At 41.2% G+C, this 144,179-nt stretch overlaps 1 protein-coding gene across 1 annotated transcript; it reads right to left on the bottom strand.

The window, feature by feature from the left end:
• Positions 1 to 31,390: 31,390 nt before the first annotated feature.
• Positions 31,391 to 77,185, bottom strand: LOC128644158 (aquaporin-8-like). Its single transcript, XM_053696868.1, has 5 exons — positions 76,917 to 77,185; positions 71,617 to 71,743; positions 67,621 to 67,832; positions 36,397 to 36,531; positions 31,391 to 31,433 (listed from the first exon to the last, which is right to left on the bottom strand). Exons 1-5 carry the CDS (start codon positions 77,183 to 77,185, stop codon positions 31,391 to 31,393), a joined length of 786 nt encoding a protein of 261 aa, XP_053552843.1.
• Positions 77,186 to 144,179: the final 66,994 nt, after the last annotated feature.

Genomic DNA, 144,179 nt, shown 5'->3' with positions numbered 1-144,179 from the left:
GGCAGACACACTACCACCACACAGGACGTTTGATTGTCCTATTGATCTCATACCAAACAGTACCATACCTATAGGACATATATATCCTCTTTCAGAGCCAGAATTAGCTCATTTAAAAAATTATTTGGATGATAACTTAAAAAAAGGCTTCATTAGACCCTCCACATCCTCAGTTGGAGCTTCTATGTTTTTTGTTAAGAATAAGGATGGTAGTCTCCGTCCAATCATTGACTATAGGCAACTTAACAAATGTACAAAGAAAAACAGATACCCCCTGCCTCTCATTCCTGAACTAATTGAACGGTTACGTGGTGCTGTAATTTATACAAAATTGGATCTTAGAGGTGCCTACAATTTGATTAGGATGAGAGCAGGGGATGAGTGGTTAACAGCCTTCCGTACACGTTACGGCCTTTATGAATACACTGTAATGCCGTTTGGTTTATGCAACGCACCGGCGACGTTTCAGTGTTTCATAAATGATGTGTTTCATGATCTCTTAGATGTATGTATTGTCATCTATCTGGACGACATTCTTATATTCTCCGAATCATACGAAAAACATGTGTCACATGTAAAGCAGGTTTTACTACGATTAAGAGCTCATCGTCTTTTTGCTAAGCTGGAAAAGTGTATATTCAATACAGATACAATTTCCTTTTTAGGATACAACATATCCCCTCTAGGTATCTCCATGGAATCTAACAAGGTGGATGCTATAACCAATTGGCCTGCTCCCCGTAATAAGAAAGAAATCCAGAGATTCTTAGGGTTCGCGAACTTTTATCGCAAATTCATTAAAGGGTTTTCACATATTGTTCAACCCTTGACTTACTTAACACGTAAACATATAAAATTTGTTTGGAATCAGTCAGCAGAAGATTCTTTCATTAGTCTGAAACAGAAATTTATTACAGCTCCGATTCTACAGTTCCCAGATCCCAGTTGTCAATACACCCTGGAGGTTGATGCTTCCGAGTATGCCCTTGGGGCAATCCTTTCTCAAAGAAAGTCTCCAACAGAACCTCTTCACCCAATATCTTACTACTCCAGAGTAATGACCTCTGCAGAAATGAATTATGGTATTGGTGATAAGGAGCTTCTTGCTATCAAATCCGCCCTGGAGTTCTGGAGACATCTTCTGGAAGGAACACAACACCCTATTCTGATATATACTGACCATCGGAATCTTGAATTTCTGAAATCTAACAAAACCCTGACTTCACGTCAAGTCAGGTGGAGTCTTTTCTTTTCACGATTTGATTATATCATAACTTATAGGCCCGGCTCCAAAAATCTCAAGGCAGACTCTCTTTCTCGGAAGGATCCAAAACCTTCACATATAGAAACACCTGAATCTATCATACCTCCAGACAGAATAATCTGTTTAACTACCAGCTTTAAAAGCACCCTAAAACAGCATCTCTCTCAGGACTCATCTTTGCAGCAACTTGGATTAAACAAACATCAGGACGGTTTGTACTACCATGACAATCTACTTTATATACCTGAAGCTCTTAGGGATGAGATTGTTGGTTATGCTCATGACTCACTATTAGCAGGTCATCCTGGAGTTCATAAAACATTGCATTTATTAAAGAGAGATTATTGGTGGCCCAAAATGAATGACACAGTCACTCGATATGTACAAAGTTGTCCCACATGTACCACTAAAAAACACCCACATAACCGCCCTTATGGTTACCTTCTTTCGCTTCCAATCCCAGACAGACCTTGGACAGACATCGCCATGGATTACATAGTGGACTTACCATCTTCATCAAATTTCAACACCATATTAGTGGTGGTTGATTTGTTTTCTAAAATGGCTCATTTCATCCCCCACAGGGGTCTTCCAACAGCTTCAGAAACTGCCTCTCTATTCTTAAACAACATAGTGAAACTTCATGGATTGCCTAAATCTGTCACTACGGATAGGGGGTCACAATTCACATCCAGGTTCTGGACCCAGCTATGTCGTACCCTCAACATCTGTAGAAGACTTAGCTCAGCCTATCATCCCCAGACAAATGGGCAAACGGAAAGAACTAATCAGTCACTTGAGCAATATCTCCGCTGCTATTGTACTTTAGAACAAGATAATTGGCATTCACTGTTGGCCACTGCCGAATTTGCTCATAACAACTCACTACACTCCTCAATGAAAACCACACCATTTTTTATCAACTATGGGTTTCATCCATCGTATCATCCTACCTGTACGTCTGATTCTACACTTCCAATGGTAAATGATACAGTCAATTCCATTGCTAATGGTTTTGCTTCTTTAAAAACAGTATTAGAAGTGGCACAAACTACCCAGAAGCATCATTATGATTTACGCAGATCTAAACCTCCGGATTATGCTGTTGGCGACAAGGTCTGGCTTAGTACAAAAAACCTACGTTTAAAGATTCCTAGTAAAAAATTAGGTGCATTGTATTTAGGTCCGTATGAGATTATTAAAGTAATCAATCCTAATGCCGTGACTCTACAATTACCATCTACTCTGAAGATACATCCAACGTTCCATGTGTCCTTGTTAAAACCCTACTCCTTGGTCAGGGGTAACTTACAGAGTTCTTCTGTTGTTCCTCAAGTCAGTGATGATGTTGAATATGAAATCGAATCTATCTTGGACTCCAGATACCTTCATGATCAACTACAGTATTTGGTAAGATGGAAGGGTTATGCTCCTGAGGAGGATTCGTGGGAGCCATCCTCAAACTTCTCTGCCCCCCAACTCCTCTCTTTGTACCACCGGAGAAATCCTGAACGTCCTGGTCCTTGATCCGCGGAGCGGCTCCTTGAGGGGGGAGTTCTGTCAGGATTTTACCATTCTGTACCTTTAACTACTAATTATCATACTGCTATTTAAGGCTCCACCTACTGTTGAACGTTGCTTGGTAATTTGTTCAGTCACCCACTGTTCCTGAACACTTCGCACCCAGCTATTCCCTCCTGTCTAAGTTGGGATTTCCTGCTACTGATGCTAGTTCCTGTTACTCAAGTCTTGTGGTTTTGCAGCTCCACAACTTTGTTCCTGTCTCTCTCGCTGCTTGCTTCCTGCTTACTCGCATGCTGGTCCGTTGGCGTGTGACGTCACTAGGTGAAACCGCAGCCGCCACACACTCTCACTGAATCTCGGCACACGCTGTGTGCATTTCTTCTCCGGTAACTCCGCTTCTGCTCCACTCTGAGGATACTATTTGGGAAGTCGGTTTGTATGTATTATCATCAGGATTACCGGTCTGTATTACCAATTTACAAATAAGGATATCTTGCCTTTCATGTCATTTGCTACTGCTTGCCTCAAATAATCAAGTAATCAAGTTTACCTGTCATACTAAGCTATTAACCAGTTATCTCATGCACTTGCTGTTACATGAACTATTCCGCTTGTGAATCACTATATTGACTTGCACAGTGACTTTTGCCATATCTATCATTTGCCTTAATAGCACTACTCCATTTGCATTAACCTCTGATGAACTTTATGTGCTTAAACTGACTTTAACCCAACAACTACTCTCAAACTGCATATCTCTTATCTGGTTGTAAATAACCAACGAAGCTACCCTGCACAACTCTATCTAAAGTGTGTGTGTGTGCCTGTGCAAGTTATGTAAATATTTTATATGTGTGTGATGCGAGTCTACAACTAATTTGGATGTGAATAAGCTTCTCCCTAAACTTTGGATTCTGAGTTATCCTACTATATTACTGTTTAGCTCATATCCAACTCCTTTTGGTATACCATCTTCACTCTGTATCCTACAGTAGTGACCCTCAGATCTATGAGCATAACAGGGTTCACACAAGTTAGATCTTAGTGAACCCGAGGTAAGGTGTGAGACTGAGTGGTCCTGCATGAACAAGGGTACTAGTTCATACTTAAACATTACACAAGCATAACATAGGCTTACTCGCACAGATACAAGATTTAAATAAACAGCTTGCGCAAAGCCAGAGAGAATTAAGCGATTTAAAAAGGTCATATCGCCATAATGAAAACCCTTATATTAACAGTGAGAATAATGCAGATAATGCTAACTCCTTTAGCGAACGCGTCAGGGACGAGGTACAGAAATATATGGAACAGTATAGACAAATGACCCCTAATGGGTCAGAAATAGATTTCCCAAATAGGCAGTCACCTCATGATGTAAATCCAGAGGACTGCTGTAACGCAGCTGGTGTGGGGGAGGGAAACTCTAACAGAGAATCCCAAAATAAGTCTAATAAAGTATATGATTCCCATAAAATAATCACCTTCATACAACGCGCAGTACCTATATTCTCCAATAAGGGAACAACATCTGTAATTGATCATTTAGAGGCTTTTGAAAATGCGTTAGCTACAATGAATGTTACAAGTGAGAAATTGAAAATTGAATTTCTGCCTTGGGTATTTGACAGTAAACATCACAAATTCTTTGCTTCACTAAAGGATATGAATATTAATTCCTGCAGTGGGATAAAACGACAATGCAGAAAAGAATTCGGGCAATATCGCACTAAAACTGCCGTGAAAATAGCGGTATATGGTTTAAAGTGTCATGCGAATCAGAGTCCAATCGAATTCCTTTCTGAATTGAAAAATGCGTACAGTATGGCTGAAGATAATACCAGATTTGATGGCTCAGAATTTGTAAATTTATTTTTTGAAGCATTGCCTACACCCATCAAAATTAACTTAGCTAGAGATTTTGATGAGGACTGCTCATTGGAATGGCTGATCAAAGAGAGTACAAAATTATACTATATTCAGCAGTCCAGTGAGCAGGGCGTTAAAAAGGAATCAAAACCCAAAATTGTGGCAGAAACTAGGGTGTCACCTAACCCCCTCAATTTGGAGTCTAAACAGAAAACCTATGCGGAGGTGGCCAGTCAAAACAGGCCATCTCCACAGAGGTTTAACTCTGCCCCCTCCCCTACACGGGTTGAGGCGCAGGGAGACTATAACCAAAGTGGGGGACATAATCAGGTGAATAATTACTCACAAAGAGAATACTCGTCAAATAATTGGTATCCGCACAAGGGTAGATACAATAGACAGCGAAGATATTCTCAGGGTAACCAGACACCCCAGGTATATAATGCTCCCCAAAGTAATAATACTGAACAAGCTGAACCCCAGGGGCAACCATGCCAAAATAGAAATAGCGGCCCTGATTCTGAGGGAACCCAATGGTCCAGGAATCATTATCATGGGGCACCAAGAGATAGGCCCAGGGGTAGAGGTAACTTGTACAATCAGGTAGATATGCTTTTTACCCAGTTGAATCGGTTGAGCAAACATTTCGCTAATATGAGTCAACCTTCTACGGCTCAGCAACCGAACAATACTTTTTTAGGGGTACAGCCAGTGGTCAGCAGTGGACCACAGGCACAGTCATAAATACTGCAGCATCACCTGAGAGGGAGGGGAGAAATATACAAAATGTAATAATAAATATCAATGATACTAATCATGTTCTCTCCCCACAGACCGGAAATGGACAATTTAGCTGTGATGACAGGCAACCTCTTCTGGGAAAAATTAACAGACCTCTTCCTTTGCAGCACTCTCTTAACCTTATTTCCACAGATGCAGTACACAAGAATCCAGCCGACCCTGTCATAGAGGAGACCGGTAGGTATGAAGTTTCTTCTGCATCGGAAAACACGGCGAATTCAGGTAACACGTGGCGAAGCCCACAGATGTATGATAACGCCAACTTTATGTGTGAAATGGTAGAAACTGCAGGAAGGTATTATGTATTAGTTGAGCTGCAAGATTCAGTCTCCAACCCTATCATGGGATTAATTGACACCGGATCTCAGGCAACTATCTTATCCCACAGATACTACACACAGCTAAATGAGCTAACACCCCACAAACCTAAAATAAAAGAATTTGATGGTTCCCTAATAGGTGTTGGGGGTGATTCCCTAAAAGTTTACAGTACTGCCTGGTTAAAATTTAAATTGGTGAACAGGGTCATAAGACACCCTGTCATTGTAGTGGATCTGCCAACTGATCGTTTAATTATTGGTAGTGATCTCCTGTAGCGATAAAGCACCATAATTGATTGCATAAATAATGTAATTTGGTCACAAGTTAAAAGGCCTATCAATTATGAAAAATCTGGTATATCTCGAACCCGACATAGCTGTCACGTGGTGGAAGAGAAACCAGATGCTGTGGAGATTCATTTCAGGAATAACTCTGTACCTGAAATCACTATTCTACAAATAGATGATCAGACTCCTTTTAGTGGCTCTGATGGTAATACTTTTAAAATTTCGCCTGGAAAGATAGCGAATATTTCCCTAGATGGCGATGTATTAACCATATCACTCCACAAGGGGGATCCTAAAATCCCTAAAGGGGGAGACCATGCTCAATACCTCACAGGGATTGAGAGAGTTAAAGAGGATCTATTTATCCCTATACAAATGCATGACCTTGGTACAACAAAATATGCCAAGTTGAGTTTAAAACAGGAAGCTAGCTATATAAGCGAAGGTTTATTAGCGCAAATAGCTGAACCTAAAGTCAGAGGCGTAACTAGAAACCACAGGGCCCAGGTGCAAGAATCCAAGCAGGGCCCCCCGCCCCCCCCCCCCCCCCCAAAAAAAAAATGTAAATTTAACAAAACAAAATTCAACATTTAACACAGAAAAAAAATCATTTTTGTGTTTGCTGTATACACATACATATATAGCTGAATGTGCTGTATACACACACATATATACTGTATCTGAATGTGCTGTACACACACACACACACACACATATATATATATATATATATATATATATATATATACTGTGTATATATATATATATATATATATATATATATATATATATATATATATATATTTTACAGTTAAAAGTTAAGAAAAATAGAAGAGAGAAAAAGTATGAAATATCAGAAAGAATAAAGCTAATCTTGCCCGGCACTTAGACTATCCTGTTTAGTTAACTATTGCATTACCTTGGGATAAGGGGTTGATCAAGGGTAAACAGCGATACAATTTATAATTATTTTTCTTAACTTTTAACAGTAGTTTAATAAATTAACAATCTCTGTGCACCTTATTCCTGCAAATAATGCTAAGAAAAGCAGTAACAAGAGGACCAGTGTAATTGTAATATCTTTGGTGCTGCTAGTTTTATATAACTTGAATATATATATATATATATATATATATATATATATATATATATATATATATATATATATATACACACACACCCACAACACATGATAAAGCAAAAGTTAAACAAACTTCAGATGTTTGAAAATGAAAGTATGTGGTAATTTTAGCCACAAGATAATATAAGGTAACAGTCAGAAAATGTGGAAACTTTATGTTGCACCTCCAAATTGTATTGTCTATATACACCACTGCATCCACAGATCTTTTGAAGAAATCTGACACTTTTCAATAGATTGAAAAAAAAAAAATTCACATGTAAACAGCTAAAAATTTAAATTAAATATCCCCTTTTAGATGTGCAAAAAAATACGATATCAATGTCCCTTTACAATATTAAAAAAGTTCAGTACTAAGTGACCTGTACAGAATTTACAGAAATTATTCAAAATGAAGGGTAAAAGCTGTCGCAGGTCTACATAGTCACACACACATATATGCACCACACACATATATGCACACGCTCTCACACACACATACATATGCGCACACTCACACACACATTTGCACATACACACAGATGACAGATGACAGTCACTGTGAATCCAGCTCAGAAAAAGAAGTGTATTATCGTTCCGGATTAGACTTTAGCAAAATAAATTAATACATGTAAAGAGTTATAGAGAAGCAGATTAAGGCTTAGCATGGAATTATTTAGAGTGTGACCAATGAAATAACTACTATTATTTAGTCTTGAAAAATACTGGATGGATGGTGGGGTGCATTTGTTCAGCCATCTCCTACTCTAGACTAGAAGAGATTGAAAGTCAACCAACCACAACATTGACAAGGAAGCATGTGGGAATGTTGAGGGAAGCCAATAAACTATAAACTTCTAGGTCACACACCCTGAAGGTTGCTGCAATGGAATTATGCTCACTGAATGTGCTCCTGCTTGATATAAGCAAGTCTTTAGATAAGTATGCTTCTGGTCAGTTTGCCAGGTGTTAAGTCATTATTTTAGACTGTATGGTGACCTAGCACCTGGAATTTGTTGAGGCTTGTCTTACGCAATGTAATACTTTGATGTTTGTAGTATAAACTAAGCTAACACTATCATATGAATTACTATTCCAAATACTGTTAGACAGATTGTGGCCATTGCAGTGAAAGCTAGAATACACTTGACACAACATCTATACTTCCTCATAACAAACACAATCTAAATAAAGTCTAAATACAACCATACTTCTCAGATAACTACTTCAGGGCTTGACAAATACAAGGTGCCATAGATAAGCCTTGGCAACCATTAAACTGCACTTAAGCTCTCTGAATGGGGGTCACAGTGAGATCTTGGCCTCAGAAGCTGATTCCCCTTTTTCTATGGACTGCAAAGACACAAGTGATTTCTGCCTTGTTTCTTTGAAAATGCAGAGGACAGGCTCAATGTACCCTACCCTCTTGTACCCTACAGCACTGTATTAGGAAGAGGCATTGGACAATAGCAGACACACATAGGGGGGCAATCAGGTCTATCATGTACTTGCACACATTAACACACCCATACAGGCACTTGTGGATATGAACACACCCATAACCACCTCAAATATTTTCACACCATAAACTTGGTCATAGAGATAACAGTAAACTGCCAACTGATATTGGCTTTAGACTGATATTCAATGTGTCAGCAACATGAATGTAAATAGTTAATAAAGAAACACAGCTGTCTGCAAATGCCATGTGTATATTTTATACTGTCTATATTCCAGTGATACATTTAGTCTCACTCTGGTCTGGAGCATAAGTGCAGTTTGGTGGACCTTTACATACTACTGCTGTATAATGTAGTGTTTAAATGGTATTTGATCTATGACTCTCACCAGAAGTCTACTGTTTTTTCTAAGTCTAATCCGGCCCCACTGTTGCAGCCAGGTAACCCATGATAAGTATCAGACTTCAGACATTAAACACCGGAGACTTGTGCTGTTAATTTCTGCACTCTGCAGCTAAATCTAATCTGGCCATCAGCTGTGGAAGGGATGGTTCAAGTCCAATCAGATCACCCCCCCCCCCCCCCCCCCGCGCTCACACGCTGGCTTACCGACTGTTGTGCGTGCCTTCGGTGCCGAGTTGCTGATGATGATGAGTCTGTGCTGCTCCTCTCTGCTGCGGCAAACTCCTAGATGTCCCAGACAGACTCCTACTGACTTGACTGCACGTGCAGTCGCGAGCCGATACACGTGCAGACAGTCAGTCAGGAGAAGGAGGCAGCTGACTCTAGACTTTACTTCCGCGACCCGCTCTGGGCAGTGGGGCCCCCTGCTCTAGCCGAAGTATCTGCAGTGCACTACAGTGCGCAGCGGCGTGCCAAAATGGGAAGTGAGTCTGGGAGACAGCAAACAAAAAATAAATGAAAAATTAAATTAAAACAAAAAAAAAGAACCTTTCTGTAGTTGGGCCCCCCCTGTGAGAGGGACCTCCTGGGCCCAGTCGCGGCCGCGACTGTCGCATCACCGGTAGTTCCGCCCCTGCCTAAAGTGATTAAATATCTTTCTCTCCAAGACCACTGTGTCCACAACCTGGATAACAGGTCTGAAAGCTATAACATCACAGCTAAGTGCTTATTATCTATCTCTATAGGAAATAAGTCAGTGAAGCACCTGTTTTTAGTTTTAAATACTCCCCATAATCAAATATACATTGGAAATGATATCTTACATAGATATGCCATACAAATAGATTTGATTAACTCTTGCCTCTGGAGCAGGTTAAAGGGGGACCCTGAAGTATTTCTGGATGAAAATGCAGCCCTGAAGTCAAACCAGCAATTGCCATATGCTGTGAATATGCAGGTGTCTAGCGATGTTATAATTCCTGCTGGGGCTGATAAATTTCTTTTACCCTTACAGGTAAAGAGAGGTCAGAAATTATAGTCTTCTGAAACGCTAATTTGCCTCTCCCATAGAATACAAAATCTGGGTGTCACAGTGACTTACACTCCTATGGTGAATATTGGAACTGTTCCAATACATATTATTGTGCATAACATGACCCCACAGGATATAACATTATCCAAGGAACTACCATAGGATATGCACTGGAATCAGGTTATTACACTTTTGGATTCCAGAATAATGTAATTGGGCTAATACCTGAAGGATACTTAACTGAAGAACAATTAATAGAACAATCCTTTGCATCTATTCCAGAGGGTCTATATAATATTCAGTCTATTTATCCCTTCAGCTCAGAGGAAGGCATCTGTAAAATTGAAGAAGCCTCTCTAGTATTTGATCAGCCGATCAAACCACAAGATTACCCTAATACCCAGAGTCATGGGGGCAATGTAAATGATAATCAAGGCGATCTCACCTCTAGGTTGAAAGAAGCCTATGAGATAGGACAGCCTGAAATCTTTCCAGGATTTCAACAAATAGTCGAAGAGCAAATATCCTTAGCTAATGGCTGTTCCAGCGATGATGAACGCCAACAGCTGCGAGAACTCCTGATTGCAAGGATATTTTTGCTAAGGATTCTTATGACTGTGGTACTATAGACTTGCACATTGCAAGAATACAAACAGATCCCGATGCACCACCTGTATTTGTCAAACAATACAGACTTCCCTTAGCCTCGTATGATTCTCTTGCAGAGATCATAAGGAATTTGGAAGAAAGAGGTATTATCAGACAGGTGCACAGCTCATATAATAATCCTATTCTAGGTGTTCGCAAGCCCAATGGACAATGGCGTTTGTGTGCTGATTTAAGACAGCTAAACAAATGAGTGTACATGTCTGGCTGGCCTGTGCCATATATTGACCAATGCCTAGCACAAATACAGGGATCCAAAATATTCACTGCCATTGATTGTGCACAGGGATATTGGACCATCAAGGTACATGAGGAGGACCAGTATAAGCTGGCATTCTCCTTCCAAAAGGTTCAATATGCATTCCAGAGACTTCCATTTGGATACATAAATTCTGGACATGAATTTGCTGTATTCATGCATAAGGCTATGCTGTTTTATACCAAAAGCATGATAATTTGAACAAAGCCATTGCTTATGCGAGTAAAATCTATCCCCAGTAGAAATAAAATTTAGCGATTGCGAAAAAGCCCTCTTATCTACTGTATGGGCTCTACAAAATTTCCGCAGCTATATACAGGGCGAGAAAATTATTGTAGAAATGGCCCACCAGCCTTTGCTATATTTGCAAAGTGAAAGAATAAGAGATGGGAATTTGTCAAATAGCCGCATAACAGCAGAATAAAAAGAATCCAGTCGCACAAGGGCTTGCTGAGCTCCACAACTGTACTGCTAGAGATCCTGGGGAAGAATTATCAGAAGATGATTTTCTGGAGGAACAATTGCTTTCCCCATATAAAATGTACAATGAGGACCATTGTCAAATATTACCTTGGGTATATGTTGATGGTTGTTCTTACCATGCCACTATAGATAATGAGCGCAGATTAGTCGCTGGCATTGGTATAACTTGGGCAAATGGATTCTCAAATATATCTATAGGTTTCAACATTGGACCAAAATCCAGTCAAGTTGCAGAACTCACTGCTGTTCTCAAAACCATTGAAATGGCTATTGAACATAATATTCATGAATTTGTGATCATAACTGACTCAAATTATGTGCGTGACAGTTTTGTTGAATACCTGCCAACTTGGAAAAGAAATGGCATGCAGAAAAGCAATAACAAACCAGTCAAGCATGGCAAGTTGTTCTGCGAGATTGATAATCTGGTGATATCCAATGATTTAACCATACACTGGAAAAAGACCAAGGGTCATTCCAGGGTTCTAGGCCCAGATAAGGAAGGCAATGATCTTGCGGATTTATTAGCCAAACAAGGAGCCATAACTGGAGAGCTCCTTAATATTGACCATTTAATGGGTGCAATTCAGGTAGAAGCCATTACCAGAAACCAGGCCAAACAACAGAGTGAGCCTAACCTGGTACAATGGAGTCAGGATTCTCCTAGTGAGGACCTGATCACTAGTCAAAAAGAAGACCCCATTGTAGGCATCTTCTATAAACACATAGAAGATCCTGAAAGCAACCCCATCTCAAAAGATGATTGTATTGGCAAAGAAGATCTTAGAATCTTAATAAAATCTAGATCACAATTCAAGTTACAGGATGGTTTGTTAATTAGAACCTCCAAAACTGGCATCCAGCAATGGTTAGTACCCACCAAGTTCAGAGGTCTAATGCTTCAACATGCCCATAATGCTCCCACATCTGGTTATCGTGGTGCCAAACTCACGTATGAAATATTGCGTGATTACGCTTTTTGGCCACACATGTTGAAAGATGTTCAAATCTACTGTCAAGGTTGTTTAATCTGTCCACAGTTCCAACCCACTGCGCCAACGCATAGAGCGCCATTGCAGAAAAGGGGGATGGTAATGCCATGGTCAGATATACAAATTGATTTTATTGGTCCGGTAACAAGATCATCAAGAGGTAACAAATACATGTAAACTGTGACATGCCTGTTCACTAAATGGGTAGAGTGCATCAGTGCACCTAACAATAGTGCTGAAACATGTGCAGCATTGCTCATCAACCACGTATTTTCCAAAGAATCGAGTCAGATCGGGGGACCCACTTCACTAGCGAAGTGATGACCAAAATGTGGAAAATACTAGGGGTTAAAAAAAAGCTCCATATTGCTTATAGAGCTGCCTCAAGTGGTGGTGTAGAGCATTACAACCAGTCCATTGTTAAAATCCTCAAAAAGTTTGTGAGTGAAATGGGTAAAGACTGGGATGTAAAACTACCCCTAGTCCTAATGGCATTAAGAGCAACTCCAAGTAGTGCTACCAAGATGTCACCTTTTGAACTGATGACTGGTAGAAGAATGGTTCTACCTCAGCATCTGCTGTACCGTACATCAGGCCAAAACTTGATAAACGCTACCAATACACATCAATATGTGGAGAACCTAAGCAAGCACCTGCAATATGCATTTGCATTTGCTCAAAGGAATTTAGAAAGATCCGCAACTGCCACTAAAACCTATTATGATCTCAAAACGTCCAAAAAGGAATATGAAATAAATGATAAAGTTTATCTTTATAACTTTGGAAGAGATCAGGTTAGGGAGAAGAAATTTCTTCCCTCATGGAAAGGTCCTTTTGTCATTACTGACAAAATATCTCGAGTAGCCTATAAAATAAGGATCCCCAAAAATGAAAGTTTCATAGATAAATGGGTCCATATCAATCATTTGCGGGCATGTCATCCCAGATCCCAAATACAAGTCATAGAGGGAGAATGAAGTGTCATATCCCCAAATACACTAAAGACATACAGGGAGTGCAGAATTATTAGGCAAATGAGTATTTTGACCACATCATCCTCTTTATGCATGTTGTCTTACTCCAAGCTGTATAGGCTCGAAAGCCTACTACCAATTAAGCATATTAGGTGATGTGCATCTCTGTAATGAGAAGGGGTGTGGTCTAATGACATCAACACCCTATATCAGGTGTGCATAATTATTAGGCAACTTCCTTTCCTTTGGCAAAATGGGTCAAAAGAAGGACTTGACAGGCTCAGAAAAGTCAAAAATAGTGAGATATCTTGCAGAGGGATGCAGCACTCTCAAAATTGCAAAGCTTCTGAAGCGTGATCATCGAACAATCAAGCGTTTCATTCAAAATAGTCAACAGGGTCGCAAGAAGTGTGTGGAAAAACCAAGGCGCAAAATAACTGCCCATGAACTGAGAAAAGTCAAGCGTGCAGCTGCCAAGATGCCACTTGCCACCAGTTTGGCCATATTTCAGAGCTGCAACATCACTGGAGTGCCCAAAAGCACAAGGTGTGCAATACTCAGAGACATGGCCAAGGTAAGAAAGGCTGAAAGACGACCACCACTGAACAAGACACACAAGCTGAAACGTCAAGACTGGGCCAAGAAATATCTCAAGACTGATTTTTCTAAGGTTTTATGGACTGATGAAATGAGAGTGAGTCTTGATGGGCCAGATGGATGGGCCCGTGGCTGGATTGGTAAAGGGCAGAGAGCTCCAGTCCGACTCAGATGCCAGCAAGGTGGAGGTGGAGTACTGGTTTGGGCTGGTATCATCAAAGATGAGCTTGTGGGGCCTTTTCGGGTTGAGGATGGAGTCAAGCTCACTTCCCAGTCCTACTGCCAGTTTCTGGAAGACACCTTCTTCAAGCAGTGGTACAGGAAGAAGTCTGCATCCTTCAAGAAAAACATGATTTTCATGCAGGACAATGCTCCATCACACGCGTCCAAGTACTCCACAGCGTGGCTGGCAAGAAAGGGTATAAAAGAAGAAAATCTAATGACATGGCCTCCTTGTTCACCTGATCTGAACCCCATTGAGAACCTGTGGTCCATCATCAAATGTGAGATTTACAAGGAGGGAAAACAGTACACCTCTCTGAACAGTGTCTGGGAGGCTGTGGTTGCTGCTGCACGCAATGTTGATGGTGAACAGATCAAAACACTGACAGAATCCATGGATGGCAGGCTTTTGAGTGTCCTTGCAAAGAAAGGTGGCTATATTGGTCACTGATTTGTTTTTGTTTTGTTTTTGAATGTCAGAAATGTATATTTGTGAATGTTGAGATGTTATATTGGTTTCACTGGTAAAAATAAATAATTGAAATGGGTATATATTTGTTTTTTGTTAAGTTGCCTAATAATTATGCACAGTAATAGTCACCTGCACACACAGATATCCCCCTAAAATAGCTATAACTAAAAACAAACTAAAAACTACTTCCAAAACTATTCAGCTTTGATATTAATGAGTTTTTTGGGTTCATTGAGAACATGGTTGTTGTTCAATAATAAAATTAATCCTCAAAAATACAACTTGCCTAATAATTCTGCACTCCCTGTACTGTAGTTTGAAGATGACTGGCTCAAAAATAACGGACTATCTACTTAGAAGACTGTCTATGATGTGTACGGTCAACATCCTCACCAAATACCATTGACTTTAACCCAATTTAAATACATGTTTCCTACATCTATTTAAAATTGGAAGGGGGATTTATGTCAAGGTATATGTAAGGTTAGTAAATATATATTTTAATCATATGTTTTAAGATTAATAAATGTATATACATATTTTGATCATGTGCTTGACTGGTCAGTGGAGGATGATTCAATTCATTCTTAACTTGGGACTCCTTTCCCATCCTCCCACATTCAGTGTGCAAAAAGTGAAGAGGGCATCCAAGTGAGAACAATAGAGCATTTGGTTTAATTAAAATTTAACAAGAATTTCAGGAAACCATATGTGTGATTGTCTGGGAATGTGAGATAAAAATATATTACCCCTCACAACATGCCATAGAGTCTGACTCAGGTGACATATCTTGTGAGAAAGTAACTCTGTGCATTTCAAATGCAAATAAACCATGCTATGTGGGTGGGGCAGTGAAGACCTTAGGAAACAAAGACAAATGCTATGGTGTGAACTTAAAATTACTGAAAGCAGTGTGGGTTGAAGAATTAACATTTACAACCCCTGTATAACACAGATAAAAATAAATACATTTTTGCAAAGGGAACAATACTAGTTTCATATGTGTTTGGAATAATTCAAATAACCCATATATGTATATATATGGGACTGAGACATTTTATATTAAATGAATGATTGCTATGTTGAGTATTAACTACATCAAATACATATGAATGCTTGGATCATTTCTAATAATTATTTCTATTTTTATTGCAGACAACCATTGGTCATGGGCATCAATCTATGCACTTAGAAAGAGGTGCACTGAATACCTCAGCCTCTGTGTTTTTAAGAATATGAATGGATATTTGTGGACCTAAAAATAAATAATTAATGACACTTATTTTATTTCAGGTGAACCATGGGCAAAGTTCCTGCGTGCAAGAATTGTGGGAGACATAGAGCATACTATATTATATGAAAACATATTAGATGTATAAATGCCATTAATTTCAGAAACAGGATACATTATTTTCATATAATATACTGTGTTTCATATCAAAATGATCAGAAAATTCATAAGATATTACTTATCCAAAACAAATATAGTGAGTAGTTGTTTTATTTCAGGTGAACCATGGGCAAAGTTCCTGCGTGCAAGAATTGTGGGAGACATAGAGCATACTATATTATATGAAAACATATTAGATGTATAAATGCCATTAATTTCAGAAACAGGATACATTATTTTAATATAATATACTGTGCTTCATATCAAAATGATCAGAAAATTCATGATATTACTTATCCAAAACAAATATAGTGAGTAGTTGTTGCAGTAAATTATGATAAAATTAATAACCATTTCATAGAAATACTGAATTAAGTTGTTAAAATGTTTAGAAATGGTATTGCATGTATTGCTGTGTTGTGCTGTATGCTGCCACCTAGTGTTATGATGTGAAATTGCAGCCATGAGATGATTGGTTGTTGCAAGGAGGCATATCCTAGGCAACATACATTCCCAAATCCATGTTCAGCTGCAAAGGGCCAATCCGAAACAAGACTTCCGTGGGGCGTTTCCAATACTCACCAATGATGGATAATGATCAAAAAAGGGGAGGGGTAAAATCAGATGATTTAACCCCAAGCATAGAGACTGAGAGGTGGCTGCTGGCTAATCCTGTAGGAATAACTACTGTGGTTATTATTAAAGCACACGGCTACTCTTAGACTCCAAATGTGAATATCCCCAATTTTGAAACTCTGAGGTGAAATTGAATCTGTTGAGAAACATTGGAAACTGGATATCGATTGGTTTATTTTGTAAAGTATTAAAATTACATGTGATGTTTTAGAATAAGTTATATGCATAGTCACTACAGTTAAATTACAATTGGAAGATTGGAGAGAGCAAATTGTGCTTTTAAATTGTATTACATAACCTTGAATAGCTCTTAGCTTGCCTATTTGTATGCAAACATTTAAAGTAAACATTTACTATTGCTGTATGTAGCAGAGTTAAGGAAATAGTTTACATTTCAAGTTAGCATTTCATAGCCTATGTATTGTTTAACTAATCCCAATCTTTCTTAAATTGTTTATCTATGCAAATATATAATAATAATTCAGAAGTGCATATTGTATTATTGTTTAAATTTGTATCTGGTAGACTAAGTAATTTATCTGTGAAAGTTCTGATGTTTTAAATCAATATTGTATTAGGATAAATTGCAGTTAAATAGCATAATATATATATTATCCTATTGTTTATAAGCACTGATAGGATTGTATTGCTTGGAAGTTAAAAGTAAAAGGTTTTAGTCCCATTGTGTTAAAGGGACAGTCAACACCAGAATTTTTGTTGTTTTAAAAGATAGATAATCCCTTTATTACCCATTCCCCAGTTTTGCATAAACAACACAGTTATATTAATATACTTTTAACCTCTGTGATTACCTTGTATCTAAGCATCTTCTGACAGCCCCCTGATCACATGACATTTCATTTATTATCTATTGACTTTCATTTTAGCCAATTAGTGCAGTGTCTGCCACAATCCACGGGCGTGCTCACAATGTTATCTATAGGGTTTACCTGAACTAGCTCTCCCCTGCTGTGAAAAGCAAATACAAAAGCATGTGATTAGAGGCGGCCTTCAAGGGCTTAGAAATTATCATATGAGCCTTCCTAGGTTTAGCTTTCAACTAAGAATACAAAAAGAACAAAGCAAAATTGTTGATAAAAGTAATTAGGAAAGTTGTTTAAAATTACATGCCCTATTTGAAACATGAAAGTTTTTTTTGGACTTGACTGTCCCTTTAACTGAATGAAAGGCTATTTGTAAATAAGGCTGATTTTTTAAGGTAAATTTTTCTGGGCTTTGTAAGAAGGATAGCATATCTTAATAGTTGGTTTTAACGTATATAATATTGTGTCATATTCTGGTATTGCAAATATATTTCAAAATGTTCATGGATATTAACTAAATAAAAGAATTCAGGTATTTATATTAACTGTATGGTTTCTAGTAGATGCATGTCGTTTAAGGGTTTCTATTTTTAAGGATAATTATTATTTGTATTGTGTTATAACCCTGCCATAAGCTGATATATTATTTGGAGAGCACTAATAAGATTTTCATAAATATACTGACAATACACATATTGTACAAAAGAATATAACTCTCACATTTAATTTCAAGAAATTATACGCAACACACAAGTCGCTGTGTCAATATTTAACATTCAATAAGTATAGAACTCTTTTTAGAATACGGATGTTTAATTATACAAAGTATCTATTCTAACTTGTAACAAATTTCTAAGTGGCAATTTATTCTACCTCCTCTAAATATTTGTATAAGTAGAATTTATATGAGAAACTTTGTATCGGTGAATAACACTTATGTCTCTTTATTTTGGAAAAAAAAGGCAATCAACATCACTATATCAGTAACTGTTTTTCATTGCACATTCTATAACATGTGATCCTCACTGATATATCAGACCTGAATGGGAACTTAAAATAGAGAACTACCTGAAAGGGAACTACAAAACATCACTATATCAGAAACTGAATCTCATTGGATAACCTATAACATGTGATCTTCACTGACATACCGGACCTGAAAGAGAACTTCCTGAAAGGGAACTACAAAACCGGCGAAAATGATGATATCTACAGAAATTTTATATTGTAAAACAAACTTATAGTTTCTAATACAATTAATATTGTTTTTTATGTTCTTTTAGATGTTTATTTTAAACTTACAATTGAAATTTTGAATCGGGTGTAAACCTGCTCTCCTCCAATGGGGAAGCAGGTAGAGTTACTGATATGTATTTAAAGGCCGCCTGTGCAGCGGAAAGGTATGCTTTGGTTTGTATAGCACTTTTATTGCTCTTGAGAAAGACGGCTGGGACCATTGAAACGCGTTGGGTCTAATAAAGACACACTTTTTTACTGAATCTGTGATATTGTCTTTTCATATTGGGAAGGAGCCGGTAACCTGCAATATACACTGTGAGTAGATATTCACCTTTGTATGGTGTATTGCCTGATATTTCAGCACCAATATTTTACACCTAGAGTTATACAACCGAGGAAGGAAAGGAAGACACCAACGACTGATACAAGTTTGCACTTAGCTGAACCAGCGCCTCCAGCTAGCACACCTGATATATACACATATAAATACATATATCTATATTCATACGTATATACACATATAAATACATATATCTATAGTCATACATATATACACATATAAATACATATATCTATATTCAAACATATATACACATATAAATACATATATACACATATTCATACATATATACACATATAAATACATATATACACATATAAATACATATATTACACATATAAATACATAAATATACTTATAAATACAAATATACACATATAAATACATATATCTATAGTCATACATATATATATACACATATAAATACATATATCTATAGTCATACATATATACACATATAAATACATATATCTATATTCATACATATATACAAATATAAAAACATATATACACATATTCATACATATATTACACATATAAATACATATATACACATATAAATACATATATACACATATAAATACATATATCTATAGTCATACATATATACACATATAAATACATATATACACATATAAATACATATATTACACAAATAAATACATATATCTATAGTCATACATATATACACATATAAATACATATATCTATAATCATACATATATACACATATAAATACATATATACACATATAATTACATATATCTATAGTCATACATATATACACATATAAATACATATATTACACATATAAATACATATATTACACATATAAATACATATATACACATATAAATACATATATACACATATAAATACATATATCTATAGTCATACATATATACACATATAAATACATATATCTATAGTCATATATACACATATAAATATATAAATATGTATGTATAAATTTAAGAGATAGAAATATTAATAAATGTGTCCCAATGGATACCTATGTAAAAGCACTATCAGGCCGGTTGTTTGTTTTTAACAACCTGACATGTCATGACTTTGACCCCTTATAACTTTTTGATGAAATAAAATGTATTTGAAATGTTTAGCAAACAACTTAATATGAGTGTTACTGTACTGTCCAATGTATTTTTTATTTTTTGTGTGCAACACCAGCTTTGTAAAGTTAACCAAACAGAGTTTTCATTGTTAACTAAAGTGCAAACCGCGATTACAACTGCGCGATCGCATGTACTCACAACATGTAATATGAGTAAACTTACAGGTGCACCCATAAAGTTGCAATTTTGCCCAAACAGTAGTGCACAGAAGTGTGCGCTTGACATGTAAACTAGCCCTTAGAATGTGATATCAGAAGCAACTGATCTGTACCACGCTAACACAGTGTAGTGCAGAAGCAACTGATCTGTACCACGCTAACACAGTGTAATGCAGAAGCAACTGATCTGTACCATGCTAACACAGTGTAGTGCAGAAGCAACTGATATGTACCACGCTAACACAGTGTAGTGCAGAAGCAACTGATCTGTAACACGCTAACACACTGTAGTGCAGAAGCAACTGATATGTACCACGCTAACACAGTGTAGTGCAGAAGCAACTGATCTGTAACACGCTAACACACTGTAGTGCAGAAGCAACTGATCTGTAACACGCTAACACACTGTAGTGCAGAAGCAACTGATCTGTAACACACTAACACAGTGTAGTGCAGAAGCAACTGATCTCTACCACGCTAACACAGTGTAGTGCAGAAGCAACTGATCTGTAACACGCTAACACACTGTAGTGCAGAAGCAACTGATCTGTAACACGCTAACACACTGTAGTGCAGAAGCAACTGATCTGTAACACACTAACAAAGTGTAGTGCAGAAGCAACTGATATCTACCACGCTAACACAGTGTAGTGCAGAAGCAACTGATCTGTACCACGCTAACACAGTGTAGTGCAGAAGCAACTGATCTGTACCACGCTAACACGGTGTAGTGAAGAAGCAACTGATCTGTACCACGCTGATACAGTGTAGTGCAGAAGCAACTGATCTGTAACAGGCTGACACAGTGTAGTGCAGAAGCAACTGATATGTACCACGCTGACACACTGTAGTGCAGAAGCAACTGATCTGTACCATGCTGACACAGTGTAGTGCAGAAGCAACTGATCTGTAACACGCTAACACAGTGTAGTGCAGAAGCAACTGATCTGTAACACGCTAACACAGTGTAGTGCAGAAGCAACTGATCTGTACCACGCTAACACAGTGTAGTGCAGAAGCAACTGATCTGTACCACGCTAACACAGTGTAGTTCAGAAGCAACTGATCTGTAACACGCTAACACAGTGTAGTGCAGAAGCAACTGATCTGTACCACGCTAACACAGTGTAGTGCAGAAGCAACTGATCTGTACCACGCTAACACAGTGTAGTGCAGAAGCAACTGATCTGTACCACGCTAACACACTGTAGTGCAGAAGCAACTGATCTGTACCACGCTAACGCGGTGTAGTGCAGAAGCAACTGATCTGTACCACGCTAACGTGGTGTAGTGCAGAAGAAACTGATCTGTACCACGCTAACGCTGTGTAGTGCAGAAGCAACTGATCTGTACCACGCTAACACAGTGTAGTGCAGAAGCAACTGATCTGTAACACGCTAACACAGTGTAGTGCAGAAGCAACTGATCTGTACCACGCTAACACAGTGTAGTGCAGAAGCAACTGATCTGTACCACGCTAACACACTGTAGTGCAGAAGCAACTGATCTGTACCACGCTAACACACTGTAGTGCAGAAGCAACTGATCTGTACCACGCTAACACCGTTTAGTGCAGAAGCAACTGATCTGTACCACGCTAACACAGTGTAGAGCAGAAGCAACTGATCTGTACCACGCTAACACAGTGTAGTGCAGAAGCAACTGATCTGTACCACGCTAACACACTGTAGTGCAGAAGCAACTGATCTGTACCACGCTAACACCGTTTAGTGCAGAAGCAACTGATCTGTACCACGCTAACACAGTGTAGTGCAGAAGCAACTGATCTGTACCACGCTAACACAGTGTAGTGCAGAAGCAACTGATCTGTACCACGCTAACACACTGTAGTGCAGAAGCAACTGATCTGTACCACGCTAACACCGTTTAGTGCAGAAGCAACTGATCTGTACCACGCTAACACAGTGTAGTGCAGAAGCAACTGATCAGTACCACGCTAACACAGTGTAGTGCAGAAGCAACTGATGTGTAACACGCTAACACAGTGTAGTGCAGAAGCAACTGATCTGTACCACGCTAACACAGTGTAGTGCAGAAGCAACTGATGTGTAACACGCTAACACAGTGTAGTGCAGAAGCAACTGATGTGTAACACGCTAACACAGTGTAGTGCAGAAGCAACTGATCTGTACCACGCTAACACAGTGTAGTGCAGAAGCAACTGATGTGTAACACGCTAACACAGTGTAGTGCAGAAGCAACTGATCTGTACCACGCTAACACAGTGTAGTGAAGAAGCAACTGATCTGTACCACACTAACACAGTGTAGTGAAGAAGCAACTGATCTGTACCACGCTAACACAGTGTAGTGAAGAAGCAACTGATCTGTAACACGCTAACACAGTGTAGTGCAGAAGCAACTGATCTGTACCACGCTAACACAGTGTAGTGCAGAAGCAACTGATCTGTACCACGCTAACACAGTGTAGTGCAGAAGCAACTGATCTGTACCACGCTAACACACTGTAGTGCAGAAGCAACTGATCTGTAACACGCTAACACAGTGTAGTGCAGAAGCAACTGATCTGTACCACGCTAACACAGTGTAGTGCAGAAGCAACTGATCTGTAACACGCTAACACAGTGTAGTGCAGAAGCAACTGATCTGTAACACGCTAACACAGTGTAGTGCAGAAGCAACTGATCTGTACCACGCTAACACAGTGTAGTGCAGAAGCAACTGATCTGTACCACGCTAACACAGTGTAGTGCAGAAGCAACTGATCTGTACCACGCTAACACAGTGTAGTGCTTTTAATGTTTCACAGCAGAGCAGACAGACATTTTATGCTGTCTTATGAAAAGTTATTCTTCAAAATTTTGTTTCCCCTTTTTAAAAAAGCAAACAAAAAAAAACAGTTTTTAGTAAAAGTTAAGCTTTATAAATTTGTGTGCATTTGCGCAGGACATTTCAGGAATTGTGCTGATTTGCATTTCTTTTTGTATGCCAATTGCTTTTTAGCGCAGCAATATTAGTCTTAAAGGGATATAACACCCACATATTATTTTGTGATTCAGACAGAACATACAATTTGTTTTTACATTTCCAATTTACTTCTATTATCAATTTGATTTGTTCTATTGTATTCTTTATTGAAGAGATACCTAGGATAATATTGTAGGAAAAAACACTGCCATATAGTTCTCTAGACAGATGCACGCTCCTGTGCCTATGTCCCTGCTTGTCAACAAAAGATACCAAGAGAACAAAAAAATAGAAGTAAATTAGAAAGTTGTTTAAAATTGCTGCTCTATCTGAATCATGAAAGAAAAGTTTTGAGTTGTGAGGTACTAAAATGTTCATCTCTCTATGGATCTGATGATTAAAAACTTGTTGGCATGGTGGCGTTTTTTAGCATTATAATGCAATCCATAACCCTGCATAGCAAGACAAAGAGCTAGCAAGCTATATAGTACTGAGGTGACGTCTCAGATTATCTCGCCAGAGTGTAGAGCTTTAGACCATCGGGTCCTAAGTATTGGTTTATAAATATTCAGTGAGAGATAAGATTTGTGTGTATAGAGAGATACGATAATTATGTCTGATCTCCATACAAGCTCAGCACATTAGATTGGGTTGTGGTTTCAAATTGCAGAACCTTTTATTTCATATACAACAATAACCCTAAAGGAGCAATTTCCCATACCATTTAAACTCTGCAGATAGTATAACAAGTGACTGGAAACACGTGCTGATTATTGAGTCCCTTGGCTGGAAAGAAAACTCTCTGGTAAACGTTTTGTCCCATAGCACAGCCAGTCCACACTTCACCCCTTCAAACCTGAGTAACAAAAACTGCCTTTCTGACAGGGGTTGGGGAAATGAGGGATACAGGAGGTTGATAGGAGTCTGTCAGACTGTCACCATTTTCTGGGTGTTCTGTGGTTGTGTTAGGGCAGTTTGTGGGTGTTCTGTGGGTGTGTTAGGGCAGTTTGTGGGTGTTCCTTGGGTGTGTCAGGGCAGTTTGTGGGTGTTCTGTGGGTGTGTCAGGGCAGTTTGTGGGTGTTCTGTGGGTGTGTCAGGGAAGTTTGTGGGTGTTCCATGGGTGTGGCAGGGCAGTTTGTGGGTGTTTCTGGGTGTGTTAGGGCAGTTTGAGGGTGTTTCTGGGTGTTCTGTGGGTGAGTCAGGGCAGTTTGTGGGTGTTTCTGGGTGTTCTGTGGGTGAGTCAGGGCAGTTTGTGGGTGTTTCTGGGTGTGTTAGGGCAGTTTGTGGGTGTTTCTGGGTGTTCTGTGGGTGAGTCAGGGCAGTTTGTGGCTGTTTCTGGGTGTTCTGTGGGTGTGTCAGGGCAGTTTGTGGGTGTTTCTGGGTGTTCCGTGGGTGTGTTAGGGCAGTTTGTGGGTGTTTCTGGGTGTAATGTGGGTGTGTCAGGGCAGTTTGTGGGTGTTTATGGGTGTTCTGTGGGTGTGTCAGGGCAGTTTGTGGGTGTTCTCTGGGTGTGTCAGGGCAGTTTGTGGGTGTTACAGTGTTCCTTGGGTGTGTCATGGCAGTTTCTGGGTGTTTGGTGGGTGTGTTAGGGCAGTTTGTGGAGTTTGTGGGTGTTCTGTGGGTGTGTCAGGGCAGTTTGTGGGTGTTCTGTGGGTGTGTCAGGGCAGTTTGTGGGTGTTTCTTGGGTGTGTCAGGGCAGTTTGTGGGTGTTACAGTGTTCCTTGGGTGTGTCATGGCAGTTTCTGGGTGTTTGGTGGGTGTGTTAGGGCAGTTTGTGGAGTTTCTGGGTGTTCTGTGGGTGTGTCAGGGCAGTTTGTGGGTGTTCTGTGGGTCGTCAGGGCAGTTTGTGGGTGTTTCTTGGGTGTGTCTGGGCAGTTTGTGGGTGTTACAGAGTGTTCCTTGGGTGTGTCATGGCAGTTTCTGGGTGTTTGGTGGGTGTGTTAGGGCAGTTTCTGGGTGTTTGGTGGGTGTGTTAGGGCAGTTTGTGGGAGTTTCTGGGTGTTCTGTGGGTGTGTCAGGGCAGTTTGTGGGTGTTTGGTGGGTGTGTCAGGGCAGTTTGTGGGTGTTTCTGGGTGTTCTGTGGGTGTGTCAGGGCAGTTTGTGGGTGTTTGGTGGGTGTGTCAGGGCAGTTTGTGGGTGTTTCTGGGTGTTCTGTGGGTGTGTCAGGGCAGTTTGTGGGTGTTTCTGGGTGTTCTGTGGGTGTGTCAGGGCAGTTTGTGGGTGTTTCTGGGTGTAATGTGGGTGTGTTAGGGCAGTTTGTGGGTGTTTCTGGGTGTTCCGTGGGTGTGGCAGGGCAGTTTGTGGGTGTTTCTGGGTGTTCTGTGGGGGAGTCAGGGCAGTTTGTGGGTGTTTCTGGGTGTTCTGTGGGTGAGTCAGGGCAGTTTGTGGGTGTTTCTGGGTGTTCTGTGGGTGTGTCAGGGCAGTTTGTGGGTGTTACAGAGTGTTCCTTGGGTGTGTCATGGCAGTTTCTGGGTGTTTGGTGGGTGTGTTAGGGCAGTTTCTGGGTGTTTGGTGGGTGTGTTAGGGCAGTTTGTGGGAGTTTCGGGGTGTTCTGTGGGTGTGTCAGGGCAGTTTGTGGGTGTTTGGTGGGTGTGTCAGGGCAGTTTGTGGGTGTTTCTGGGTGTTCTGTGGGTGTGTCAGGGCAATTTGTGGGTGTAATGTTGGTGTGTTAGGGCAGTTTGTGGTTGTTTCTGGGTGTTCCGTGGGTGTGTTAGGGCAGTTTGTGGGTGTTTCTGGGTGTTCCGTGGGTGTGTTAGGGCAGTTTGTGGGTGTTTCTGGGTGTTCCGTGGGTGTGTTAGGGCAGTTTGTGTGTGTTTCTGGGTGTAATGTGGGTGTGTCAGGGCAGTTTGTGGGTGTTTCTGGGTGTAATGTGGGTGTGTCAGGGCAGTTTGTGGGTGTTCTGTGGGTGTGTCAGGGCAGTTTGTGGGTGTTTCTTGGGTGTGTCAGGGCAGTTTGTGGGTGTTACAGAGTGTTTCTTGGGTGTGTTAGGGCAGTTTGTGGGTGTTTGGTGGGTGTGTTGGGGCAGTTTGTGGGTGTTTCTGGGTGTTCTGTGGGTGTGTCAGGGCAGTTTGTGGGTGTTTCTGGGTGTAATGTGGGTGTGTCAGGGCAGTTTGTGGGTGTTTCTGGGTGTTCTGTGGGTGTGTCAGGGCAGTTTGTGGGTGTTTCTGGGTGTAATGTGGGTGTATCAGGGCAGTTTGTGGATGTTTCTTGGGTGTGTCAGGGCAGTTTGTGGGTGTTACAGAGTGTTTCTTGGGTGTGTTAGGGCAGTTTGTGGGTGTTTGGTGGGTGTGTTGGGGCAGTTTGTGGGTGTTTCTGGGTGTTCTGTGGGTGTGTCAGGGCAGTTTGTGGGTGTTTCTGGGTGTAATGTGGGTGTGTCAGGGCAGTTTGTGGGTGTTTCTGGGTGTTCTGTGGGTGTGTCAGGGCAGTTTGTGGGTGTTTCTGGGTGTAACGTGGGTGTGTTAGGGCAGTTTGTGGGTGTTTCGTTGGTGTGTTGGGGCAGTTTGTGGGTGTTCCTTGGGTGTGTCAGGGCAGTTTCTGGGTGTTCTGTGGGTGTGTTAGGGCAGTTTGTGGGTGTTTCTGGGTGTAACATGGGTGTATTAGGGCAGTTTGTGGGTGTTTCTGGGTGTAACGTGGGTGTGTTAGGGCAGTTTGTGGGTGTTTCTGGGTGTTCCTTGGGTGTGTTAGGGCAGTTTGTGGGTGTTTCTGGGTGTAACGTGGGTGTGTTAGAGCAGTTTGTGGGTGTTTCTGGGTGTACCGTGGGTGTGTTAGGGCAGTTTGTGGGTGTTTCTGGGTGTTCCTTGGGTGTGTTAGGGCAGTTTGTGGGTGTTTCTGGGTGTAATGTGGGTGTGTTAGGGCAGTTTGTGGGTGTTTCTGGGTGTAATGTGGGTGTGTTAGGGCAGTTTGTGGGTGTTTCTGGCTGTTCCGTGGGTGTGTCAGGGCAGTTTGTGGGTGTTTCTGGGTGTAACGTGGGTGTGTCAGGGCAGTTTGTGGGTGTTTCTGGGTGTTCCTTGGGTGTGTTAGGGCAGTTTGTGGGTGTTTCTGGGTGTTCCTTGGGTGTGTTAGGGCAGTTTGTGGGTGTTTCTGGGTGTAACGTGGGTGTGTTAGGGCAGTTTGTGGGTGTTTCTGGGTGTTCCTTGGGTGTGTTAGGGCAGTTTGTGGGTGTTTCTGGGTGTAATGTGGGTGTGTTAGGGCAGTTTGTGGGTGTTTCTGGGTGTTCCGTGGGTGTGTCAGGGCAGTTTGTGGTTGTTTCTGGGTGTAACGTGGGTGTGTCAGGGCAGTTTGTGGGTGTTTCTGGGTGTAACATGGGTGTATTGGGGCAGTTTGTGTGTGTTTCTCCGTGTAACGTGGGTGTGTCAGGGCAGTTTGTGGGTGTTTCTGGGTGTTCCGTGGGTGTGTTAGGGCAGTTTGTGGGTGTTTCTGGGTGTTCTGTGGGTGTTTCAGGGCAGTTTGTGGGAGTTTCTGGGTGTAATGTTGGTGTGTTAGGGCAGTTTGTGGGTGTTTCTGGGTGTTCCGTGGGTGTGGCAGGGCAGTTTGTGGGTGTTTCTGGGTGTTCTGTGGGGGAGTCAGGGCAGTTTGTGGGTGTTTCTGGGTGTTCTGTGGGTGAGTCAGGGCAGTTTGTGGGTGTTTCTGGGTGTTCTGTGGGTGTGTCAGGGCAGTTTGTGGGTGTTTCTGGGTGTTCTGTAGGTGAGTCAGGGCAGTTTGTGGGTGTTTCTGGGTGTTCCGTGGGTGTGTTAGGGCAGTTTGTGGGTGTTTCTGGGTGTTCCGTGGGTGTGTTAGGGCAGTTTGTGGGTGTTTCTGGGTGTTCCGTGGGTGTGTTAGGGCAGTTTGTGGGTGTTTCTGGGTGTTCCGTGGGTGTGTTAGAGCAGTTTGTGTGTGTTTATGGGTGTAATGTGGGTGTGTCAGGGCAGTTTGTGGGTGTTTCTGGGTGTAATGTGGGTGTGTCAGGGCAGTTTGTGGGTGTTCTGTGGGTGTGTCAGGGCAGTTTGTGGGTGTTTCTTGGGTGTGTCAGGGCAGTTTGTGGGTGTTACAGAGTGTTTCTTGGGTGTGTTAGGGCAGTTTGTGGGTGTTTCTGGGTGTTCTGTGGGTGTGTCAGGGCAGTTTGTGGGTGTTTCTGGGTGTAATGTGGGTGTGTCAGGGCAGTTTGTGGGTGTTTCTGGGTGTTCTGTGTGTGTGTCAGGGCAGTTTGTGGGTGTTTCTGGGTGTAATGTGGGTGTGTTAGGGCAGTTTGTGGGTGTTTCTTGGGTGTGTCAGGGCAGTTTGTGGGTGTTTGGTTGGTGTGTTGGGGCAGTTTGTGGGTGTTTCTGGGTGTTCCTTGGGTGTGTCAGGGCAGTTTGTAGGTGTTTGGTGGGTGTGTCAGGGCAGTTTCTGGGTGTTCTGTGGGTGTGTTAGGGCAGTTTGTGGGTGTTTCTGGGTGTAACATGGGTGTATTAGGGCAGTTTGTGGGTGTTTCTGGGTGTAACGTGGGTGTGTTAGGGCAGTTTGTGGGTGTTTCTGGGTGTTCCTTGGGTGTGTTAGGGCAGTTTGTGGGTGTTTCTGGGTGTAACGTGGGTGTGTTAGGGCAGTTTGTGGGTGTTTCTGGGTGTTCTGTGGGTGAGTCAGGGCAGTTTGTGGGTGTTTCTGGGTGTTCTGTGGGTGTGTCAGGGCAGTTTGTGGGTGTTTCTGGGTGTTCTGTAGGTGAGTCAGGGCAGTTTGTGGGTGTTTCTGGGTGTTCCGTGGGTGTGTTAGGGCAGTTTGTGGGTGTTTCTGGGTGTTCCGTGGGTGTGTTAGGGCAGTTTGTGGGTGTTTCTGGGTGTTCCGTGGGTGTGTTAGGGCAGTTTGTGGGTGTTTCTGGGTGTTCCGTGGGTGTGTTAGAGCAGTTTGTGTGTGTTTATGGGTGTAATGTGGGTGTGTCAGGGCAGTTTGTGGGTGTTTCTGGGTGTAATGTGGGTGTGTCAGGGCAGTTTGTGGGTGTTCTGTGGGTGTGTCAGGGCAGTTTGTGGGTGTTTCTTGGGTGTGTCAGGGCAGTTTGTGGGTGTTACAGAGTGTTTCTTGGGTGTGTTAGGGCAGTTTGTGGGTGTTTCTGGGTGTTCTGTGGGTGTGTCAGGGCAGTTTGTGGGTGTTTCTGGGTGTAATGTGGGTGTGTCAGGGCAGTTTGTGGGTGTTTCTGGGTGTTCTGTGTGTGTGTCAGGGCAGTTTGTGGGTGTTTCTGGGTGTAATGTGGGTGTGTTAGGGCAGTTTGTGGGTGTTTCTTGGGTGTGTCAGGGCAGTTTGTGGGTGTTTGGTTGGTGTGTTGGGGCAGTTTGTGGGTGTTTCTGGGTGTTCCTTGGGTGTGTCAGGGCAGTTTGTAGGTGTTTGGTGGGTGTGTCAGGGCAGTTTCTGGGTGTTCTGTGGGTGTGTTAGGGCAGTTTGTGGGTGTTTCTGGGTGTAACATGGGTGTATTAGGGCAGTTTGTGGGTGTTTCTGGGTGTAACGTGGGTGTGTTAGGGCAGTTTGTGGGTGTTTCTGGGTGTTCCTTGGGTGTGTTAGGGCAGTTTGTGGGTGTTTCTGGGTGTAACGTGGGTGTGTTAGGGCAGTTTGTGGGTGTTTCTGGGTGTTCCTTGGGTGTTTTAGGGCAGTTTGTGGGTGTTTCTGGGTGTTCCTTGGGTGTGTTAGGGCAGTTTGTGGGTGTTTCTGGGTGTAACGTGGGTGTGTTAGGGCAGTTTGTGGGTGTTTCTGGGTGTTCCTTGGGTGTGTTAGGGCAGTTTGTGGGTGTTTCTGGGTGTAATGTGGGTGTGTTAGGGCAGTTTGTGGGTGTTTCTGGGTGTTCCGTGGGTGTGTCAGGGCAGTTTGTGGGTGTTTCTGGGTGTAACGTGGGTGTGTCAGGGCAGTTTGTGGGTGTTTCTGGGTGTTCTGTGGGTGTTTTAGGGCAGTTTGTGGGTGTTTCTGGGTGTAACATGGGTGTGTTAGGGCAGTTTGTGGATGTTTCTGGGTGTAACATGGGTGTATTAGGGCAGTTTGTGTGTGTTTCTCGGTGTAACGTGGGTGTGCCAGGGCAATTTGTGGGTGTTTCTGGGTGTAACATGGGTGTATCAGGGCAGTTTGTGTGTGTTTCTCGGTGTAACGTGGGTGTGTCAGGGCAGTTTGTGGGTGTTTCTGGGTGTAACATGGGTGTATTAGGGCAGTTTGTGGGTGTTTCTGGGTGTTCCGTGGGTGTGTTAGGGCAGTTTGTGGGTGTTTCTGGGTGTTCCGTAGGTGTCAGGGCAGTTTGTGAGTGTTTCTGGGTGTTCCGTGGGTGTGTCAGAGCAGTTTGTGGGTGTTTCTGGGTGTTCCGTGGGTGTGTCAGGGCAGTTTGTGGGTGTTTCTGGGAGTTCCGTGGGTGTCAGGGCAGTTTGTGAGTGTTTCTGGGTGTTCCTTGGGTGTATTAGGGCAGTTTGTTGGTGTTCCGTGGGTGGAGATAAGGAAAATTCAGTAAAGAGGGACATAGAGCTGTCTCAGAGGGACAGAATCAGGGATAGTCCCTCTCAAATAGATGCTCTGCTTGTTCACATTATACAAAGATGCTCTGCTTGTTCACATTATACAAAGATGCTCTGCTTGTTCACATTATAAATAGATGCTCTGCTTGTTCACATTATAAATAGATGCTCTGCTTGTTCACATTATACAAAGACAAACATTTTTATTGAAATTCTGATCACTTAAAAAATGTTTTTATAAAATTCTCATTTAGAAGCCTTAAAATACAAAATAGCTCTTCAATACTGACTTAGCTCACTTTACAAATTGTGATCATCTGCAGTTAAACATCAGAAGGTTCAGTTCATAGACTGTTCTCATTATTGTGGACATTTTGTTTCTACATCAGATAGAACATTTTTTCCATGATGTTCTGGAAGATAAATACAAATCTTGGCCAATGGCTGGTCAGTGAGACTGAAGGAATACGTAGGCTTCTCAGTATCCAATCTGCAGATAATAGCAGTATTTATTTAGGGTGTCTGATTCTTCTACATTTCCCTTTATTTTAAACATACTCTGTGAGATCTTCCTGCAAGAACAAACCTAAAAAAAAACAACAAAATTAAAAAAAAAAAAAAAAGAATACAACAAATAATAAAAAAACTCCCTTCACAGTTTAATTAAAGTGATTTATCTACAAAGGCACATGTAGGTGATTTATCTACAAAGGCACATATAGGTGATTTATCGATCATGAGCCATAACTGCTCTTAAGGTAAAACAATTGTGCTCTCAGGTTAGCGCTGGTATTACAAGTTAAAAGTAAAAAGTTAGTGAAAGACTCAAGCTCGCTATCTGCAGGACCTCAGATATTGCTTGCTTGCTAACCCAACACTGTGCTAAATCAACTGCACTAAAGCTGAAGATGCGCTAGGAATAATTCAAATTCCTATGTACGTTAGAAGAAAATGTTCTTTTCATTTTTAAACATCTATTTCTATATATATATCTGTATATTTTTTTGTATTCCTATTAAAAAACATTAAAACATATTAACATCTACTTAAAATGATATTGCACATTTGAAGGTACAGGTGGCCCTCGTTTTACAACGGTTTAATTTACACCGTTTCAGAATAACAACCTTTTTTTCCAGTCATGTGACTGCTATTGAAAAGCATTGAGAAGCAGTGCATTTATTAAAATAGCCAGTAGGTGGAGCTGTCCGCTTGTGTTGCAGCAAAGTCAAGCAAGCTGAAATTAATCAGTTTAACCAGACCTGAGCTATCTAGCAGATTTGAAGGGAACAAGATCTTCCTGTCTATAAATCAGTCCAGATTGGAATGCATAGAAAGAACTGTTTGCAGAAAAATGCAAGTGAAGTCTGTGTTGTGTGATTATTTTATTAGGTTTATAATGCTGTTTAGCAAAAGTTTTTGTTCATTTAACTTAGTTTAATTATATATTCTGTGTTGTGTTATTATTTTATTAGGTTTATAATGCTGTTTAGCATTTAAAGTCTTCATTTCAAAGCTTTAAAAATAATGTATTAGGTGTTACTTATGACAATTTTGAGAGGGGCCTGGAACCTATCTCCCTCACTTCCCATTGACTTACATTATAAACTGGGTTTCAATTTACAACTGTTTCGATTTACAACCATTCCTCCTGGAACCTAACCCCCGGCGTAAACTAAGGGCTACCTGTATTTGACTGGGAAGGGCTATTTAAAAGTGTATATATATATATATATATATATATATATATATATATATATATATATATGTCCATATATGTGTATATAATATGTGTTTGTGTATATATATATGCAAAGACCCTCTACCATGTTTCACTGAAGGCTGAAAACACTTTTTCTTCCATCTCTCTCCAACTGTTCTCACATATTGCCAATGATTGGACCAAAAAATGTCAAACTTGGATATGTCACTCCATAATACTCTATTCCACTGATCTTCATTCCAATCTTTGTGAGATTTAGCATATCTTAGCCTTTTCACCCTTTTCCCCTTCCCGAAAAAGCGGTTTCTTGGCTGCTACCCTTCCACAAAGACCATTCCTGATCAAGCTTCTTCGGACTGTAGAAGGGACAACTTGGCATGCCGATGAAGCTGCCATATGCTGAGCCAGGTCCTTGCTGGATGACTTCCGGTCTCTCAACGAAGAAACTCTGAGAAACTTCTCAGATTTTAAAAGTTTTCTTGACCTTCCAGTCCTTTTTTGTCCTTGACCTTTGCTGATTCTTCAAATTTCTTTATAACAGTTTGAATACCACATCTTGAGTAACCGATTTCTTTGCTGATTTCCCTTTGAGAGAGGCCTTGCTGATGCAAAAAGTATGATTGTGTCTGTCAAATTCTGTGGTCTTTGGCATTTTGAATGGAATGATGTGATTGAAAGTTGATCTTAAAACCAGACATCCAATTAATTAAACTCATACCACATGTGTATGTAATGCTCAAGCATGTCTTGCACAAACCTGGTGTAATAGACCTTTTTCACAGCAGTTATTTTGCATGAAATAGTAGGAAAAATACAGGTGTTAGCAATGACATTAATTAGGGTTCCATTCCATTTAGGTTTACGAGAGCCAGGTTCTTGCTATTGCTCAAGTGTAAGGGGAGGTCACACTAAATACTTGCCACTTTAGCCTATAGAAGCATTTTTTCAGATTTTTTCAGTTTTTTTTAATACTGTATACACATATTATGTATTTTCTGGTTAAATTCTAATAAATAGACTGAGAAATAATTATATATGGTCATGTACCATTCCTAAAACAACAAATCTAATAGTGCCCTAAGATGTTTGAACAGTAGTGTGTGTGTGTATATATATCATATGCCTTTAAGAGTATTGCCTTTAAGAAATAAGTTACAGTTGCATTTCCCTCTGCTATTCTATTATTATAGCAGATGCTCTTATCTAGTAAGAGAGAGTGTAACATTCCAAGAGACAGAAAGTCATAGTGTTAGAATATTTGCTTGTTATGAGAAAAACTCTTATTTTGGGGAGCAGGGGGGAGTATGCTAGGTAACATCTTGGAGAGAAGTTTCATGCAGTATCTGTGAGATTGGCTGCCTGTAGTCTACTGAATTATGATGACTCTCTGAGCTATTGTGATGACCTGCCTGTGTGCCACTGTATGCTGCTATTAATGCCCTATTCAAAACCGTAATGTAATTAATGCTTCTATAGTTTAGCCACGGCTTAGTGTAACCATTATGTTTTAATACATTTACAAGCTGATTTCTTATTTGTGTTATTGCAATAAGTTCCTAATAAATACAACCATAATCTGCTTTAAAGTGAAAATCGTCTTGAAGTAAAACAATGCAGTTTTAGCTTTCTTTTCACTTGCCAGTGTGTTTAAAACCATGTTTAAACTAACATATATTAAGGGTGTACTAGTGATAAGTTTAGTTTAACACTAGCAGAGCACAGTATTTAATTAGTATTCAATAAAAACTGTACCTGTAAAATAGTGACACTTACTGTAGTAAATTTTGCCAGACTAAAACACTGAGACACAGATAGCACTGTAATGCTGTAAACAGAGTGAACTGTGCATAACAAAATGGTGCAACTTTTCTTTCAATCTCACCAAGATTACAGCACTGTTTCAAAATCCTTGGAGGCAGAACTTCTGCTCCACAAAGCGCTATATTAGCAATGTGCTGTAAAGTGAAGCACTGTAAAATGAAGTACACCTGTACTGTTATTATTCTTCTGTATTCTCGTATATCCTTTCACTTTTTCAGTACTATAGTGAGACCTAGTTTGCGCTTTCCAGAGCACCAGGACATTACAGTGTGTAAAGTAGCTGTTTTCCAAATAGAAACTGGGAAGTCACCTGAAACTGACTGATACAATAGCCTATTCACACCTCTTAAGGTTACAGTAAAGGTCTATTCATGCAACCCTTTGTTCATTGTGCAAACTAAATACTCATTTACATGTGTGACATTAACCAATTGTAATCCAAATCCATCACTGATTAACCTCATAAATGCCATATGTATCTGGCATGATGGTCATACTTTAGTAGTCACATCAATATCCCAACATCTACAAATGTTGTGAGTTTAATTTTAATGTTTAATTTAAAGTCCTACTCGCACTGTCATGTTTGTCGCTAACAGTACTTGCATCTTCAAAAATGGGTTGTAAAATAGGATTGTGCCATCATGTGTTCCATTGGAACTATTGCTGCATGATTAATCACATATGCGATTTAAAACCATGATTAATTGCCGCAATTTAAAAACCGTGAGAGTACGCAATTTAATTTTTTTTAAAAAATTATATGTTCGTCATGAAAAACAGAGACGGAGAGGGAGGATGAGAGTCAATAACACATCCCCATGTTTTCCTGGACAGTCACTCAGCTAAATGACTAACACATAAAGCAGTGTACATTGTACTACCTTTACTGCACTTAGAAACACAAATCATGCTGCTGGACAGTCAGCACTTTTCAGGTTTCTCCATGCACTCTGCTTCATATGTTACTCATACCACAGCTAGACTGACTGCCCAAGAAAACATGGACAATGTGGTAAGAACTGGCCAGCTTATTTAATTTCAATTAACTTTGTATGTGTTGAGTTCACTTGTTTGTATTATGTACTCTAACCATAACTGTTCTTAGTATTCTGTTATGTACTACAGAATAGCTGTGTGATGTAATATAACAGTCTGCAGGATGTCAGGATTGACCTTGTCAATGCTACATCCCTCTTGTTTGCCTGGACAGTCACTCATCTAAATGATATAACAAATGTAGCAGTGTGTGCATTGTACTTCCTTTACTGCACTTATACACAAATCATACTGTAAAGTCAGCACTTTTCAGGTTTCTCCATGCTTACACTGCTTCATATGTTAATCGTACCACAGCTAGACTGACTGCCCAAGAAAACATGACAATGTTGTGTCAGAAGACCTAAGAACTGGCTAGTGTCTATGTAACCACAGCACAGGCAGATAATTTTAACTATTTTGGGGTTTGTATTTTATGCTCTCAGAGTGTATTGGACATTGAGAAACATGTACAGTAAGATTCTGTAGTGTTAAATACATTTTTATTGAAAATATAAGGTGTTATAGTCATTTAGAAGAAAATCGCGATTATAATCGCAATCGCGATTTTTGGGGTTTAAAATCAAGATTTTCATTTTTGCCCATATCGCCCAGCCATAATTGGAACCTATTGCAATCTGTTTCCATCTCCACCATTGCTAAACCATCTGAATGCCAATATTTTCTCTTTTAAAAAAATAGTTTTTTTACAGTCACGGCAGTTCGTTTCAAAGTTCTAGCGCTTACAGTATTGAACTTCTAAACAGGAGAGCGCCTTTGTGACCGTGAATTCTATAATGTAATTTTTAATTGTGCACTGAGCAATTGTTTTATTTAAAAAAAAAACTTACTGACTCTTTTATGAATTAATTAAAAGGTGAGGCTCTCGTGTTTATTAATTGTGTAGATACTGCAAAATGATGTTAAAATAATGACATTTACTGTCCTTTTAATGTTATCTGCTTACCTGAATACAAGCGACACCATGATAGCTGCAGATATAGGGCCCACCCAGTAAACCCAGTGGTAATCCCAGTAGCCAGCGACTACAGCGGGGCCCAAGGCTCGTGCTGGATTGAGGCAAGAGCCTGATATGGAACCACTGGAACACAAAATACATACGTTATTGAGATGCTGTCGTTTTTCAGTTTCTTGATGGTGCAGTAAATATATAATTTACATAGCTATTAGCTAATTACGGACTAACACAAATAGAAGTGTCTCTCTGCACGCTACCAAACTATTGTACTCTTATGTCACAGGGTTTTTACAAACAAAAAACTTTAAGTGAATTTATAATGCGAGACAAGTGAATTATATTGTATTGCATGCAAGATAGGAACTTATACTTCTATACATCATTTTGTATCTGTATCAAGGGCATTCTAAAGGTAAAACATTACATTGTGATACAAAAAGGAACCCTTACCAGCCCTCAAGCAGTTACTTAGAGAGAGACTATTCGAGCTGCGACCGGTAATCCTATTTCAGCCGTGACTAGAGCTTCAGTGTCTTAACACTAGCAAGAAATAAACAGTACCTTTACTCCTATTGTTCAGGATCCTGTGTTCTGTCCCCATCCAGATCACCTGCAGCTAAGTAAGCAGCTGTTCAGGTGTTCAGCTCCACTTCTCTCTTAGACAACACCGGCGTGTATAGAACTAACTCCTCCTCCTCCTCCTCCTCCAAACAAGCGCCTCCAAAAAGGCAAATTTATTCGCCTGAAAAGGAAAAGCTCCTCTATGGAGGATTATAAGCAACTGGCAGAAGGTCTCAAAGATGGGTTTCTAAACAGGGGCTTTTCACAGCAGAAAATAATGAGAGCCTTTCATATGGTGGAAAAGATGGATAGAAATACTATGCTATATATATATATATATATATATATATATATATATATATATATATATATATATATATATATATATATATATATATATATATATATAAAACAAAACCAAGAGCAAAGTAGATTTAAAGAACAATCTCATTTTTGTGACAAATAACAGCAATCAATTTGAAGACATTTCTAAGATCATAAAGGAGTGCCTCCCCATCTTGAGTGAATAGTTGGTGTAAGGGACATTACAGATGTGGTGCGGGTAGGTGTAAGGCCTGCTTGTGTACTCTGCCAGGGGAGACTTTTCAATCTATGATTACACAAAAAGAGGCCTATTTATCAAGCCGTCAACCGCAAATATGCTGGAATTCTGCAGCGTAATTGTGGCGAGCTTGATTCGCCTAATTTATCAAAGCCTACAGACCGGCAAAAGTTGAAATCTGTGATGTAACATACGATCCGCCGGTCTCAGTCCGAAACAGATCGATGCTTACGTCATTGCAGATGTTCCGAATGCAAATTCGGCACTATCTGACTGCCCTGGAGGCGGCGGATGCCATAGGAATCAATGGGAGTCTGAAGGCAGCGAGAGCTCATGTTCGCTGCTGCCCAATATCCCATTGATTCCTATGGGAGAATAAAAGTTATGTTTACACCTAACACCCTAACATAAGCCCTGAGTCTAAACACCCCTAATCTGCCGCCCGACACTCCCGCCACCTACATAAAAGTATTAACCCCTATCCCGCAGCTCCCGGAGCCCACCGCAACTAAAAAAAGTTATTAACCCCTAAACCCCTGGCATCCCACATCAGTACCACTTACTAATCCTATTAACCCCTAAACTGCCAGTCCCCCACATCGCCATAAACTAAATTAACCTATTAACCCCTAAACCTAATAACCCCTTAACTTTAAATTAAATATTAACTCATCCCTATCTTATAATAAATTTAAACTTACCTTTAGATTTAAATTAAACTATGTTAAACTAATAATTAACCTACCATAACTGTTATACTAAGATTACAATAAACCATATTAAACTAATAATTAATCTACTCTATTAGACTAAAATTACATTAAACTACAAATTAAATTAAATATATTATATATTTAAAAACCTAACCCTACTCAAATAATTTAAATCTACTATTAAAAATTACAAAGTTACAAAAAACTAACAACTACGTTACACAAAATAACAAACATTAACGGTTAGATTACAAGTTTTGTCGGTAAAAACTTGCGTTGCTAACGAGCCTTTTTTTTCCAGCGCTCACTTTAAACAACGCTGGTATTACAAGTTTTCTGAATGGCTGCGTTAGCCTCAGAAAAGTGAGCGTTGAGCAAATTTAGCGCCACTTCTCACTGTAATACCAAAGTTGCTTACGGTAGCGGTAAGCTGGCAAAACGTACTCATGCACGATTTCCCCATAGGAAACAATGGGGCTGAGATGGCTGAAAAAAAACCTAACACCTGCAAAAAATCAGCGTTCAGCTCCTAACGCAGCCCCATTGTTTCCTATGGGAAAATACTTTCTAAGTCTACACCTAACACCCTAACATGAACCCCGAGTCTAAACACCCCTAACCTTACACTTATTAACCCCTAATCTGACGCCCCCGACATCCTCGACACCTGCATTATATTATTAACCCCTAATCTGCCGCTCCGGACACCGCCGCCACCTACATTATACCTATGAACCCATAATCTGCTGCCCCTAACATCGCCTACACCTACATTATATTTATTAACCCCTAATCTGCCGCCCCCAATGTCGCCGCCACCTACCTACAATTATTAACCCCTAATCTGCCGCCCCCAACGTCGCTGCTACTATATTAAATGTATTAACCTCTAAACCTAAGTCTAACCCTAACACCCCCCTAACTTAAATCTATTTTTAATAAATCTAAATAAAATTACTATAATTAAATAAATTATTCCTATTTAAAACTAAATACCTATTATAAAATAAACCCTAATATAGCTACAATATAACTAATAGTTACATTGTAGCTATTTTAGGATTTATTTTTATTTTACAGGCAACTTTGTAATTATTTTAACTCGGCACAATAGTTATTAAATAGTTATTAACTATTTAATAACTACCTAGCTAAAATAAATACAAAAGTACCTGTAAAATAAACCCTAACCTAAGTTACAATTACACCTAACACTACTCTATAATTAAATTAATTACCTAAATTACCTACAATTAAATACAATTAAATTAAATAAACTAAATTACGGGGGGAAAAACAACTAAATTACAGAAAATAAAAAAGAAATTACAATATTTTAAACTAATTACACCTACTCTAATCCCCCTAATAAAATAAAAAGCCCCCCCAAATAATAAAATTCCCTACCCTACACTAAATTACAAATAGCCCTTAAAAGGGCCTTTTGCGGGGCATTGCCCCAAAGTAATCAGCTCTTTTACCAGCCCTTAAAAGGGCTTTTTGCGGGGCATTGCCCTAAAGTAATCAGCTCTTTTACCTGTAAAAAAAAGAAATACAATACCCCCCCCCCAACATCGGTACCAGGAGAAATGGGAGGAGAGGGAGGCATGGGTGGAAACAAACACGTAGGAGACAACGGAACAGGAGTCTTCCGCAAGTGCTCCTTGACAGAGGGCCTCTCTCTGAGTCTGATGTCAATTAGGATAAAAAAAAAAGACACCAATGCCTCGAGATCCTCTGGTAAATCTCTGGCAGCAACTTCGTCTTTAATCGCATCAGAGAGCCCATGAAAGAAGAGGAGGAGGAGCAGAGGAGGAGCGAGCTGGAACATCAAATACCCTTCGAAAGGAGGCCACAAATTCAGGGTAATCACAGGTTTATTAGTCTCCCACAAGGGATTAGCCCAGGCAAGAGCTGTGTCAGAGAGTAACAAGATGAGAAATCCCACCTTAGCTCTGTCAGAGGCAAACGCCTGAGGTAACATCTCAAAGTAAATGCCCACCTGGTTCAAAAACCCTCTGCACTGAATAGGATCACCTCCATATCGCTGAGGTAGAGATGCAGAACCGGACAAGCTCCTGGTAGGACTAGGTGCAGCAGTGGAAACAGGAGCAGCCATAACTTGTGGGACCCTTTGGTCCAAATGTGCAGTGCGAGTCAGCAGGGCTTGCAGGGCTAGTGCAAATTGATCCAAGCGGTGATCCTGTTCATCCATCCTGGAAATGATGGCAGGTAAAGGGGGATTATTAGCACCATCAGGATTCATGGCCTTTGTGTAATGTCAGGGTGCCAGGAATCAGACTGAGACGAGAAGTGCAAAAATAATTACACTTTTATTAATAGCAAAAAATAATAAAAATTCCACAAGTCAAATAACAAGCCAGGAGTCAAAACCAGAGCTGGTAGTCAGATGAGCTGAGTCAGAAGCTAAAGCGAATAGTCAGACGAGCCGGAATCAGGAACAAGGAAAACAGCAGAGTCAGGAACAAGCCAGGGATCAGGTACCAGGAAGGATGTCAGACAGCCAGGTAATACACAGGAACTCTCACAAACAGGTCTGAGACAACGCAAAGGCAAAGCATACTGAACAGAGGCCCTTTAAATAATAAGTGATGACATCACAATTCTGAGACTGCATCCTGTCTCACACAGATGATGCACACCAGTCTGGCCATAAAAGGAAGTGCAGGAAATGAGCAGCATCCCGCACAATGCACCATAGTCAGCAAGACAGGTGAGTAAAATGGCTGCCAGCAGCACATGACAAACAAAAGAGGGAAAAAACCCTGACACTTTCTCTCTGTATATCAAAGATACTTCTGTTTTCCTAATTTAAAGTCTATATTTTCAAGTTTTATGTGCCTTTAAAGCTTTGAACCTACAAAGGATTACTGTATGTTAGCGTCATACTAAGACATTTTACACACCAATATTTTGATTGACATAGTATTTCACGGGCATACACATGATACCGGGGTTTGGCTATACAGACTGCTAACATATAGTTTCTAACTGAGAACATCTATCTAGAATGCCCTTGATACAGATACAAAATGACGTATAGAAATATAAGTTCATGTCTTGCATGCAATACAATATAATTCACTTGTCTCACATAAGAGTACAATAGTTTGGTAGCGCGTAGAGAGACACTTCTATTTGTGTTAATCCGTAATTAGCTAATAGCTATGTAAATTATATATTTACTGGATTCTTTCTTTTCACGCAATGACAGGGTTAAACTTGTATGCTAAAGGTTATGTCAGTGTTAGTTAGTAAGATTTAAGTAAGCTATGTAGCGAGTAGCAGCACAGTCTATCAGTAAGGCAGTAGCTGAAACGCGTAAGACCGCTGCTACTCTGGCTCATTATATGTTTTTATACTGATGTATACTTGATCTTATGTTTTTTGGTAATAAACGCTATGTTTTAACTTTTAAGCCTCTTGCCCTGCCACGCTTTTCTTCATTTTCTGTGTTGGATAAAACATTACATGTTCTCTTTGAATCATGAAATCAGTGGTAGTTCCAGAAACGTTATTATGGGGGGGGGCACTCCTGGGTTTGGTTGCCCAAAGTTTCTTTTGTGAGGACAGGGTGGGGCGAGACAAAGTTACAGGTGTTCCATGGGCAGAAAGAAATGGAGTCATAACTGATCTGATCAGGTTTGATGGCTGCATTTTCCCAAATGAGGGTTAGATTACAAGTAAAAGAATATAGTCCACAGCACTCCAAAAATATCTTTCAGCAATTTATTAGTGAAAAATAGCTTTTTTTCACTAACAAAGGACACTACCAAGTACCCAAAGGCATACAGTACAAAAAGGTAGTCCACAGCACTCCAAAAATATCTTTCATTATACTTATTAAACCCTAATCTGCCGCTCCGGACACCGTCGCCATCTACATTATACTTATGAACCCCTAATCTGCCGCCCCCGACATCGCCGACACCTACATTATTCGTATTAAACCCTAATCTGCCGCTCCGGACACCGTCGCTATCTACATTATACTTATGAACCCCTAATCTGCTGCCCCCAACATCGCCGCCACCTACATTATATTTATTAACCCCTAATCTGCCTCCCCCAATGTCGCCGCAACCTACCTACACTTATTAACGCCTAATCTGCCGCCCCCAACGTCACTGCCACTATAATAAACATATTAACCCCTAAACCGCCGCACTCCCGTCTCGCAAACATGCAAGCGTACCAATACTTTATAATGCAAGGGTACCAATACTTTATAATGCAGGGGTACCAATATTTTATAATGCAATGGTACCAATATTTTATAATGCAAGGGTACCAATACTTAAGAATGCAAGTTTTCTAAAACTTAATAATGCAAGGGTACCAATACTGTATAATGCAAGGGTACCAATACTTTATAATGCAAGGGTACCAATACTTTATATTGCAATGGTACCAATACTTTAGAATGCAAAGGTTCCAATACTGTATAATGCAAGGGTACCAATACTTTATAATGCAAGGGTACCAATACTTTATATTGCAATGGTACCAATACTTTAGAATGCAAAGGTTCCAATACTGTATAATGCAAGGGTACCAATACTTTATAATGCAAGGGTACCAATACTTTATATTGCAATGGTACCAATAATTTATAATGCAAGGGTACTAATACTTTATATTGCAATGGTACCAAAACTTTATAATGCAAGGGTACCAATACTTTATAATGCAGGGGTACCAATATTTTATAATGCAAAGATACCAATATTTTATAATGCAAGGGTACCAATACTGTATAATGCAGGGGTACCAATACTTTATAATGCAGGGGTACCAATACTTTATAATGCAAGGGTACCAATACTTTATAATACAATGGTACCAATACTTTATAATGCAAGGGTACCAATACTTTATAAAGCAATTGGTTCCAATACATTATAATGCAGGGGTACCAATACTTTATAATGCAATGGTACCAATACTTTATAATGCAAGGGTACTAATACTTTATAATGCAGGGGTACCAATACTTTATAACGCAAGGGTACCAATACTTTATAATGCAATGGTACCAATAATTTATAATGCAATGGTACCAATACTCTATAATGCAGGGGTACCAATACTTTACAATGCAATGGTACCAAAACTTTATAATGCAAGGGTACCAATACTTTATAATGCAATGGTACCAATACTTTATAATGCAATGGTACCAATATTTTATAATACAAGGGAAAAAATACTTTATAATGCAAGGGTACCAATACTTTATAATGCAATGGTTCCAATACTTTATAATGCAATGGTACCAATACTTTATAATGCAGGGGTACCAATACTTTACAATGCAATGGTACTAATACTTTATAATGCAAGGGTTCAAATACTTTATAATGCAATAGTTCTAATACTTTATAATACAATGGTACCGATACTTTATAATGCAATAGTTCCAAAACTTTATAATGCAAGGGTACCAATACTTTATAATGCAAGGGTACCAATACTTTATAATGCAAAGGTTCCAATACTTTATAATGCAAGGGTATCAATACTTTATAATGCAATGGTACCAATACTTTATAATGCAATGGTTCCAATAATTTATAATGCAAGGGTACCAATACTTTATAATGCAATGGTACCAATAGTTTATAATGCAAGGGTACCAATACTTTATAATGCAATGGTACCAATACTTTATAATGCAAGGGTACCAATACTTTATAATGCAATGGTATCAATGCTTTATAATGCAAGGGAAAAAATACTTTATAATGCAATGGTTCCAATACTTAATAATGCAATGGTACCAATACTTTATAATGCAATGGTTCCAATACTTTATAATGCAGGGGTACCAATACTTTATAATGCAAGGGTTCAAATACTTTATAATGCAAGGGTTCAAATACTTTATAATGCAATAGTTCTAATACTTTATAATACAATGGTACCGATACTTTATAATGCAATAGTTCCAAAACTTTATAATGCAAGGGTACCAATACTTTATAATGCAAGGGTACCAATACTTTATAATGCAAAGGTTCCAATACTTTATAATGCAAGGGTATCAATACTTTATAATGCAATGGTACCAATACTTTATAATGCAATGGTTCCAATACTTTATAATACAATGGTACCAATACTTTATAATGCAATAGTTCCAAAACTTTATAATGCAATGATTCCAATACTTTATAATGCAAGGGTACCAATATTTTATAATGCAAAGGTTTCAATACTTTATAATGCAAGGGTACCAATACTTTATAATGCAAGGGTTCCAATACTTTATAATGCAAGGGTCCCAATACTTTATAATGCAAGGGTTCCAATACTTTATACTGTAATGATACCAATACGTTATAATGCAATGGTTCCAATACTTTATAATGCAATGGTACCAATACTTTATAATGCAATGATACCAATACGTTATAATGCAAGTGTTCCAATACTTTATACTGTAATGATACCAATACGTTATAATGCAATGGTTCCAATACTTTATAATGCAATGGTACCAATATTTTATAATGCAAGGGTACCAATATTTTATAATGCAATGGTTCCAATACTTTATAATGCAATGGTACCAATACTTTATAATGCAGGGGTACCAATACTTTACAATGCAATGGTACTAATACTTTATAATGCAAGGGTACCAATACTTTATAATGCAATGGTACCAATAGTTTATAATGCAAGGGTACCAATACTTTATAATGCAATGGTACCAATACTTTATAATGCAAGGGTACCAATACTTTATAATGCAATGGTACCAATGCTTTATAATGCAAGGGAAAAAATACTTTATAATGCAATGGTTCCAATACTTAATAATGCAATGGTACCAATACTTTATAATGCAATGGTTCCAATACTTTATAATGCAGGGGTACCAATACTTTATAATGCAAGGGTTCAAATACTTTACAATGCAAGGGTTCAAATACTTTATAATGCAATAGTTCTAATACTTTATAATACAATGGTACCAATACTTTATAATGCAATAGTTCCAAAACTTTATAATGCAAGCGTACCAATACTTTATAATGCAAGGGTACCAATACTTTATAATGCAAAGGTTCCAATACTTTATAATGCAAGGGTACCAATACTTTATAATGCAATGGTACCAATACTTTATAATGCAATGGTTCCAATACTTTATAATACAATGGTACCAATACTTTATAATGCAACAGTTCCAAAACTTTATAATGCAATGATTCCAATACATTGTAATGCAGGGGTACCAATACTTTATAATACAATGGTACCAATACTTTATAATGCAAGGGTACCAATACTTTATAAAGCAATTGGTTCCAATACATTATAATGCAGGGGTACCAATACTTTATAATGCAATGGTACCAATACTTTATAATGCAAGGGTACTAATACTTTATAATGCAGGGGTACCAATACTTTATAACGCAAGGGTACCAATACTTTATAATGCAATGGTACCAATAATTTATAATGCAATGGTACCAATACTCTATAATGCAGGGGTACCAATACTTTACAATGCAATGGTACCAAAACTTTATAATGCAAGGGTACCAATACTTTATAATGCAATGGTACCAATACTTTATAATGCAATGGTACCAATATTTTATAATACAAGGGAAAAAATACTTTATAATGCAAGGGTACCAATACTTTATAATGCAATGGTTCCAATACTTTATAATGCAATGGTACCAATACTTTATAATGCAGGGGTACCAATACTTTACAATGCAATGGTACTAATACTTTATAATGCAAGGGTTCAAATACTTTATAATGCAATAGTTCTAATACTTTATAATACAATGGTACCGATACTTTATAATGCAATAGTTCCAAAACTTTATAATGCAAGGGTACCAATACTTTATAATGCAAGGGTACCAATACTTTATAATGCAAAGGTTCCAATACTTTATAATGCAAGGGTATCAATACTTTATAATGCAATGGTACCAATACTTTATAATGCAATGGTTCCAATAATTTATAATGCAAGGGTACCAATACTTTATAATGCAATGGTACCAATAGTTTATAATGCAAGGGTACCAATACTTTATAATGCAATGGTACCAATACTTTATAATGCAAGGGTACCAATACTTTATAATGCAATGGTATCAATGCTTTATAATGCAAGGGAAAAAATACTTTATAATGCAATGGTTCCAATACTTAATAATGCAATGGTACCAATACTTTATAATGCAATGGTTCCAATACTTTATAATGCAGGGGTACCAATACTTTATAATGCAAGGGTTCAAATACTTTATAATGCAAGGGTTCAAATACTTTATAATGCAATAGTTCTAATACTTTATAATACAATGGTACCGATACTTTATAATGCAATAGTTCCAAAACTTTATAATGCAAGGGTACCAATACTTTATAATGCAAGGGTACCAATACTTTATAATGCAAAGGTTCCAATACTTTATAATGCAAGGGTATCAATACTTTATAATGCAATGGTACCAATACTTTATAATGCAATGGTTCCAATACTTTATAATACAATGGTACCAATACTTTATAATGCAATAGTTCCAAAACTTTATAATGCAATGATTCCAATACTTTATAATGCAAGGGTACCAATATTTTATAATGCAAAGGTTTCAATACTTTATAATGCAAGGGTACCAATACTTTATAATGCAAGGGTTCCAATACTTTATAATGCAAGGGTCCCAATACTTTATAATGCAAGGGTTCCAATACTTTATACTGTAATGATACCAATACGTTATAATGCAATGGTTCCAATACTTTATAATGCAATGGTACCAATACTTTATAATGCAATGATACCAATACGTTATAATGCAAGTGTTCCAATACTTTATACTGTAATGATACCAATACGTTATAATGCAATGGTTCCAATACTTTATAATGCAATGGTACCAATATTTTATAATGCAAGGGTACCAATATTTTATAATGCAATGGTTCCAATACTTTATAATGCAATGGTACCAATACTTTATAATGCAGGGGGTACCAATACTTTACAATGCAATGGTACTAATACTTTATAATGCAAGGGTACCAATACTTTATAATGCAATGGTACCAATAGTTTATAATGCAAGGGTACCAATACTTTATAATGCAATGGTACCAATACTTTATAATGCAAGGGTACCAATACTTTATAATGCAATGGTACCAATGCTTTATAATGCAAGGGAAAAAATACTTTATAATGCAATGGTTCCAATACTTAATAATGCAATGGTACCAATACTTTATAATGCAATGGTTCCAATACTTTATAATGCAGGGGTACCAATACTTTATAATGCAAGGGTTCAAATACTTTACAATGCAAGGGTTCAAATACTTTATAATGCAATAGTTCTAATACTTTATAATACAATGGTACCAATACTTTATAATGCAATAGTTCCAAAACTTTATAATGCAAGCGTACCAATACTTTATAATGCAAGGGTACCAATACTTTATAATGCAAAGGTTCCAATACTTTATAAAGCAAGGGTACCAATACTTTATAATGCAATGGTACCAATACTTTATAATGCAATGGTTCCAATACTTTATAATACAATGGTACCAATACTTTATAATGCAACAGTTCCAAAACTTTATAATGCAATGATTCCAATACTTTATAATGCAAGGGTACCAATATTTTATAATACAAAGGTTTCAATACTTTATAATGCAAGGGTACCAATACTTTATAATGCAAGGGTTCCAATACTTTATAATGCAAGGGTCCCAATACTTTATAATGCAAGGGTTCCAATACTTTATACTGTAATGATACCAATACGTTATAATGCAATGGTTCCAATACTTTATAATGCAATGGTACCAATACTTTATAATGCAATGATACCAATACTTTGTAATGCAAGGGTTCCAATACTTTATACTGTAATGATACCAATACGTTATAATGCAATGGTACCAATACTTTATAATGCAATGGTACCAATACTTATAATGCAATGGTACCAATACTTTATAATGCAATGATACCAATACTTTATAATGCAAGGGTTCCAATACTTTATACTGTAATGATACCAATACATTATAATGCATAATATAGGGGTACCAATATTTTATAATGCAAGGGTACCAATACTGTATAATGCAGGGGTACCAATACTTTATAATGCAGGGGTACCAATACTTTATAATGCAATGGTACCAATACTTTATAATACAATGGTACCAATACTTTATAATGCAAGGGTACCAATACTTTATAATGCAGGGGTACCAATACTTTATAACGCAAGGGTACCAATACTTTATAATTCAATGGTACCAATAATTTATAATGCAATGGTACCAATACTCTATAATGCAGGGGTACCAATACTTTACAATGCAATGGTACCAATACTTTATAATGCAAGGGTACCAATACTTTAAAATGCAATGGTACCAATACTTTATAATGCAATGGTACCAATATTTTATAATGCAAGGGAAAAAATACTTTATAATGCAAGGGTACCAATACTTTATAATGCAATGGTACCAATACTTTATAATGCAATGGTACCAATACTTTATAATGCAGGGGTACCAATACTTTACAATGCAATGGTACTAATACTTTATAATGCAAGGGTACCAATACTTTATAATGCAATGGTACCAATACTTTATAATGCAAGGGTACCAATACTTTATAATGCAATGGTACCAATACTTTATAATGCAAGGGTACCAATACTTTAAAATGCAATGGTACCAATACTTTATAATGCAATGGTACCAATATTTTATAATGCAAGGGAAAAAATACTTTATAATGCAAGGGTACCAATACTTTATAATGCAATGGTTCCAATACTTTATAATGCAATGGTACCAATACTTTATAATGCAGGGGTACCAATACTTTACAATGCAATGGTACTAATACTTTATAATGCAATGGTACCAATACTTTATAATGCAAGGGTACCAATACTTTATAATGCAATGGTACCAATGCTTTATAATGCAAGGGTACCAATACTTTATAATGCAATGGTTCCAATACTTTATAATGCAATGGTACCAATACTTTATAATGCAGGGGTACCAATACTTTATAATGCAATGGTACCAATAGTTTATAATGCAAGGGTACCAATACTTTATAATGCAATGGTACCAATACTTTATAATGCAAGGGTACCAATACTTTATAATGCAATGGTACCAATGCTTTATAATGCAAGGGAAAAAATACTTTATAATGCAATGGTTCCAATACTTAATAATGCAATGGTACCAATACTTTATAATGCAATGGTTCCAATACTTTATAATGCAGGGGTACCAATACTTTATAATGCAAGGGTTCAAATAGTTTATAATGCAAGGGTACCAATACTTTATAATGCAATGGTTCCAATACTTTATAATGCAAGGGTATCAATACTCTATAATGCAGGGGTACCAATACTTTACAATGCAATGGTACCAATACTTTATAATGCAATGGTACCAATACTTTATAATGCAATGGTTCCAATACTTTATAATACAATGGTACCAATACTTTATAATGCAATAGTTCCAAAACTTTATAATGCAATAATTCCAATACTTTATAATGCAAGGGTACCAATATTTTATAATGCAAAGGTTTCAATACTTTATAATGCAAGGGTACCAATACTTTATAATGCAAGGGTTCCAATACTTTATAATGCAAGGGTCCCAATACTTTATAATGCAAGGGTTCCAATACTTTATACTGTAATGATACCAATACGTTATAATGCAATGGTTCCAATACTTTATAATGCAATGGTACCAATACTTTATAATGCAATGATACCAATACTATATAATGCAAGGGTTCCAATACTTTATACTGTAATGATACCAATACGTTATAATGCAATGGGTTCCAATACTTTATAATGCAATGGTACCAATACTTTATAATGCAAGGGTACCAATATTTTATAATGCAATGGTTCCAATACTTTATAATGCAATGGTACCAATACTTTATAATGCAGGGGTACCACTACTTTACAATGCAATGGTACTAATACTTTATAATGCAAGGGTACCAATACTTTATAATGCAATGGTACCAATAGTTTATAATGCAAGGGTACCAATACTTTATAATGCAATGGTACCAATACTTTATAATGCAAGGGTACCAATACTTTATAATGCAATGGTACCAATGCTTTATAATGCAAGGGAAAAATACTTTATAATGCAATGGTTCCAATACTTAATAATGCAATGGTACCAATACTTTATAATGCAATGGTTCCAATACTTTATAATGCAGGGGTACCAATACTTTATAATGCAAGGGTTCAAATACTTTACAATGCAAGGGTTCAAATACTTTATAATGCAATAGTTCTAATACTTTATAATACAATGGTACCAATACATTATAATGCAATAGTTCCAAAACTTTATAATGCAAGGGTACCAATACTTTATAATGCAAGGGTACCAATACTTTATAATGCAAAGGTTCCAATACTTTATAATGCAAGGGTACCAATACTTTATAATGCAATGGTACCAATACTTTATAATGCAATGGTTCCAATACTTTATAATACAATGGTACCAATACTTTATAATGCAACAATTCCAAAACTTTATAATGCAATGATTCCAATACTTTATAATGCAAGGGTACCAATATTTTATAATGCAAAGGTTTCAATACTTTATAATGCAAGGGTACCAATACTTTATAATGCAAGGGTTCCAATACTTTATAATGCAATGGTTCCAATACTTTATAATGCAGGGGTACCAATACTTTATAATGCAAGGGTTCAAATACTTTATAATGCAAGGGTTCAAATACTTTATAATGCAATAGTTCTAATACTTTATAATACAATGGTACCGATACTTTATAATGCAATAGTTCCAAAACTTTATAATGCAAGGGTACCAATACTTTATAATGCAAGGGTACCAATACTTTATAATGCAAAGGTTCCAATACTTTATAATGCAAGGGTATCAATACTCTATAATGCAGGGGTACCAATACTTTACAATGCAATGGTACCAATACTTTATAATGCAATGGTACCAATACTTTATAATGCAATGGTTCCAATACTTTATAATACAATGGTACCAATACTTTATAATGCAGTAGTTCCAAAACTTTATAATGCAATAATTCCAATACTTTATAATGCAAGGGTACCAATATTTTATAATGCAAAGGTTTCAATACTTTATAATGCAAGGGTACCAATACTTTATAATGCAAGGGTTCCAATACTTTATAATGCAAGGGTCCCAATACTTTATAATGCAAGGGTTCCAATACTTTATACTGTAATGATACCAATATGTTATAATGCAATGGTTCCAATACTTTATAATGCAATGGTACCAATACTTTATAATGCAATGATACCAATACTTTATAATGCAAGGGTTCCAATACTTTATACTGTAATGATACCAATACGTTATAATGCAATGGGTTCCAATACTTTATAATGCAATGGTACCAATACTTTATAATGCAAGGGTACCAATATTTTATAATGCAATGGTTCCAATACTTTATAATGCAATGGTACCAATACTTTATAATGCAGGGGTACCAATACTTTACAATGCAATGGTACTAATACTTTATAATGCAAGGGTACCAATACTTTATAATGCAATGGTACCAATAGTTTATAATGCAAGGGTACCAATACTTTATAATGCAATGGTACCAATACTTTATAATGCAAGGGTACCAATACTTTATAATGCAATGGTACCAATGCTTTATAATGCAAGGGAAAAATAATTTATAATGCAATGGTTCCAATACTTAATAATGCAATGGTACCAATACTTTATAATGCAATGGTTCCAATACTTTATAATGCAGGGGTACCAATACTTTATAATGCAAGGGTTCAAATACTTTACAATGCAAGGGTTCAAATACTTTATAATGCAATAGTTCTAATACTTTATAATACAATGGTACCAATACATTATAATGCAATAGTTCCAAAACTTTATAATGCAAGGGTACCAATACTTTATAATGCAAGGGTACCAATACTTTATAATGCAAAGGTTCCAATACTTTATAATGCAAGGGTACCAATACTTTATAATGCAATGGTACCAATACTTTATAATGCAATGGTTCCAATACTTTATAATACAATGGTACCAATACTTTATAATGCAAGGGTTCCAATACTTTATAATGCAAGGGTCCCAAAACTTTATAATGCAAGGGTTCCAATACTTTATACTGTAATGATACCAATACGTTATAATGCAATGGTTCCAATACTTTATAATGCAATGGTACCAATACTTTATAATGCAATGATACCAATACTTTGTAATGCAAGGGTTCCAATACTTTATACTGTAATGATACCAATACGTTATAATGCAATGGTTCCAATACTTTATAATGCAATGGTACCAATACTTTATAAAGCAATGGTACCAATACTTTATAATGCAATGATACCAATACTTTATAATGCAAGGGTTCCAATACTTTATACTGTAATGATACCAATACATTATAATGCAATGGTTCCAATACTTTATAATGCAATGGTAACAATACTTTATAATGCAAAGGTACCAATACTTTATAATGCAATGGTTCCCATACTTTATAATGCAATGGTACCAATACTTTATAATGCAAGGGTACCAATACTTTATAATGCAATGGTACTAATACTTTATAATGCAAGGGTACCAATACTTTATAATGCAAGGGTACCAATACTTTATAATGCAATGGTTCCAATATTTTATAATGCAGGGGTACCAATACTTTATAATGCAATGGTACTAATACTTTAGAATGCAATGGTACTAATACTTTATAATGCAGGGGTACCACTACTTTATAATGCAAGGGTACCAATACTTTATAATGCAATGGTTCCAATACTTTATACTGTAATGGTACCAATATGTTATAATGCAAAGGTACCAATACTTTATAATGCAATGGTAACAATACTTTATAATGCAAAGGTACCAATACTTTATAATGCAATGGTTCCAATACTTTATAATGCAATGGTACCAATACTTTATAATGCAAAGGTACCAATACTTTATAATGCAATGGTTCCAATACTTTATAATGCAATGGTAACAATACTTTATAATGCAAAGGTACCAATACTTTATAATGCAATGGTTCCAATACTTTATAATGCAATGGTAACAATACTTTATAATGCAAAGGCACCAATACTTTATAATGCAATGGTTCCAATACTTTATAATGCAATGGTACCAATACTTTATAATGCAAGGGTACCAATATTTTATAATGCAATGGTTCCAATACTTTATAATGCAATGGTTCCAATACTTTATAATGCAATGGTAACAATACTTTATAATGCAAAGGTACCAATACTTTATAATGCAATGGTTCCAATACTTTATAATGCAATGGTAACAATACTTTATAATGCAAAGGTACCAATACTTTATAATGCAATGGTTCCAATACTTTATAATGCAATGGTACCAATACTTTATAATGCAAGGGTACCAATACTTTATAATGCAATGGTACCAATACTTTACAATGCAAGGGTACCAATACTTTATAATGCAATGGTTCCAATATTTTATAATGCAGGGGTACCAATACTTTATAATGCAATGATACTAATACTTTATAATGCAATGGTACTAATACTTTATAATGCAGGGGTACCACTACTTTATAATGCAAGGTTACCAATACTTTATAATGCAATGGTACCAATACTTTATAATGCATGGGTACTAATACTTTATAATGCAGGGGTACCAATACTTTATAATGCTGGGGTACCAATACTGTATAATGCAGGGGTACCAATACTTTATAATACAATGGTACCAATACTTTATAATGCAAGGGTACCAATACTTTATAATACAAGGGTACCAATACTTTATAATACAATGGTACCAATACTTTATAATGCAATGATTCCAATACTTTGTAATGCAATGGTACCAATACTTTATAATGCAATGGTACCAATACTTTATAATGCAATGGTTTCAATTCTTTTTAAATGCAGGGCTACCAATATTTTATAATCCAATAATTCCAATACTTTATAATGCTATGGTTCCAATACTTTATAATGCAATGGTTCAAATACTTTATAATGCAATAGTTCCAATACTTTATAATGCAATGGTTCCAATACTTTACAATGCAAGGGTACCAATACTTTATAATGCAAGGGTTCCAATACTTTATAATGCAAGGGTTCCAATACTTTATACTGTAATGATACCAATACGTTATAATGCAATGGTTCCAATACTTTATAATGCAATGGTACCAATACTTTATAATGCAATGGTACCAATACTTTATAATGCAATACCAATACTTTATAATGCGATGGTACCAATACTTTATAATGCAATGATACCAATATTTTATAATGCAAGGGTTCCAAGACTTTATACTGTAATGATACGAATACGTTATAATGCAATGGTTCCAATACTTTATAATGCAATGGTTCCAATACTTTATAATGCAGGGGCACCAATACTTTATAATGCAAGGGTACCAATACTTTATAATGCAAGGGTTCCAATACTTTATACTGTAATGATACCAATACGTTATAATGCAATGGTTCCAATACTTTATAATGCAATGGTGCCAATACTTTATAATGCAGGGGTACCAATACCTTATAATGCAAGGGTACCAATACTTTATAATGCAAGGGTACCAATACTTTATAATGCGATGGTACCAATACTTTATAATGCAAGGGTACCAATACTTTATAATGCAATGGTACCAATACTTTATAATACAATGGTACCAATACTTTATATTGAAAAAGTACCAATACTTTATAATGCAATGGTTCCAATACTTTATAATGCAATGGTACCAATACTTTATAATGCAAGGGTACCAATACTTTATAATGCAAGGGTACCAATACTTTATAATGCAATGGTACCAATACTTTATAATGCAATGGTACTAATACTTTATAATGCAATGGTACCAATACTTTATAATGCAAGGGTACCAATACTTTATAATGCAATGGTACCAACACTTTATAATGCAATGGTACCAATACTTTATAATGCAATGGTACTAATACTTTATAATACAATGGTACCAATACTTTATAATGCAAGGGTACCAATACTTTATAATGCAATGGTACCAATACTTTATAATGCAAGGGTACCAATACTTTATAATGCAATGGTACTAATACTTTATAATGCAATGGTACCAATACCTTATAATGCAATGGTACCAATACTTTATAATGCAATGGTACCAATACTTTATAATGCAATGGTACCAATACTTTATAATGCAATGGTACCAATACTTTATAATGCAATGGTACCAATACTTTATAATGCAATGGTACCAATACTTTATAATGCAATGGTACCAATACCTTATAATGCAATGGTACTAATACTTTATAATGCAATGGTACCAATATTTTATAATGCAATGGTACTAATACTTTATAATGCAATGGGACCAATACCTTATAATGCAAGTGTACCAATACTTTATAATGCAATGGTACCAATACTTTATAATGCAAAGGTACCAATACTTTATAATGCAATGGTTCCAATACTTTATAATGCAATGGTAACAATACTTTATAATGCAATGGTACCAATACTTTATAATGCAATGGTTCCAATACTTTATAATGCAATGGTACCAATACTTTATAATGCAAGGGTACCAATACTTTATAATGCAATGGTACTAATACTTTATAATGCAATGGTACCAATACTTTATAATGCAAGGGTACCAATACTTTATAATGCAATGGTACCAACACTTTATAATGCAATGGTACCAATTCTTTATAATGCAATTGTACTAATACTTTATAATACAATGGTACCAATACTTTATAATGCAAGGGTACCAATACTTTATAATGCAATGGTACCAATACTTTATAATGCAAGGGTACCAATACTTTATAATGCAATGGTACTAATACTTTATAATGCAATGGTACCAATACCTTATAATGCAATGGTACCAATACTTTATAATGCAATGGTACCAATACTTTATAATGCAATGGTACCAATACTTTATAATGCAATGGTACCAATACTTTATAATGCAATGGTACCAATACTTTATAATGCAATGGTACCAATACTTTATAATGCAATGGTACCAATACCTTATAATGCAATGGTACTAATACTTTATAATGCAATGGTACCAATATTTTATAATGCAATGGTACTAATACTTTATAATGCAATGGGACCAATACCTTATAATGCAAGTGTACCAATACTTTATAATGCAATGGTACCAATACTTTATAATGCAAAGGTACCAATACTTTATAATGCAATGGTTCCAATACTTTATAATGCAATGGTAACAATACTTTATAATGCAATGGTACCAATACTTTATAATGCAATGGTTCCAATACTTTATAATGCAATGGTACCAATACTTTATAATGCAAGGGTACCAATACTTTATAATGCAATGGTACCAATACTTTACAATGCAAGGGTACCAATACTTTATAATGCAATGGTTCCAATATTTTATAATGCAGGGGTACCAATACTTTATAATGCAATGATACTAATACTTTATAATGCAATGGTACTAATACTTTATAATGCAGGGGTACCACTACTTTATAATGCAAGGTTACCAATACTTTATAATGCAATGGTACCAATACTTTATAATGCATGGGTACTAATACTTTATAATGCAGGGGTACCAATACTTTATAATGCTAGGGTACCAATACTGTATAATGCAGGGGTACCAATACTTTATAATACAATGGTACCAATACTTTATAATGCAAGGGTACCAATACTTTATAATACAATGGTACCAATGCTTTATAATGCAATGGTTCCAATACTTTATAATGCAATGGTATCAATACTTTATAATGCAATGGTTGCAATACCTTTTAAATGCAGGGCTACCAATGCTTTATGATCCAATAATTCCAATACTTTATAATGCTATGGTTCCAATACTTTATAATGCAATGGTTCAAATACTTTATAATGCAAGGGTACCAATACTTTATAATGCAATTGTTCCAATACTTTATAATGCAAGGGTTCCAATACTTTATACTTTAATGATACCAATACGTTATAATGCAATGGTTCCAATACTTTATAATGCAATGGTACCAATACTTTATAATGCAATGGTACCAATACTTTATAATGCAATGATACCAATATTTTATAATGCAAGGGTTCCAATATTTTATACTATAATGATACCAATACGTTATAATGCAATGGTTCCAATACTTTATAATGCAAAGGTTCCAATACTTTATAATGCAGGGGTACCAATAATTTATAATGCAAGGGTACCAATACTTTATAATGCAAGGGTTCCAATACTTTATACTGTAATGATACCAATACGTTATAATGCAATGGTTCCAATACTTTATAATGCAATGGTAACAATACTTTATAATGTAAAGGTACCAATACTTTATAATGCAATGGTGCCAATACTTTATAATGCAAGGGTACCAATACTTTATAATGCAATGGGACCAATACTTTATAATGCAATGGTATCAATACTTTATAATGCAGGGGAACCAATACTTTATAATGCAAGGGTACCAATACTTTATAATGCAAGGGTACCAATACTTTATAATGCGATGGTACCAATACTTTATAATGCAAGGGTACCAATACTTTATAATGCAATGGTACCAATAATTTATATTGAAAAAGTACCAATACTTTATAATGCAATGGTTCCAATACTTTATAATGCAATGGTACCAATACTTTATAATGCAATGGTACCAATACTTTATAATGCAAGGGTACCAATACTTTATAATGCAAGGGTACCAATACTTTATAATTCAGGGGTACCAATTCTTTATAATGCAATGGTACCAATACTTTATAATGCAATGGTACCAATACTTTATAATGCAATGGTACTAATACTTTATAATGCAATGGTACCAATACTTTATAATGCAGGGGTACCAATACTTTATAATGCAGGGGTACCAATACTTTATAATGCAATGGTACCAATACTTTATAATGCAATGGTACTAATAATTTATAATGCAATGGTACCAATACTTTATAATGCAATGGTACCAATACTTTATAATGCAATGGTACTAATACTTTATAATACAATGGTACCAATACTTTATAATGCAAGGGTACCAATACTTTATAATGCAATGGTACCAATACTTTATAATGCAAGGGTACCAATACTTTATAATGCAATGGTACTAATACTTTATAATGCAATGGTACCAATACCTTATAATGCAATGGTACCAATACTTTATAATGCAATCATGTCCGCTCGCACTTTCTTGGACGTACCGCAAATTAACTTACGCAATTTGCCTAAAGTCTATTTTCAATGGGACTTCCTAGCACCAGTATTACAAGCTATTTTTTTCAGGCCAAAAAGTGAGCGGTGCAGCCTATCCCGCAAGATTCGTAACGCATTCTAAAGTCAGTAGTTATGAGTTTTACACTACAAAGCTGTAGCATAAAACTCATAACTAAAGTTCTAAAAAGTACACTAACACCCATAAACTTCCTATTAACCCCTAAACTGAGGCCCTCCCGCATCGCAAACACTAAAATTAAATTATTAACCCTTAATCTGCCGCTCCGGACATCGCCGCCACTAGAATAAACATATTAACCCCTAAACTGCCGCACTCCCGCCTCGCAAACACTAGTTAAATATTATTAACCCCTAATCTGCCACCCCTAACATCACCGCTACCTATCTACATTTATTAACCCCTAATCTGCCACCCCCAAACGTCGCCGCCACTATACTTAAGTTATTAACCCCTAAACCTAAGTCTAACCCTAACCCTAACACCCACTAACTTAAATATAATTAAAAGAAATCTAAAGACAACCTACTATTAATAACTAAATAATTCCTATTTAAAACGATATACTTACCTGTAAAATAAACCCTAAGCTAGCTACAATATAACTAATAGTTACATTGTATCTAGCTTAGGGTTTATTTTTATTTTACAGACAAGTTTGTATTTATTTTAACTAGGTATAAACTATTTAATAACTACCTAGCTAAAATAAATACAAATTTACCTGTAAAATAAAACCTAACCTGTCTTACACTAACACCTAACCTTACACTACAATTAAATAAATTACCTAAATTAAATACAAATACCTAAATTACAAAAAACCCCCACTAAATTACACAAAATAAAAAACAAATTACAAGATATTTAAACTAATTACACCTAATAGCCCTATCAAAATAAAAAAGCCCTAGCCTAAACTAAACTACCAATAGCCCTTAAAAGGGCCTTTTGCTGGGCATTGGCCCAAAGAAATCAGCTCTTTTACCTGTAAAAAAAATACAAACAATCCCCCAACAGTAAAACCCACCACCCTCACAACCAACCCCCAAAATAAAACCCTAACTAAAAAACCTAAGCTCCCCATTGCCCTGAAAAAGGCATTTGGATGGGCATTGCCCTTAAAAGGGCATTTAGCTCTATTGCAGCCCAAAGCCCTAAAATGAAAACCCACCCAATAAACTCTTAAAAAAACCTATCACTAACCCCTGAAGATCCACTTACAGTTTTGAAGAACCGACTTCCATCCTCAACGAAGCCGGGAGAAGTCTTCATCCAAGCCGGGAGAGTGGTCCTCCAGACGGGCAAAAGTCTTCATCAAGACGGCATCTTCTATCTTCATCTATCCGGCGCGGAGCGGGTCTATCTTCAAGCATCCTCTTCTTCCGACGACTACCCGACGAATGAAGGTTCCTTAAGGTGACGTCATCCAAGATGGCGTGCCTTAGATTCCGATTGGCTGATAGAATTCTATCAGCCAATCAGAATTAAGGTTGAAAAAATCCTATTGGCTGATGCAATCAGCCAATAGGATTGAACTTCAATCCTATTGGCTGATCCAAACAGCCAATAGGATTGAGCTCGCATTATATTGGCAGTTCCAATCAGCCAATAGGATTGAGCTCGCATTCTATTAGCTGTTCCAACCTTAATTCCGATTGGCTGATAGAATTCTATCAGCCAATCGGAATCTAAGGGACGCCATCTTGGATGACGTCACTTAAAGGAACCTTCATTCGTCGGGTAGTCGTCGGAAGAAGAGGATGCTCCGCGCCGGATGTCTTGAAGATGGAGCCACTCCACGCGCGATTGATGAAGATAAAAAAATGCTGTCTGGATGAAGACTTCTGCCCGTCTGGAGGACCACTTCTCCCGGCTTGGATGAAGACTTCTCCCGGCTACATTGAGGACATCTTGCCGCTTCACTGAGGACTTCTCCTGGCTTCGGATGGATGGATGTCGGCTCTTCAAAACTGTAAGTGGATCTTCAGGGGTTAGTGTTAGGTTTTTTAAGGGTTTAATGGGTAGGTTTTATTTTAGGTTAGGGCTTTGTGCTGCAATAGAGATAAATGCCCTTTTAAGGGCAATGCCCATAAGGACTATTGGTAGTTTAGTTTAGGCTAGGGTTTTTTTTTTATTTTGGGGGGGCTTTTTATTTTGATAGGGCTATAAGATTAGGTGTAATTAGTTTAAATATCTTGTAATTTGTTTTTTATTTTGTGTAATTTATTGTTTTTTTGTAATTTAGGTAATTGTATTTAATTTAGTTAATTGGATTTAATTTAAGTAATTTATTTAATTGTAGTGTAAGGTTAGGTGTTAGTGTAAGACAAGTTAGGTTTTATTTTACAGGTAAATTTTGTATTTATTTTAACTAGGTAGTTAGTAAATAGTTAATAACTATTTAGTAACTATTCTACCTAGTTAAAATAAATACAAACTTGCCGGTAAAATAAACCCTAAGCTTGCTACAATGTAACTATTAGTTATATTGTAGCTAGCTTAGGGTTTATTTTACAGGTAAGTATTTAGTTTTAAATAGGAATTATTTAGTTATTAATAGTAGGTTTTATTTAGATTTCTTTTAATTATATTTAAGTTAGGGGGTGTTAGGGTTAGGGTTAGACTTAGGTTTAGGGGTTAATAAATATAGTATAGTGGCGGCGACGTTGGGGGCGGCAGATTAGGGGTTAATAAATGTAGGTAGGTGGCGGCGATGTTAGGGACAGCAGATTAGGGGTTAATAATATTTAACTAGTGTTTGTGAGGCGGGAGTGCGGCAGTTTAGGGGTTAATATGTTTATTATAGTGGCAGCGATGTCCGGAGTGGCAGATTAGGGGTTAATAAGTATAATGTAGGTGTCGGCGATGTCGGGCGGAAGATTAGGGGTTAATTAATATAATGTAGGTGTCTGCGTTGTCAGGGGTTCATGTTAGGGTGTTAGGTGTAAACATAAATTTCGTTTCCCCATAGGAATCAATAGGGCTGCGTTAGTGAGCTTTACGCTGCTTTATTGCAGGTGTTAGGCTTTTTCTCAGCCGGCTCTCCCTATTGAGGTCTATGGGGAAATCGAGCACGAGCATGTATAACCAGCTCACCGCTGACTTAAGCAGCGCTGGTATTGGAGTGCGGTATGGAGCACAATTTTGCTCTATGCTCACTTCTTGCCTTTTAACGTTGGGTTTATAAAAACCTGTAATACCAGCGCTGTAGGTAAGTGAGCGGCGACAATAACGTGCAAGTTAGCACCATACCCCTCTTACCGCAAAACTCGTTATCTGGCCGAATATTTTTCGCGCAATCTCAGGTGTTAGGATATTTTCAACTTTTTTTCCTCCATTGATTTCTATGCATATATGCATGCGCACACGAAAAATTAAGTTAGGTTGGTACCAATACTTTATAATGCAAGGGTACTAATACTTTATAATGAAAGGGTACTAATACTTTATAATGCAAGGGTACCAATACTTTATAATGCAAGGGTACTAACACTTTATATTGCAAGGGTACTAATACTTTATAATGCAAGGGTACCAATACTTTATAATGCAAGGGTACCAATACTTTATAATGCAAGGGTACCAATATTTTATAATGCAAGGGTACCAATACTGTATAATGCAAGGGTACCAATACTTTATAATGCAAGGGTACCAATATTTTATAATGCAAGGGTAACAATACTTTATAATGCAATGGTTCCAATCCTATATAATAAAAGGCCAGGTATGTTTGTCAGATGCAGTCATGAGCAGTAGAGACAAACATACCTGGCCTTAATCAGTGTCGGCTTGGAGCGAGGCCAGTGACAGTTGTGAGGTCTGCCGCGTGAGAAGCGGCCGCGAGCTACATAGCATCAGTGTCAGCTTGGAGCGAGGTCAGTGACAGCTTAGGGAGCGCGAGGTACACAGCATACAAGCTGAACAGCTGTGAGGTCTGGCGCGAGATAGGGAGAGCGAGGTACACAGCATACAAGCCGTGATGGGGGCGTGACCGGCGGCCGCGGCAAGGGGGCGTGGCCTCGCGGGAGCGCGCGGGAGGGGCGTGGCCGACAGGAGAGACCAAAACAGAGGAGGGAAAGAAAGAGAGCAGAAGAGGGGGAGAGAGAGCGTAAAAGAGCGGGAGAGAGCTCAAAAGAAAGGGAGGAGAGAGCTCAAAAGAGGGGCAGAGAGAGCTCAAAAGAGAGGAGGAGAGAGAGTTTTAAAGAGAGGGGTTAGATAGAGCTCAAAAGAGAGGGGGAGAGAGAGAGCGCAAAAGAGGGGGGAGAAAGAGCGCAATAGAGGGAGAGAGAGAGAACGCAATAGAGGGAGAGAGAGAGAACACAATAGAGGGAGAGAGAGCGCAAAAGAGAGGGGGGAGAGAGCGCAAAAGAGTGGGAGAGAGAGTGCACAAAAGAGGGGGAGAGAGAGCTAAAAAGAGAGGGGGGAGAGAGCTCAAAAGAGAGGGGGGAGAGAGCGCAAAAGATAGGGGGGGAGAGAGAGCTCAAAAGAGAGGGGGAGAGAGAGTTTAAAAGAGAGGGGGGAGAGAGAGAGAGTGCAAAAGAGAGGGGGAGAGAGAGCGCGCAAAAGAGGGTGGAGAGAGGACGCAAAAGAGAAGGGGGAGAGAGAGCGCAAAAGAGGGAGAGAGAGAGCGCAAAAGAGAGGGGGAGAGAGCACAAAAGAGAGGGGGGAGAAAGCGAAAAAGAGAGGGGGGAGAGAGAGCAAAAGAGAGGGGGGGAAAGAGAGCAAAAGAGAGGAGGGAGAGAGAGAGCAAAAGAGAAGGGGGGAGAGAGAGCAAAAGAGAGGGGGAAAGAGAGCAAAAGTGAGGGGGAGAGAGAGAGAGCAAAAGAGGGGGGAGAGAGCAGATGAGGGGGAAGAGAGAGAGAGAGAGCAAAAGAGGGGAGAGAGAGAGCAAAAGAGAGGGAGAAAGAGAGCAAAAGAGAGGGGGAGAGCGAGCGCAAAAGAGGGGGGAGAGAGAGCAAAAGAGGGGGGAGAGAGAGCAAAAGAGGGGGGAGAGAGAGCAAAAGAGGGCGAGAGAGAGAGAGCAAAAGAGGGGGGAGAGAGCAGATGAGGGGGGAAGAGTGAGAGAGAGCGAGCAAAAGAGGGGAGAGAGAGCAAAAGAGGGGGGAGAGAGAGCACAAGAGGGGAGAGAGACAGGGGCAAAACTACAGGGGGTGCAGAGGTCGCAGGTGCGACTGGGCCTCTGAGGGTGGGGGCCCAGCTTAAAAATAAAAAAAATTTAATAAAAAACTTTAACCTACCACTGCCTGCACTGATATCATGTGAGTGTGACATGACTACAGTGGTTAGTGTTTCTGTTTTACCCATTGGTGTTTATGTGTGTGTGTATGTGTGTATGTATGTATGTATGTATGTGACTGTGTGTGTATTTATGCATGTATGTGTGTATATTTGTGGAACCAGCAAATTACAGACCTTGTTACTACAGCATGGGGGGGGCAGGGGGTAAACAGTGTCACTATACAGTACCACTATATACAGTATGGGGGATGGATCATGTCACTGACTACTGTGGTCACTTTATAAAGTACTGGGTGGGTAGGGTTAGGACAGCCATCTCACTGGCAGTTTACAGACTGTGTCACTAACTTACTATATACAGTACTGGGGGGTTAAACAGTGTCACTATATACAGTAATAGGGGGTCAGACCATCTCACAGACTGTGGCCACAAGGTACCTCCTTTTGCAGACATGTAATCTGATTCACATTTTTTTTCTCTGTTAAATGTAAAAAAAATTTTTTTTTATTAAATTCACCTTTTTTTGGAGGGGGAGGGGGGACGGGTGGTGGGGGGGCCCCTTCTTAGATTCTTGCACCTGGGCCCTGTGGTTTCTAGTTACGCCTCTGGAGAGAGAGAGCAATAAAGGGGGGAGAGAGAGCAAAAGAGGGGGGGAGAAAGAGCGCAAAAGAGAAGGAGGAGAGAGAGCGCAATAGAGGGAGAGAGAGAGAACGCAATAGAGGGAGAGAGAGCGCAAAAGAGAGGGGGGAGAGAGCGCAAAACAGTGGGAGAGAGAGTGCACAAAAGAGGGGGAGAGAGAGCGCAAAAGAGAGGGGGGAGAGAGAGGGAGCAAGGGTTGGAACCACGGTACGTAAAAAATTGGCCCGTGTACATGAGCTTTAGGACTAGTACTTTATAATGCGATGGAACCAATATTTTATAATGCAATGGTAACAATACTTTATAATGCAAAGGTACCAATACTTTATAATGCAGGGGTACCAATACTTTATAATACAAGGGTACCAATACTTTATAAAACAAGGGTACCAATACTTTATAATACAAGGGTACCAATACTTTATAATACAAGGGTAACAATACTTTATAATGCAATGGTACCAATACTTTATAATGCAAGGGTACCAATACTTTGTAATGCAGGGGTACCAATACTTTATAATGCAATGGTACCAATACATTATAATGCAATGGTACCAATACTTCATAATGCAAGGGTACCAATACTTTATAATGCAGGGGTACCAATACTTTATAATGCAATGGCTCCAATACTTTATAATGCAAGGGTACCAATACTTTATAATGCAGGGGTACCAATACTTTATAATGCAGGGGTACCAATACTTTATAATGCAAGGGTACCAATACTTTTAATGCAGGGGTACCAATACTTTATAATACAAATTAAATAACTATCTAAAAAAACCTAAGCTCCCCATTGCCCTGAAAATGGCATTTGTATGGGCATTACCCTTAAAAGGGCATTTAGCTTCTTTACATGCCCAGACCCTATACTAAAAATAAAACCCACCCAAAAAAACCTTTAAAAAACCTAACACTAACCCCGACGATCTACTTACAGTTCTTGAAGTCCCGCTTGAAGGATCCATCCTCATCAAGGAGGCAAGAAGTCTTCATCCATCCGGCGCGGAGCAGGTCCATCCTGAAGACATCCGGCGCGGAGCATCCTCTTCATACGGTCGCTGCGGTAAACTGGAACTTCAATGCAAGTGACGTCATCCAAGATGGCGTCCCTTGCATTCCTATTGGATGAAAGATTTCAATCAGCCAAGAGGATTAGAGCTGCTAAAATCCTATTGGCTGTTCCAATCAGCCAATAGGATTAGAGCTGCTAAAATCCTATTGGCTGTTCCAATCAGTCAATAGGATGAGAGCTCAATTCTATTGACTGATTGGAACAGCCAATAGGATTTTAGCAGCTCTAATCCTATTGGCTGATTGAAATCTTTCATCCAATAGGAATGCAAGGGACGTCATCTTGGATGACGTCACTTGCATTGAATATCCAGTTTACAACGGCGACCGTATGAAGAGGATGCTTCGCGCCACCTGGATGAAGACTTCTTGCCGCATGGATGAGGACTTCGCCAGCTGGATAGATCCTTCAAGCAGAACTTCAAGAATTGTAAGTGGATCGTCGGGGGTTAGTGTTAGTTTTTTTTTACAAAGGGTTTTTTGGGTGGGTTTTATTTTTAGTATAGGGTCTGGGCATGTAAAAGAGCTAAACTCCCTTTCAAGGGCAAGGCCCATACAAATGCCCTTTTCAGGGCAATGGGGAGCTTATTTTTTTTAGATAGTTATTTTATTTGGGGTGTTGGTTGTGGGGGTGGTGGGTTTTACTGTTGGGGGGGTGTTTGTATTTTTTCTTACAGGTAAAAAGAGATGATACAGTATCTTTGGGACAATGCCCCACAAAAAAAACCTTTTAAGGGCCATTGGTAGTTTATTATAGGCTAGGGTTTTTTATTGGGGGGGTCTTTTATTATTTTGATAGGGCTATTAGATTAGGTTAGATTAGGATTTTTTTGTAAATAGATACTTTGTAATTTTTAGAGTAGTGTTAGGATTTTTTTTAATGTGTAGTTTAGTTTAATTTAATTGGTAGTTAGTTTAATTGTAGTTTAATAATTATCTTAGTTTAATTGTCAGTTTAAAATGTATTTAATTTGACAGGTGAGTTTTAATTTAAGATAGGGAAATTGTAATTTTAATATAAAGTTAGGGGGGGCATTAGGTTTGGGGGTTAATAGTTTATTTAAGTATATTTCGTTGTGGGGGGATTGTGGTTTAGGGGTTAATAGGTTTATCATAGAGGCGGTGTGGGTGGACGGCAGATTAGGGGTAAATTATATTTAAATAGTGTTTGCGATGCGGGAGGGCAGCGGTTTAGGGGTTAATAGGTTTATTATAGAAGCGGTGTGAGTGGACGGCAGATTAGGGGTTAATTATATTTAAATAGTGTTTGCGATGCGGGAGGGCGGTGGTTTGGGGGTTAATAGGTTTATTATAGTGACAACGATGCCGGGGAGCGGTGGAATAGGGGTTAATACATTTTAATAGTGGTGGCGATCTCTGGAGCGGCAGATTAGGGGTTAATAACTTTATTATAGTGTTTACGATGTGGGAGAGCCTCGGTTTAGGGGTTAATAGGTAGTTTATGGGTGTTAGTGTACTTTTTAAGACTTTAGTTATGAGTTTTATGCTACAGCTTTGTAACGTAAAACCCATAACTACTGACTTTAGATGGCGGTATGGATCTTGTGGTTGTAGAGTGTACTGTTTACTTTTTGGCCTCCCAGGCAAACTTGTAATACCGGCGCTATGGGAGTCCCATTAAAAAATTTTTAAAAAGTAAGGCACTGACGTTGCATGACTGGCTAAAAGGTGGGGTACACCTATACCCACAAGACTTGTAATAGCCGCACTTTTTAAAAAAAATTCAATGGGACTTGAAGTGTTATGGGCCTTAACGATGCTATTTGACTCATAACGCAAAACTCGTAATCTAGCTGTTATATAATATGTATTGTGCGTGCAGATTTTTTGCAGTGCGTAGTATTTAAACTTTTAAATAATAAAATTTCTATTGAAATGTGAACACTTTGTACAAAGTAAATATATTCTCACCCTGCTAATATTCCAGCAATGACCGTGAATGCGATGGAGTAGGGGGCAAATGGCGTCCTACTGCGGTCTCCAATGGCTCCCATCAGAACAGTCAAATTCAACAGGAACGTTCCCACAATCTCAACACCAATTGCTTCCCCTAATGAGCTCTCGTTACCGAGCATGCACGCAGCCCCAGTCCGATTCACAAATGCTTCTTCCCTTGCCAGGCCCTGCATTCAACAGAAAAGGAACACATTGCGCGATATCAGGATATTTGTTTTATTTTCTACCTTCTAAAAGAGTATATTCCAAAATGTGAAGAAAAAACAATCCTGTCAGCCAATAAATAAAGGTTATCTATCTAACAAGCGGATATTCCAGTCCTGGAAATGTGGTATCTTGTTATCGGTATTTATTATGTTAGCGCTGTAGTGTAGCACTAACCGTGTATGATATATTTAATATGAGCTATGCAAACGATATATATTTTTAGGCACGCGGAATCTGTTGGCCCTCTACAGATAACTGATAGTAATAACTGATAATAATAACTGATAGTAATAACTGATAGTAATAACTGATAGTAATAACTGATAGTAATAACTGATAATAATAACTGATAGTAATAACTGATAGTAATAACTGATAGTAATAACTGATAATAATAACTGATAGTAATAACTGATAGTAATAACTGATAATAATAACTGATAGTAATAACTGATAATAATAACTGATAGTAATAACTGATAGTAATAACTGATAATAATAACTGATAGTAATAACTGATAATAATAACTGATAGTAATAACTGATAGTAATAACTGATAATAATAACTGATAGTAATAACTGATAGTAATAACTGATAATAATAACTGATAGTAATAACTGATAATAATAACTGATAGTAATAACTGATAGTAATAACTGATAATAATAACTGATAGTAATAACTGATAATAATAACTGATAGTAATAACTGATAGTAATAACTGATAGTAATAACTGATAATAATAACTGATAGTAATAACTGATAGTAATAACTGATAATAATAACTGATAGTAATAACTGATAGTAATAACTGATAATAATAACTGATAGTAATAACTGATAATAATAACTGATAGTAATAACTGATAGTAATAACTGATAATAATAACTGATAGTAATAACTGATAGTAATAACTGATAATAATAACTGATAGTAATAACTGATAATAATAACTGATAATAATAACTGATAGTAATAACTGATAGTAATAACTGATAATAATAACTGATAATAATAACTGATAGTAATAACTGATAGTAATAACTGATAGTAATAACTGATAATAATAACTGATAGTAATAACTGATAGTAATAACTGATAATAATAACTGATAGTAATAACTGATAATAATAACTGATAGTAATAACTGATAATAATAACTGATAATAATAACTGATAGTAATAACTGATAATAATAACTGATAGTAATAACTGATAATAATAACTGATAATAATAACTGATAGTAATAACTGATAGTAATAACTGATAGTAATAACTGATAATAATAACTGATAGTAATAACTGATAATAATAACTGATAGTAATAACTGATAATAATAACTGATAATAATAACTGATAGTAATAACTGATAGTAATAACTGATAGTAATAACTGATAATAATAACTGATAGTAATAACTGATAGTAATAACTGATAATAATAACTGATAGTAATAACTGATAATAATAACTGATAGTAATAACTGATAATAATAACTGATAGTAATAACTGATAGTAATAACTGATAGTAATAACTGATAATAATAACTGATAGTAATAACTGATAATAATAACTGATAGTAATAACTGATAATAATAACTGATAATAATAACTGATAGTAATAACTGATAATAATAACTGATAATAATAACTGATAGTAATAACTGATAATAATAACTGATAGTAATAACTGATAGTAATAACTGATAATAATAACTGATAGTAATAACTGATAGTAATAACTGATAATAATAACTGATAGTAATAACTGATAATAATAACTGATAATAATAACTGATAATAATAACTGATAGTAATAACTGATAATAATAACTGATAGTAATAACTGATAGTAATAACTGATAATAATAACTGATAATAATAACTGATAATAATAACTGATAGTAATAACTGATAATAATAACTGATAATAATAACTGATAATAATAACTGATAATAATAACTGATAGTAATAACTGATAATAATAACTGATAATAATAACTGATAATAATAACTGATAATAATAACTGATAGTAATAACTGATAATAATAACTGATAGTAATAACTGATAATAATAACTGATAATAATAACTGATAGTAATAACTGATAGTAATAACTGATAATAATAACTGATAATAATAACTGATAGTAATAACTGATAGTAATAACTGATAATAATAACTGATAATAATAACTGATAATAATAACTGATAATAATAACTGATAGTAATAACTGATAATAATAACTGATAATAATAACTGATAATAATAACTGATAGTAATAACTGATAATAATAACTGATAATAATAACTGATAATAATAACTGATAATAATAACTGATAGTAATAACTGATAATAATAACTGATAGTAATAACTGATAATAATAACTGATAATAATAACTGATAGTAATAACTGATAGTAATAACTGATAGTAATAACTGATAATAATAACTGATAATAATAACTGATAGTAATAACTGATAGTAATAACTGATAATAATAACTGATAGTAATAACTGATAGTAATAACTGATAGTAATAACTGATAATAATAACTGATAATAATAACTGATAGTAATAACTGATAGTAATAACTGATAATAATAACTGATAGTAATAACTGATAATAATAACTGATAGTAATAACTGATAATAATAACTGATAATAATAACTGATAATAATAACTGATAATAATAACTGATAGTAATAACTGATAATAATAACTGATAGTAATAACTGATAATAATAACTGATAGTAATAACTGATAATAATAACTGATAATAATAACTGATAATAATAACTGATAGTAATAACTGATAATAATAACTGATAATAATAACTGATAGTAATAACTGATAGTAATAACTGATAATAATAACTGATAGTAATAACTGATAATAATAACTGATAGTAATAACTGATAATAATAACTGATAATAATAACTGATAGTAATAACTGATAATAATAACTGATAGTAATAACTGATAATAATAACTGATAATAATAACTGATAATAATAACTGATAGTAATAACTGATAATAATAACTGATAATAATAACTGATAGTAATAACTGATAATAATAACTGATAATAATAACTGATAGTAATAACTGATAGTAATAACTGATAATAATAACTGATAATAATAACTGATAGTAATAACTGATAGTAATAACTGATAGTAATAACTGATAGTAATAACTGATAATAATATTTAGGGAAGACATGGTTGGAAAAAATTCACAAAATGTAGAGTTAATTTCCCGATTTACCAGCTAATATAATTTTACAACCACATAAAAACATATTTGCACACTTATTTTTAAATATTCTGTTAAAAAAAGACAACTTATTATATAAAATCCTTCTTTCATAATTCAGAGAGTTCAATTTACTTATGATATTTAATTTGCTCTGTTTTTTATTTTAGTTGTTAAAAAGACGTAGATTTGTTCAGTAGTAGTAATGAGCTACTGGAAGCTAGCGCTGATTCACGGATGCATGCATATTCCTCTTTTCATTGGCTCAAATTATGTTTTCAAGGAGCTCCTAGTAGTGGAATGCTGCTCCCTGAACAAAGGATACAAAGACAATGAAGCAAATTTGATAATAGAAGTAAATTGAAAAAAAGAACACTTTGGGGCTTTATGACCCTTTAAATAAAATGTTAGAAAGCAATACACCTGCACTGTCCAATCACATGGATGTGAGACACATAGTACTTACCTTAGCTAGGAGAGCCCCCAACATCCCGCCTGAAAGCTGGACCACCCAATAAGGTAAGAGCAGTATAGGATTCATCCCACCAGAGATAGCAACAGCCAAGGTTATCGCTGGGTTAAAATGTCCTCCACTGAAAATCCAAAATTTATATTAATGCAACATGAAATTCCTAAATCTGACATTTATTTTTTCAAAGAAGAAATATCCTGGAATTAGATCAATAAACTTTGAAGGGATGTATGTGTAGTGCAGTAAAGTGTTGTATATGTAGTGTAGTAAAGGTAAGGATGTGTAGAGCAGTAAAGGGATGTGTGTGTAGTGCAGTAAAGTGTTGTAAATGTAGTGTAGTAAAGGTAAGGATGTGTAGTGCAGTAAAGTGTTGTATGTGTAGTGTAGTAAAGGTAAGGATGTGTAGTGCAGTAAAGAGATGTGTGTGTAGTGCAGTAAAGGGATTTGTGTGTAGTGCAGTAAAGGGATGTGTGTGTAGTGCAGTAAAGTGTTGTATATGTAGTATAGTAAAGGTATGGTAAGGATGTGTAGTGCAGTAAAGGGATGTGTGTGTAGTGCTGTAAAGGGATGTGTGTGTAGTGCAGTAAAGGGATGTGTGTGTAGTGCAGTAAAGGGATGTGTTTGTGTAGTGCAGTAAAGGGATGTGTTTGTGTAGTGCAGAAAAGGGATGAGTTTGTGTAGTGCAGTAAAGTGTTGTATATGTAGTGTAGTAAAGGTATGGTAAGGATGTGTAGTGCAGTAAAGGGATGTGTGTGTAGTGCTGTAAAGGGATGTGTGTGTAGTGCAGTAAAGGGATGTGTGTGTGTAGTGCAGTAAAGTGTTGTATATGTAGTGTAGTAAAGGTAAGGATGTGTAGTGCAGTAAAAGGATGTGTGTGTAGTGCAGTAAAGGGATTTGTGTGTAGTGCAGTAAAGGGATGTGTGTGTGTAGTGCAGTAAAGGGATGTGTTTGTGTAGTGTAGTAAAGGGATGTGTTTGTGTAGTACAGTAAAGTGTTGTATATGTAGTGTAGTAAAGGTATGGTAAGGATGTGTAGTGCAGTAAAGGGATGTGTGTGTAGTGCAGTAAAGGGATGTGTGTGTGTAGTGCAGTAAAGGGATGTGTTTGTGTAGTGCAGTAAAGGGATGTGTTTGTGTAGTGCAGTAAAGGGATGTATTTGTAGTGCAGTAAAGGGTTGTTTGTGTAGTGCAGCAAAGGGTCATTAGTAAAAAATACACCCCTTTACTGCACTACACAAACAACCCATTGCTGCACTACAAATACAGAATTTTACTGCACTACAAATACAGAATTTTACTGCACTACAAATACACCCCTTTACTGCACTACAAAACAACTGTTTACTGCACTACACATACATTCATTTATTGCACTACACGTACAACACTTTACTACACTACACATACAACCCTTTACTGCACTACACATACATTCCTTTCCTGCCGGTCTCAATCCGACACAGATCGATGCTTACGTCATTACAGATGTTCCGAATACACATTCGGCACTATTTGACACTTTTTCAAAGTTATCAAATAGTTAACCGGTACGCTCGCAGCTATTCTGGCCCAGCGTACCTGGTTTTCAATCCGCCACCCTGGAGGCCGCGGATGCCATAGGAATTAATGGGAGTCTGAAAGCAGAAAAAGCTTATGTTCGATGCTGCCAGATATCCCATTGATTTCTATGGTTAAAAACCAGTTACATTTACACCTAACACCCTAACATAAGCCCGAGTCTAAACACCCCTAATATGCCGCCCCGACATCGCCGCCACCTACATAATGTTATTAACCCTTATCCTGCCGCTCCCGGACCCCACTGCCACCTAAATAAACGTATAAACCTAAATTAAGCTATTAACCCCTAAACCTAACAACCCGCTAACTTTACCTTAAAATTACAACATTCCTATCTTATAATAAATTAAAACTTACCTGTAGAATTAAAATAAACTATATTAAACTATTAATTAACCTACCCTAACTATTATACTAAAATTACATTAAACTAGCAATTTAACTATATTACATAGTAAAAAACCCTAACCCTACTTAAATTATTTAAATCTACTATTACAAATTACTAAATTACAAAAAAAAAAGGTTAGTTACAAAAAAACAAAACCACAGTATCAAAATAAAAACGAATTACACCTAATCTAATAGCTCTATCAAAATAAAAAAGCCCCCCAAAATAAAAAACCCTAGCCTACAATAAACTAACAAGGGCCCTTAAAAGGGCCTTTTGCAGGGCATTGCCCCAAAGAAATCAGCTCTTTTACCTGTAAGAAAAATACAAACACTCCCAACTGTAAAACCCACCACCCACCCAACCAACCACCCCCCCCCCCCCCAAAAAAAAGCCTATCTAAAAAACCTAAGCATTTAGGGCATTTAGGGCATTTAGATCTTTTACCTGCCCAAACCCTACTCTAAAAATAAAACCCACCCAAAAAACCCTTAAATAAACCTAACACTAAGCCCCGACAATCCACTTACAGTTTTTGAAGTTCCGCTTGAAGGATCCATCCAGCCGGCAAGAAGTCTTCATTCGGGCGGCCTCTTCTATCTTCATCCATCCGGCACGGAGCGGGTCCATCCTGAAGACATCTGGCACAGAGCTCCTCTTCAATACGGTCGCCACCGTAAACTGGAACTTGAATGCAAGTGACGTCATTCAAGATGGTGTCCCTTGCTTTCCTATTGGCTGAAAGTTTCCAATCAGACAATAGGATTAGAGCTGCTAAAATCCTATTGGCTGTTCCAATCAGCCAATAGGATTTGAGCAGCTCTCATCCTATTGGCTGCTCCAATCAGCCAATAGGATTTTAGCAGCTCTAATCCTATTGGCTGATTGGAACCTTTCAGCCAATAGGAATGCAAGGGACGCCATCTTGGATGATGTCACTTGCATTTAAGTTCCAGTTTATGGCGGCGATCATATTGAAGAAGAGCTCCACGCCCGATGTCTTCAGGATGGACCCGCTCCGCGCCGGATGGAGGAAGACTTCGCCGGATGAATGAAGATAGAAGAGGCCGCCCGGATGAAGACTTCTTGCCGGCTGGATGGATCCTTCAAGCGAAACTTCAAAAATTGTAAATGGATCGTCGGGGGTTAGTGTTAGGTTTATTTAAGGTTTTTTTGGGTGGATTTTATTATTAGAGTAGGGTCTGGGCAGGTAAAAGAGCTGATTTCTTTGGGGAAATGCCCCGCAAAAGGCCCTTTTAAGGGCCATTGGTAGTTTATTGTAGGCTAGGGCTTTTTTATTTTGGGGGGGCTTTTTTATTTTGATAGGGCTATTAGATTAGGTGTTATTCGTTTTTACTTTTGATACTGTGTTTTTTTTGTTTTTTTTGTAACTTAGTCATTTGTAATAGAAGATTTAAATCATTTGAGTAGGGTTAGGGTTTTTTAATATGTAATAGTTAATTTAATTGCTAGTTTAATGTAATTTTAGTATAATAGCTGGGTAGGTTAATTAATAGTTTAATATAGTTTATTTTAATTCTAAAGGTAAGTTTTTTTAATTTATTATAAGATAGGGATGTTGTAATTTTAATGTAAAATAAGTGGGTTGTTAGGTTTAGGGGTTAATAGCTTAATTTAGTTTATGGCGATGTGGGGGGCTGGTGGTTTAGGGGTTAATAGGTTTAGTTAATGGTAGTGATGTGGGAGACCAGAGGTTTAGGGGTTAATACGTTTATTTAGTGGCGGTGGGGTCCGGGAGCGGTGGGATAGGGGTTAAACATTTTAGTATAGTGGCGGCATTTAGTGACAGGGTATAAATAAAGTTGGTAAAGAGCCGAATAGCAGCAAGATCGATGACTGTTAGTTAACAACAGTCCGAGGCTCATCGCCCCATACTTGGTGCAACAACTTTTTGCCGGCTTTTCTTATAAATATGGAGAGCGTATTCAGGTCCACGGCCGTGATGTAAGGCAAGCATATTGGTGCCGGCGAATGCAGCATAGTTGAGGCTTTGATAAATATCCCCCTGTGACTCTAGCAGGGACTGAGACCAAGAACATGTCATTGTCATTAGTATATTTTGGCCCTAGCATGTACTGAGCCCATAAACATGTCACTGTTATTAATAAACTGTGGCCCTAGTAGGGACTGAGCACATAAACATATCACTGTCATTAGCACACTTTGGCTCTAGCAGTGACTGAGCACATACAAAAAACAATGTTATTAGTACACTTTGGCCCTAGCAGGGACTAAGCCCGTAAACATGTCACTGTCATTAGTACACTGTGGTCCTAGCAGGGACTGAGCCCATAAACATGTCACTGTCATTAGTACACTGTGGTCCTAGCAGGGACTGAGCCCATAAACATGTCACGGTCATTAGTACACTGTGACACTAGCAGGGACTGAGCCCATAAACATGTCACTGTCATTAGTACACTGTGACACTAGCAGGTACTGAGCCCATAAACAAATCACTGTCATTAGTATACAGTGGTCCTAACAGGTACTGAGCCCATAAACATGTCACTGTCATTAGTGCAATTTAGTCCTAGCAGGGACTGAGCACATAAACATGTCACTGTCATTAGTACACAGTAGTCCTAACAGGGACTGAGCACATAAACATGTCACTGTCAGTAGTACACAGTGGTCCTAGCAGGTACTGAGCACATAAACATGTCACTGTCATTAGTACACTGGGCCTTGCAGGTACTGGGCCCATAAACATGTCACTGTCATTAGTACACTTTGGCCCTAGCAGGTACTGAGCCCATGAACATGTCACTATCATTAGTACACTGTGGTACTAGCAGGGACTGAGCCCATAAAGATGTCACTGTCATTAGTACACTGTGGTACTAGCAGGGACTAAGCCCATAACCATGTCACTGTCATTAGTACACTGTGGTCCTAGCAGGGACTGAGCCCATAAACATGTCACTGTCATTAGTACATTGTGACACTAGCAGGTACTGAGCCCATAAACATGTCACTGTCATTAGTACACTGTAGCACTAGCAGGTACTGAGCCCATAAATATGTCACTGTCATTAGTACACTGTAGCACTAGCAGGTACTGAGCCCATAAACATGTCACTGTCATTAGTACACTGTGACACTAGCAGGTACTGAGCCCATAAACATGTCACTGTCATTAGTACACAGTGGTCCTAGCAGGTACTGAGCCCATAAACATGTCATTAGTAGATTTTGGCCCTGGGACAATAAAGATGTCACTGTCATTAGAACACATATGCTCTTGCCAATACTAACCGCTTAAACATTAAGATAAACCCTGTACAAAATGTGAGTTCTTACCTTACATTGCCAAGCACTGCGATGAGAGATGCCAGTGTCAGTCCGTGTGCCAGAGCCGGGAGCATAGGTCCTGACCCATATGGGTTCACAAGCACAGACAGACATCCCATTGAGATGAACAGAGTACTCCCCAGCAGTTCTGCTACACAAGGCTGGACATATTTCTCCAGGACAGTGAGTTCCTCCTCTTTACTGCAGGAAGTCAGAACCTCCTGTGATACTGAACCCATATTTTGCAGCTCTGTCTCAGAGGTACATGTCTTAGCCATGGGGTCACCCTGGTTCTAATGACGTTACCAGCGCTGTTGATATAAACATACATTAGGGTCTCAACAGCATAATGGACAGACAATTATTTCAGAGAAGAAAGTAATTTAATCTATATAATAATTGTGTTTGTAAGCATCCATCACCGTTGGCAGTTACGCACGCATCCTCAAGGAATGTTGGATGCGTGCGCAGCCACCTCCGGCGAGACAGCTTCAGGAGCTCCAACTCTCAGCTCTTACATAACAGTTGAGAGCTGGAGCTCCTGAAGCTTCAGGCATCTGCGGCATATGGAGCCGGAGCGCGATCAGTGCTCTGACTCTAGATGAGGCGAGATGTCTGCTCGTTACAGACAGTGACACTGTGTGTGTCACCATCTGTGACGATCTTCTGCTGGTGCCAGCGGGAGGTGTGGGCATGTGGCGGGTGGGCGGCTCAGCAAGGAAGAGGAGGCAGTGGGAGTGCCCTAATAAAAAATAAATAAAAACAAAGAGAGGGGAGAGAGAGCAAAAGAGAGGGAGAATATGGAGAGCAAAAGAGAGGGAGGGAGGGAGGGAGAGAAAAAGAGAGGGAGGGAGAGCAAAATAGAGGGGGGAGAGAGAAAAAGAGAGGGAAGAGAGAAAGCAAAAGAGTGGAACAAGAGAGCAAAAGAGAGAGGAGAGAAAGAGCAAAAGATGGGGGAGAGAGCAAAAGATGGGGAGAGAGAGAGAAAAAGATGGGGGAGAGAGCAAAAGAGAGGGGGGAGAGAGAGATAAAAAGTGAGGTAGGGAGAGCAAAAGAGAGGGGGGAGATAGAAAAAGAGAGGGGGAGAGAGAAAAAGAGAGGGAAGAGAGAGAGCAAAAGAGTGGAGCAAGAGAGCAAACGAGAGGGGAGAGAGAGAGAGAGCAAAAGATGGGGTGGAGAGAGAGCAAAAGATAGGGGGAGAGAGAGAGCAAAAGATGGGGGAGAGAGAGAGCAAAAGAGAGGGGGAGAGAGAGAGCAAATGATGGGGGGGAGAGAGAGCAAAAGAGAGGTGGGAGAGAGAGAGCAAAAGAGGGGGAGAGAGAGATCAAAAGAGGGGGAGAGAGAGCAAAAGAGGGGGAGAGAAAGCAAATGAGAGGGGAGAGGGAGAGAGAGAGCAAATGAGAGGGGATAGGGAGAGAGAGAGCAAATGAGGGGGGAGAGGGGAGAGAGAGAGCAAATGAGGGGGGAGAGAGAGCAAAAGAGAGGGGGGAGAGAGAGCAAAAGAGAGGGGGGGAGGGAGAGCAAAAGAGAGGGGGAGAGAGAGCAAAATAAAGGGGGGAGAGAGCAAAAGAGAGGGGGGAAAGAGCAAAAGAGAGGCGGGGAGAGAGCCAAAGAGAGGGGGAGAGAGAGCAAAAGAGAGGGGGGAAAGAGAGCAAAAGGGGTGGTGAAAGAATCCACCTGGATGGATTCTTTCACCACCCCGCCTTTTTCGGAATCCGAAAATGGCAGGGTGGTTCCGTTACCACAATAGACTGCCCTTCCGAAAATGGCAGGGTGGTTCAGTGGTTCCGTCACCACAATTGACTGCCCTCAGGACAGGCTTTCCCACTAGTATTAAATAAGCACATTACAATCATTACAAGCTTTTTCAAAAAGAACAAGTGATCTGTGCCTAGAAGCTTGCAGTAGGGTGATCAGGTCTCGTCAAGTGATCTGTGTCTAGAAGCTTACAGTAGGGTGACCAGGTCTCGTCAAGTGATCTGTGTCTAGAAGCTTAAAGTAGGGTGACCAGGTCTCGTCAAGTGATCTATGTGTTGAAGCTTGCAGTAGGGTGACCAGGTCTTGTCAAGTGATCTGTTTCTAGAAGCTTGCAGTAGGGTGACCAGGTCTCGTCAAGTGATCTGTGTCTAGAAGCTTACAGTAGGGTGACCAGGTCTCATCAAGTGATCTGTGTCTAGAAGCTTACAGTAGGGTGACCAGGTCTCGTCAAGTGATCTATGTGTTGAAGTTTGCAGTAGGGTGACCAGGTCTCGTCAAATGATCTGTGTCTAGAAGCTTGCAGTAGGGTGACCAGGTCTCGTCAAGTGATCTGTGTCTAGAAGCTTACAGTAGGGTGACCATGTCTCGTCAAGTGATCTGTGTCTAGAAGCTTACAGTAGGGTGACCAGGTCTCGTCAAGTGATCTGTGTCTAGAAGCTTAAAGTAGGGTGACCAGGTCTCGTCAAGTGATCTATGTGTAGAAGCTTGCAGTAGGGTGACCAGGTCTTGTCAAGTGATCTGTGTCTAGAAGCTTACAGTAGGGTGACCAGGTCTCGTCAAGTGATCTGTGTCTAGAAGCTTACAGTAGGGTGACCAGGTCCCGTCAAGTGATCTGTGTCTAGAAGCTTACAGTAGGGTGACCAGGTCTCGTCAAGTGATCTGTGTCTAGAAGCTTACAGTAGGGTGACCAGGTCTCGTCAAGTGATCTGTGTCTAGAAGCTTACAGTAGGGTGACCAGGTTTTATCAAGTGATCTGTGTCTAGAAGCTTACAGTAGGGTGACCAGATCTCGTCAAGTGATCTGTGTCTAGAAGCTTACAGTAGGGTGACCAGGTCTCGTCAAGTGATCTGTGTCTAGAAGCTTACATTAGGGTGACCAGGTCTCGTCAAGTGATCTGTGTCTAGAAGCTTACAGTCGGGTGACCAGGTCTCGTCAAGTGATCTGTGTCTAGAAGCTTACAGTAGGGTGACCAGGTCTCGTCAAGTGATCTGTGTCTAGAAGCTTACAGTAGGGTGACCATGTTTTATCAAGCGATTTGTGTCTAGAAGCTTACAGTAGGGTGACCAGATCTCGTCAAGTGATCTGTGTCTAGAAGCTTACAGTAGGGTGACCAGGTCTCGTCAAGTGATCTGTGTCTAGAAGCTTACATTAGGGTGACCAGGTCTCATCAAGTGATCTGTGTCTAGAAGCTTACAGTAGAGTGACCAGGTCTCGTCAAGTGATCTGTGTCTAGAAGCTTGCATTAGGGTGACCAGGTCTTGTCAAGTGATCTGTGTCTAGAAGCTTACAGTAGGGTGACCAGGTCTCGTCAAGTGATCTGTGTCTAGAAGCTTACAGTAGAGTGACCAGGTCTCGTCAAGTGATCTGTGTCTAGAAGCTTACAGTAGAGTGACCAGGTCTCGTCAAGTGATCTGTGTCTAGAAGCTTACATTAGGGTGACCAGGTCTCGTCAAGTGATCTGTGTCTAGAAGCTTACATTAGGGTAACCAGGTTTCGTCAAGTGATCTGTGTCTAGAAGCTTACATTAGGGTGACCAGGTCTCGTCAAGTGATCTGTGTCTAGAAGCTTACAGTAGAGTGACCAGGTCTCATCAAGTGATCTGTGTCTAGAAGCTTACATTAGGGTGACCAGGCCTCGTCAAGTGATCTGTGTCTAGAAGCTTACAGTAGAGTGACCAGGTCTCATCAAGTGATCTGTGTCTAGAAGCTTACATTAGGGTGACCAGGTCTCGTCAAGTGATCTGTGTCTAGAAGCTTACAGTAGGGTGACCGGGTCTCGTTGTCAACAGAAAAACTTAAAAGGACAAAAAAGTCAATTTTTTTTAAATGTTGTAATTTGTGCTCACAGGGCCTGGCTCTTCTTAGTTGCTGTAGCTTAAAGGGACATGAAACCCACATTTATTCTTTTATGGTTCAGATAGAACATAACATTTTTCAAAAGTTTCTAATTTACATCAATTATCAAATTTGCTTCATAATATTCTTTGTTGAAGAGAATACCTAGGTAGCATCTGGAGCACCACATGAAAGGAAATAGTGCTACTAACTAGTGCTCTTGCAAATGGATATCATTCTTGGAAAACTACTGCCATATAGTGCTCCAGAAGTGAGCGTGAACTTGCCGCAAGACTAGCAGGAAAGACCTCGGTGCACCCAGTTGCAAGTGCACAGATAATGCAGCTCTGAATCGGGCTGGTAGTGGATACAAATTGCAGGACAGTGCAGTTCTTGAGCAGTAGAGTGGAGGTGAATAGAGCAAATGTTGCTAAACAACGGTCATTTAAAACGAGCCTCATTTTAAGGTCTGTAACAATATATTTATCTTGATCATTTTCCATAAAACTGCACTATAGAGGCTTAAATAGTCTAACATTACCCTTCCTTAAAGGCTTTACTATCCATTCCCAAGCCTTGCACAACCAACATTGTAATATTAATATACTTTATAACGTCTAAATTTCTACCTGTTTCTAAGCCCCTGAAGGCTGCCTCATATCTTAGTGCATTTTATTAGCTTTGCATAGCTAGACAGTGCTGGTTCATGTGTGCCATATAGATAACATTGTGCTCACTTCTGTGGAGTAATGTATGAACCACCACGAATTGGTTAAAATGTAAGTTTGTAAAAAAAAAAAAAAAAAAAAAGCACTGATAAGGGGGCAGTCTGCAGAGGTTTAGATACAAGGTAATCACAGAGGTAAAAGGTGTAGTAATATAACTGTTGGTTATGCAAAACTGGGGAATGGGTATTAAAGGGATTATCTATCTTTTTAAACAATAAACATTTTCAAGTAGACTGTCCCTTTTAAATTCTATATTCAATGCCTGCTGATTCCTCAAAGCTACTTGGCACCATTGTAGTGAAGGGAACTGGGGTCATCTTTACAGAAGTGTGATGTAATCAATATTTAAACATTATTTCTCCCCATAGGCTGTCATGTGACCCCTCTACATAACATGATTTGTCCCCATAGACTGTCATGTCACCCCTCTACATAACATGATTTGTCCCCATAGACTGTCATGTGACCCCTCTACATAACATGATTTGTCCCCATAGACTGTCATGTGACCCTCTACATAACATGATTTGTCCCCATAGACTGTCATGTGACCCCTCTACATAACATGATTTGTCCCCATAGACTGTCATGTGACCCCTCTACATAACATGATATGTCCCCATAGACTGTCATGTGACCCCTCTACATAACATGATATGTCCCCATAGACTTTCATGTGACCCCTCTTCTAGACATGATTTGTCCCCATAGACTTTCATGTGACCCCTCTACATAACATGATTTGTCCCCATAGACTGTCATGTGACCCCTCTACATAACATGATATGTCCCCATAGGCTGTCATGTGACCCCTCTACATAACATGATATGTCCCCATAGACTGTCATGTGACCCCTCTACATAACATGATTTTTCCCCATAGACTGTCATGTGACCCCTCTACATAACATGATATGTCCCCATAGACTGTCATGTGACCCCTCTACATAACATGATTTTTCCCCATAGACTGTCATGTGACCCCTCTACATAACATGATATGTCCCCATAGACTTTCATGTGACCCCTCTACATAACATGATATGTCCCCATAGAATGTCATGTGACCCCTCTACATAACATGATATGTCCCCATAGACTGTCATGTGACCCCTCTACATAACATGATATGTCCCCAAAGACTTTTATGTGACCCCTCTACATGACCATATTTTTATCCATAAACTGTCATGTGACCCCTCTACATAACCTGATTTGTCCCCCTAGACTCTCATGTGACCCCTCTACATAACATGATTTGTCCCCATAGACTTTGATGTGACCCTTCTACATAACCTGATTTCTCACACTACAAAAAGAGTGTACATAAATAGCACTCAGCAACTCACAATCATCAATTAAGAAAAATCCTCATAAATGGAGTATGTGACAAGAAGGTGGATAAAAATTTACTTTTATTAAAGTATGGTTAAAATAGTATATAGTACCCTTTAAAAACACAAGACAGACGGGGCGTGTCCAAGAAGTGACTCTGAGCAGTCGCATTTTTCTAGTGCTCCGGGAGAAAAGCTAATAATTTGCCAATTATTGCTTGATTCACACAGCATTAAGAGCCCACACGACTGGTTTCGTGAATACTAAAGAACATTATCACTAATTTTCCTTGATTGCTGTATTAATGACCCCAGGGTCGGAAAGGGACACTTGAGGCCTGAAGTCGTGGCAAACTCACAGGCGGCGCCTCCCCCCCGGACTCTCTGGGGTGTTTGACCGGAGCTGTTCTCACAACTACATGCCGCTGACACATAAGAGTGCTTGCAACTAAATACAACTTTGCTGTGGACAGTGGACACCTACGCAACATACTAGAAAATATAAAGACTACCGAACACTACAGCCACCATGAGAGGTATTCCCCTATCTGACAAATGGGATGCATTTCTTATAAGACTTGAGGGTCTATTTCAACCTCTTATAGAGAAAGCGCTATCGGAGAGTGAGCTGCAGCTCCTTATAGACAGACTACCAAAGACGACATCCTCGATGAAAACTGCACAGCAAGCTAAGGGCCACAGACCTGATTCTCGCATAAAGCCCATGAACGTTGTCACCCTCAGTACACAGATAGAAGGGGAGCCTTCACAGCGAGATGGTACCCTACTTCATATACCTCTACCGGCAGATCATATCGAGTGGGCAGAGAAAGCTTACCGGGTCATTTCTGGTGCAGGAAGACCTCTCCCGATGCAGAGAGATGGGATACAACAGTATGGTCATCAAGTTAAGATGGCGCCCGGAAAAATGGAAGCATTGAGTCACAGTGGCGGAGGCCACAAAGAAGGCGCGAAAAAACTACTTCACCATCGCCTGAAGACAGCGCATCTACTATACCTGAGCGGGCACAAGTCGAGACCGACGGGGCCACCTTGTTGCCTGGGGGGTGGTTCCGGAAGGTCAGTGATTCCAGATTTCTTTAGTACCCCGCTATATGGCGACTCCCCTGAAATTCTTAAGACTTTGGCCCTGCAGGATGAAGTAGCTCACAGTGATCCCGGAGACGGCTGTCGGGCGGGGATGGCTGGAAAACACTTCGGCTTTGCTCTGGCCGCGCCAGGCCCGGGATCTAAGATAAGACATCTATCATGGGGCCTAGCGGTTACCTAACAAAATCTAAACGAGATAAGCAGGGATGAGATCCCTAGGACTATAGCTAAGTGACTCAAGTTTACCATGTTTTAAGTTAAAAAAAGTTTTGCTCTGTTTGTGAATGTAGTTTTTTTTAGGCAAATGCTTGGTCTAGGAATGTTGTTTAATGTGCACATAGGGTTCAAAATTGTTTGGGTGACATTGTCTGATAAACTCTGCATACCTCAGCCCTTCTGCACAATGAGGGGGTGAAAAAAGTACAACCAACAGTGAGAAGATTACACCACATACATTTACTTTAAATGGAACTTTTACACAGTATATTGTTAGACAGAGTGCCCTCATCCTTCCTCATACTAAGTAAATAGGTGTACGTAGTGGGGGTTAGAGGGGGGCCCCTGGGAAGACACAGTTCAAGCCATACAGCAGGAGGGGCACTTGAAACTACGGAACACTAAGCCATTGGGTGTTGCAGATTTACACAAACTGTCTAGTCTAGCGGTCTGCGGCCGGGACTGTGGGATAGACACTACGAGTATAACCCTTGACACCCATGATAATGCTACCAACTTTAGGCATATATATATATACATATATATATATTGTATCAAGATAGCAATTCACCCATAGTTTACCATTCTTCTCCTTTTCACTTATTCCTTTTTTATAAATATGGTATACCAACCTTTACCCCCAATTTGAGCCTACAGACCATCTCGCACAAATGAAAAGCTGGTTTATCCCAAAGGGCTATGCATGACCTTCCTAGAAAAAATGCAGCAGGCGTGGTGTCTAACTTCTATATTATCAGGTCACAACAGTGTATTTTATTGATTATTATTGTAACTGTTTAAGGGTCAATAGACTGTGTCAAGATATTATGCACATATAATATGTTCAGCTCTGGTCTTAGTATCTGGACTATAACTTGTTTATTTCATATCTGCAATGATTATATTAATGAAAGATACTTTTTTTTTGTTCTTTGTATTATAATATCCCCTGGATTCTAGTTATATCGCATGTAAGGTCCAAGAGTGACCTAATATATTATTTATGGGGAAGAAAAATGAGGACTTTAAAGCAAAAAATCTACTCTTACTATAAATGGAAGAAACTATTTTGCACACTGTTTATAAATGTTGTATGTTTCCTATCCTCAATAAAAATATTAAAAAAAAAAAAAAAAAAAAAAAAAAAACACAAGACAGACATATGCAGCTAATCATAGATGAGATCATCAGTAACAATTGTATGTGATACGTTCAGTAATGTGACTGGTTGCCTGGTGACTCTCATAAATTAAAGGAATACTTCTAGACCACAGAGTAACCAGGGGTTGGGATAATGGATAAATATCTAAGGAGGCCCATATGTAAAGGCACTTAAGACTAGCACAAAAAATATTAATTATCACCACTACCCCAGAATAGAAAGAGTGAAAAGGTGACCAGCAGTGCTGAATGGTAAGTAGTACAAAATAAGTTCAGGCACTGGCGAGTGGTCAGGGCTAATGGTGGTTATAGGTATATTACATAAAGTGTGGTTGCACAAGCGTTACTAAAACACTGCTCTCAATCAAAGCTCAAAGGTAACTGCAAATAGGAGATCATTAATAGGGCCAATCGAGTGTTGGTAACATAGATCACTCAGGTAATACAGGTGCTACAATGTATAGCTGATGGAGAATAGCTACTAAGTGGTTAGGTATCAAAACACTATAAACAGCTGTTGTATCGTGTGTAGTATCACTACGGATATCAGGCAATGGAGGTGTAACTAGGATGAGTATAGACAAACGTGTCTAGTGTTTGACCCCTATTAGTAATAGTATTGGAGTGGGCTATTGTAAATATTATATGAGTGGGTTACACAAATGTCCGTGACTATAGAGTAACAGGGATATAGTGATTGACAGGAATGGTAGATACAGGTTTAAGCTTCTAAATAGTACAGACAGGCACCGTTTATGTAAAAATCAAATTGGGCACAACTCAAGTTGAATTAAATATTATACTGTAACTAAATAACTATTGAATCCCTTCTAGTAGATAATGGTGCAATTGATAGCACTGAAACTGAGTGAGATTTCCTGAATTACAGGTTATTAGACGAAGATAAACACTGATAATAATATAGATAAGCGTTGCTATATCTTAGCCCAAAGTTTGCTCTAGGCTTGCAGAGTCGAAAATGTAATAAAAAATATAAAGCAATATCTTAATACCTATTGGCATTAGCGAGGTGGTAGGTAATTACAAAAGAGTCAAGATTTAAAGTGGTATTGCGCTAGCGTCTCCAAGACATTGCTCGCATAATATATAATAAATGAGAGAACAACAGGTGCACTAAGGTATAAAGTAAAAAAGCTGCATATGAATAAATTGCACACTTAAAACGAGAATCCCCTGAAGATTGACTACTATTATCAATAGTGCCATATAGATAACATTGTGCTCACTTCTGTGGAGTAATGTATGAACCATCACAAATTGGCTAAAATGCAAGTTTGTAAAAAGCACTATGATAAGGGGGCAGTCTGCAGAGGCTTAGATACAAGGTAATCACAGAGGTAAAAGGTGTAGAAATATAACTGTATTGGTTATGCAAAACTGGGGAATTGGTAAAAAAGGAATTATCTATCTTTTTAAACAATAAACATTTTCAAGTAGACTGTCCCTTTAAAATTCTATATTCAATGCCTGCAATGATTTGTCCCCATAGACTGTCATGTGACCCCTCTACATAACATGATTTGTCCCCATAGGCTGTCATGTGGCCCCTCTACATTATATGATTTGTCGCCATAGACTTTCATGTGACCCCTCTACATAACATGATTTGTCCCCATAGACTGTCATGTGACCCCTCTACATAACCTGATTTGTCCCCATAGACTGTCATGTCACCCCTCTACATAACATGATTTGTCCCCCTAGACTCTCATGTGACCCCTCTACATAACCTGATTTGTCCCCATAGACTTTCATGTGACCCCTCTACATAACCTGATTTGTCCCCATAGACTTTCATATGACCCCTCTACATAACATGATTTGTCCCCATAGATTGTCATGTGACCCCTCTACATAACATGATTTGTCCCCATAGATTGTCATGTGACCCCTCTACATAACATGATTTGTCCCCATAGACTGTCATGTGACCCCTCTACATAACCTGATTTGTCCCCATAGACTGTCATGTCACCCCTCTACATAACATGATTTGTCCCCCTAGACTCTCATGTGACCCCTCTACATAACCTGATTTGTCCCCATAGACTTTCATGTGACCCCTCTACATAACCTGATTTGTCCCCATAGACTTTCATATGACCCCTCTACATAACATGATTTGTCCCCATAGATTGTCATGTGACCCCTCTACATAACATGATTCCTCCTCATAGATTGTCATGTGACCCCTCTACATAACATGATTTGTCCCCATAGACTGTCATGTGACCCCTCTACATAACATGATTTGTCCCAATAGATTCTCATGTGACCCCTCTACATAACATGATTTGTCCCCATAGACTCATGTGACCCCTCTACATAACATGATTTGTCCCCATAGATTCTCATGTGACCCCTCTACATAACATGATTTGTCCCCATAGAATGTCATGTGATCCCTCTACATGACATGATTTGTCCCCATAGACTGTCCTGTGACCCCTAATCATGAAATGATTTGTCCCCATAGCCTGCCGCGGCGAACGCTAACATGCTATGTTCGCCGGGAACTATTCGCGACATCACTAGTCCCCATAGATTCTCATGTGACCCCTCTACAAGACATGATTTGTCCCCAAAGATTCTCATGTGACCCCTCTACATAACATGATTTGTCCCCATAGACTGTCATGTAACCCCCTCTACATAACATGATTTGTCCCCATAGTCTGTCATGTGACACCCTCTACATGGCATGATTTGTCCCCAAAGACTTTTATGTGACCCCTCTACATGACCATATTTTTATCCATAAACTGTCATGTGACCCCCTAGACTCTCATGTGACCCCTCTACATAACCTGATTTGTCCCCATAGACTTTTATGTGACCCCTCTACATAACATGATTTCTCCTCATAGATTGTCATGTGACCCCTCTACATAACATGATTTGTCCCCATAGACTGTCATGTGACCCCTCTACATAACATGATTTGTCCCCATAGACTGTCATGTGACCCCTCTACATAACATGATTTGTCCCCATAGACTCTCATGAGACCCCTCTACATAACATGAATTGTCCCCATAGACTGTCATGTGACCCCTCTACATAACATGATTTGTACCCATAGACTGTCATGTGACCCCTCTACATAACATGATTTGTCCCCATAGACTCTCATGTGACCCCTCTACATAACATGATTTGTACCCATAGACTGTCATGTGACCCTTCTACATAACATGATTTGTCCCCATAGACTGTCATGTGACCCCTCTATATAACATGATTTGTCCCCATAGACTGTCATGTGACCCCTCTACATAACATGATTTGTACCCATAGACTTTCATGTGACCCCTCTATATAACATGATTTGTCCCCATAGACTCTCATGAGACCCCTCTACATAACATGAATTGTCCCCATAGACTTTCATGTGAACCCTCTACATAACATGAATTGTCCCCATAGACTGTCATGTGACCCCTCTACAAGACATGATTTGCCCCCATAGACTGTCATGTGACCCCTCTACAAGACATGATTTGCCCCCATAGACTGTCATGTGACCCCTCTACAAGACATGATTTGTCCTATAGACTCATGTGACCCCTCTACATAACATGATTTGTCCCAATAGATTCTCATGTGACCCCTCTACATAACATGATTTGTCCCCATAGTCTCTCATGTGACCCCTCTACATAACATGATTTGTCCCAATAGATTCTCATGTGACCCCTCTACATAACATGATTTGTCCCTATAGACTTTCATGTGACCCCTCTACATAACATGATTTGTCCCTATAGACTTTCATGTGACCCCCCTACATAACATGATTTGTCCCCATAGCCTCTCATGTGACCCCTCTACATAACATGATTTGTCCCCATTGCCTCTCATGTGACCCCTGTACATAACATGATTTATCCCCATAGACTTCATGTGACCCCTGTACATAACATGATTTGTCCCCATACACTGTCATGTGACCTTCTACATAATATGATTTGTCCCCATAGACTTTCATGGGACCCCTTTACATAACATGATTTGTCCCCATAGACTGTCATGTGACCTCTCTACATAACATGATTTGTCCCCATAGACTGTCATGTGACCCCTCTACATAACATGATTTGTCCCTATAGACTATCATGTGACCCCTTTACATAGCATGATTTGTCCCCATAAACTTTCATGTGACCCCTCTACATAACATGATTTGTCCCCATAGACTTTCATGTGACCCCTCTACATAACATGATTTGTCCCCATAGAATTTAATGTGACCCCTCTACATAACATGATTTGTCCCCATAGACTTTCATGTGACCCCTCTACATAACATGATTTGTCCCCATAGACTTTCATGTGACCCATCTACATAGCATGATTTGTCCCCATAGACTGTCATGTGACCCCTCTACATACCATGATTTTTCCCCATAGACTGTCATGTGACCCATCTACATAACATGATTTGTCCCCATAGACTGTCATGTGACCCCTCTACATAACATGATTTGTCCCCATAGACTCTAATGTGATCCCTCTACATAGCATGATTTTCCCCCATAGACTGTCATGTGACCCCTCTACATAACATGATTTGTCCCCATAGACTGTCACGTGACCCCTCTACATACCATGATTTTTCCCTATAGACTGTCATGTGACCCCTCTACATGACATAATTTGCCCCCATAGACTGTCATGTGACCCCTCTACATAACATGATTTGTCCTCATAGACTGTCATGTGACCCCTCTACATGACATGATTTGCCCCCATAGACTGTCATGTGACCCCTCTACATAACATGATTTGTCCCCATAGACTGTATGTGACTCCTCTACATAACATGATTTGTCCCCATAGACTTTCATGTGACCTCTCTACATAACATGATTTATCCCCATAGACAGTCATGTGACCCCTCTACATAACATGATTTGTCCCCATAGACTGTCATGTGACCCCTCTACATGACATGATTTGCCCCCATAGACTGTCATGTGACCCCTCTACATGACATGATTTGCCCCCATAGACTGTCATGTGACCTCTCTACATACCATGATTTTTCCCTATAGACTGTCATGTGACCCCTCTACATGACATGTTTTGTTCCAATAGACTTTCATGGGTCCTGCTTCAATAACTAATTTGTCCCCATGTATTGGAACTCTCTACAACAGATTTGTCTCTACAGAGTTTCAGGAGACTCTTCTGTGAGACACAATGGTCCACATTCACAGACAATCAACTGACACTACAAATCATTTCCCCTGGTAAACATTTTAGTGTCTCAGACATTTTTATATGACAGGTTCATTACTTGCTGCACTATAGATAGAAATAAACCTACAGTGAAATACTCACAAGCACTTTTGTCTTCTGATCAGCTGCTCACTTGTGCACAGTCCAGTCAACTTCCAGCTTTGAATCTAAAATTCTGATATTTTTGTAAATCCTTAACATAGTTTAACTAATATTTGTGACTTGGGTTGAGTGCAATGAACCTGGGGTTGAGGGCGGTCTAGAAGTCATCTCTCTGATATTTTCTTTTTGAAGATATGAGTTTGTAACCCTTTCACTGATAAACACACCACTGATAACTTGTGCAGACCATGACATTTGCTTTTGAATTCTATAACTTTATCTATACAGACCATTTTTAAACACATCTGTAACAACAAGTAACGTTTTATATAACATATTTGCCTCCTTTTTTAAATTGCAATAATTACTATGATTTTACATTAATCTCAGATTCTAAGTTAAAGGGATAGTGAAGTAAAAAATTTAATTTTATGATTCAGAAAATTTAAACAACTTTCCAATTCACTTCTGTAATCTAATTTGCTTTATTCTCTAGGTACCAGTTGAAAAGCATATCTAGATAGGCTCCGGATCAGCATTGCACTACTGGGAGTTAGCTGCTGATTGGTAGCTGCACATATATGCGTCTTGTCATTGGTTCACCTGATGTGGTCAGCTAACTCCCAGTAGTGCATTGCTGCTCATTCAACAAAGATACCAAGATGATGCAAATTTGACAACAAAATCTGGGTTTAAGGTCCCTTTACTTCTGTATCTCTTTACATTGTAAGGTTATTAAAGTGTCCAATTAAAAAAAAAAAAAAAACTTTACGTCCATTGTAACTTAAACTTATTATCTTGATGTTCTCTGTTGAAACTTAGATCCTGTCCATTTAGAGCATACTGAGTTAGACTGAGGACCGTGCATATGTATAGAGAGATACATGTAAAACATTGTTACAAACATTGTTGTAATCACAGCTGTCATATAGCATGCACGTTCCTCAGACTATATCAGTATGCTCTCATGGAAAGCAGCTAAGTTTCAACACAGGAGGCCAAAAGAAAGACTTACATTTAATAACAGTATTAAAATTGTTTGCCCGCATAATAATAAATCGGCCCCCATCACTTTACATTAAGGGGCATATTTAAGAAGGTGTGAGCGGACATGATCCGATATTGCGGATCATGTCCGCTGCACATCGATAAATGCAGACAGCATACGCTGCAATGCCGCCCTCTGCAGATTTGCGGCCGCTAGCAGGGGGTGTCAATCAACCTGATCGTATTCGATCAGGTTGATTTCCGGCGATGTCTGTCCGCCTCCTCAGAGCAGGCGGACAGGTTATGGAGCGAGCCGTTCGGAGCTTGATAATTCGACTGCTAAGAGAATTTCACTAAGTTATTCCAATCCAGCAGAACATTTTAGTTCACATAATTTCTGTACTTTTTCATTTCAAAATCTGTGCCAACTTGAGAGTCCACTTGGCCATTTTTAGAATATATCTTTCCGGTTCCCTTGAGTTTTTTAAAGTTAATGTTTTGACACATGCTCCGTTCACTTGTTCATAATACTCCATATGTGCTCAGACTAAGGATTCGCTTCCAATGAGCTGTTAAAAATGGATCCATTTTAGAACAAGGTTTCCATTCAAAAAGATAGCGTGTTGCGTGCAGCCGCTCTTTACGACTGTACATAAGTTTGCACTGCCAACCGATGTCGGATTCGAAGAAAATTGTGCCATAACAAGTGTATTGCCATGGAAACCCGACCTTAGTCTATAAAAATAACGGTTTGCACCTGTGCTCTTTACCTGTGATCGCCTTTAGAGAGAAAGACACGGGAGCTAGTTGCGCTGGTAGGAGTTTAGTGGGTTGGATAGTTTGTTGAGAGTTAGTGGAGATTTCTATTTTTTTGTTCTATATTCTTATAGTAGGCCTCATATAATATTAGGAACACACATACACATCCATACATTAGTTAAATAACACACATTAGTTTTCACACACACAATGTTTGTATTTGGATCATCACCAGTAATGAACATAGTAACATAGTAAATGAGGTTGAAAAAAGACAGAAGTCCATCAAGTTCAACCTATACAGGTATTAATTTATTTTCAATAAAAGCTTGGGGGTGGAGAGGGTGAGGGGCTGGAGAGAGGGATAGATGGAGAGGGAGGGGGCAGAGGGAGTAGGATGGGTAGGTCTAGGGGTCAAGGTTTGGGTGGAGGATTTGTCCTACCTCAAACCCTGGCAGAGGACGGAAGAATAGAGGATAGAAGAATGGAGGTGGGAGGAGATAGGAGGAGTCAGCTCAGCTAGGCCCACCTAGAAAAGGGAGAGTGGGACAGGCTGTGGCAAGTGGGGGTGGGGCTGGTAGCCTGTCACAGCCTGCAGGGACAGAGGAGGGAGAGAGGGCTGGTCCCCAGTCAAAGGAGGGAGAGCCTGTGTCTGCTGGCCCTTCAGTTGTGAAGGTCAGGCTAAGGGAAAAGAGGTACTCTGAGGAAGAGAAGGAGACTCTGGTTGAGGCCTATTTGAAGAGGGCATCCCAACTTGAGAATCCAAACCTTAGGCCTAGCCTCCACAACCACCTGTGGGGTGAGATTAGAGATGTAGTCTGCTGCTTAGGCCGCAATAGGTCAATAAGTAGCATCAAACATAGGTATTATCACTGCAGGAGGGAGACAAAGTCCAAAATGGCATATGCCATGGAACAGGTGGTGGTCCAAGTGGTGGTCCAAGTAGGCCCATTCTCTTCAAGCCATGGGAGGAGATGCTGACCAACGTCATCTCTGGAGAAGCTGTCCTAGGCTGTAAGGGGACAATGGACACATCAGAGCCACCTAAAAAGGTCCATAAAGGTGAATATTCCGCTGCAGAATCTGTTGGCGCTTTATAAATAAAGAATGATAATAGGAATAATATCATATATAATAATATATATATAATAATATATATAATAATGTTTTTATTTTGTTAAATCTATTGATAACATCAGAAAAATACCTGAATACGATCTCCATATTTATAAAAAAAAGCCGTCAAAAAGCAGCGCACCAAGTACAGGGCGATGAGCATCGGACTGTTGTTAACTAGCAGTCATCGATCTCGCTGCTATTCGGCTTTTCACCAACTTTATTTATACCCTGTCACTAAACGCCGCCACTATACTAAAATGTTTAACCCCTATCCCGCCGATCCCGGACCCCGCCGCAACTTTAATAAAGTTATTAACCCCTATCCCGACACTACCCGAAACTTCTGCAACCTAAATAAAATGTATTAACCCCTATCCCGCCGCTCCCGTACCCCGCCGCCACTAAATAAACGTATTAACCCCTAAACCTCTGGCCTCCCACATCACTATCATTAACTAAACCTATTAACCCCTAAACCGCCAGCCCCCCACATCGCCATAAACTAAATTAAGCTATTAACCCCTAAACCTAACAACCCGCTAACTTTACATTAAAATGACAACATCCCTATCTTAAAATAAATTTAAACTTACCTGTAGAATTAAAAGAAACTATATTAAACTATTAATTAACCTACCCTAACTATTATACTAAAATTACATAAAACTAACAATTAAATTAACTATTACATATTAAAAAACCCTAACCCTACTCAAATTAATTAAACCTACTATTAAAAATTACTAAATTACAAAAAAAATAAACGCTAAGTTACAAAAAAAAAACGCACTAAATTACGGAAAAAAACCCCCCACAGTATCAAAAATAAAAATGAATTACACCTAATCAAATAGCCCTGTTACAATCAGCCAATAGGATTTGAGCAGCTCTCATCCTATTGGCTGTTCCAATCAGCCAATAGGATTGAGCTCTCATCCTATCGGCTATTCCAATCAGCCAATAGGATTTAACTCTCATCCTACTGGCTGATTGGAACAGCCAATAGGATGAGAGCTGCTCAAATCCTTTTGGCTGATTGGAACAGCCAATAGGATTTTAGCAGCTCTAATCCTATTGACTGATTGAACCTTTCAGCCAATAGCAATGCAAGGGACGCCATCTTGGATGACGTCACTTGCATTCAAGTTCCAGTTTATGGCGGTGACCGCATTGAAGAGGAGCTCCACGCAGGATGTCTTCAGGATGGACCCCCTCCTCGCCAGATGGATAAAGATAGAAGAGGCCGCATGGATGAAGACTTCTTGCCAGCTGGATGGATCCTTCAAGCGGAACTTCAAAAACTGTAAGTGGATCGTCGGGGTTAGTGTTAGGTTTATTTAACCCCTTAGTGACCAGAGCACTTTTCCATTTTCTGTCCGTTTGGGACCAAGGCTATTTTTACATTTCTGCGGTGTTTGTGTTTAGCTGAAATTTTCCTCTTACTCATTTACTGTACCCACACATATTATATACCGTTTTTCTCGCCATTAAATGGACTTTCTAAAAATACCATTATTTTCATCATATCTTATCATTTACTATAAAAAAAATTATAAAATATGAGGAAAAATGGAAAAAAACACACTTTTTCTAACTTTGAACCCCAAAATCTGTTACATATCTACAACCACCAAAAAACACCCATGCTAAATAGTTTCTAAATTTTGTCCTGAGTTTAGAAATACCCAATGTTAACATGTTCTTTACTTTTTTTGTAACTTATAGGGCCATAAATACAAGTAGCACTTTGCTATTTTCAAACCATTTTTTTTCAAAATTAGCGCTAGTTACATTGGGACACTGATATCTTTCAGGAATCCCTGAATATCCATTGACATGTATATATTTTTTTTTAGAAGACAACCCAAAGTATTGATCTAGGCCCATTTTGGTATATTTCTTGCCACCATTTCACCGCCAAATGCGATCAAATACAAAAAATCGTTCACTTTTTCACAATTTTTTTCACAAACTTTCAGTTTCTCACTGAAATTATTTACAAACTGCTTGTGCAATTATGGCATAAATGGTTGTAAATTCTTCTCTGGGATCCCCTTTGTTCAGAAATATTAGACATATATGGCTTTGGCATTGCTTTTTGGTAATTAGAAGGCCGCTAAATGCCACTGCGCACCACACGTGTATTATGCCCAGCAGTGAAGGGGTTAATTAGGGAGCATGTAGGGAGCTTCTAGGGTTAATTTTAGCTTTAGAGTAGTGTAGTAGACAACCCCAAGTATTGATCTAGGCCCATTTTGGTATATTTCATGCCACCATTTCACCGCCAAATGCGATCAAATTAAAAAAAACGTTAAATTTTTCACAATTTTAGGTTTCTCACTGAAATTATTTACAAACAGCTTGTGCAATTATGGCACAAATGGTTGTAAATGCTTCTCTGGGATCCCCTTTGTTCAGAAATAGCAGACATATATGACTTTGGTGTTGCTTTTTGGTAATTAGAATGCTGCTAAATGGCGCTGCGCATCACACGTGTATTATGGCTAGCAGTGAAGGGGTTAATTAGGTAGCTTGTAGGGAGCTTGCAGGGTTAATTTTAGCTTTAGTGTAAAGATCAGCCTCCCACCTGAAACATCAGACCCCCTGATCCCTCCCAAACATCTGTCTTCCCTCCCCTACCCCACAAATGTCCCCGCCATCTTAAGTACTGGCAGAAACTCTGCCAGTACTAAAATAAAAGTAAAATTTGGGCTTTTTTGTGCATTTTTTTTGCATATTTACATATGCTTCTGTGTAGGATCCCCCTTAGCCCCCAACCTCACTGATCCCCCACCAAACAGCTCTCTAACCCTCCCCCTCTGACTTAATGTGCGCCATCTTGGGTACTGGCAGCTGTCTGCCAGTACCCATTTTAGTGAATAATATGCTTTTTTTTAATTAACAAAAGTCCCTTTTCTGTAGTGTAGCTTCCCCCCCCCCCCCCAATACCAACCCTCCACCCCTTCCAGATCCCTTAGATCGTTTTAAAAAAATAAGTATTTCATTTTATTTGACATTTTACTTTTATTTTTTCTGTAGTGTAGCGGTTCCCACCCGCTCCCGCCCCGTGCACGCGCCCGCCCGCCACCCCCCGTGCGCGCCCCCGAAGGCTCCGCCCCCAATCCCGCCCCCCTTCACCTTCCAGATCTCACCGATGGCCGCCCACCCGCCTCCCAAGTCGGCTCCCACCCACCAACGATACCGGCCATCGATGTCCGGTGCAGAGAGGGCCACAGAGTGGCTCTCTCTGCATCGGATGGCCAAGGGGGGTTATTGCAGGATGCCTCCATATCGAGGCATCACTGCAATAACCGGAAAGCAGCTGGAAGCGAGCAGGATCGCTTCCAGTTGCTTTCCAGACCAAGGACGTACGCCACACGTCCTCGGTCATTAACTGCATTTTTTTTGAGGACGTGTGGCGTACGTCCTTGGTCGTTAAGGGGTTAAGGGTTTTTTGGGTGGCTTTTATTTTTAGAGTACACTGTCAGAAAAATGGGTACGGTTGGGGTCCATTTGTGAACACTTAGGGTACAACTGCTATGGTTGTACCCTCAATGGATCATAATTACACCTTAAAGAACTAATATGTACCATTTAGCGGTAAATAAGGTACAAATATGTTTCCAACTATCAAAGGGTCCATGTCTGTACCATTTAATTCCCCCAAAAAGGTACAATCACTTGTGTGACTAAAAGGTTGAGGGGGATGGGTGGTTCAAGGCTGCCAAACCCTGCAAGTCCATATCGTTTGTACACCTCAATTATTCATATTCACATAACTGTCAGTCACCCAAAATGAATGCAACATACATGTTGTCCAGCAAAATAATTATGTTCAATTGTTGTTGGTAATATGCAAGAAGTGGGCAAAGCAAAACAAATACTTAAAGGGACAGTCTGCACCAGAATTGTTATTGTTTAAAAAGATGCATTATCCCTTTATTACCCATTTCCCAGTTTTGCATAACCAACAAAGTTATATTAATATATTTTATACCTCTGTGATTACCTTGTATCTAAGACTCTGTAGACTGCCCCCTTATCTCAGTGCTTTTGACAGGCATGCAGTTTAGCCAATCAGTGCAGACTCCTAAATAACTACATGGGAGTGAGCATATTGTTATCTATATGACACACATGAACAAGTACTGTCTAACTGTGAAAAATGTTCAAAATGCTCTGAGCTAAGAGGCAATTTTCAACGGTTTAGAAATCAGTTTGAGCCTACCTAGGTTTAGCTTTTCAAAAATACCACCAAGGGGACAAAGCAAATGTAGTGATAAAAGTCAATTGGAAAGTTGTTTACATTTTCATGCCCTATCTGAATCATGAAAGTTTAATTTTGACTTTACTGTCCCTTTAATAACCCATATAGTCAATGATACTGTGTTGCTGGTTCTAAATAGCAAACAAGCACATAACATTTTAATGTTTATATTTAGAGCATCAAGATGTTAACTCTTAAACATAAAGCAAATGTATTAACTAAAATTACAAAGAATTTTTTTTTTAAAAAAACTCTATAAAATAAACAAGAGCTGTTTAAGAACCAGTTTTAAAAAAAATAAAATAACCGTTCCCCAGTCACATACATGGACATTGTGTAATACGCCATAGCGCCATCTGTTGGTTGAAAGTTCCTTGACATGTGTAACACAGCTCCATCACCAAAGTGTGTACTAGGGAAATAGACTCATTTGCATATATTTTGCATAGAGTGACAATCCAATGTATGGTTGTGAGTTTTATCGTTTATCCCTCCCCCGAATCCTCCTCCTTTTCGTTAGAGTTATATTTTATTATTATGAACAAAAAGTGGTTAAAGGAATAACCACCAGGAAAGGGGTACACTTATAGCACTCAAGAGCAAATGACAAATGATTATATATGTAGATCTTAATGTGGTAGAGTGTTAAAGAGACAGTACTGGTCTCCAATTTTGCTAACACTAAGCTAAATTAAAACTTAACATTTATTAGTTACACAGTGCTAAAAATTTGCGGAAAACAAGAAAAATTAAAAACACTTAACCTGGATGGTGCTATAATTGAAATAGGACAAGCAATGTATTGGGCTTGTAGGACCGCTGCGAGGGTCACTAAAGAGTTAACTCCTCCTTGGCGGAATATGAATGTAAATGTAACTAACAGGGGATAATATATTCTCACGAATTGGAACTGGTCAATGATGAGTATATAGCCTGATCAAATACACGAATGATATATTTAAGATGTGTGCTGCAATAGTCCACTGTTACTTCCTACTGGATATAAAGTATCCTTGGATTCACTACTATAACAGATTTAATAACTGAAGTATGGAGTGTAGCAACAGTAATGTATCGAAACCAACATTAGTTATGTGGATCTTGATAACAGTCTCTTCTGTATCTGCCCTACTGATATATGTTAATTTGCATTTGGGTATATTACAATATCGTATACCCAAATTCTTTATTAGGTTACACCACTTAGGTTGCTATAATGTGGTTAAATCAGAAAAAGGGTATATTTATTTATAACTAGAGATTCGATTTTATAATTTTGACTACCAGATACACTTGTATGGTTTGAAGTTCCGTTATGTAGCAAAATAATCCTTTGTTAGGTTACACCACTTAGGTTGCTATAATGTGGTTAGATCAGAAATAAATGAAAGGTATATTTATTTATGACTTGAGATTCGATTTTATAATTTTGACTACCAGATACACTTGTATGGTTTGAAATTCCGTAGCAAAATTCTTGGGCTATAAATGTAGAGATCCCACTTTAGTTAGTGTAAGAATACCTGTTAGGTTTGTATTGTGATTAGTTCAACTGTGTTTGTGTGAACATTTGTTATATTGGAAATCTCAACTCTTTTATTGACAGTGCAGATTTTACATTTTTGTATATCAGTCAGCCAGACTTAGAATATATATTTTTAGACTTAATTCATATATCACTTTTTCAACAGTTCAGTTTTTATTCACCATCAGTTGCGAACATGTTGCTAATTAACGACTGTATAGATATTTTGTGAATAAGCTGTTTGAGAAGGTACATGCGCTCTGTGATAGCGTTGCTTCATATAAGAATTTGACTAAACAATTAAGTCAGTTCTTGCAAATGAGTGTTTAGGTGTTTCAACATATCACTTTACAAATTTACGCGTCTCCGTTGTCATTATTTTTATTGACATATGATTTGTTATATAAATTGTTTAACCTTCAAGTTTGAGCTGACTGCGACTATCCAATTTCAGTTATATGCTTTACTGAATATATGTATCTTGCTTATGACTTATCAAGAGTATTGTTTGGTCGATACCTTATGATATTGTAACGACATAGATTAAGTCTGTTACCGGCTTACACAAGCGGGTGGTACCCGATACTTGTTTAAATGCAATTTGGCGCTTTCCTACTGTTTGAATTTTCAGTGACCGTTAGAATAATTACGCTCCCAACCGGGGCTTGAAAACAGAAGGTAGCCTATTTGAATAGTATTCAGAGCCAGTCTCTAATATCTAGAGAAACCCCTGTTTAGTTAATCTAGTATCCATACATAGCCTTAATAAAATGTATAATTACCCTAATAGCACCATACCAAGTTAGCTTCTAAAACACAGGAGCTCGCAATGACTCCTCACCATTTCCCTAACTCCCTAACATGTTTCGCCATCTAACACGGCTTTATCAAAGGGTTAACCTTTGAAACACCTAAACACTCATTTGCAAGAACTGACTTAATTGTTTAGTCAAATTCTTATATGAAGCAACGCTATCACAGAGCGCATGTACCTTCTCAAACAGCTTATTCACAAAATATCTATACAGTCGTTAATTAGCAACATGTTCGCAACTGATGGTGAATAAAAACTGAACTGTTAAAAAAGTGATATATGAATTAAGTCTAAAAATATATATTCTAAGTCTGGCTGACTGATATACAAAAATGTAAAATCTGCACTGTCAATAAAAGAGTTGAGATTTCCAATATAACAAATGTTCACACAAACACAGTTGAACTAATCACAATACAAACCTAACAGGTATTCTTACACTAACTAAAGTGGGATCTCTACATTTATAGCCCAAGAATTTTGCTACGGAATTTCAAACCATACAAGTGTATCTGGTAGTCAAAATTATAAAATCGAATCTCAAGTCATAAATAAATATACCTTTCATTTATTTCTGATCTAACCACATTATAGCAACCTAAGTGGTGTAACCTAACAAAGGATTATTTTGCTACATAACGGAACTTCAAACCATACAAGTGTATCTGGTAGTCAAAATTATAAAATCGAATCTCTAGTTATAAATAAATATACCCTTTTTCTGATTTAACCACATTATAGCAACCTAAGTGGTGTAACCTAATAAAGAATTTTGGTATACGATATTGTAATATACCCAAATGCAAATTAACATATATCAGTAGGGCAGATACAGAAGAGACTGTTATCAAGATCCACATAACTAATGTTGGTTTCGATACATTACTGTTGCTACACTCCATACTTCAGTTATTAAATCTGTTATAGTAGTGAATCCAAGGATACTTTATATCCAGTAGGAAGTAACAGTGGACTATTGCAGCACACATCTTAAATATATCATTCGTGTATTTGATCAGGCTATATACTCATCATTGACCAGTTCCAAATTCGTGAGAATATATTATCCCCTGTTAGTTACATTTACATTCATATTCCGCCAAGGAGGAGTTAACTCTTTAGTGACCCTCGCAGCGGTCCTACAAGCCCAATACATTGCTTGTCCTATTTCAATTATAGCACCATCCAGGTTAAGTGTTTTTAATTTTTCTTGTTTTCCGCAAATTTTTAGCACTGTGTAACTAATAAATGTTAAGTTTTAATTTAGCTTAGTGTTAGCAAAATTGGAGACCAGTACTGTCTCTTTAACACTCTACCACATTAAGATCTACATATATAATCATTTGTCATTTGCTCTTGAGTGCTATAAGTGTACCCCTTTCCTGGTGGTTATTCCTTTAACCACTTTTTGTTCCAAATTTGTATTTAGTACACAGCACCATAGACTCTGTTATTAAGAAAAATTGATCTGGAATACACTCCAGAGCACAGTATTTTAAGAGATCTAGAGCATCTTTTCAATTCACATAAGTAGTGCCATTGGTTCTTCTTCTTTGTTCTATATTTTATTATTATGTTGCTTTCTATAGGTTTTCTATATATTTATGTTTTATGTGGCATGTCACCCTAAATTAAATGGGGTGTTTTTAGAGTCTACCACAGAGTGATATAAAACTTATAGTAGTTCTTTTGGTTGTTAATCCTGGCTCTTTCAGGCGGTTCTGTAGCAGTCTGGAATTGCTATATGGGCAGGCTACAGTCAAGTATACAAACTTTTTATAAAACTGTAGTGTGGCTATTGTAATACTGCTGAAAAAGAACACATTAGTTGAATGCATATTTGAATGTTATATGATAAATTTAATAGAACAGCATGTGTAATATGCTGTGTTGAGTACAAATTTGCCATCATGAGGTACAAAGGACTTGTCACTGGGGCAGTACCCTTAAAAGGCCAGATTTGCACCATTTTTTAAGGGTACGTTAATGTACCATAGCACTGAGGTCCAATCTAGTCACATATTTGCCTTTGAAAGGTGCAATCTGCAAGGGTACCGATTTTTACCCATTTTAAAGGGTACAGCAGGTGTACCTTTGAGGGTACTGCCCCAGTGACAAGCTGTTGTACCCCTAAAGGTACAAGTTTTGCACATTTTTTCTGACAGTCTAGGGTCTGGGCAGGTAAAAGAGCTAAATGCTCTTTTAAGGGCAATGCCCATACAAATGCCCTTTTCAGGGAGCTTAGGTTTTTTAGATAGGCTTTTTATTTGGGGGGGTTGGTTGGTTGGGTGGTGGGTTTTACTGTTAGGGGTGTTTGTATTTTTTTTTACAGGTAAAAGTGCTTTCTTTGGGGCAATGCCCCACAAAAGGCCCTTTTAAGGGCCATTGGTAGTTTATTGTAGGCTAGGTTTTTTTTATTTTGGAGGGGCTTTTTTATTTTGACAGGGCTATTAGATTAGGTGTAATTCGTTTTTATTTTTCATACTGTGTTTTTTTTTTCATAATTTAGTGTGTGTTTTTTTTGTAACAGCATTTATTTTTTTTTTTAATTTTTAATAGTAGATTTAAATAATTTGAGTAGGGTTAGGGTTTTTTAATATGTAATATAGTTAATTTAATTGCTAGTTTAATGTAATTTTAGTACAATAGTTAAGGTAGGTTAATTAATAGTTTAATATAGTTTCTTTTAATTCTTCAGGTAAGTTTAAATTTATTTTAAGATAGGGATGTTGTAATTTTAATGTAAAGTTAGCGGGTTGTTAGGTTTAGGGGTTAATAGCTTAATTTAGTTTATGGCGATGTGGGGGGCTGGCGGTTTAGGGGTTAATAGGTTTTGTTAATGGTAGTGATGTGGGAGGCCAAAGGTTTAGGGGTTAATACGTTTATTTAGTGGCAACGTGGTCCGGGAGCGGCTGGATAGGGGTTAATAATTTTATTTAGTGGCGGCGGAGTCCAGGAGTAGCGGGATAGGGGTTAATACCTTTTATTTAGGTTGCGGCAATGTCGGGGCAGCAGATTAGGGGTGACTCGTGGGCTTATGTTAGGGTGTTAGGTGTATACGTTACTGATTTTCTACCATTGAAATCAATAGGATATCTGGCAGCATCGAACATAAGCTTTCGCTGCTTTAAGACTCCCATTGATTCCTATGGCATCCGCGGCCTCCAAGATGGCGGATTGAAAACCAGGTACGCTGGGCCAGAATAGCCGCAAGCAAACCGGTTAACTATTTGATAACTTTGAAAAAGTGTCAAATAGAGCTGAATGTGTATTCGGAACATCTGTAGTGACGTAAGCATTGATTTGTGTCGGATTGAGACCGGCGGATCATATGTTACGTCACAGATTTCAACTTTTGCCGGTCTGTAGGGTTTGATAACTAGGTCTGATCAAGCTCGCCACTAAATTAAACTATTGACCCCTATCCTATTGGCTGTTCAAAACAGCCAATAAGATGAGAGCTACTGAAATCCTATTGGCTGTTCAAATCAGCCAATAGGATTTCAGTTGCTCTCATCCTATTGGCTGTTCAAAACAGCCGCACAGGATGGGATCGGCTTCCAGGATGGCTCTGCGACGCCGAGATGAAGATAGAAGACGCCCCTGGGATGGATGAAGATATCGCCGCCTGGAAGACTTCTCGCCGCCTGGATGGAGATGGATGTCCGTACTTCAGGAACCATGAGTAGATATTCTGGGGTTAGTGTTAGTTGTTTTTTGTTTTCATTTTTTGGGGTGTTTTTTTTTTTTAGATTAGGGCTTTTGGAAAAGAGCTGAATACCCTTTTAAGGGCAATGCCCATGCAAATGCCCCTTTAGGGGCAATGGGTAGCTTAGGGTTTTTTTAGAGTTAGGTTTTTTATTTTGGGGAGTTGGTTGGGTGGTGGGTTTTACTGTTGGGGGGACTTTGATTTTTTTTTACAGGTAAAATAGCTGTTCAACTTGGGGCAATGCCCTACAAAAGACCCTTTTAAGGGCTATTGGTAGTTTATTGTAGGCTAGGGGGTGTTTTTATTTTGTTTTTTTTTTGTTTTTATAGGGCTATTAGATTAGGTGTAATTGTTTTTATGTTTGATAATTGTGTTTCTTATAATTTTTAAGCTTAGTGTTTTCTATTTTACATAATTTAGTGTTTATCATTTTTTGTAATTTTAGATTTTATTATTTTTTTTCATAGTGTTAGTTTTTTTTTTTTTAAATTGTCATTTAGATTTTTTTATTAGTAGTATTTTTTTTATTTTATTAGAATAGTAAAGTTAGGTTAATTTATTGTTTAATGTTAGGTTTATTTTTATTTCACAGGTAAGTTTTTATTTATTTTAAGAGTGTTATATTGTATTTCTAATTTTAACTTAGGAGGGTTAATAGTATAATTTAGTGTTTTGCGATGTGGGGGGCTTGCGGCTTTAGGGGTTAATAGCTTTATTTAGCAGCGGCAATGTGGGGGGCTGGAGGCTTAGGGGTTAATAGGTTTATTTAGTAGCGGAGATGTGGGAGGCCAAAGGTTTAGGGGTTAATAGCTTTATTATAGTATTGGCGATGTCGGGGAGCGGCGGATTAGGGGTTAATAGCTTTATTATAGTGTTTGTGATGCAGGAGGGTGATGGTTTAAGGGTTAATAGGTAGTTTATGGGTGTTAGTGTACTTTGCAACAGTTTAGTTATGAGTTTTGTGAAACATTTTTGTTTCGCAAAATCCATAATTACTCCCCTCAGATGGCAGTATGGATTGTGTCAGTATAGGCTGTAGCGCAAGCTTTTTAGCCGGACCGCACAACCTGTAATACCGGTGCAATGAAAATCCCACACAACACTTATGGTGAATGTTTTTAGGATTTTATCACAAACTAACATTTATATATATGTTTAATGTTATCTTTTGAATATATTATCCTATATTATAAAAGGCCAAGTGTTTGTCTGAAGCCGTCATGCGCAGTAGAGACAAACACTTGGCCTTGAGATAGGGAGCGCGAGGTACACAGCATACAAGCAGCTGTGAGATAGGGAGCGCAAGCTACTCAACAGCTGTGAGGTCTGCTGCGTGAGAAGCGGCAATGCGCTCCCCAGACCTCACAGCTGTTTGTGGCCGACGGGAGCGTTGTGATGGGGGCGTGGCTGGGCGTCGCGAGGGGCGTGGCCGGGCATCGCGGGGGGCGTGGTCGGGCGGGTGTTGCCGCGATGGGGCGTGTCCGGGCGGGGTCCCGCGATGTGAAGACAGAGCCAGAGAGGGAGCAGGAGGGGGGGGGGAGAGCCAAAGAGAAGGGGGGGGAGAGAGCCAAAGAGAAGGGGGGGGAGAGCTAAAGAGAAGGGGGGGAGAGCCAAAGAGAAGGGGGGGGAGAGCCAAAGAGAAGGGGGGGAGAGCCAAAGAGAAGGGGGGGAGGGAGAGCCAAAGAGGGGGGAGAGAGAGAGCCAAAGAGGAAAAAGAGCCAAAAAGGAGAGAGAGCCAAAGAGGGGGGAGAGAGAGCCAAAGAGGGGGGGGGGGAGCCAAAGGGGGGGGAGCCAAAGAGGGGGGGAGAGAGCCAAAGAGGGGGGGGGGGAGAGCCAAAGGGGGGGGAGAGAGCCAAAGGGGGGGGGGAGAGAGCTAAAGGGGGGGAGAGCCAAAGAGGGGGGTGAGAGAGAGCCAAAGAGGAAAGAGAGCCAAAGAGGAGAGCAAAAGAGGAGAGAGAGCCAAAGAGGGGGGAGGCAGAGCCAAAGAGGGGGGGGCAGAGCCAAAGAGGGGGGGGGGGAGAGCCAAAGAGGGGGGGAGAGAGCCAAAGGGGGGGGGGAGAGAGCTAAAGGGGGGGGGAGAGCCAAAGAGGGGGGAGAGAGAGAGCCAAAGAGGAAAGAGAGCCAAAGAGGAAAGAGAGCCAAAGAGGAGTGCAAAAGAGGGGAGAGAGACAAAGAGGGGGGAGAGAGAGCCAAAGAGGGGGGGGCAGAGCCAAAGAGGGGGGGCAGAGCCAAAGAGGGGGGGGAGAGAACCAAAGAGGGGGGGAGAGCCAAAGAGGGGGGGGGGAGAGCCAAAGAGGGGGGAGGAGAGCCAAAGAGGGGGGGGGAGAGCCAAAGAGGGGGGAGAGAACAAAAGAGGGGGGAGAGAGAGCAAAAGAAAGGAGGGAGAGAGCCAAAGAGGGGAGAGAGAGAGCAAAAGAGGGGAGAGAAAGAGCAAAAGAGGGGAGAGAGAGAACAAAGGAGAGGGGGGAGAGAAAGCAAAAGAGAGGGGGGAGAGAAAGCAAAAGAGAGGGGGGAAGAGAGAGCAAAAGAGAGGGGGGAGAGAGCAAGGGGTGGGACCGCTGTTCTGGAAAAAATGGCCCGTGTACACGGGCTTTAGTACTAGTTTATTATAAAATGTAATATGTTACATCAGATTAAGTAATCATGATAATTTATGTTTCAGGTTCGGAATATGAGTATGAATCTGCAACAAGTCAAGAGGCCAGTGATGTTCCTCAATTTAGTGAGAAGGTATTCGGTGCTGGTTACTCATATCTGGGTCTTCGAGAAGGGGACACTCATCATCCAAGGGCCTATGAGGTTGAGAATGCTCCTGGTCCATCTTCAGTTTTGTCAGGAAGGACATATCATCTTTTGGGGTATGAAGAGCAGCATCAGCCTCCTCCAAAGCAGCCTCCTCCACAGCAGCCTCCTCCAAAGCAGCCTCCTCCACAGCAGCCTCCTCCACAGCAGCCTCCTCCACAGCAGCCTCCTCCAAAGCAGCCTCCTCCACCGCAGCCTCCTCCACCGCAGCCTCCTCCACCGCAGCCTCCTCCACAGCAGCATCCTCCACAGCAGCATCCTCCAAAGCAGCCTCCTCCACAGCAGCCTCCTCCAAAGCAGCCTCCTCCACAGCAGCATCCTCCACAGCAGCATCCTCCACAGCAGCATCCTCCACAGCAGCATCCTCCACAGCAGCCTCCTCCACCGCAGCCTCCTCCACCGCAGCCTCCTCCACAGCAGCATCCTCCACAGCAGCATCCTCCACAGCAGCATCCTCCAAAGCAGCCTCCTCCAAAGCAGCCTCCTCCACAGCAGCCTCCTCCAAAGCAGCCTCCTCCACAGCAGCATCCTCCACAGCAGCCTCCTCCACAGCAGCATCCTCCACAGCAGCATCCTCCACAGCAGCATCCTCCAAAGCAGCCTCCTCCAAAGCAGCCTCCTCCACAGCAGCCTCCTCCAAAGCAGCCTCCTCCACAGCAGCATCCTCCACAGCAGCATCCTCCACAGCAGCCTCCTCCAAAGCAGCCTCCTCCACAGCAGCCTCCTCCAAAGCAGCCTCCTCCAAAGCAGCCTCCTCCACAGCAGCCTCCTCCACAGCAGCCTCCTCCAAAGCAGCCTCCTCCACAGCAGCATCTTCAACAGCAGCATCTTCAACAGCAGCATCCTCCACAGCAGCCTCCTCCACAGCAGCATCCTCCACAGCAGCATCCTCCACAGCCGTATCCTTAACAGCAGCATCCTCCAGAGCAGCATCCTCCACAGCAGCCTCCTCCAAAGCAGCATGCTCCACAGCAGCATGCTCCACAGCAGCATCCTCCACAGCAGCATCCTTCACAGCAGCATCCTCCACAGCAGCATCCTCCACAGCAGCATCCTTAACAGCAGTATCATCCACAGCCGTATCATTTACAGCAGCCTGGGCCACGACCACTGCATAATATATATTTCATGCCACCTCAGGAGCAGATACAGCAAACTCTTATGTCATGCCAACTGACACCACCACCACCACCCCACACCACCACCAATGTTTGGGCAACATTGGAGAGTGATACACCATCACAGTCCCCAAGACAGAGGAACACCCCTGAGCACAGCCACCAATATGTGCCAGAAACCCCTAGTAAGCCACAAGTAGCACAGATGGAACCCAATATTCCCTCCCAGTCTCAGCATGAGAGACTATTGCAGCAAATACACAGAGAGATGCGCCTATCCAGGCTCCAGCAGCAGCAGGCAATAAGAAGACAACAGAGCCAAATGGACATACTCAATGCAACACTTGTCCGCCTGACTGAGGCAGTAGAGAGGTATGTTCACAGGCTGCAAACTCCCTCCTCTCTAATGATCTCCCTGCAGGACGCGCAGTCAAGGGTGGTGCCCTCCCAAGAAGCTGTTGGGCGCTGGACGCCACACTTCCCCCCCAAATAGCTCTTCTCCGCTGCAGGCATTAATCTTTTATTATTATTTTTTTCTTGAAAATAATTTTCTTCAAATATATATATTTTTTTATAAAACCTTTTTTTAAGTGTAATTTCCATCTCACACCTATGCGTTTTATTTTTTATTCCATAAAATTTGGGAAATTTTGTTCAATATTATTTGAACAGTCAACTGTTTATTTGCTTAAAGGGACACTGAACCCACAATTTTTCTTTCGTGATTCAGATAAAGCATGAAATTTTAAGCAACTTTCTAATTTACTCCTATTATCAACATTTCTTCATTCTCTTGGTATCTTTATTTGAAATGCAAGAATGTAAGTTTAGATGCCGGCCCATTTTTGGTGAACAACCTGGGTTGTCCTTGCTGATTGGTGGATAAATTCATCCACCAATAAAAAAGTGCTATCCAGAGTTCTGAACCAAAAAAAAACAGCTTAGCTGCCTTCTTTTTCAAATAAAGATAGCAAGGGAAGGAAGAAAAATTGATAATAGGAGTAAATTAGAAAGCTGCTTAAAATTGCATGCTCTTTCTGAATCATGAAAGAAAAAATTAGGGTTCAGTGTCCCTTTAAGATTAACAGGTTTTTCTTTATTTACTGTCACATGACATCATGCACGTGTGCACGTGTACATTGTTTATAAATGTATGTGTACTTCTTTCAATAATATTATCCCACTTAAGAATACTTGAGGATACGTTTTATAAATGAATACAGTATATGCTATTTAACATTAGCCAACTTGTGTAAATAATGTTATGACTACTGTTCCTCAAGCAAAGGTTGGTTGTTCCTTCAGAAGAAGCTAATAAGGATTATCCAGTTGTAGAAAAGCTTGAACGCAAGTCCTCATTCATGTTGCTATGGACAAATACCTTGCATTCATGCTAATTGTCCTTGAATGAAAGTTTGTAAAAGTCTACCTAGCATTACTAATGCACTCTTTTTTTCTGAGTATATTATAAGATATTTTGAGGAATTATAGAAATGCATTTCTATAATATTTAGGCACTGTGATGTATACTGATCATGTGATTGCCCTGATATAGAGGTGATAAATACATTTTAATTGACATCATATGAACAGAAACAGGTTCTCCCTGGGACCAATGCACAATACACTTTTATATTGTTTAAAGAACTTCATGTTTAAGACAATACTTAAAAAGTTAGTATTTAATATTTGTCAATCATTTTATTTCTAAAATATTTGCAAATATTACAAATGTATACTCTGCTTGAGCAGACATAGGGGCCTATTTATCAAGCTCTGTCTAAAGACCGCCGCTCCTTAACCTGTGTGCCTGCTCTGAGGAGGCCGACAGACATCACTGGAAATCAACCTGATCGAATACGATTGAGTTGATTGACACCCCCTTGCTAGTGGCTGATTGGGCGCGAATCTGCAGGGGGCGGCATTGCACCAGCAGTTCACAAGAACTACTGCTGCAATGATAATTGCAGACAGCGTATGCTGTCGGCATTTATTGATGTGCGGTGGACATGATACGCTACATTATATCATGTCCGCTCGCACTATGATAAATTGGTCCCTATGGGGCCAATTTATCAAATGTCTGTCTCACGTGATCCGATCAGTGGATTATGTCCGACAGACATCGCTGAATGCAGACAGCAATACGCTCTCTGCATTTATCATTGCACCAGTAGTTCTTGTGAACTGCTGGTGCAATGCCGCCCCCTGCATATTCGCGGTCAATCAGCCACTAGCAGGGGGTGTCAATCAACTCGATCTGGTTGATTTCTGTCTGCGGCCTCAGAGCAGGCGGACAAGTTATGGAACAGCGGTCTTAAGACCACCGCTTCATAACTTCTGTTTCCAGGCGAGCCTGAAAGCTCGCGCAGAAACAGAAGCATTAATCGGCCCCATAATATTACATATATTTTATAAACATTATTATGTTTGTTCCTTATGTGCCAGGCTAAGGGTGAGAGCTGTGTGTTCCTTATGTGCCAGATTAAGGGTGAGAGCTGTGTGTTCCTTATGTGCCAGGCTAAGGGTGAGAGCTGTGTGTTCCTTATGTGCCAGGTTAAGGGTGAGAGCTGTGTGTTCCTTATGTGCCAGGCTAAGGGTGAGAGCTGTGTGTTCCTTATGTGCCAGATTAAGGGTGAGAGCTGTGTGTTCCTTATGTGCCAGGCTAAGGGTGAGAGCTGTGTGTTCCTTATGTGCCAGGCTAAGGGTGAGAGCTGTGTGTTCCTTATGTGCCAGGTTAAGGGTGAGAGCTGTGTGTTCCTTATGTGCTAGATTAAGGGTGAGAGCTGTGTGTTCCTTATGTGCCAGGTTAAGGGTGATAGTTGTGTGTTCCTTATGTGCCAGATTAAGGGTGAGAGCTGTGTGTTCCTTATGTGCCAGATTAAGGGTGAGAGCTGTGTGTTCCTTATGTGCCAGGTTAAGGGTGATAGTTGTGTGTTCCTTATGTGCCAGATTAAGGGTGAGAGCTGTGTGTTCCTTATATGCCACATTAAGGGTGAGAGCTGTGTGTTCCTTATGTGCCAGATTAAGGGTGAGAGCTGTGTGTTCCTTATGTGCCAGGTTAAGGGTGATAGTTGTGTGTTCCTTATGTGCCAGATTAAGGGTGAGAGCTGTGTGTTCCTTATATGCCAGATTAAGGGTGAGAGCTGTGTGTTCCTTATGTGCCAGATTAAAGGGTGAGAGCTGTGTGTTCCTTATGTGCCAGGTTAAGGGTGAGAGCTGTGTGTTCCTTATGTGCCAGGCTAAGGGTGAGAGCTGTGTGTTCCTTATGTGCCAGATTAAGGGTGAGAGCTGTGTGTTCCTTATGTGCCAGGCTAAGGGTGAGAGCTGTGTGTTCCTTATGTGCCAGATTAAGGGTGAGAGCTGTGTGTTCCTTATGTGCCAGGTTAAGGGTGAGAGCTGTGTGTTCCTTATGTGCCAGGTTAAGGGTGAGAGCTGTGTGTTCCTTATGTGCCAGGCTAAGGGTGAGAGCTGTGTGTTCCTTGTGTGCCAGATTAAGGGTGAGAGCTGTGTGTTCCTTATGTGCCAGATTAAGGGTGAGAGCTGTGTGTTCCTTATGTGCCAGGCTAAGGGTGAGAGCTGTGTGTTCCTTATGTGCAAGGTTAAGGGTGAGAGCTGTGTGTTCCTTATGTGCCAGATTAAGGGTGAGAGCTGTGTGTTCCTTATGTGCCAGGTTAAGGGTGATAGTTGTGTGTTCCTTATGTGCCAGATTAAGGGTGAGAGCTGTGTGTTCCTTATGTGCCAGATTAAGGGTGAGAGCTGTGTGTTCCTTATGTGCCAGATTAAGGGTGAGAGCTGTGTGTTCCTTATGTGCTAGGCTAAGGGTGAGAGCTGTATGTTCCTTATGTGCCAGGCTAAGGGTGAGAGCTGTGTGTTCCTTATGTGCCAGATTAAGGGTGAGAGCTGTGTGTTCCTTATGTGCCAGATTAAGGGTGAGAGCTGTGTGTTCCTTATGTGCCAGATTAAGGGTGAGAGCTGTGTGTTCCTTATGTGCCAGGCTAAGGGTGAGAGCTGTGTGTTCCTTATGTGCCAGGCTAAGGGTGAGAGCTGTGTGTTCCTTATGTGCCAGATTAAGGGTGAGAGCTGTGTGTTCCTTATGTGCCAGATTCAGGGTGAGAGCTGTGTGTTCCTTATGTGCCAGGCTAAGGGTGAGAGCTATGTGTTCCTTATGTGCCAGATTAAGGGTGAGCGCTGTGTGTTCCTTATGTGCCAGGTTAAGGGTGATAGTTGTGTGTTCCTTATGTGCCAGGCTAAGGATGAGAGCTGTGTGTTCCTTATGTGCCAGATTAAGGGTGAGAGCTGTGTGTTCCTTATGTGCCAGGCTAAGGGTGAGAGCTGTGTGTTCCTTATGTGCCAGATTAAGGGTGAGAGCTGTGTGTTCCTTATGTGCCAGGTTAAGGGTGAGAGCTGTGTGTTCCTTATGTGCCAGGCTAAGGGTGAGAGCTGTGTGTTCCTTATGTGCCAGATTAAGGGTGAGAGCTGTGTGTTCCTTATGTGCCAGGCTAAGGGTGAGAGCTGTGTGTTCCTTATTTGCCAGGCTAAGGGTGAGAGCTGTGTGTTCCTTATGTGCCAGATTAAGGGTGAGAGCTGTGTGTTCCTTATGTGCCAGGCTAAGGGTGAGAGCTGTGTGTTCCTTATGTGCCAGATTAAGGGTGAGAGCTGTGTGTTCCTTATGTGCCAGGCTAAGGGTGAGAGCTGTGTGTTCCTTATGTGCCAGGCTAAGGGTGAGAGCTGTGTGTTCCTTATGTGCCAGGTTAAGGGTGAGAGCTGTGTGTTCCTTATGTGCTAGATTAAGGGTGAGAGCTGTGTGTTCCTTATGTGCCAGGTTAAGGGTGATAGTTGTGTGTTCCTTATGTGCCAGATTAAGGGTGAGAGCTGTGTGTTCCTTATGTGCCAGATTAAGGGTGAGAGCTGTGTGTTCCTTATGTGCCAGGTTAAGGGTGATAGTTGTGTGTTCCTTATGTGCCAGATTAAGGGTGAGAGCTGTGTGTTCCTTATATGCCACATTAAGGGTGAGAGCTGTGTGTTCCTTATGTGCCAGATTAAGGGTGAGAGCTGTGTGTTCCTTATGTGCCAGGTTAAGGGTGATAGTTGTGTGTTCCTTATGTGCCAGATTAAGGGTGAGAGCTGTGTGTTCCTTATATGCCAGATTAAGGGTGAGAGCTGTGTGTTCCTTATGTGCCAGATTAAGGGGTGAGAGCTGTGTGTTCCTTATGTGCCAGGTTAAGGGTGAGAGCTGTGTGTTCCTTATGTGCCAGGCTAAGGGTGAGAGCTGTGTGTTCCTTATGTGCCAGATTAAGGGTGAGAGCTGTGTGTTCCTTATGTGCCAGGCTAAGGGTGAGAGCTGTGTGTTCCTTATGTGCCAGATTAAGGGTGAGAGCTGTGTGTTCCTTATGTGCCAGGTTAAGGGTGAGAGCTGTGTGTTCCTTATGTGCCAGGTAAGGGTGAGAGCTGTGTGTTCCTTATGTGCCAGGCTAAGGGTGAGAGCTGTGTGTTCCTTGTGTGCCAGATTAAGGGTGAGAGCTGTGTGTTCCTTATGTGCCAGATTAAGGGTGAGAGCTGTGTGTTCCTTATGTGCCAGGCTAAGGGTGAGAGCTGTGTGTTCCTTATGTGCAAGGTTAAGGGTGAGAGCTGTGTGTTCCTTATGTGCCAGATTAAGGGTGAGAGCTGTGTGTTCCTTATGTGCCAGGTTAAGGGTGATAGTTGTGTGTTCCTTATGTGCCAGATTAAGGGTGAGAGCTGTGTGTTCCTTATGTGCCATATTAAGGGTGAGAGCTGTGTGTTCCTTATGTGCCAGATTAAGGGTGAGAGCTGTGTGTTCCTTATGTGCTAGGCTAAGGGTGAGAGCTGTATGTTCCTTATGTGCCAGGCTAAGGGTGAGAGCTGTGTGTTTCCTTATGTGCCAGATTAAGGGTGAGAGCTGTGTGTTCCTTATGTGCCAGATTAAGGGTGAGAGCTGTGTGTTCCTTATGTGCCAGATTAAGGGTGAGAGCTGTGTGTTCCTTATGTGCCAGGCTAAGGGTGAGAGCTGTGTGTTCCTTATGTGCCAGGCTAAGGGTGAGAGCTGTGTGTTCCTTATGTGCCAGATTAAGGGTGAGAGCTGTGTGTTTCTTATGTGCCAGGCTAAGGGTGAGAGCTGTGTGTTCCTTATGTGCTAGGCTAAGGTGAGAGCTGTGTGTTCCTTATGTGCCAGGTTAAGGGTGAGAGCTGTGTGTTCCTTATGTGCCAGGCTAAGGGTGAGAGCTGTGTGTTCCTTATGTGCCAGGTTAAGGGTGAGAGCTGTGTGTTCCTTATGTGCCAGGTTAAGGGTGAGAGCTGTGTGTTCCTTATGTGCCAGGTTAAGGGGTGAGAGCTGTGTGTTCCTTATGTGCCAGTCTAAGGGTGAGAGCTGTGTGTTCCTTATGTGCCAGTTTAAGGGTGAGAGCTGTGTGTTCCTTATGTGCCAGGTTAAGGTGAGAGCTGTGTGTTCCTTATGTGCCAGATTAAGGGTGAGAGCTGTGTGTTCCTTATGTGCCAGATTAAGGGTTGAGAGCTGTGTGTTCCTTATGTGCCAGGCTAAGGGTGAGAGCTGTGTGTTCCTTATGTGCCGGGTTAAGGGTGGAGCTGTGTGTTCCTTATGTGCCAGATTAAGGGTGAGAGCTGTGTGTTCCTTATGTGCCAGGTTAAGGGTGAGAGCTGTGTGTTCCTTATGTGCCAGATTAAGGGTGAGAGCTGTGTGTTCCTTATGTGCCAGGCTAAGGGTGAGAGCTGTGTGTTCCTTATGTGCCAGATTAAGGGTGAGAGCTGTGTGTTCCTTATGTGCCAGATTAAGGGTGAGAGCTGTGTGTTCCTTATGTGCCAGATTAAGGGTGAGAGCTGTGTGTTCCTTATGTGCCAGATTAAGGGTGAGAGCTGTGTGTTCCTTATGTGCCAGGTTAAGGGTGAGAGCTGTGTGTTCCTTATGTGCCAGGATAAGGGTGAGAGCTGTGTGTTCCTTATGTGCCAGGCTAAGGGTGAGAGCTGTGTGTTCCTTATGTGCCAGATTAAGGGTGAGAGCTGTGTGTTCCTTATGTGCCAGATTAAGGGTGAGAGCTGTGTGTTCCTTATGTGCCAGGTTAAGGGTGAGAGCTGTGTGTTCCTTATGTGCCAGTCTAAGGGTGAGAGCTGTGTGTTCCTTATGTGCCAGGCTAAGGGTGAGAGCTGTGTGTTCCTTATGTGCCAGCTTAAGGGTGAGAGCTGTGTGTTCCTTATGTGCCAGGCTAAGGGTGAGAGCTGTGTGTTCCTTATGTGCCAGATTAAGGGTGAGAGCTGTGTGTTCCTTATGTGCCAGGTTAAGGGTGAGAGCTGTGTGTTCCTTATGTGCCAGATTAAGGGTGAGAGCTGTGTGTTCCTTATGTGCCAGGCTAAGGGTGAGAGCTGTGTGTTCCTTATGTGCCAGGCTAAGGGTGAGAGCTGTGTGTTCCTTATGTGCCAGGCTAAGGGTGAGAGCTGTGTGTTCCTTATGTGCCAGGATAAGGGTGAGAGCTGTGTGTTCCTTATGTGCCAGGTTAAGGGTGAGAGCTGTGTGTTCCTTATGTGCCAGATTAAGGGTGAGAGCTGTGTGTTCCTTATGTGCCAGGCTAAGGGTGAGAGCTGTGTGTTCCTTATGTGCCAGGTTAAGGGTGAGAGCTGTGTGTTCCTTATGTGCCAGATTAAGGGTGAGAGCTGTGTGTTCCTTATGTGCCAGATTAAGGGTGAGAGCTGTGTGTTCCTTATGTGCCAGATTAAGGGTGAGAGCTGTGTGTTCCTTATGTGCCAGGTTAAGGGTGAGAGCTGTGTGTTCCTTATGTGCCAGATTAAGGGTGAGAGCTGTGTGTTCCTTATGTGCCAGGCTAAGGGTGAGAGCTGTGTGTTCCTTATGTGCCAGATTAAGGGTGAGAGCTGTGTGTTCCTTATGTGCCAGATTAAGGGTGAGAGCTGTGTGTTCCTTATGTGCCAGGCTAAGGGTGAGAGCTGTGTGTTCCTTATGTGCCAGATTAAGGGTGAGAGCTGTGTGTTCCTTATGTGCCAGGCTAAGGGTGAGAGCTGTGTGTTCCTTATGTGCCAGATTAAGGGTGAGAGCTGTGTGTTCCTTATGTGCCAGATTAAGGGTGAGAGCTGTGTGTTCCTTATGTGCCAGGTTAAGGGTGAGAGCTGTGTGTTCCTTATGTGCCAGGCTAAGGGTGAGAGCTGTGTGTTCCTTATGTGCCAGATTAAGGGTGAGAGCTGTGTGTTCTTATGTGCCAGGCTAAGGGTGAGAGCTGTGTGTTCCTTATGTGCCAGGTTAAGGGTGAGAGCTGTGTGTTCCTTATGTGCCAGGCTAAGGGTGAGAGCTGTGTGTTCCTTATGTGCCAGGCTAAGGGTGAGAGCTGTGTGTTCCTTATGTGCCAGATTAAGGGTGAGAGCTGTGTGTTCCTTATGTGCCAGGTTAAGGGTGAGGAGCTGTGTGTTCCTTATGTGCCAGGTTAAGGGTGAGAGCTGTGTGTTCCTTATGTGCCAGGCTAAGGGTGAGAGCTGTGTGTTCCTTATGTGCCAGGCTAAGGGTGAGAGCTGTGTGTTCCTTATGTGCCAGGTTAAGGGTGAGAGCTGTGTGTTCCTTATGTGCCAGATTAAGGGTGAGAGCTGTGTGTTCCTTATGTGCCAGGTTAAGGGTGAGAGCTGTGTGTTCCTTATGTGCCAGATTAAGGGTGAGAGCTGTGTGTTCCTTATGTGCCAGGTTAAGGGTGAGAGCTGTGTGTTCCTTATGTGCCAGGCTAAGGGTGAGAGCTGTGTGTTCCTTATGTGCCAGATTAAGGGTGAGAGCTGTGTGTTCCTTATGTTTCAAGGACTAAGGGTGAGAGCTGTGTGTTCCTTATGTGCCAGGCTAAGGGTGACAGCTGTGTGTTCCTTATGTGCCAGATTAAGGGTGAGAGCTGTGTGTTCCTTATGTGCCAGATTAAGGGTGAGAGCTGTGTGTTCCTTATGTGCCAGGATTAAGCGTGAGAGCTGTGTGTTCCTTATGTGCCAGGCTAAGGGTGAGAGCTGTGTGTTTCCTTATGTGCCAGATTAAGGGTGAGAGCTGTGTGTTTCCTTAGTGCCGGGTTAAGGGTGACAGCTGTGTGTTCCTTATGTGCCAGATTAAGGGTGAGAGCTGTGTGTTCCTTATGTGCCAGGTTAAGGGGTGAGAGCTGTGTGTTCCTTATGTGCCAGGTTAAGGGTGAGAGCTGTGTGTTCCTTATGTGCCAGATTAAGGGTGAGAGCTGTGTGTTCCTTATGTGCCAGATTAAGGGTGAGAGCTGTGTGTTCCTTATGTGCCAGATTAAGGGTGAGAGCTGTAGTGTTCCTTATGTGCCAGGCTAAGGGTGAGAGCTGTGTGTTCCTTATGTGCCAGGCTAAGGGTGAGAGCTGTGTGTTCCTTATGTGCCAGATTAAGGGTGAGAGCTGTGGTGTTCCTTATGTGCCAGGCTAAGGGTGAGAGCTGTGTGTTCCTTATGTGCCAGATTAAGGGTGAGAGCTGTGTGTTCCTTATGTGCCAGATTAAGGGTGAGAGCTGTGTGTTCCTTATGTGCCAGGTTAAGGGTGAGAGCTGTTTGTTCCTTATGTGCCAGATTAAGTGTTAGAGCTGTGTGTTCCTTATGTGCCAGGTTAAGGGTGAGAGCTGTGTGTTCCTTATGTGCCAGATTAAGGGTGAGAGCTGTGTGTTCCTTATGTGCCAGGTTAAGGGATGAGAGCTGTTTGTTCCTTATGTGCCAGATTAAGAGGTTAGAGCTGTGTGTTCCTTATGTGCCAGGCTAAGGGTGAGAGCTGTGGTGTTCCTTATGTGCCAGATTAAGGGTGAGAGCTGTGTGTTCCTTATGTGCCAGTTTAAGGGTGAGAGCTGTGTGTTCCTTATGTGCCAGGTTAAGGGTGGAGAGCTGTGTGTTCCTTATGTGCCAGGTTAAGGGTGAGAGCTGTGTGTTCCTTATGTGCCAGGCTAAGGGTGAGAGCTGTGTGTTCCTTATGTGCCAGATTAAGGGTGAGAGCTGTGTGTTCCTTATGTGCCAGGTTAAGGGTGAGAGCTGTGTGTTCCTTATGTGCCAGGTTAAGGGTGAGAGCTGTGTGTTCCTTATGTGCCAGGGTTAGGGGTGAGAGCTGTGTGTTCCTTATGTGCCAGATTAAGGTGAGAGCTGTGTGTTCCTTATGTGCCAGCTAAGGGTGAGTGCTGTGTGTTCCTTATGTGCCAGGCTAAGGGTGAGAGCTGTGTGTTCCTTATGTGCCAGGCTAAGGGTGAGAGCTGTGTGTTCCTTATGTGCCAGGCTAAGGGTGAGAGCTGTGTGTTCCTTATGTGCCAGGTTAAGGGTGAGATGCTGTGTGTTCCTTATGTGCCAGATTAAGGGTGAGAGCTGTGTGTTCCTTATGTGCCAGGTTAAGGGTGAGAGCTGTGTGTTCCTTATGTGCCAGGTTAAGGGTGAGAGCTGTGTGTTCCTTATGTGCCAGGCTAAGGGTGAGAGCTGTGTGTTCCTTATGTGCCAGCTTAAGGGTGAGAGCTGTGTGTTCCTTATGTGCCAGATTAAGGGTGAGCTGTGTGTTTCCTTATGTGCCAGGCTAGGGTGAGAGCTGTGTGTTCCTTATGTGCCAGATTAAGGGTGAGAGCTGTGTGTTCCTTATATGCCAGATTAAGGGTGAGAGCTGTGTGTTCCTTATGTGCCAGATTAAGGGTGAGAGCTGTGTGTTCCTTATGTGCCAGGTTAAGGGTGAGAGCTGTGTGTTCCTTATGTGCCAGGCTAAGGGTGAGAGCTGTGTGTTCCTTATGTGCCAGATTAAGGGTGAGAGCTGTGTGTTCCTTATGTGCCAGGCTAAGGGTGAGAGCTGTGTGTTCCTTATGTGCCAGATTAAGGGTGAGAGCTGTGTGTTCCTTATGTGCCAGGTTAAGGGTGAGAGCTGTGTGTTCCTTATGTGCCAGGTTAAGGGTGAGAGCTGTGTGTTCCTTATGTGCCAGGCTAAGGGTGAGAGCTGTGTGTTCCTTGTGTGCCAGATTAAGGGTGAGAGCTGTGTGTTCCTTATGTGCCAGATTAAGGGTGAGAGCTGTGTGTTCCTTATGTGCCAGGCTAAGGGTGAGAGCTGTGTGTTCCTTATGTGCAAGGTTAAGGGTGAGAGCTGTGTGTTCCTTATGTGCCAGATTAAGGGTGAGAGCTGTGTGTTCCTTATGTGCCAGGTTAAGGGTGATAGTTGTGTGTTCCTTATGTGCCAGATTAAGGGTGAGAGCTGTGTGTTCCTTATGTGCCATATTAAGGGTGAGAGCTGTGTGTTCCTTATGTGCCAGATTAAGGGTGAGAGCTGTGTGTTCCTTATGTGCTAGGCTAAGGGTGAGAGCTGTATGTTCCTTATGTGCCAGGCTAAGGGTGAGAGCTGTGTGTTCCTTATGTGCCAGATTAAGGGTGAGAGCTGTGTGTTCCTTATGTGCCAGATTAAGGGTGAGAGCTGTGTGTTCCTTATGTGCCAGATTAAGGGTGAGAGCTGTGTGTTCCTTATGTGCCAGGCTAAGGGTGAGAGCTGTGTGTTCCTTATGTGCCAGGCTAAGGGTGAGAGCTGTGTGTTCCTTATGTGCCAGATTAAGGGTGAGAGCTGTGTGTTTCTTATGTGCCAGGCTAAGGGTGAGAGCTGTGTGTTCCTTATGTGCCAGGTTAAGGGTGAGAGCTGTGTGTTCCTTATGTGCCAGGTTAAGGGTGAGAGCTGTGTGTTCCTTATGTGCCAGGCTAAGGGTGAGAGCTGTGTGTTCCTTATGTGCCAGGTTAAGGGTGAGAGCTGTGTGTTCCTTATGTGCCAGGTTAAGGGTGAGAGCTGTGTGTTCCTTATGTGCCAGGTTAAGGGTGAGAGCTGTGTGTTCCTTATGTGCCAGGCTAAGGGTGAGAGCTGTGTGTTCCTTATGTGCCAGGTTAAGGGTGAGAGCTGTGTGTTCCTTATGTGCCAGGTTAAGGGTGAGAGCTGTGTGTTCCTTATGTGCCAGATTAAGGGTGAGAGCTGTGTGTTCCTTATGTGCCAGATTAAGGGTGAGAGCTGTGTGTTCCTTATGTGCCAGGCTAAGGGTGAGAGCTGTGTGTTCCTTATGTGCCGGGTTAAGGGTGACAGCTGTGTGTTCCTTATGTGCCAGATTAAGGGTGAGAGCTGTGTGTTCCTTATGTGCCAGGTTAAGGGTGAGAGCTGTGTGTTCCTTATGTGCCAGATTAAGGGTGAGAGCTGTGTGTTCCTTATGTGCCAGGCTAAGGGTGAGAGCTGTGTGTTCCTTATGTGCCAGATTAAGGGTGAGAGCTGTGTGTTCCTTATGTGCCAGATTAAGGGTGAGAGCTGTGTGTTCCTTATGTGCCAGATTAAGGGTTAGAGCTGTGTGTTCCTTATGTGCCAGATTAAGGGTGAGAGCTGTGTGTTCCTTATGTGCCAGGTTAAGGGTGAGAGCTGTGTGTTCCTTATGTGCCAGGCTAAGGGTGAGAGCTGTGTGTTCCTTATGTGCCAGGTTAAGGGTGAGAGCTGTGTGTTCCTTATGTGCCAGATTAAGGGTTAGAGCTGTGTGTTCCTTATGTGCCAGATTAAGGGTGAGAGCTGTGTGTTCCTTATGTGCCAGGCTAAGGGTGAGAGCTGTGTGTTCCTTATGTGCCAGTCTAAGGGTGAGAGCTGTGTGTTCCTTATGTGCCAGGCTAAGGGTGAGTGCTGTGTGTTCCTTATGTGCCAGGCTAAGGGTGAGAGCTGTGTGTTCCTTATGTGCCAGGCTAAGGGTGAGAGCTGTGTGTTCCTTATGTGCCAGATTAAGGGTGAGAGCTGTGTGTTCCTTATGTGCCAGGTTAAGGGTGAGAGCTGTGTGTTCCTTATGAGCCAGATTAAGGGTGAGAGCTGTGTGTTCCTTATGTGCCAGGCTAAGGGTGAGAGCTGTGTGTTCCTTATGTGCCAGGCTAAGGGTGAGAGCTGTGTGTTCCTTATGTGCCAGGCTAAGGGTGAGAGCTGTGTGTTCCTTATGTGCCAGGCTAAGGGTGAGAGCGGTGTGTTCCTTATGTGCCAGGTTAAGGGTGAGAGCTGTGTGTTCCTTATATGCCACATTAAGGGTGAGAGCCGTGTGTTCCTTATGTGCCAGGCTAAGGGTGAGAGCTGTGTGTTCCTTATGTGCCAGGCTAAGGGTGAGAGCTGTGTGTTCCTTATGTGCCAGGCTAAGGGTGAGAGCTGTGTGTTCCTTATGTGCCAGATTAAGGGTGAGAGCTGTGTGTTCCTTATGTGCCAGATTAAGGGTAAGAGCTGTGTGTTCCTTATGTGCCAGGTTAAGGGTGAGAGCTGTGTGTTCCTTATGTGCCAGATTAAGGGTGAGAACTGTGTGTTCTTTATGTGCCAGGCTAAGGGTGAGAGCTGTGTGTTCCTTATGTGCCAGATTAAGGGTGAGAGCTGTGTGTTCCTTATGTGCCAGATTAAGGGTGAGAGCTGTGTGTTCTTTATGTGCCAGGCTAAGGGTGAGAGCTGTGTGTTCCTTATGTGCCAGATTAAGGGTGAGAGCTGTGTGTTCCTTGTGTGCCAGGCTAAGGGTGAGAGCTGTGTGTTCCTTATGTGCCAGATTAAGGGTGAGAGCTGTGTGTTCCTTATGTGCCAGATTAAGGGTGAGAGCTGTGTGTTCCTTATGTGCCAGGTTAAGGGTGAGAGCTGTGTGTTCCTTATGTGCCAGGCTAAGGGTGAGAGCTGTGTGTTCCTTATGTGCCAGATTAAGGGTGAGAGCTGTGTGTTCTTTATGTGCCAGGCTAAGGGTGAGAGCTGTGTGTTCCTTATGTGCCAGATTAAGGGTGAGAGCTGTGTGTTCCTTATGTGCCAGGCTAAGGGTGAGAGCTGTGTGTTCCTTATGTGCCAGATTAAGGGTGAGAGCTGTGTGTTCCTTATGTGCCAGATTAAGGGTGAGAGCTGTGTGTTCCTTATGTGCCAGGTTAAGGGTGAGAGCTGTGTGTTCCTTATGTGCCAGGCTAAAGGTGAGAGCTGTGTGTTCCTTATGTGCCAGGCTAAGGGTGAGAGCTGTGTGTTCCTTATGTGCCAGGCTAAGGGTGAGAGCTGTGTGTTCCTTATGTGCCAGGTTAAGGGTGAGAGCTGTGTGTTCCTTATGTGCCAGATTAAGGGTGAGAGCTGTGTGTTCCTTATGTGCCAGGTTAAGGGTGATAGTTGTGTGTTCCTTATGTGCCAGATTAAGGGTGAGAGCTGTGTGTTCCTTATGTGCCAGATTAAGGGTGAGAGCTGTGTGTTCCTTATGTGCCAGATTAAGGGTGAGAGCTGTGTGTTCCTTATGTGCTAGGCTAAGGGTGAGAGCTGTATGTTCCTTATGTGCCAGGCTAAGGGTGAGAGCTGTGTGTTCCTTATGTGCCAGATTAAGGGTGAGAGCTGTGTGTTCCTTATGTGCCAGATTAAGGGTGAGAGCTGTGTGTTCCTTATGTGCCAGATTAAGGGTGAGAGCTGTGTGTTCCTTATGTGCCAGATTAGGCGTGAGAGCTGTGTGTTCCTTATGTGCCAGGCTAAGGGTGAGAGCTGTGTGTTCCTTATGTGCCAGATTAAGGGTGAGAGCTGTGTGTTTCCTTATGTGCCGGGTTTAGGGTGACAGCTGTGTGTTCCTTATGTGCCAGATTAAGGGTGAGAGCTGTGTGTTCCTTATGTGCCAGGTTAAGGGTGAGAGCTGTGTGTTCCTTATGTGCCAGGTTAAGGGGTGAGGAGCTGTGTGTTCCTTATGTGCCAGATTAAGGGTGAGAGCTGTGTGGTTTCCTTATGTGCCAGATTAAGGGTGAGAGCTGTGTGTTCCTTATGTGCCAGATTAAGGGTGAGAGCTGTTATGTTCCCTTATGTGCCAGGCTAAGGGTGAGAGCTGTGTGTTCCTTATGTGCCAGGCTAAGGGTGAGAGCTGTGTGTTCCTTATGTGCCAGATTAAGGGGTGAGAGCTGTGTGTTCCTTATGTGCCAGGCTAAGGGGTGGAGAGCTGTGTGTTCCTTATGTGCCAGATTAAGGGTGAGAGCTGTGTGTTCCTTATGTGCCAGATTAAGGGTGAGAGCTGTGTGTTCCTTATGTGCCAGGTTAAGGGGTGAGAGCTGTTTGTTCCTTATGTGCCAGATGTAAGAGTTAGAGCTGTGTGTTCCTTATGTGCCAGGCTAAGGGTGAGAGCTGGTGTGTTCCTTATGTGCCAGATTAAGGGTGAGAGCTGTGTGTTCCTTATGTGCCAGGTTAAGGATGAGAGCTGTTTGGTTCCTTATGTGCCAGATTAAGAGTTAGAGCTGTGTGTTCCTTATGTGCCAGGCTAAGGGTGAGAGCTGTGTGTTCCTTATGTGCCAGATTAAGGGTGAGAGCTGTGTGTTCCTTATGTGCCAGGTTAAGGGTGAGAGCTGTGTGTTCCTTATGTGCCAGGTTAAGGGTGAGAGCTGTGTGTTCCTTATGTGCCAGGTTAAGGGTGAGAGCTGTGTGTTCCTTATGTGTCAGGTTAAGGGTGAGAGCTGTGTGTTCCTTATGTGCCAGGTTAAGGGGTGAGGAGCTGTGTGTTCCTTATGTGCCAGGTTAAGGGGTGAGAGCTGTGTGTTCCTTATGTGCCAGGTTAAGGGTGAGAGCTGTGTGTTCCTTATGTGCCCAGGTTAAGGGTGAGAGCTGTGTGTTCCTTATGTGCCAGGTTAAGGTGAGAGCTGTGTGTTCCTTATGTGCCAGATTAAGGTGAGAGCTGTGTGTTCCTTATGTGTCCAGATTAAGGGTGAGAGCTGTGTGTTCCTTATGTGCCAGATTAAGGGTGAGAGCTGTGTGTTCCTTATGTGCCAGAATTAAGGGTGAGAGCTGTGTGTTCCTTATGTGCCAGATTAAGGTGAGAGCTGTGTGTTCCTTATGTGCCAGGTTAAGGGTGAGAGCTTGGTGTGTTCCTTATGTGCCAGATTAAGGTTGAGAGCTGTGTGTTCCTTATATGCCAGGTTAAGGGTGAGAGCTGTGTGTTCCTTATGTGCCTGGCTAAGGGTGAGAGGCTGTGTGGTTCTTATGTGCCAGGTTAAGGGTGAGAGGCTGTGTGTTCCTTATTGTGCCAGATTAAGGTGTGAGAGCTGTGTGTTCCTTATGTGCCAGATTAAGGGGTAAGAGCTGTGTGTTCCTTATGTGCCAGGCTAAGGGTGAGAGCTGTGTGTTCCTTATGTGCCAGGCTAAGGGTGAGAGCTGTGTGTTCCTTATGTGCTAGCTAAGGGTGGAGAGCTGTGTGTTCCTTATGTGCCAGGTTAAGGGTGAGAGCTGTGTGTTCCTTATGTGCCAGATTAAGGGTGAAGCTGTGTGTTCCTTATGTGCCAGTTAAGGGTGAGAGCTGTGTGTTCCTTATGTGCCAGGTTAAAGGGTGAGTGCTGTGTGTTCCTTATGTGCCAGGCTAAGGGTGAGAGCTGTGTGTTCCTTATGTGCCGGGTTAAGGGTGACAGCTGTGTGTTCCTTATGTGCCAGGCTAAGGGTGAGAGCTGTGTGTTCCTTATGTGCCAGGTTAAGGGTGAGAGCTGTGTGTTCCTTATGTGCCTGTTTAAGGGTGAGAGCTGTGTGTTCCTTATGTGCCAGGTTAAGGGTGAGAGCTGTGTGTTCCTTATGTGCCAGGTTAAGGGTGAGAGCTGTGTGTTCCTTATGTGCCAGGCTAAGGGTGAGAGCTGTGTGTTCCTTATGTGCCAGATTAAGGGTGAGAGCTGTGTGTTCCTTATGTGCCAGATTAAGGGTAAGAGCTGTTTTGTTCCTTATGTGCCAGATTAAGAGTTAGAGCTGTTGTTTCCTTAGGTGCCAGGCTTAAGGGTGAGAGCTGTGTGTTCCTTATGTGCCAGATTAAGGGTGAGAGCTGTGTGTTCCTTATGTGCCAGTTAAAGGGTGAGAGCTGTGTGTTCCTTATGTGCCAGGTTAAGGGTGAGAGCTGTGTGTTTCCTTATGTGCCAGATTAAGGGTGAGAGCTGTGCGTTCCTTATGTGCCAGGTTAAGGGTGAGAGCTGTGTGTTCCTTATTGCCAGGCTAAGGGTGAGAGCTGTGTGTTCCTTATGTGCCAGGCTAAGGGTGAGAGCTGTGTGTTCCTTATGTGCCAGGTTAAGGGTGAGAGCTGTGTGTTCCTTATGTGCCAGGCTAAGGGTGAGAGCTGTGTGTTCCTTATGTGCCAGGTTAAGGGTGAGAGCTGTGTGTTCCCTTATGTGCCAGATTAAGGGTGAGGGCTGTGTGGTTCCTTATGTGCCAGATTAAGGGTAGAGAGCTGTGTGTTCTTATGTGCCAGGCTAAGGGTGAGAGCTGTGTGTTCCTTATGTGCCAGCTAAGGGTGAGAGCTGTGTGTTCCTTAGTGTGCTAGGCTAAGGGGTGAGAGCTGTGTGTTCCTTATGTGCCAGGTTAAAGGGTGAGAGCTGTGTGTTCCTTATGTGCCAGATTAAGGGTGAGAGCTGTGTGTTCCTTATGTGCCAGGTTAAGGGTGAGAGCTGTGTGTTCCTTATGTGCCAGGTTAAGGGTGAGTGCTGTGTGTTCCTTATGTGCCAGGCTAAGGTTGAGAGCTGTGTGTTCCTTATGTGCCAGGGTAAGGGTGACAGCCGTGTGTTCCTTATGTGCCAGTTTAAGGGTGAGAGCTGTGTGTTCCTTATGTGCCAGGTTAAGGGTGAGAGCTGTGTGTTCCTTATGTGCCAGATTAAGGGTGAGAGCTGTGTGTTTCCTTATGTGCCAGATTAAGGGTGAGAGCTGTGTGTTCCTTATGTGCCAGATTCAGGGTGAGAGCTGTGTGTTCCTTATGTGCCAGGTTAAGGGTGAGAGCTGTGTGTTCCTTATGTGCCAGGCTAAGGGGTGAGAGCTGTGTGTTCCTTATGTGCCAGGTTAAGGGTGAGAGCTGTGTGTTCCTTATGTGCCAGGTTAAGGGTGAGAGCTGTGTGTTCCTTATGTGCCAGGCTAAGGGTGAGAGCTGTGTGTTCCTTATGTGCCAGATTAAGGGTGAGAGCTGTGTGTTCCTTATGTGCTAGGTTAAGGGTGAGAGCTGTGTGTTCCTTATGTGCCCGTTAAGGGTGAGAGCTGTGTGTTCCTTATGTTGCCAGATTAAGGGTGAGAGCTGTGTGTTCCTTATGTGCCAGATTAAGGGTGAGAGCTGTGTGTTCCTTATGTGCCAGATTAAGGGTGAGAGCTGTGTGTTCCTTATTGTGCCAGATTAAGGGTGAGAGCTGGTGTGTTCCTTATGTTGCCAGATTAAGGGTGAGAGCTGTGTGTTCCTTATGTGCCAGGGTTAAAGGGTGAAAGCTGTGTGTTCCTTATGTGCCAGATTAAGGGGTGAGAGCTGTGTGTTCCTTATGTGCCAGGTTAAGGGTGAGAGCTGTGTGTTCCTTATGTGCCAGATTAAGGGTGAGAGCTGTGTGTTCCATAGTGCCAGAGATTAAGGGTGAGAGCTGTGTGTTCCTTATGTGCCAGATTAAGGGTGAGAGCTGTGTGTCCTTATGTGCCAGATTAAGGGTGAGAGCTGTGTGTTCCTTATGTGCCAGGCTAAGGGTGAGAGCTGTGTGTTCCTTATGTGCCAGGATTAAGGGTTGAGAGCTGTGTGTTTCTTATGTGCCAGCGCTAAGGGTGAGAGCTGTGTGTTCCTTATGTGCCAGGCTAAGGGTGAGAGCTGTGTGTTTCCTTATGTGCAAGTTAAGGGTGAGAGCTGTGTGTTCCTTATGTGCTCAGATTAAGGGTGAGAGCTGTGTGTTCCTTATGTGCCAGTTTAAGGGTGATAGCTGTGTGTTCCTTATGTGCCAGATTAAGGGTGAGAGCTGTGTGTTCCTTATGTGCCAGATTAAGGGTGATCTGTGTGTTCCTTATGTGCCAGATTAAGGGTGAGAGCTGTGTGTTCCTTATGTGCTAGGCTAAGGGTGAGAGCTGTATGTTCCTTATGTGCCAGGCTAAGGGTGAGAGCTGTGTGTTCCTTATGTGCCAGATTAAGGGTGAGAGCTGTGTGTTCCTTATGTGCCAGATTAAGGGTGAGAGCTGTGTGTTCCTTATGTGCCAGATTAAGGGTGAGAGCTGTGTGTTCCTTATGTGCCAGATTAGGCGTGAGAGCTGTGTGTTCCTTATGTGCCAGGCTAAGGGTGAGAGCTGTGTGTTCCTTATGTGCCAGATTAAGGGTGAGAGCTGTGTGTTCCTTATGTGCCGGGTTAAGGGTGACAGCTGTGTGTTCCTTATGTGCCAGATTAAGGGTGAGAGCTGTGTGTTCCTTATGTGCCAGGTTAAGGGTGAGAGCTGTGTGTTCCTTATGTGCCAGGTTAAGGGTGAGAGCTGTGTGTTCCTTATGTGCCAGATTAAGGGTGAGAGCTGTGTGTTCCTTATGTGCCAGATTAAGGGTGAGAGCTGTGTGTTCCTTATGTGCCAGATTAAGGGTGAGAGCTGTATGTTCCTTATGTGCCAGGCTAAGGGTGAGAGCTGTGTGTTCCTTATGTGCCAGGCTAAGGGGTGAGAGCTGTGTGTTCCTTATGTGCCAGATTAAGGGTGAGAGCTGTGTGTTCCTTATGTGCCAGGCTAAGGGTGAGAGCTGTGTGTTCCTTATGTGCCAGATTAAGGGTGAGAGCTGTGTGTTCCTTATGTGCCAGATTAAGGGTGAGAGCTGTGTGTTCCTTATGTGCCAGGTTAAGGGTGAGAGCTGTTTGTTCCTTATGTGCCAGATTAAGAGTTAGAGCTGTGTGTTCCTTATGTGCCAGGCTAAGGGTGAGAGCTGTGTGTTCCTTATGTGCCAGATTAAGGGTGAGAGCTGTGTGTTCCTTATGTGCCAGGTTAAGGATGAGAGCTGTTTGTTCCTTATGTGCCAGATTAAGAGTTAGAGCTGTGTGTTCCTTATGTGCCAGGCTAAGGGTGAGAGCTGTGTGTTCCTTATGTGCCAGATTAAGGGTGAGAGCTGTGTGTTCCTTATGTGCCAGGTTAAGGGTGAGAGCTGTGTGTTCCTTATGTGCCAGGTTAAGGGTGAGAGCTGTGTGTTCCTTATGTGCCAGGTTAAGGGTGAGAGCTGTGTGTTCCTTATGTGCAGGTTAAGGGTGAGAGCTGTGTGTTCCTTATGTGCCAGATTAAGGGTGAGAGCTGTGTGTTCCTTATGTGCCAGGTTAAGGGTGAGAGCTGTGTGTTCCTTATGTGCCAGGTTAAGGGTGAGAGCTGTGTGTTCCTTATGTGCCAGGTTAAGGGTGAGAGCTGTGTGTTCCTTATGTGCCAGGTTAAGGGTGAGAGCTGTGTGTTCCTTATGTGCCAGATTAAGAGTGAGAGCTGTGTGTTCCTTATGTGTCAGATTAAGGGTGAGAGCTGTGTGTTCCTTATGTGCCAGATTAAGGGTGAGAGCTGTGTGTTCCTTATGTGCCAGAATAAGGGTGAGAGCTGTGTGTTCCTTATGTGCCAGGCTAAGGGTGAGAGCTGTGTGTTCCTTATGTGCCAGGTTAAGGGTGAGAGCTGTGTGTTCCTTATGTGCCAGATTAAGGTTGAGAGCTGTGTGTTCCTTATATGCCAGGTTAAGGGTGAGAGCTGTGTGTTCCTTATGTGCCAGGCTAAGGGTGAGAGCTGTGTGTTCCTTATGTGCCAGGTTAAGGGTGAGAGCTGTGTGTTCCTTATGTGCCAGATTAAGGGTGAGAGCTGTGTGTTCCTTATGTGCCAGATTAAGGGTAAGAGCTGTGTGTTCCTTATGTGCCAGGCTAAGGGTGAGAGCTGTGTGTTCCTTATGTGCCAGGCTAAGGGTGAGAGCTGTGTGTTCCTTATGTGCTAGGCTAAGGGTGAGAGCTGTGTGTTCCTTATGTGCCAGGTTAAGGGTGAGAGCTGTGTGTTCCTTATGTGCCAGATTAAGGGTGAGAGCTGTGTGTTCCTTATGTGCCAGGTTAAGGGTGAGAGCTGTGTGTTCCTTATGTGCCAGGTTAATGGTGAGTGCTGTGTGTTCCTTATGTGCCAGGCTAAGGGTGAGAGCTGTGTGTTCCTTATGTGCCGGGTTAAGGGTGACAGCTGTGTGTTCCTTATGTGCCAGGCTAAGGGTGAGAGCTGTGTGTTCCTTATGTGCCAGGTTAAGGGTGAGAGCTGTGTGTTCCTTATGTGCCAGGTTAAGGGTGAGAGCTGTGTGTTCCTTATGTGCCAGGTTAAGGGTGAGAGCTGTGTGTTCCTTATGTGCCAGGTTAAGGGTGAGAGCTGTGTGTTCCTTATGTGCCAGGCTAAGGGTGAGAGCTGTGTGTTCCTTATGTGCCAGATTAAGGGTGAGAGCTGTGTGTTCCTTATGTGCCAGATTAAGGGTAAGAGCTGTTTGTTCCTTATGTGCCAGATTAAGAGTTAGAGCTGTGTGTTCCTTATGTGCCAGGCTAAGGGTGAGAGCTGTGTGTTCCTTATGTGCCAGATTAAGGGTGAGAGCTGTGTGTTCCTTATGTGCCAGGTTAAGGGTGAGAGCTGTGTGTTCCTTATGTGCCAGGTTAAGGGTGAGAGCTGTGTGTTCCTTATGTGCCAGATTAAGGGTGAGAGCTGTGCGTTCCTTATGTGCCAGATTAAGGGTGAGAGCTGTGTGTTCCTTATGTGCCAGGCTAAGGGTGAGAGCTGTGTGTTCCTTATGTGCCAGGCTTAAGGGTGAGAGCTGTGTGTTCCTTATGTGCCAGGTTAAGGGTGAGAGCTGTGTGTTCCTTATGTGCCAGGCTAAGGGTGAGAGCTGTGTGTTCCTTATGTGCCAGATTAAGGGTGAGAGCTGTGTGTTCCTTATGTGCCAGATTAAGGGTGAGGGCTGTGTGTTCCTTATGTGCCAGATTAAGGGTAAGAGCTGTGTGTTCCTTATGTGCCAGGCTAAGGGTGAGAGCTGTGTGTTCCTTATGTGCCAGGCTAAGGGTGAGAGCTGTGTGTTCCTTATGTGCTAGGCTAAGGGTGAGAGCTGTGTGTTCCTTATGTGCCAGGTTTAAGGTGAGAGCTGTGTGTTTCCTTATGTGCCAGATTAAGGGTGAGAGCTGTGTGTTCCCTTATGTGCCAGGTTAAGGGTGAGAGCTGTGTGTTCCTTATGTGCCAGGTTAATGGTGAGTGCTGTGTGTTCCTTATGTGCCAGGCTAAGGGTGAGAGCTGTGTGTTCCTTATGTGCCGGGTTAAGGGTGACAGCTGTGTGTTCCTTATGTGCCAGATTAAGGGTGAGAGCTGTGTGTTCCTTATGTGCCAGGTTAAGGGTGAGAGCTGTGTGTTCCTTATGTGCCAGATTAAGGGTGAGAGCTGTGTGTTCCTTATGTGCCAGATTAAGGGTGAGAGCTGTGTGTTCCTTATGTGCCAGATTCAGGGTGAGAGCTGTGTGTTCCTTATGTGCCAGGTTAAGGGTGAGAGCTGTGTGTTCCTTATGTGCCAGGCTAAGGGTGAGAGCTGTGTGTTCCTTATGTGCCAGGTTAAGGGTGAGAGCTGTGTGTTCCTTATGTGCCAGGTTAAGGGTGAGAGCTGTGTGTTCCTTATGTGCCAGGCTAAGGGTGAGAGCTGTGTGTTCCTTATGTGCCAGATTAAGGGTGAGAGCTGTGTGTTCCTTATGTGCTAGGTTAAGGGTGAGAGCTGTGTGTTCCTTATGTGCCCGGTTAAGGGTGAGAGCTGTGTGTTCCTTATGTGCCAGATTAAGGGTGAGAGCTGTGTGTTCCTTATGTGCCAGATTAAGGGTGAGAGCTGTGTGTTCCTTATGTGCCAGATTAAGGGTGAGAGCTGTGTGTTCCTTATGTGCCAGATTAAGGGTGAGAGCTGTGTGTTCCTTATGTGCCAGATTAAGGGTGAGAGCTGTGTGTTCCTTATGTGCCAGGTTAAGGGTGAGAGCTGTGTGTTCCTTATGTGCCAGATTAAGGGTGAGAGCTGTGTGTTCCTTATGTGCCAGGTTAAGGGTGAGAGCTGTGTGTTTCCTTATGTGCCAGATTAAGGGTGAGAGCTGTGTGTTCCATATGTGCCAGATTAAGGGTGAGAGCTGTGTGTTCCTTATGTGCCAGGCTAAGGGTGAGAGCTGTGTGTTCCTTATGTGCCAGATTAAGGGTGAGAGCTGTGTGTTCCTTATGTGCCAGGCTAAGGGTGAGAGCTGTGTGTTCCTTATGTGCCAGATTAAGGGTGAGAGCTGTGTGTTACTTATGTGCCACGCTTAAGGGTGAGAGCTGTGTGTTTCCTTATGTGCCAGGGCTAAGGGTGAGAGCTGTGTGTTCCTTATGTGCAAGGTTAAGGGTGAGAGCTGTGTGTTCCTTATGTGCCAGATTAAGGGTGAGAGCTGTGTGTTCCTTATGTGCCAGGTTAAGGGTGATAGTTGTGTGTTCCTTATGTGCCAGATTAAGGGTGAGAGCTGTGTGTTCCTTATGTGCCAGATTAAGGGTGAGAGCTGTGTGTTCCTTATGTGCCAGATTAAGGGTGAGAGCTGTGTGTTCCTTATGTGCTAGGCTAAGGGTGAGAGCTGTATGTTCCTTATGTGCCAGGCTAAGGGTGAGAGCTGTGTGTTCCTTATGTGCCAGATTAAGGGTGAGAGCTGTGTGTTCCTTATGTGCCAGATTAAGGGTGAGAGCTGTGTGTTCCTTATGTGCCAGATTAAGGGTGAGAGCTGTGTGTTCCTTATGTGCCAGGCTAAGGGTGAGAGCTGTGTGTTCCTTATGTGCCAGGCTAAGGGTTGAGAGCTGTGTGTTCCTTATGTGCCAGATTAAGGGGTGAGAGCTGTGTGTTCCTTATGTGCCAGATTAAGGGTGAGAGCTGTGTCTTCCTTATGTGCCAGGCTAAGGGTGAGAGCTGTGTGTTCCTTATGTGCCAGGTTACAGGGTGACGCAGCTGGTGTGTCCCTTATGTTGCCAGGTTAATGGTGAGTGCTGGTGTGTTCCTTATTGTGGCCAGGCTAAGGCGTGAGAGCTGTGTGTTCCTTATGTGCCGGGTTAAGGGTGACAGACTTGTGTGTTCCTATATGGGCCAGGCTAAGGGTGAGAAGCTGTGTGTTCCTTATGTGCCAGGTTAACGGGTGAGAGCTGTGGTTCCTTAGTGCCGGTTAAGGGGTGAGAGCTGTGTGTTCCTTATGTGCCAGGGTTAAGGTGAGAGCTGTGTGTTCCTTATGTGCCAGGTTAAGGGTAGAGAGCTGTGGGTTCTTATGTAGGCAGGCTAAGGGTGAGAGCTGTGTGGTTCCTTATGTGCCAGATTAAGGGTGAGGCTGTGTGTTTCCTTATGTGCAGTATTAAGGCCGAAAGAGCTGTTTTGTTCCTTATGTGCCAGATTAAGAGAGTTAGAGCTGTGAGTTCCTTCTTGCCAGGCTAAGGAGGTTGAGAGCATGTGTGTTTACTTACCTGTGCCAAGATTTAAGGGTGAGGCTGTGTGTCTTATGTGCAGGTTAAGGGTGAGAGCTGTGTGTTCCTTATGTGCCAGTTTAAGGAGTGAGAGTGGCATATAAGTGTGTTCCTTAGGTGCCAGATTATTAGGGTGAGAAGCTGTGAGTTCCTTATGTGCAGCTAAGAGGTGAGAGCTGAGGGTTCCTTAATGTGCCAGGTTAAGGGTTGAAGGAGCTGTGTGTTCCTTATGTGCCAGGCTTAAGGGTGAGAGCTGTGTGTTCCTTATGTGCCAGGCTAAGGGTGAGAGCTGTGTGTTCCTTATGTGCCAGGCTAAGGGTGAGAGCTGTGTGTTCCTTATGTGCCAGGTTAAGGGTGAGAGCTGTGTGTTCCTTATGTGCTAGATTAAGGGTGAGAGCTGTGTGTTCCTTATGTGCCAGGTTAAGGGTGATAGTTGTGTGTTCCTTATGTGCCAGATTAAGGGTGAGAGCTGTGTGTTCCTTATGTGCCAGATTAAGGGTGAGAGCTGTGTGTTCCTTATGTGCCAGGTTAAGGGTGATAGTTGTGTGTTCCTTATGTGCCAGATTAAGGGTGAGAGCTGTGTGTTCCTTATATGCCACATTAAGGGTGAGAGCTGTGTGTTCCTTATGTGCCAGATTAAGGGTGAGAGCTGTGTGTTCCTTATGTGCCAGGTTAAGGGTGATAGTTGTGTGTTCCTTATGTGCCAGATTAAGGGTGAGAGCTGTGTGTTCCTTATATGCCAGATTAAGGGTGAGAGCTGTGTGTTCCTTATGTGCCAGATTAAGGGTGAGAGCTGTGTGTTCCTTATGTGCCAGGTTAAGGGTGAGAGCTGTGTGTTCCTTATGTGCCAGGCTAAGGGTGAGAGCTGTGTGTTCCTTATGTGCCAGATTAAGGGTGAGAGCTGTGTGTTCCTTATGTGCCAGGCTAAGGGTGAGAGCTGTGTGTTCCTTATGTGCCAGATTAAGGGTGAGAGCTGTGTGTTCCTTATGTGCCAGGTTAAGGGTGAGAGCTGTGTGTTCCTTATGTGCCAGGTTAAGGGTGAGAGCTGTGTGTGTTCCTTATGTGCCAGGCTAAGGGTGAGAGCTGTGTGTTCCTTGTGTGCCAGATTAAGGGTGAGAGCTGTGTGTTCCTTATGTGCCAGATTAAGGGTGAGAGCTGTGTGTTCCTTATGTGCCAGGCTAAGGGTGAGAGCTGTGTGTTCCTTATGTGCAAGGTTAAGGGTGAGAGCTGTGTGTTCCTTATGTGCCAGGTTAAGGGTGAGAGCTGTGTGTTCCTTATGTGCCAGGTTAAGGGTGAGAGCTGTGTGTGTTCCTTATGTGCCAGGCTAAGGGTGAGAGCTGTGTGTTCCTTGTGTGCCAGATTAAGGGTGAGAGCTGTGTGTTCCTTATGTGCCAGATTAAGGGTGAGAGCTGTGTGTTCCTTATGTGCCAGGCTAAGGGTGAGAGCTGTGTGTTCCTTATGTGCAAGGTTAAGGGTGAGAGCTGTGTGTTCCTTATGTGCCAGATTAAGGGTGAGAGCTGTGTGTTCCTTATGTGCCAGGTTAAGGGTGATAGTTGTGTGTTCCTTATGTGCCAGATTAAGGGTGAGAGCTGTGTGTTCCTTATGTGCCATATTAAGGGTGAGAGCTGTGTGTTCCTTATGTGCCAGATTAAGGGTGAGAGCTGTGTGTTCCTTATGTGCTAGGCTAAGGGTGAGAGCTGTATGTTCCTTATGTGCCAGGCTAAGGGTGAGAGCTGTGTGTTCCTTATGTGCCAGATTAAGGGTGAGAGCTGTGTGTTCCTTATGTGCCAGATTAAGGGTGAGAGCTGTGTGTTCCTTATGTGCCAGATTAAGGGTGAGAGCTGTGTGTTCCTTATGTGCCAGGCTAAGGGTGAGAGCTGTGTGTTCCTTATGTGCCAGGCTAAGGGTGAGAGCTGTGTGTTCCTTATGTGCCAGATTAAGGGTGAGAGCTGTGTGTTTCTTATGTGCCCAGGCTAAGGGTGAGAGCTGTGTGTTCCTTATGTGCCAGGTTAAGGGTGAGAGCTGTGTGTTCCTTATGTGCCAGGTTAAAGGGTGAGAGCTGTGTGTTCCTTATGTGCCAGGCTAAGGGTGAGAGCTGTGTGTTCCTTATGTGCCAGGTTAAGGGTGAGAGCTGTGTGTTCCTTATGTGCCAGGTTAAGGGTGAGAGCTGTGTGTTCCTTATGTGCCAGGTTAAGGGTGAGAGCTGTGTGTTCCTTATGTGCCAGGCTAAGGGTGAGAGCTGTGTGTTCCTTATGTGCCAGGTTAAGGGTGAGAGCTGTGTGTTCCTTATGTGCCAGGTTAAGGGTGAGAGCTGTGTGTTCCTTATGTGCCAGATTAAGGGTGAGAGCTGTGTGTTCCTTATGTGCCAGATTAAGGGTGAGAGCTGTGTGTTCCTTATGTGCCAGGCTAAGGGTGAGAGCTGTGTGTTCCTTATGTGCCGGTTAAGGGGTGACAGCTGTGTGTTCCTTATGTGCCAGGTTAAGGGTGAGAGCTGTGTGTTCCTTATGTGCCAGGTTAAGGGTGAGAGCTGTGTGTTCCTTATGTGCCAGATTAAGGGTGAGAGCTGTGTGTTCCTTATGTGCCCTTAAGGGTGAGAGCTGTGTGTTCCTTATGTGCCAGATTAAGGGTGAGAGCTGTGTGTTCCTTATGTGCCAGATTAAGGGTGAGAGCTGTGTGTTCCTTATGTGCCAGATTAAGGGTTAGAGCTGTGTGTTCCTTATGTGCCAGATTAAGGGTGAGAGCTGTGTGTTCCTTATGTGCCAGGTTAAGGGTGAGAGCTGTGTGTTCCTTATGTGCCAGGCTAAGGGTGAGAGCTGTGTGTTCCTTATGTGCCAGGTTAAGGGTGAGAGCTGTGTGTTCCTTATGTGCCAGATTAAGGGTTAGAGCTGTGTGTTCCTTATGTGCCAGATTAAGGGTGAGAGCTGTGTGTTCCTTATGTGCCAGGCTAAGGGTGAGAGCTGTGTGTTCCTTATGTGCCAGTCTAAGGGTGAGAGCTGTGTGTTCCTTATGTGCCAGGCTAAGGGTGAGTGCTGTGTGTTCCTTATGTGCCAGGCTAAGGGTGAGAGCTGTGTGTTCCTTATGTGCCAGGCTAAGGGTGAGAGCTGTGTGTTCCTTATGTGCCAGATTAAGGGTGAGAGCTGTGTGTTCCTTATGTGCCAGATTAAGGGTGAGAGCTGTGTGTTCCTTATGTGCCAGGTTAAGGGTGAGAGCTGTGTGTTCCTTATGAGCCAGATTAAGGGTGAGAGCTGTGTGTTCCTTATGTGCAAGGCTAAGGGTGAGAGCTGTGTGTTCCTTATGTGCCAGGCTAAGGGTGAGAGCTGTGTGTTCCTTATGTGCCAGGCTAAGGGTGAGAGCTGTGTGTTCCTTATGTGCCAGGCTAAGGGTGAGAGCGGTGTGTTCCTTATGTGCCAGGTTAAGGGTGAGAGCTGTGTGTTCCTTATATGCCACATTAAGGGTGAGAGCCGTGTGTTCCTTATGTGCCAGGCTAAGGGTGAGAGCTGTGTGTTCCTTATGTGCCAGGCTAAGGGTGAGAGCTGTGTGTTCCTTATGTGCCAGGCTAAGGGTGAGAGCTGTGTGTTCCTTATGTGCCAGATTAAGGGTGAGAGCTGTGTGTTCCTTATGTGCCAGATTAAGGGTAAGAGCTGTGTGTTCCTTATGTGCCAGGTTAAGGGTGAGAGCTGTGTGTTCCTTATGTGCCAGATTAAGGGTGAGAACTGTGTGTTCTTTATGTGCCAGGCTAAGGGTGAGAGCTGTGTGTTCCTTATGTGCCAGATTAAGGGTGAGAGCTGTGTGTTCCTTATGTGCCAGATTAAGGGTGAGAGCTGTGTGTTCTTTATGTGCCAGGCTAAGGGTGAGAGCTGTGTGTTCCTTATGTGCCAGATTAAGGGTGAGAGCTGTGTGTTCCTTGTGTGCCAGGCTAAGGGTGAGAGCTGTGTGTTCCTTATGTGCCAGATTAAGGGTGAGAGCTGTGTGTTCCTTATGTGCCAGATTAAGGGTGAGAGCTTTGTGTTCCTTATGTGCCAGGTTAAGGGTGAGAGCTGTGTGTTCCTTATGTGCCAGGCTAAGGGTGAGAGCTGTGTGTTCCTTATGTGCCAGATTAAGGTTGAGAGCTGTGTGTTCTTTATGTGCCAGGCTAAGGGTGAGAGCTGTGTGTTCCTTATGTGCCAGATTAAGGGTGAGAGCTGTGTGTTCCTTATGTGCCAGGCTAAGGGTGAGAGCTGTGTGTTCCTTATGTGCCAGATTAAGGGTGAGAGCTGTGTGTTCCTTATGTGCCAGATTAAGGGTGAGAGCTGTGTGTTCCTTATGTGCCAGGTTAAGGGTGAGAGCTGTGTGTTCCTTATGTGCCAGGCTAAGGGTGAGAGCTGTGTGTTCCTTATGTGCCAGGCTAAGGGTGAGAGCTGTGTGTTCCTTATGTGCCAGGCTAAGGGTGAGAGCTGTGTGTTCCTTATGTGCCAGGTTAAGGGTGAGAGCTGTGTGTTCCTTATGTGCCAGATTAAGGGTGAGAGCTGTGTGTTCCTTATGTGCCAGGTTAAGGGTGAGAGCTGTGTGTTCCTTATGTGCCAGATTAAGGGTGAGAGCTGTGTGTTCCTTATGTGCCAGGTTAAGGGTGAGAGCTGTGTGTTCCTTATGTGCCAGGCTAAGGGTGAGAGCTGTGTGTTCCTTATGTGCCAGATTAAGGGTGAGAGCTGTGTGTTCCTTATGTGCTAGGCTAAGGGTGAGAGCTGTGTGTTCCTTATGTGCCAGGCTAAGGGTGACAGCTGTGTGTTCCTTATGTGCCAGATTAAGGGTGAGAGCTGTGTGTTCCTTATGTGCCAGATTAAGGGTGAGAGCTGTGTGTTCCTTATGTGCCAGATTAAGCGTGAGAGCTGTGTGTTCCTTATGTGCCAGGCTAAGGGTGAGAGCTGTGTGTTCCTTATGTGCCAGATTAAGGGTGAGAGCTGTGTGTTCCTTATGTGCCGGGTTAAGGGTGACAGCTGTGTGTTCCTTATGTGCCAGATTAAGGGTGAGAGCTGTGTGTTCCTTATGTGCCAGGTTAAGGGTGAGAGCTGTGTGTTCCTTATGTGCCAGGTTAAGGGTGAGAGCTGTGTGTTCCTTATGTGCCAGATTAAGGGTGAGAGCTGTGTGTTCCTTATGTGCCAGATTAAGGGTGAGAGCTGTGTGTTCCTTATGTGCCAGATTAAGGGTGAGAGCTGTATGTTCCTTATGTGCCAGGCTAAGGGTGAGAGCTGTGTGTTCCTTATGTGCCAGGCTAAGGGTGAGAGCTGTGTGTTCCTTATGTGCCAGATTAAGGGTGAGAGCTGTGTGTTCCTTATGTGCCAGGCTAAGGGTGAGAGCTGTGTGTTCCTTATGTGCCAGATTAAGGGTGAGAGCTGTGTGTTCCTTATGTGCCAGATTAAGGGTGAGAGCTGTGTGTTCCTTATGTGCCAGGTTAAGGGTGAGAGCTGTTTGTTCCTTATGTGCCAGATTAAGAGTTAGAGCTGTGTGTTCCTTATGTGCCAGGCTAAGGGTGAGAGCTGTGTGTTCCTTATGTGCCAGATTAAGGGTGAGAGCTGTGTGTTCCTTATGTGCCAGGTTAAGGATGAGAGCTGTTTGTTCCTTATGTGCCAGATTAAGAGTTAGAGCTGTGTGTTCCTTATGTGCCAGGCTAAGGGTGAGAGCTGTGTGTTCCTTATGTGCCAGATTAAGGGTGAGAGCTGTGTGTTCCTTATGTGCCAGGTTAAGGGTGAGAGCTGTGTGTTCCTTATGTGCCAGGTTAAGGGTGAGAGCTGTGTGTTCCTTATGTGCCAGGTTAAGGGTGAGAGCTGTGTGTTCCTTATGTGTCAGGTTAAGGGTGAGAGCTGTGTGTTCCTTATGTGCCAGATTAAGGGTGAGAGCTGTGTGTTCCTTATGTGCCAGGTTAAGGGTGAGAGCTGTGTGTTCCTTATGTGCCAGGTTAAGGGTGAGAGCTGTGTGTTCCTTATGTGCCAGGTTAAGGGTGAGAGCTGTGTGTTCCTTATGTGCCAGGTTAAGGGTGAGAGCTGTGTGTTCCTTATGTGCCAGATTAAGGGTGAGAGCTGTGTGTTCCTTATGTGTCAGATTAAGGGTGAGAGCTGTGTGTTCCTTATGTGCCAGATTAAGGGTGAGAGCTGTGTGTTCCTTATGTGCCAGATTAAGGGTGAGAGCTGTGTGTTCCTTATGTGCCAGGTTAAGGGTGAGAGCTGTGTGTTCCTTATGTGCCAGGTTAAGGGTGAGAGCTGTGTGTTCCTTATGTGCCAGATTAAGGGTGAGAGCTGTGTGTTCCTTATTTGCCAGGTTAAGGGTGAGAGCTGTGTGTTCCTTATGTGCCAGGCTAAGGGTGAGAGCTGTGTGTTCCTTATGTGCCAGGTTAAGGGTGAGAGCTGTGTGTTCCTTATGTGCCAGATTAAGGGTGAGAGCTGTGTGTTCCTTATGTGCCAGATTAAGGGTAAGAGCTGTATGTTCCTTATGTGCCAGGCTAAGGGTGAGAGCTGTGTGTTCCTTATGTGCCAGGCTAAGGGTGAGAGCTGTGTGTTCCTTATGTGCTAGGCTAAGGGTGAGAGCTGTGTGTTCCTTATGTGCCAGGTTAAGGGTGAGAGCTGTGTGTTCCTTATGTGCCAGATTAAGGGTGAGAGCTGTGTGTTCCTTATGTGCCAGGTTAAGGGTGAGAGCTGTGTGTTCCTTATGTGCCAGGTTAATGGTGAGTGCTGTGTGTTCCTTATGTGCCAGGCTAAGGGTGAGAGCTGTGTGTTCCTTATGTGCCGGGTTAAGGGTGAGAGCTGTGTGTTCCTTATGTGCCAGATTAAGGGTGATAGCTGTGTGTTCCTTATGTGCCAGGTTAAGGGTGAGAGCTGTGTGTTCCTTATGTGCCAGGTTAAGGGTGAGAGCTGTGTGTTCCTTATGTGCCAGGTTAAGGGTGAGAGCTGTGTGTTCCTTATGTGCCAGGTTAAGGGTGAGAGCTGTGTGTTCCTTATGTGCCAGGCTAAGGGTGAGAGCTGTGTGTTCCTTATGTGCCAGATTAAGGGTGAGAGCTGTGTGTTCCTTATGTGCCAGATTAAGGGTAAGAGCTGTTTGTTCCTTATGTGCCAGATTAAGAGTTAGAGCTGTGTGTTCCTTATGTGCCAGGCTAAGGGTGAGAGCTGTGTGTTCCTTATGTGCCAGATTAAGGGTGAGAGCTGTGTGTTCCTTATGTGCCAGGTTAAGGGTGAGAGCTGTGTGTTCCTTATGTGCCAGGTTAAGGGTGAGAGCTGTGTGTTCCTTATGTGCCAGATTAAGGGTGAGAGCTGTGCGTTCCTTATGTGCCAGATTAAGGGTGAGAGCTGTGTGTTCCTTATGTGCCAGGCTAAGGGTGAGAGCTGTGTGTTCCTTATGTGCCAGGCTAAGGGTGAGAGCTGTGTGTTCCTTATGTGCCAGGTTAAGGGTGAGAGCTGTGTGTTCCTTATGTGCCAGGCTAAGGGTGAGAGCTGTGTGTTCCTTATGTGCCAGGTTAAGGGTGAGAGCTGTGTGTTCCTTATGTGCCAGATTAAGGGTGAGGACTGTGTGTTCCTTATGTGCCAGATTAAGGGTAAGAGCTGTGTGTTCCTTATGTGCCAGGCTAAGGGTGAGAGCTGTGTGTTCCTTATGTGCCAGGCTAAGGGTGAGAGCTGTGTGTTCCTTATGTGCTAGGCTAAGGGTGAGAGCTGTGTGTTCCTTATGTGCCAGGTTAAAGGTGAGAGCTGTGTGTTCCTTATGTGCCAGATTAAGGGTGAGAGCTGTGTGTTCCTTATGTGCCAGGTTAAGGGTGAGAGCTGTGTGTTCCTTATGTGCCAGGTTAATGGTGAGTGCTGTGTGTTCCTTATGTGCCAGGCTAAGGGTGAGAGCTGTGTGTTCCTTATGTGCCGGTTTAAGGGTGACAGCTGTGTGTTCCTTATGTGCCAGATTAAGGGTGAGAGCTGTGTGTTCCTTATGTGCCAGGTTAAGGGTGAGAGCTGTGTGTTCCTTATGTGCCAGATTAAGGGTGAGAGCTGTGTGTTCCTTATGTGCCAGATTAAGGGTGAGAGCTGTGTGTTCCTTATGTGCCAGATTCAGGGTGAGAGCTGTGTGTTCCTTATGTGCCAGGTTAAGGGTGAGAGCTGTGTGTTCCTTATGTGCCAGGCTAAGGGTGAGAGCTGTGTGTTCCTTATGTGCCAGGTTAAGGGTGAGAGCTGTGTGTTCCTTATGTGCCAGGTTAAGGGTGAGAGCTGTGTGTTCCTTATGTGCCAGGCTAAGGGTGAGAGCTGTGTGTTCCTTATGTGCCAGATTAAGGGTGAGAGCTGTGTGTTCCTTATGTGCCAGGTTAAGGGTGAGAGCTGTGTGTTCCTTATGTGCCCGGTTAAGGGTGAGAGCTGTGTGTTCCTTATGTGCCAGATTAAGGGTGAGAGCTGTGTGTTCCTTATGTGCCAGATTAAGGGTGAGAGCTGTGTGTTCCTTATGTGCCAGATTAAGGGTGAGAGCTGTGTGTTCCTTATGTGCCAGATTAAGGGTGAGAGCTGTGTGTTCCTTATGTGCCAGATTAAGGGTGAGAGCTGTGTGTTCCTTATGTGCCAGGTTAAGGGTGAGAGCTGTGTGTTCCTTATGTGCCAGATTAAGGGTGAGAGCTGTGTGTTCCTTATGTGCCAGGTTAAGGGTGAGAGCTGTGTGTTCCTTATGTGCCAGATTAAGGGTGAGAGCTGTGTGTTCCATATGTGCCAGATTAAGGGTGAGAGCTGTGTGTTCCTTATGTGCCAGGCTAAGGGTGAGAGCTGTGTGTTCCTTATGTGCCAGATTAAGGGTGAGAGCTGTGTGTTCCTTATGTGCCAGGCTAAGGGTGAGAGCTGTGTGTTCCTTATGTGCCAGATTAAGGGTGAGAGCTGTGTGTTTCTTATGTGCCACGCTAAGGGTGAGAGCTGTGTGTTCCTTATGTGCCAGATTAAGGGTGAGAGCTGTGTGTTCCTTATGTGCTAGGCTAAGGGTGAGAGCTGTGTGTTCCTTATGTGCCAGGCTAAGGGTGACAGCTGTGTGTTCCTTATGTGCCAGATTAAGGGTGAGAGCTGTGTGTTCCTTATGTGCCAGATTAAGGGTGAGAGCTGTGTGTTCCTTATGTGCCAGATTAAGGGTGAGAGCTGTGTGTTCCTTATGTGCCAGGCTAAGGGTGAGAGCTGTGTGTTCCTTATGTGCCAGGCTAAGGGTGAGAGCTGTGTGTTCCATATGTGCCAGATTAAGGGTGAGAGCTGTGTGTTCCTTATGTGCCAGGCTAAGGGTGAGAGCTGTGTGTTCCTTATGTGCCAGATTAAGGGTGAGAGCTGTGTGTTCCTTATGTGCCAGGCTAAGGGTGAGAGCTGTGTGTTCCTTATGTGCCAGATTAAGGGTGAGAGCTGTGTGTTTCTTATGTGCCACGCTAAGGGTGAGAGCTGTGTGTTCCTTAAGTGCCAGATTAAGGGTGAGAGCTGTGTGTTCCTTATGTGCTAGGCTAAGGGTGAGAGCTGTGTGTTCCTTATGTGCCAGGCTAAGGGTGACAGCTGTGTGTTCCTTATGTGCCAGATTAAGGGTGAGAGCTGTGTGTTCCTTATGTGCCAGATTAAGGGTGAGAGCTGTGTGTTCCTTATGTGCCAGATTAAGGGTGAGAGCTGTGTGTTCCTTATGTGCCAGGCTAAGGGTGAGAGCTGTGTGTTCCTTATGTGCCAGGCTAAGGGTGAGAGCTGTGTGTTCCTTATGTGCCAGATTAAGGGTGAGAGCTGTGTGTTCCTTATGTGCCAGGCTAAGGGTGAGAGCTGTGTGTTCCTTATGTGCCAGATTAAGGGTGAGAGCTGTGTGTTCCTTATGTGCCAGGTTAAGGGTGAGAGCTGTGTGTTCCTTATGTGCCAGATAAAGGGTGAGAGCTGTGTGTTCCTTATGTGCCAGATTAAGGGTGAGAGCTGTGTGTTCCTTATGTGCCAGATTAAGGGTGAGAGCTGTGTGTTCCTTATGTGCCAGGCTAAGGGTGAGAGCTGTGTGTTCCTTATGTGCCAGGTTAAGGGTGAGAGCTGTGTGTTCCTTATGTGCCAGGTTAAGGGTGAGAGCTGTGTGTTCCTTATGTGCCAGGCTAAGGGTGAGAGCTGTGTGTTCCTTATGTGCCAGATTAAGGGTGAGAGCTGTGTGTTCCTTATGTGCCAGGTTAAGGGTGAGAGCTGTGTGTTCCTTATGTGCCAGGCTAAGGGTGAGAGCTGTGTGTTCCTTATGTGCCAGATTAAGGGTGAGAGCTGTGTGTTCCTTATGTGCCAGATTAAGGGTAAGAGCTGTTTGTTCCTTATGTGCCAGATTAAGGGTGAGAGCTGTGTGTTCCTTATGTGCCAGGCTAAGGGTGAGAGCTGTGTGTTCCTTATGTGCCAGATTAAGGGTGAGAGCTGTGTGTTCCTTATGTGCCAGGTTAAGGGTGAGAGCTGTGTGTTCCTTATGTGCCAGGTTAAGGGTGAGAGCTGTGTGTTCCTTATGTGCCAGGTTAAGGGTGAGAGCTGTGTGTTTCTTATGTGCCAGATTGAGGGTGAGAGCTGTGTGTTTCTTATGTGCCAGATTGAGGGTGAGAGCTGTGTGTTCCTTATGTGCCAGGTTAAGGGTGAGAGTTGTGTGTTTCTTATGTGCCAGATTGAGGGTGAGAGCTGTGTGTTCCTTATGTGCCAGATTAAGGGTGAGATCTGTGTGTTCCTTATGTGCCAGATTATGGGTGAGAGCTGTGTGTTCCTTATGTGCCAGGCTAAGGGTGAGAGCTGTGTGTTCCTTATGTGCCAGGCTAAGGGTAAGAGCTTTGTGTTCCTTATGTGCCAGATTAAGGGTAAGAGCTGTGTGTTTCTTATGTGCCAGGCTAAGGGTGAGAGCTGTGTGTTTCTTATGTGCCAGGCTAAGGGTGAGAGCTGTGTGTTTTCTTTATGTGCCAGATTGAGGGTGAGAGCTGTTTGTTCCTAAATTATGCATAAAAGATACATAATAACATATAGTAATGTGAGGGTGAAGGGAGGTTTGTGAAACTCTGTATGCAGAAAAGGAAATAGAATACCCAAAGTATAAGCACAAGTCTCTCAACAAGCACAGACTACCCAGCGGACACTGTTGGTGAGGGTTTGGCTTTCAGGATTAAGATATGTGTATACAGGGATCACAGCAGAGATGCTTGGTTTCAGGAGCAAGCAAAGCATACGTGGGTATCAAGGTAAGTATGCTTGGTTTCAGGAGCAAGGTAAGCATACACAAGTATCACAGCAGTGATGCTTAGCTTTAGGAGCAAGGTAAGCAAACACAGGTATCACAGCAGAGATGTTTGGCTTTAGGAGCAAGGTAAGCAAACACAGGTATCACAGCAGAGATACTTGGCTTCAGGAGCAAGGTAAGCATACATAGGAATCACAGCAGAGATGCTTGGCTTCAGGAGCGGAAAGATGACCTGTATTATTTCGAGGATTCGGTTTACGTACCACCCACTCTCAGACAGTTGGTACTTAAGACCTACCATGATAACCCTTTAGCAGGACATCCAGGGGTCAATAAAACTATTGAACTTATAAAAATATTTTTCTGGTGGCCAAATCTTACTCAGGAAACACAAGAATATATTAAGTTTTGTAACATATGTACCACAAAGAAACAGAATACCAATCAGCCTTATGGAAAATTAATACCACTACCCACTCCAGAAAGGCCAGGGACAGACTTAGCTCTTGACTATATTGTTGAGCTACCCCTCTCCTCTAACAACAACACCATTCTTGTAGTTACAGATCTATTTAGCAAAATGGTACATTTTATACCCACTTCCAAACTACCTTCGGCCGCAAAAACCATAGAGTTATTATTTCACAATGTCATAAAATTACACGGTCTTCCACAAAGTATAACTTCTGACCGGGGATCGCAATTCACCAGTAAATTTTGATTAGAATTATGTAAGAGGCTACATATACACACCAGGTTCAGCATGTCGTTTCATCCTCAGACGAATGGTCAGACCGAGCAGAACAATCAATGGTTGGAACAATTCCTTCGTTGCTACACAAATACCAAACAGGATGACTGGACCTCCTTCCTACCTTATGCGGAAATCACATATAACAGTGCTATTCATTCAACCACAAAATACTCCCCCTTCTTCATTAACTATGGCTACAACCCAACATTTATCTTCGACTCTATCAACGATAGCATCTGTCCGATGGTTAATGATTTAGTCAACACTATCCAAGATGCCTTTGCATTTGTCCACGACAATATGGAACAGGCGAAATTGACATAAAAA

Source organism: Bombina bombina, chromosome 1, assembly GCF_027579735.1.
Source record: "Bombina bombina isolate aBomBom1 chromosome 1, aBomBom1.pri, whole genome shotgun sequence".
NCBI classification, from domain to species: Eukaryota; Metazoa; Chordata; class Amphibia; order Anura; family Bombinatoridae; genus Bombina; species Bombina bombina.
Note: the sequence above shows the minus strand (reverse complement) of the source record. Positions and strands in the feature narration are given on the sequence as shown.

What these genes read in the sequence shown, in the direction of transcription:
- LOC128644158 (XM_053696868.1), bottom strand. Translation starts at nt 77,185, where the DNA reads ATGGCTAAGACATGTACCTCTGAGACAGAGCTGCAAAATATGGGTTCA. An exon ending in GCAGTGCTTGGCAATGTAAG is followed by an intron (nt 71,744 to 76,916) that starts GTAAGAACTCAC and finishes TTGGATTTTCAG; the next exon opens with TGGAGGACATTTTAACCCAG. An exon ending in TGGGGGCTCTCCTAGCTAAG is followed by an intron (nt 67,833 to 71,616) that starts GTAAGTACTATG and finishes TGTTGAATGCAG; the next exon opens with GGCCTGGCAAGGGAAGAAGC.